Raw genomic sequence first — 144,179 nt, forward strand, 5'->3', positions numbered from 1 at the left:
AAGCCTGGGTCTGGTACACTGGAGCAGAGATATGTACGTGGTCAGCAAGCCTGTGTCTGGTACACTGGAGCAGAGATATAAACGTGGGCAGCAAGTCTGGGTCTGGTACACTGGAAATCACACTGAAATCGCCAAGTCAGGAACAGGAAGAAGTTGCTCTGACGCTGTCTAGGCGTCAGAGCAGGGTTTTCATACTTGCAGTTTTGAATTCCCCGCCCTGTGTAATCATGTGACCAGCGCTGCCGGGACCTGGAAGACAGATGCGATCGCGGCGCAGGAACGGGGACAAGTGAGTTTGTAACAAGCAACCACTGAGAGAAGAATATATCGACCAGACCAGGCCACTCTCTTGTGTACTATTGAATGTAGGATGTCAGAAGACTTAACCCCTATTAGGTAAGTGAATGATTCATGCACAAACAAATGAGTTTAAGCATGTTTGGCTTATGGCCTCTCTTATCGCCCCTGGCCCATCAAGTACTTCCACGTACTTGGAGGTGGGGTGGATAACTTAACAGATAAGATACACCTCTTCTCAAACACAGTGCTAAGGTTGTTCTCTCTTCAATGTTGTATCTCTTGTAAAGGCCTAACATAGGTTGACTCAGGCGGTGGTAGTCAGCATATCGATGCTGACAACCCCGACAAGAATTACCCTGACATGAAGACTCTGAAGGGCTCCTTCCCAACCATCAGCAATGACGACTCCTCTTCAAAGCAACCATGTAGAAGGCTTTGTAAACTACATTGTACATGGGTGCATACTTACATTACCCCTTAACAACAGCGATAATACCGTTGCCATGGTTAATGACGTCATGAAGTGGAGCCGGCTTCTTACTGGATCGTGATTGGGTGAAGTCGCTTTGAAGAGGAGTTGTCATCGCTGATGGTCGGGAAGGAGCAGTTCGGAGTCCTCATGTTGGGGTAAGTCTTGTTTGTGTACTCGGCATCGATATGCCGTACCTCACCCAACTTAGGAAACCCTTGCCTGTCTCAATGTAAATGACAATCAGCTTTCTCTGTTAGACAGACAGCTCTTTCTATTGAGCTCATTGCCTTCATTCTCTCTATAGTGGCATTGCCCTTTATGGCTGAGCCTTTTTCTGCAGTTTCTCCAACCAAAGTACTCACAATTTCAGTTGTTCTTTTGCTCAGTGGCAGGTTTCCAGAACCCAGCTGTCCTTACAATGGTTGCACCTCTAATCCTTGTGCCTCGGTCCTGCGCTTCTCTCACTCTGGCTCCAAACTCCTCATTACTGGTGGGGTGGAAACATCTTTCTTTCTCTCTGCTCTTTGTGCATGCTGGGAGGTGTCATTTCCAGCGCCAGCAGAATTACTGGACTTCTTTGAGCCAGTGGTTTCTCCTGCCCTGCTTCTACACTCAGCCAAGCACCATACCTTCCTGAACAGGTGAGCTCTGGGTCCAGCCATTACAAATAAAAATAAAAAGAGGGATTTGGCTCCAAATGAGACAGCTGGTAGGTATAGTATACAATCTATATTATAAATGTATTTTTTCGCAATAGTACTACAGTTAGTTTAGGCATATATAGAATTTTAATATTAATTTTGATAGTGTCAGATTAATATGAGCTAATTAATCCAGGATTTATTAACATTAAGATTTACTATAAATATTGAAAATTTTGCGACAAAAGAACCTTGCATACATAAAATGAATCAGAGACCTTTTTAGGAAGTGTTTATAATATCTCATTAAAATTAAGGTTTTAATTCTCCATATTGTGTTGTAGACTTTCTATAATTTGTAGCATACTGTACATGCTCACAGCCAAGAAATCCCACTTGTGGGGCTACAAATGATGGTAAGTATGTGATTTTTATCTCTTGAGAATGCAACACACAGCATACCGCTGGCAATACAGTGGTTAATCTTTAAGCTGTGTACTTGTAACTTTTCTGCAGAAATGTAATGGCTTTTTAACATGGAAAAGTGGGTGCATATATTCCTCCTCTGTCAGCACTCAAATATCGGAACATGATGGGGTAGCCAGCAGAGGCAGAAATGTATTTCTACAGGACTTAGTGAGTCGGAAAATCACCTTGAAAATTGTAATATAGCTGCTTGGCTGTACGAGAAATCAAGGTGTGCATACGAGATGGGATTGAAGTAGTTAGTTAAAATACAGTGGATAGTATGTAATAATTATACACCATAATAGCGCATCCTTCAGCACTTTGTTAAGTAGCTTTTTTACTGCTGGACACCTCCTATTTCTTCTTTCCCTTTATCTGGTTTATTGATATATTGATGATACAACATTTTATGTGGTTTTGTTATATTGTTTAGTATCGTTAATCAGGTTCAAATACAGAATTTTGAGATCGGGGTTCCCATGCCATATTTGCCAGAGTACATGTAAGGGGCATGGCTATCATTTGAGACAGTGTTAGGCCGCTCTCCAACTCTTCCAATCACCTTCATATACACAGCAATGGTAGCCAACTGTTGTGATTCTGGTGAGGCCGTCCCAACTTTGTCCAAACTATGCCCTGCTTCACACTATACTGCATATTATTCTGATTATGCTGATTCTTACATCTATCTGTGGTGCATATAGCTTGCCCTTAATGAGATGCACAGTGTGAAATGGGACATCTAATACATCCTAACCAGGGGCGGATTGGCCATGTAACGTACCGGTAAAAATCCCGGGAGGCCGACAGCCTCAGGTGTCCGATTAGTGTCTTTTTAGGGGTTTATTAAAAAAAATTTAAAAAAAAATTATGTGTAGCGCCCCCCCCCCCGAATGGCGGGGGAGGGGGAAAGGCAGTGTGGTACTAGGTAGCTGGCCCCTCTTCTGGGACCAGCCACCTACCTTAATGTGGCCACAGAGAATGGTCTTTCCCCTCTCCCTCCCCTCTGTGGCTGCTGCACTCTCCTACACAGGTCACATGGGACATGTCACATGACAGCTGCCGTCCCATGTGTGCAGTGAGGGGGAGTCTTCAGAAGGAGCCAGGTAAGTGTATGTGTCTGCTAAAGTGTATGTGTGTGTGTGTCTCTCTGCTATAAAGTGTGTGTGTGTGTGTGTGTGTGTGTGTGTGTGTGTGTGTGTGTGTCTCTCTGCTATGAAGTGTGTGTGTGTGTGTGTCTCTCTGCTAAAGTGTATGTGTCTCTCTCTGCTATAAAGTGTGTGTGTCTCTCTCTCTGCTATAAAGTGTATGTGTGTGAGGGGGGCTACTAAAGAGTATGTAGGAGAGGAGAGGGGCTGCTAAAGGGTGTGTAGGATAGGAGTGGGGGCTGCCACAGGGTATGTAGGAGAGGAGGGGGGCTACTAAAGGATATATAGGATAGGAGTGGAGGCTGCTACAGGGTATGTAGGATAGGAGTGGGGCTGCTAAAGGGTGTTTAGGATAGGAGTGGAGGCTGCTACAGGGTATGTAGGAGAGGAGGGGGGCTGCTAAAGGATGTATAGGATAGGAGTGGGGGCTGCTACAGGGTATGTAGGATAGGAGGGGGGCTGCTAAAGGGTGTTTAGGATAGGAGTGGAGGCTGCTACAGGGTATGTAGGAGAGGAGGGGGCTACTAAAGGATATATAGGATAGGAGTGGAGGCTGCTACAGGGTATGTAGGAGAGGAGGGGGGCTACTAAAAGATATATAGAATAGGAGTGGAGGCTGCTACAGGGTATGTAGGAGAGGAGGGGGCTACTAAAGGATGTATAGGATAGGAGTGGAGGCTGCTACAGGGTATGTAGGAGAGGAGGGGGGCTACTAAAAGATATATAGGATAGGAGTGGAGGCTGCTACAGGGTATGTAGGAGAGGAGGGGGCTACTAAAGGATATATAGGATAGGAGTGGAGGCTGCTACAGGGTATGTAGGAGAGGAGGGGGGCTACTAAAAGATATATAGGATAGGAGTGGAGGCTGCTACAGGGTATGTAGGAGAGGAGGGGGGCTACTAAAAGATATATAGGATAGGAGTGGAGGCTGCTACAGGGTATGTAGGAGAGGAGGGGGCTACTAAAGGATGTATAGGATAGGAGTGCAGGCTGCTACAGGGTATGTAGGAGAGGAGGGGGGCTACTAAAGGATGTATAGGATAGGAGTGGGGGCTGCTACAGGGTATGTAGGAGAGGAGGGGGGCTACTAAAGGATGTATAGGAGTGGAGGCTGCTACAGGGTATGTTGGATAGGAGGGGGGCTACTAAAGGATATATAGGATAGGAGTGGAGGCTGCTACAGGGTATGTATGATAGGAGGGGGGCTACTAAAGGGTATGTAGGATAGGAGCGGGGGCTGCTAAAGGTTGGATTGGGAGGGTCTTAATATATTGTGTGATATGAGGGAAGGGAGGGGGCTGCCTTAATAGTTCATGGGTGGGAGATAGGGTATTAATTTAATGGTGGAGTTTATGTTGGGGCTAATTATTTAATGGGTGCTAATATTTGTGGGGTGATGGTGGGGCAATTTAATTTATTGGTGGGATAATTTCATTTAATGCTGGACCTATTAAATTAATATGGAGTGAAGGGACCTTTAATTTAATGCTGGGATGGTTTGGGGCTATTAATTGAATGTGGGGCTGAGTTTGGGAAGGAGAGCCATTTATTATTTAAATGTGAATATTAATTATGTAATGCCGTGATGTTTTTGGAAAATGGTTATATTAAATGTAAATGCTATTAATTTATTGCTGGGGCTGTTTGGAGGGAGGGAAATAGGCCTAATTATTAAATGTGGGTGCTACTGATTAAATGCCAGGGATGGTTAGAGTTTTCTAAATTTCATGTACCCATTTTTTTTTCCCATGTAGAGCCGCCAACATTCCAGGATCCAGACAAGCAGCAACTGATCCAACAGCCACAGGTGGTGACAGTGGCAAGAACAGGTAGGAGAGAGGAGGACAGTCTGCCAACTGTCCTGAATCTGGTGAGACAGTCCAGAATGTCGGTGATCGTCTCGCTTAGGATTTGGTCCTACTGAAACGACAGTTGGGATGTATGCCCCGCTTCACACTGTACTACTTGTGAAGGCAGAGCTGCGTGTACCTAACAGTAGTGCAAACAGTTTTGTCTGTTTATATATGATAACCCCCCTGTCTTAAGTACCCCGGGCCCCCCGGAGCCTTATTCCAGCTCTAGCGATACTTTAGTGGTTCTTGTCTTGATTCCATTGCCTCCTTCTACCTTGCATTGGTCCCATTCTCAGATCACTTTGCTGAACATATGGCCAGCCCCCATTGCACTGACAATATCATTAATCCTGCCTCCTTTAAACTTACTATATCACCAGCAAACCCTTGGAATAGCTCTCCCTTCACTTATGCCATTGTCTGCCAACCCTCCCTGCACTGTTATTAAATTAAACCACCACCAATCACTGAGCACATTTAGGGCTCATACATAATTGTTACCAAAGAAGTGGTTTCTTGCAGATGCTTGAAGTATTTTACTTTTCTGGTGATCGCACTTGATAGCCGTTTATTATAAGGATTATTTTTGATGCATTGTTTAAAACACACAGTGCACATTTTTAAATATTGAAGAGAGATTTGACTGGTAGTTACAGCTCATGATGTCAGGGAAAGATGCAACAGTGCGGTGAGGTGCTCATATGCTGCAGACTGATCATATAGGATTCTGTTTCGTAATAGTTAAACTTATTAAACAAAGTCAGATATGTTTCTATGAAGGGAATTTTGGAAGGATGTGTTAGTAGGCAACTAAAAGAAGTTTGAGCACAGAGGTATAAATCAGTCTCAGATAATGTAAAAGATTTCATGTATTTTTATAGCACAGGACTGGCAGCTTTTTCCCTGCTTTTCTTTAAAAATGACCTACTGTGTCTTAAGTCATCACATTTAGGTTTTCCTAAATGTTACTACAACCGAATTCCAGTAGTTTTAAATCCCGCCTACTTTTGTGTTGGCCCCACCCACAGTTGATTTGGACCCGCCCACATGAGGCCACTTCAAGAATTTTTTCCAGGGCCACTTTAAGTTTCCAATCCGCCCCTGATCCTAACTATAGTTGCAATTAGGACAAAGTCCTCACAGTCACACAAAATTGGGACTGCCCCACCAGAATAAGGACAGTTGGCAGACTGTGATGCTCTCTACTGTTTTTGCAGCTTTCACTACATGTGGCTGCAGGTGTCTTAAGCTCAGTCACTTGGACAAAAGGATAGGTACATCAAATATGAAAAGACTAGCAGTGAGGGCAGGGCCGGATTAAGGGAATGGAGGCCCCTGGGCTAAGGGCGCCTCCATTCCCCCGTGAGGCCCCCAATGTGAGCCACCCGCCGCCCCCCCCCGTACCTCGTGAGGGCCCCCCCCAAGCGCTTACCTGTCACTGTAGTCCTCCGTCCCCGGCGCGCTGTAAGCTCCTTACTGAGGAGATCTCGCGAGAGTTCACTCGCAAAATCTCCTCAGTAAGCAGATTACTCAGCAGCACTGATCGGGCTGGGGGCGCCCCCGCCCCCGTACCGATCAATAATACTGCTTAGGACTTTGAAGGGCCCCCTGGATGCCCGAGGCCCCTGGGCTTTAGCCCAGTAAGACCTCGGGTTAAACCGGCACTGAGTGAGGGAAACACTTCGGTTGACCTCCCCTAACCTGCCCTGACGTTATATCAATAGCACCTACTTTTAATAATTAGGCCTCCCTATCTAAACCATCTCTAAAATTAATTTATTAGTTTTCACATTTAATAAATAGACATATTTCCCCAAATTAGCCCCAACAATTAATTAATAACATTCTTAATTAATATTTCCCTCCCAACATGCCCTGACATTAAATTAATGGTACTCACATTTAAGAAATACACATATTTATTCTCTAAACAGACTTAACATTTATAAATAGTATTCATATTAATAACTAAGCCTATTTCACCCCAAATACCACTAGTATTAGTTAATTGGTGCTCAATTAATAAATAGCTCTCCTTCTCCCTAAATTCAACCCCACATTCTATTAATAAGCCCCAAACCATCTTTGCATTAATTAAAAAATGTCATCACAGCTTAAATTAATATTACCCCACTATTAAATAGTCCCCATCATCAAATAAATTACACCCCAACTAATAAATTAATATTTCCCGTCCAATATTAAATGATTAGCACACACCCTCACCATGAAAGTAATACCTAGCATCCACCTCCATTACTGTAAGAACTAGAGATGCTCACTGACCCCCGTGTTTTGGTTTTGGTTTTGGATCTGGATTAGCTTCGGGTTTTGGTTTTGGTTTTTCCAAAACCGCCCTTGCGTGTTTTGGTTTTGGTATTGTTTAGCTATTTTTTATTCAATTTCATTTTTTGGGGTAAAATCACATAATTTCGTTATTATTTTGTACCTACATTATTATTAACCTCACTAACACTAATTTCCAGTGATTTCCATTCAATTTTAGAAGAGGTAGCATGTACAATTGATCAAGCCAAGCAGTTCATCCACAAGGAGTGCCACTTTTGTGGCTGAAGTGCAAGTCCAAAATGGCCCTCCATAAACAAGTTAACAATGGGCTTGTTAGAATAATGGAAAAAACACACATCAGTGACAGGAATGATTAATGGTGCAAGATGGAATTATCCTTGGGCCCTCCCAACCACCCATATGTTGGATGTTACAAAGGACATGCACACTTTAACAAACCAAGCACTTCAGCGACAAGGGCTGCCACTTTTGTGGCTGAAGTACTTGGTTTTTTTGGGTCCCCACTAAAGCAGCTATCAAAGGCCTAAAGGCATGTAAGACCAACAGTGCTGTGAAGTGAATTCTATACTGTCAAGATGATGTCGTCATCATCTTCAGCATCATCCTCACCCTCATCAGTGTGTACATCATAATCACAGACTATTAATTCATCTCCGCTGGAATCCGCCATTAGAGAAGTGTCAGTACTTGGATGTATTTGCCGGTAAAGGCCTTCCTCAGGAAGATGTAGTTCATTTTGATGAACATCATCTTTTCCACATTTATAGGCAGTAACCTCCTACGTCGATCACTGACACGGTTCCCGGCTGTGCTGAAAACTCTGAGTACACACTGGAGGGTGGGCAGCTTAGGTATTGCAAAGCAAGTTTGTACATGGGTTTCCAAATGGCTTGTTTTTCCTCCCAGTATGGAAAGGTACTGTCTAACATTTCAATATCAATTAACTCTTGAAAATAATCCTCCACCATCCTTTGCATGTTAATAATAGGTTTGGATGGAGTTATGACTGAGATCACACTTTTTTTGGTAAAATCTTCCAAACCAGGCCAGGGGGTAAATGTATTAAGCTAAGAGTTTTCCGGCGGGTTTGAAAAGTGGAGATGTTGCCTATAGCAACCAATCAGAATCTAGCAATCATTTTGTAGAATGTACTAAATAAATGATAGTTAGAATCTGATTGGATTTTCAAACCCGCTGGAAAACTCTCAGCTTGATACATTTACCCCCAGATGTCAAACTGTTGCACAATGGCCAAAACGTAGTGATCTGAGTTCAAGATTTTAATAACTCGAGGATCATTGTGAAGCGAATTAAGTACTTGATCTACAAGGCCAACATACCTTGCGGAATTGCTTGCTTTCATCTCCTCCTTCAGTTTCTCAAGCTGCTTTTCCAAAAGTCGAATTAAGAGAATGACTTGGCTCAAGCTAGCAGAGTCTGAACTCACTTCACATGTCACAACTTCAAATGGTTTAAGCACCTTGCACAGCACAGAAAGGATTCTCCACTGTGCAAGACTGAAATACATCCCCCCTCCTTTCCCAATATCCTGGCTTGTGCAATACACTTGTATAGCTTTGCGCTGTTCGTCCATCCTCTGAAGCATGTACAGGGTGGAATTCCACCTTGTTAACACCTCTTGTTTAAGTTGGTGGCAGGGCAAATTAAATTGTTCTTGAAGCTGCTGCAATCTCCTACATGCTGTGGCAGAATGCCAGAAATGTCCCGAAATTTTACGGGCCACCGAAAGCATCTCCAGCACCTCATAGTTCTTTTTCAAGAAGTTCTGCACCACCAAGTTTATTGTGTGAGCAAAACAGGGAATGTGATGGAATTCACCCAGCTGTAATGCTCGCACAATATTGTTGGCGTTATCAGGAATAGCATATCCTGGGGAGAGTCCAAGTGGTATAAGCCATGTATGGCATCCCTTAGTTTTCGTAAAAAATTATCAGATGTATGCTTGTTAGGGAAGCCGGTGATATAAAGAGTAGCCTACCTGTGAGAAATGTTAGGTAGTGGTGTACATGCTGCTGCTGCTCCTTCTTCTGAAGGCGATTGACCAACCCAGTGAGCTGTCACAGTCATATAATTCTTTGGTTTGGCCACTTCCACCTGTCCACATATCTGTGGTTAATAGTACAGTGGGTAGAATGGCATTTTTGAACCCAATTAGTACATTTTTATGAACATTTTGGAACAGTTGAGGAATAGCTTTTATTGAAAAATGGTGTTGCGATGGAATTTTGTAATGGGGACACAAAACATCAATTAACTGTGAAAAATCAGCTGCGTTTATAGTGAATATTGGATGCAGATCTAACACTAGCATAGTCGCCATGGCGTTTGTGATCCGCTTTGCGACTGGGTGACTGCTGTCATACTTGCTTCCTCTAGCAAAATATTGTTTCATAGTTAATTGTTGTAAAGTACTAGTGCTCTTCTTCTTGGGCTGCTTATGGGAGAAAGATTCACCCGCAGCAGCAGCAGTGGGAGTAGCGCTCAAGAATTCTTCAGAGGAATCAATTATAGTGCAAGAGTCATCGAGCTGTCACGGTTTGGTACACTGGATTGGGCGTGGGTGCCACAAGAAACCTTCGATCCACCCACATACTTCCTGAGCTGCTGGCGGAAGTTCGCAAGGAGGTTGGCGTGGGTCGCATGGCTGGCCCTTTTCCCCCACAACGGATCTAGTTATCTTCCTGTTAGGAGTAGTTTCCAGAAATGTGATGGGTAAATGCCATTTAATCCAGCACTTGTCCTATCTGCCCGGGGTTCGGTAAACAACACCATTGTTTTTGAGACATAGCTCAGTGGTATATCAGTCTTCAAGGACACCTTGGGGTAAATGCATCATTTTTTTTCAGCATTTTAAAATTGCGGTGAATAGCGCAATTTTAGTCCAAAAGTTATCAAATGTATCAAGTCGCGATTTTTACAATGATCTTCAAAATCGCTGGTCATCTCTGGCGATTTGCTGCGATGTCAAACACTCCTGTGTTTAATTAACTCTCCTGTGTTGTCTTTTTCTAGCAGTGTGTTCAGTAAACACATCACTGTTACACTGTCCCTGTCTACAGAGCCAGAGGTCCCTGCAGCTGTCAAAACTGATAATAAAAAAAAAAGCATGGGGTCCCCCCGCTATTCACTATTAATCCTAGTGCTGCCAGCGGACTGCTGGTTACGTTAAAATCCGGGAAAAATTTTGCATGGGGTCCCCACAATTTTCACATAACCAGCACTAGACAAACCAGCCTGGGGTGGGTGACACTAAAGCAGGGGGATACGCGGCAGGGTCCCCCTGCCATAATGACAAACCAGCCCCAGGCTGTTCAGTGCTGGGCTGGATACCCTAGAGAGTGGGGTCCACTGAACAAAATGAGCTACCCCCTCTCTAGGGACACCCAGCTGAGTGCTGAAAGCACTAGGGCTCTTCCTACACCCCTGGGCGTTGGGTGTAGGGTAATAAACAGCGATTATGGTTGAAAAAAATAAACGGACGCCATTTTGTTTTGTGGAACTACAAGTCCCAGCCAGCCAGGGTGCCATTAACAGGGTGGGCATGCTGATACTTGTAGAACTACAAGCACCAGTATACCCATGGCAGCCAGGGCATGTTGGCACTTGGAGAACCACAAGTGCCAACATGTCCTTTCACCCACGGCTGGCTGGGACCTGTAGTTGCACAAAAGAAAATCTTAAATAAACCACCACAACCTCATTAAAACCACATACATTTAATAAAAATAATACAACCCCAATAAAGACACTAAACACCCTCATTGATACCACATATTTTTTAAAAAAATAATAAATCCCCAATATACTCACCACTTATGTTTTCATCTGTTGTCAGCAGTTTTTATTCCTAAAATGTCTGTGAACCAAGTCCCAAATAAATTTGTATCCAATAGTCTGGCTTGACCAAGTCCAAAATAAATTTGTAATTCCCAAAGTACGGCTTGAAATGTCCAAAAATAATTTGTACATCTGTAAGCTCCGGCGGGGAACAGGACAGACGCACACAGAAGAACTTACTTTACAAACGATGGTCACCTCCTGTCCGCTTCCGATGTGTCCCAGCCGCTGTCCGATCCCAGCAGATCAGAAAATGCAACCCTTGTCACCTCCAACCACGTCCCTCTGAGGAAGAGACAGAAATTACGGCCGTGCCTACCAGGAAAGGGCTGTCCGAGATCACGGCAATGAGCGAAGACACTCTTAGTCAAGCTCGCTTGCCGCCACCTAATTTTCCTCTTGCCAAGGCGCAGGGGACTATGAGCACTTGAGGCCAGGAACAGTCCCGCCTCAAGCTCCCCACTCACCTTTCGGTGAGGACCTAACCGAAAGGGGGAATCGAGCGTTATACTCACCGGGACACTCCTGCTTCTGGCCCTGTTCTCCTGCTCCTCCCCGACACCTGCGGATGACAAGCAACACACAGCCTCCCTCTGCGCTATCAGTGAGACTAAGGTGTACACCCACCTAACTAAACTAATTATAACAAGCGACCCGACCCTAACAACTCTCTAATGGCTGGCAACGCAACTAGAATACACAACTATAACACTAACTGGGTGTGGTGTACTAACGGGAACTACTCACTGTACTCTACGGGGAACACCAGCCGGTGTTCATGGACTATTCCGGAGGGCGGTTCCTAACCCCCACACCCAGGTCGTACCAAGAAGACTGTCTTCTTACTATGGGGTCACCCACGGAATCCTAAGGACCACCTGCACAAGGCCCAAAAGAGGCTCACTGGAACAGCACACCAACCTGAGAGTCGACTGCCGCACGGAAGCCGATCGTCACCACGTTGAACCACTCAACCAGCACCACAGGCCACCCCTGGAACTTAATTGAGGTGTGCCGTACTGCCAGTGAGATTCTCAATCACCCCCTCTGGAAACCAGCGTAACCCCAGGGACCTATGGGACGGAAAAACTACGTGTGTTCTTCCCTGGCTTTGTGTACAAGCTGGCAACTACACTTATCCCCACAGTACAGGTTAGCACAGGACAACAATAGGAAACAAGAGCCTACCTTTAATGGGGGCCTGACATCTTGCACCTGGAAAACAAATATGCAGCACACCAAAATACAATATACAAGTAATACTCGCCGCACAGACAGAATAAAACAATATACAGTATATGGCAAGCTAATACACGAGTACACAACTGCTAGCTAACCAGCCGGTTACTACAGCACCACAGGAGCCTTCTGCTCTACTGTTACCTTACTCCACTTAGTGTACTCACCTCACACACAGGACCATGTCTACTCTGCTCAGGGCTCTCTCACACCACTGACTACCACCAGGACCTTATGCCCTACACCATGGGCCTCTCTGCCCAGCTGACTAAAGAGCCTTGTGCTCTGACTATGGGCCTTAGCCCCTCTCTAACTTGGGCCCTGAGCCCACTCACTAGGGCCTTGTGCCCTTCTACTTTGGCCTCTAACTGGGGCCTTGTGCCCTGTCTTCCAGGGGCACTAGCCTCTGCCTAACTAGGCCTGGTGGCCTTCCTCGCTATGGCCTCTAGGCCACTATCTTACTACAAGGGCCTTGTGCCTTTAATACACTATGGGCTATCAGCCCCTTCTCTAACTAGCTAGGTAGCGCCTTGTGCCCTGTTAACCCTTTATGGCCTACTGTCCCACTACCTAATAGGGCCTATTGCCAAGTTTCTTGTGCCCCTAACTTGTGCCACGGGCCTATCGCCCGACCGTAGCCACGGGCCTAGTACCCGACTTAATGCTGAGTATACTTACCTGCTCTGCGCAGGATACTCAACTTGCCCTACAGCCTTCTTCAGCCGGCGGCTCCTCTTCTCTTATTCGGCGCAGCGTCTCCTGCAGTATTCTGGGCGGGGGCGCTCTCAGCCCTTACATGGGCCCCCCGCTGGCATTTCCGGCGTGGCCCTCTGATTTCCTTCTTGGCGGGGATGCTCTTAGCCCTTACAAGGGCTCCCCGCCGACATCTCCGTCGGTGATTAATAGTGGCAGGGTCGCTCCTTGCCCTGACAAGGGCATCCTTCCACTTCCGGTGTCTTTTTGCTTGAAGATGTCTTCTTCCGCCGCTCCGGACGTCCCTAGACGTCCTCTCTCTACTCTGCTGCCGCACTTCTGGCAAGGTGGCGCCGGCCAGTGGTTTATATACTCGCCGGCGCGGCGTCATCACTGGGCACCGCCGCGAGCGCTGATTGGCTCGCCACGGCGCCAATCTTTCAAACGGCTGGAGGTGAGCCATTATTGACTCACCTATCCGGCCACTGATTGGCCAGCGGAGAAAGGCGAGCCATGATTGGATCCCGGGGACACCTCTACACATCCAAAGTCCCTGCTAGAAATGTCTTCTCTTCTTCTGTGCAAAAAAAACCCTACACTGTAGAAGCTGTTTGCGGCGGCTCTCTTCATTTTATTTATTTCTTTTTTTTTTACACAAGCATGTTCCGGAGTGGATATTACAAATCCGGGGCCCTCCTGGCTAAAAATAAGAAGATTTTAAGCAACAAGGGGGTCCTCCTGGCCAAGAAGAACTGAAGACTTCAAGCAACAAGGGGGGCTTTTTGCCCAAGAAGAAGAGAAGAAACTCTCCTGCAAAAAAATCGCTGGATTTGCAAAATTGCACCTTGATACATTTACCTCCTTGTCTCTTAGGGAAGCTAGACATAGAATCCACTTTTCGACTGCTCCCTGTCACCAATATACTTGAACTGAAGTCTACTTGCTGTATTGACGCTGCTAAATAAGGAGGGACGGAGTCTAAACACACCGCAAGGGAGTTTGGAGTTTACATGCTGAAGACTCGTAAGTTGCGGCACTCCTGGTTAGCCACCAGCGAAGTAGAGTGTGAAGAGGCATGCTCGTACCATCAGAAGTCAGGTTGTTAAGACAAACGAGGACCAGAGGATGAGACACAGCGTTGTCAGGGAATCAGAGGTCAAACCAGGAAATCCAATCAGCCTAAAGGAGAATCCAGGTGCAGGGTCAGACGAAGTCGAGTCCGGAGCCAGGAAGTCAGAGAACTGCTAAACAAACTGCTGGAGCATAAGGGGACCTTAATATTCTGGCACCATAATGGTGCCAGAGCCTCACTTAGATAGGATATGAGGATTTGTAATTGGTGGCAGTGGAATCGGCGGTCAGGAAACAGCTGACCGCAGGGGAGAGGTAAAAGAAGCGTCCTGTTGCCTAGCAATAGAGACGTGATGTAACTGCGCATGCGCCCCTCAGGCTAAGAAGGAAGAATTGTCCCATTGCTAGGCAACGAGATGCATCAGAGCACAGCAGAAAGACGACCACCCCGGGCACATAGTGGACGTGCGGGGACGTTGTCTGTCGCTACAATTGCACCCAGACTCCTTTTAGTTTATGGGTTTTTGATTGCAAGACAGGTTCTACATTGATAGGTGCCTCCCCATGGGTGCTCGGTCTTGTGTGCTGGTTCAGTTTCTTTCTGCATTGGTGTGTACAAGCAGGAATGGGACATTCTGGAGTCGCTCACTATCATGATGATTTCTTGTTCATCTTGCTCGGTCTGGCTTCCTCATCGTTTTGCTTGAACACATGCTTTGTTCTCGGTTATGGGCGTTCTCATTGCCCATGATAACACGGAGGGGTCATTGCCATGCTTATCTTTCCTTGGCATTGAAATTGACACCATAGCTGGATGCTGTCAGTTGCCCTGTGATAAAATTAGTAAGGAGGTGTCTATAATTGTATATGTACTGTTCTCACCCACTAGCACCCTTCGTTGGGTCCAGTTGCTTTTGGGGTCCTTTAACTTCACGTGTCAGGTTATGCCTATGTGTAAGATATTTTGTATGAAGCTCCAGTTAGCTTCGGCTGGTCTATGGTGGCCACACGCGTGATTGTGCTTAACCACCGGAATCGAGGGTGACATGCAGATTTGTTTGCAATTCTTGCCTAGCCCTGAAGTATCTAACCTGACCTTAGATTTTCACACCAATGCTTCCAGGGCCAATGGCTTCAGGACCTTCTTCCAAGGGGAATGGTGTGCGGTACCTTGACCAGCCTTGTGACAGCACAACAGCTTAGTACTAAATTTGGTCTTAGAGTTAATCCCCACTATCGTGTCCGTCGAGCTGCGGCCGTAATGCAGGCAATCAACCACCATGGCACTACTTTGCTACCTGCAATGAATCTACTGTGGCGTTTGGTATTACACTGCATGGAACAAGATATAACTTTTCAAACACGACACATTCCCAACACAGATTTTAATTGGCACCACTTTCAGGAACTGGCTCCGTCTGCAAATCATATCAGAATTCCCTGTCCCTGTCCCTCTTATGTTTGACAGATGGTCAAACCAGCATAGTGGGCCTGATGGAGACATCATTGGCTCCATCTACTAGGAGGCCTTATTGGGTGGCCTGGTAGCAATGGGTACTCATCTTGGATTTGCGGGTTCTCAATACATCAGGTTAGATGGATGACTTATTTGATTTTACATGGGATAGATACCGACAAGGGGCGATGAACTCAGGTACGGCTGCTACATTGGTGGGAATTTTCTTTATGTCACGGCTACAGTTGTGGTAGATCCCAACAAAGTGTTTTCTCATATCTAAGGCCCTTACAAGATGAGCAAAGTTGCACCCTAAGAGGAAGAGGATAGACGCAGTTACCCTGACTGGTGGTAATCGGGAAAAATCATGAAAAATACATCAAAAATCTGAAAGCGTAAAAAAAAATTAGCATTTAAGCAGACTTACCTTCAAAACGATTCTCTACATCTCCGATCGCAGCACCACACCCCAGCAACTTAAGTGCTGCTAAAGCGCTCCCTTATATATGTGGGTCTACACCACTGGTCTCTACACAGCACCCATTCCTTTTACATTGGTGCAGCTACCGCCGCAGCTAACAAAGGTGCTTCCATCGCAGCCATTCAATATTTTAGGCAAAGGAAGTCAGAAGATGCTTACAAGAAATACATTAGACCCTAGACTTAATATGGCTTCTTAGGTTTCAGCGGCTCCCTCCTTGATAATCCAGTGCTATGCTGCTTGTCGCTTTTGGCAGGGACATGAAGAGTTTTTTCCTATTTTTTTTTACCTAGCTCAAGACCTGATTATCTATGAGCCTTCGGGGTTTTATGGGTTTTTACCAACCCCTCCTACCCTCGTTGTCCCACTGCTCTGGCATGGGAAATAAACCAGTGTGCGACCCACGGCTTTGGTAGGGGTCTGCTTGTGAAGTGTGCAATCCACTGCTCTATCAGGGGTCTGGCTATTAAGTGCGCTGCTGCTCTGACAGGAGCCTGTTTGTTAAGAGTGCGGCCCACTGCTCTGACTGGGGCGTGTATATCAGTGTGCAGCAAACTGCTATGGCAGGGACCTACTTATTATATGTGCGGCCCACTGCTCTGGCAGGGGCCTGTTTATGGTGTACAGCCCAAGGCTCTGAATAGTGGTCGCTTCTAGTGTACGACTATATATCTGACTGGATGTTATGTGCTTTGTTCTAGGTACTCCCGGAAGAGGATTCAGATTAGGGGTCTTTAGTGATGTCAAATTGTTGCGTGCTGTGAGTCCATTTCAGGATCACAGCTGTTTGCAGGAGAGCATTGCAATCAGTTACTTGTGCATATGGTGCTACAACTGATTGACCACAGGTCACTGCCCCTATCGAAGCAACCTGACTCTTGGTTCTATTGTGTGGAGGACCCTTTGACCTGCTTTGTGTGGGCATGTCCAGAAGGAATGTACTCACTCGGACGCCAGAATTTTGCACTGGCCAATTGTGAAGGATATTATCCTGGGACCAGTGGTGTAATAGTGTAATAGATACTTGATTACTATTACAAATCTTAATTAGCGCTGGCTTACCTGAGGTGCGGAGTCTAACGATCTCCCCAGTGTTCACCGAGAGCCGCCGCAAGGCGGGGTGGGCTTCGCTGCCAGGAGTCGCAGGTTGTGGTTCTCAGGTTCGCCCCAAGATGTAGTGCATCGGAGTGGAGCGGAAGATGCGGAGTCAATCAAGCCGGGTCGGTACACAGGAATGGAGGCAGGCAGAATCAGGAGGCAACTCGGAGTCAATCAATCCGGGGTCGGTACACGGGTCACAAGAGTAGAGGGATAGTCAGCAATCCGGGTCGGTACACAGGGGTTGGAGAGCCAGGATAGTCTAACAAGCAGAGATCAGAACACAGGAAGACACAAGAGACTGGAAGACTCAGCAATCCACGAAGCACAGGAGCCAGGAACAGGTAAGTGGTAACTTTTTGCTCTGACAAGGCTGCAGTGTCCAGGTTAGCTTAATATAGTCTGTGGATAGTAAAAGCCGCCTCCCAGCCACGATCATGCGATCACCCAAACCAGGAAGTGCTGCTGTACACAGAGACAGGAAAATCCGCAGCATGAAAGCAAGTAAGTTTGTGACAAATGGAAATCTGACATTCCACAGTTTGGTTTAGAAAATAGTTTTAACTGGCGGTGCGGGTCTCGCCCCCAACATATGTATGATTTATGTTTAAATTAAACTGTAGTCTTTTGCCAAATTTAAACTTTCATCTGTGTGGCTATTTATGATATAAATACAATTACATATGAACATATTGTAATAAAACCTTATTGGGCATGCCGTCCTCTGGGGTAGACGATTGCACTTTAGCCTGAAAATCATACAAATCCAGTGTTTCAGGTTTAATAGCCTCAGCTAGTTTTATTCACCAACTTGCAAACAGAACAAAAACAAACAAAATCCTAGCCGTCAAGCTACTAGCTAACACAAAAGTATTTCCTCTCTAGAGTGAGGGGCCCAGTGTCCCTCACTTAAACCAAACAAATGGAACTCACAGGACAAAGTTTTCTCTCAGGAGCCATCTGACCACAGACAGTGAGATACTGATTGAGGCAGAGCTGCAAAGTTTTACAGACACTCCTTCGGTGCAGCTTCTAATTAGTCTGCAGACCAGAAGACACAGACTGGGCCTTTTGTATGGAGCCCACCCTACTCTCTCCATACAAAACACCAAGGACCCTTACCAGCCTTTCCTGAACCTGAGAAAGACATCTTGAAAAGCTTTTCCACAGACACAAACAATCTCCCTGATTTTTTAAAATACAAATGACAGGAATCTAGGACCTATGTACCTGCCATTCCCTTCTTTACCAGTGCTTCTGTCACAATATGAAGGAGGTTGGGTGCATGAAAAGTGGGACACTATGCAGTTTAAGTGGCTGTCTCATAAAATAAATATGCTGACAAATAAACATTTATCTCAGAATGTGGATCGTGGTGACCATTAGCATCACAATATTGTGCACAGTCTTTAACGCTTGACTGGTATTATCTGGAGGCTAAATAGTTACATCCACATCGTGAACATTCTGTAACGCCAGCATATACCTGCAACGGCTGTGATTCTTTCCTGACTGTTTTATATAATCACCTATCAAGCTGTGATTTTGTGTCCACTACCTTAGGGCTAAAATTAGCTAGTGGAAGTTACCTTCTGCAATGTGGAACATTTTCCTATTATTGATTGATGGAAGTTTAGTGTGAATTTCATTTTTCAATATCAATTGATCGCCATTCCCATCATTCATCTGGCATTGAATTTCTTTGAATGGCAAACTTCGTTATAACAAGCAGTGGCATTTCTCATTCTCAATGTAGACTAAGAGGTGGACTGCTCATAAACTTTCACTCTTTTAGAGCCACATGCTGGCACTCTGTAAACAATTGTTCTTATCTGTTATGGTGTGGTTATCTGTTGTGTTTATGTAATTTTATTACAAGGTGCAATTGAATTTGGTTATTAAATTCATATGTGGTTAGTATCGTGTCTATGCGGAAATGTTGGTGCCCACTCTCAGCACTGTACTTTTTTCATTGATTTTTGCCGTACTTACCCACCCGAGTGATCTTACTATTTATCAAGCAGTGTAGCAGTAATTTAATTGCTTTGCTGCTTCGATATAGTTGGTGTTGTCATAATATTAACAGTAAAATAAAAATGATCTTCCCTTCAGCGATCCAATCTGATAACAGAAGCTACTGACAAAGCCACGTAACGTGGTGAAACGCATCTGAAACCTACCCACAAGCTAAAAACAATTTGCAGCCTACTTATTAATATACTACTTTTCATATATAAAATTAGTATATTTGTTTTACTATTGTTTCTTATTTAATATATATAGATTGTAAGCTTGCGGGCAGGGCCTTCTTACCTCCTTGTCTGTATTACCCAGTATTGGGTATTTTTGTGTTTATCCCCACTTGTAAAGCACAATGGAATGTGTTGGCACTATATAAATAAATGTTGATGGTGATGACATATATATTTATTATTTTTTTCTTGTTTATTATTTTATACTGTTTACTATTGTTTATGTTTATATCTTTTTTGTTTTACCCATTTTTATTTTATATTATTTTACATTAGACTTTTATTTTATCTCTTATTTTCTGATCTTTTTTATTATTATTAATATTTATTTATAGGGCGCCACAAGGTGTCCATGGCGCCGTACAGGGACAAAAACGAATTACAATACAAGGTGAGACAGCACAGCACAGTACAGTATACATAAAGCACAGTAACTCAGTAAGCTCAATGCACAGCTAATGAGGGCGGGGGGAGTATCCGCAAATGACGGGGCCCAAAAGGAGGGCGCGGAAGACAGGGAGACCCCCAGAGGGGGAGGAGGGCCCTCGAGGAGGAGGGCAAAGTAGCTGGAGAGCAGAGTTAGAAGTGGTGGAAACAGGAGGAGAGATGGCCCTGCTCAGAGGAGCGAACAATCTAAGGGGAGGGGTGGACAGACGGAGAAACGCAGGGGAGAGAGGGAGAGTAGAGGGACGGAGGCAGGGAAGGGGAAAGAAGGGGGAGAGGCAGAGGATAAGGCAGGTAGTTAAGTGGGAGACTGGAAGGCTTTAAGAAAAAGGTGGGTTTTTAAAGCCCGTTTGAAACTGGACAGGTTAGGGGAAGTCCTGATGGAGGGAGGGAGCTTGTTCCAGTGGAGGGGGGCAGCATGGGCAAAGTCTTGGATACGCGCGTGGGAGGAGGTGATGAGGGGGGAAGATAGGCGACGGTCATTGGCAGATCGGAGAGGACGGGATGGAGCGTGAATAGATAGGAGTGTGGAGATGTAGGGTGCAGTGGCGTTGGCGAGGGCCTTGTATATAAGAGTGAGGAGCTTGAACAGAGTTCTGTAGGGGAAGGGGAGCCAGTGGAGGGATTGGTAGAGGGGGAGACAGAAGACGAGCGGCGAGAAAGAAAGATAAGCCTAGCGGCTGCGTTAAGTACAGATCGAAGGGGAGCGAGATGAGAGAGGGGGAGGCCAGTAAGGAGGAGGTTGCAGTAGTCCAAGCGGGAGATGATCAGAGAGTGAATAAGGCATTTGGTGGCATCTTGGGAGAGGAAGGGCCGGATGCGAGCGATGTTACGCAGCTGGAAGTGGCAGGATTTAGCAAGAGAGAGGATATGGGGGCCAAAGGAGAGAGAGGAGTCGAGGGTGACACCAAGGCAGCGAAGTTGGGGGACAGAGGAGATAGAGGAGTTGTCGATAGTGATGGAGACGTCGACAGGGGATGAGGTATGGGGGGGAGGAAAAACTATCAGCTCGGTTTTTACGAGGTTGAGTTTGAGGAATCAGGAGGACATCCAGGAGGAGATGGCAGAGAGGCAGGCTGACACCCTAGAGAAGAGGGAGGGAGAGAGATCAGGAGAGGAGAGGTATAGTTGAGTGTCGTCAGCGTAAAGGTGGTAGTTGAAGCCGAAGGAGCTGATGAGTTCACCCAGGGAGGAGGTGTATAGAGAGAAGAGTAAGGGGCCCAGAACAGAGCTCTGGGGGACCCCGACTGGAAGGGTGGACGGGGGAGAGAGACTCAGTGGTGGTGACAGAGAAGGATCGGTCAGCGAGGTAAGAGGTGAACCAGGACAGGACAGGGCCAGAGAGGCCGAGAGACTAGAGGGTGTGGAGGAGGAGGGGGCGGTCAACGGTGTCAAAGGCTGCAGAGAGGTCAAGGAGGATGAGAAGCGAGAAGTGGCTCCTGGCTTTAGCAGAGAGGAGGTCATTGGTGTCACTCACCGGACTGTTAGTGCCTCTAGGTTGGAACATGGGTCGCTCTCGCTCCTGCCGGCGCCTCTCCTGAGCCAAGTCTGTCCGCCATCTTGACTAAGATTGCGCATGTGCAGAAACCCTGAACTGTTAATACCTCGCCTCTAGTCTCATTGGTTAATTTATCATCTCTCAGTACTACTTAAGGCACCTGTTGCCCTATTACCTTTGCCTGTTCTTGGTTCTCATTCTTTGAGACTCTGAGGTGTTTCCTGTTTCTGCTCGTGTTATCCGTTTGCTCTGGACAAGTCTCCTCTCCACATCGGTAGTAGAACTTACCCGCTGCAGACTACTCTCGCTACCTCCGTTTCTTGCCTTCTTCTGGACAAGTCTCCTCTCCACATCGGTAGTAGAACTTACCCACTGCAGACTACTCTCGCTACCTCCGTTACCTGCCTGCTCCTGGACAAGTCTCCTCTCCACATCGGTAGTAGAACTTACCCACTGCAGACTACTCTCGCTACCTCCGTTACCTGCCTGCTCCTGGACAAGTCTCCTCTCCACATCGGTAGTAGAACTTACCCACTGCAGACTACTCTCGCTACCTCCGTTACCTGCCTGCTCCTGGAGAAGTCTCCTCTCCACATCAGTGGTACAACTTGCCTATTGCAGACCACTCACGTTACTCCGTTCCACGCCTGCACCTGGACAAGTCTTCTCTACACATCAGTGGTAAAACTTGCCTATTGCAGACCACTCACGTTACTCCGTTCCATGCCTGCGCCTGGACAAGTCTTCCCTTCACATCAGTGGTACAACTTGCCTATTGCAGACCACTCACGTTACTCCGTTCCACGCCTGCACCTGGACAAGTCTTCTCTACACATCAGTGGTAAAACTTGCCTATTGCAGACCACTCACGTTATCCTTTCCATGCCTGCGCCTGGACAAGTCTTCCCTTCACATCAGTGGTACAACTTGCCAATTGCAGACCACTAACGCTATTCTGTTATACACCTGCGCTGGACAAGTCTTCTCTACATATCCGTGGTGAAACTTACCAGCTGTAGACCATTCATGTTTCCTTTTGATATAGCTACTACTCTGTATGGTATCTATTAGCTGGACTAAAGTCTACAAGTGCCTCTGTATTGTAGCTGCAAGTCACTGACTCTTCTACTATATAGTTGATTGGGCTTTGCCTAATGTTAATTAGTTATCAAGTACTGGCCTGCTATATGCTACCTGCGTGCTAAGGCACTTGGACTCTTTCCTCATTTTATCCTGTTTACTAAACTGCTGTACCATCACAGTTCCACGGTGCCAAGACTCAGCATTTATACTATTGACATTCCTTTCCTCTATTCTACTGTATGGTTCCACTGATTCACCACACTACCCAGAGGTCCGCACTTCTGGTAAGTGTAGCTACACCTGGTGAATTCTGGGTAAAACTCCTAGTGCCCGTGACAATTGGTGACTTTAGCCAGGGCAGTTTCAGTGGAGTGAAGGGGCGGAAACCAGACTGGAGAGGATCAAGGAGGGAGTGTTCAGAAAGGTAGGAGGTGAGACGGCTGCAGACGAGCCTCTCGAGAATTTTGGAGGCAAAGGGGAGAAGAGATATGGGGCGATAGTTCGAGAGAGAAGTGGGGTCGAGATTATGCTTCTTAAGAATGGGGGATACGAGAGCATGTTTGAAGGAGGAGGGGAAGATGCTGGAGGAGAGGGAGAGATTAAAGAGGTGAGCGAGGTGGGAGCAGGCGGTGGGGGAAAGGGAGCGAAGAAGGTGGGAGGGGATGGGATCCAGGGGAGTAGTAGTAGGGGGGAGGAAGAAATGAGAGAGTGGACTTCCTCGCGAGTGGGAGGGGTAGAAGAGAGAGTGGAGGAGGAGATTTCAAGTCGGATGGCCTCAATTTTAGAGGAGAAAAAGGAGGCGAAGTCGGAGGCAGTCAGGGAGGACAAGGTGGGGGGAGGGGAGGGGGCCAGGAGAGTGCTGAAGGTGGCGAAGAGGCGGCAGGGGTTAGAGGACTGGGAAGAGATGAGCGTTTTAAAGAAAGATTGTTTGGCGAGAGAGAGGGCAGAGCTGTAGGATGAAAGGATGAATTTAAAGTGGAGGAAGTCAGCCAGGGAGCGAGATTTTCTCCAGTGACGTTCGGCGGTACGGGAGCATTTTTGGAGGAAGCGGGTAAATTTGGAGTGCCAGGGTTGGGGTTTGGAGCAGCAGGGGTGGACGGATGGGGTAGAAGAGGCGGATGGAGTGGGCTTCGAAGGAGGAGAAGGAGAGGGAGGGTTCAGGGGGAATGACACGAAAAGTACAGGTGGAGGAAAGGAGGAGGCCCACTCCACCGCCTGGGCGGGCACCAGGCCTGGTGGAGTGGGTGAAGGAGAGGCCACCATAGGAGAGGGCAGCGGGGGAGGCAGTGTCAGAGTCGGAGAGCCAGGTTTCACTAATGGCAAGAAGGTTAAAGGAGCTGGATAGAAGGAGGTCGTGGACATCAGTCGGCTTGTTGCGGACGGATCTGGCATTCTAGAGGGCACAGGAGAAAGGGGGAGAGGAGAGGGGGAGATGGGGATAAGGTTAGCAATATGAGCAGCGCACGGGGGAGGGCGGGGAGGAACGAGAGTGGTGTGGCGGGGGAGAGTATGGATATGGAGTGAGAGCGGGGAGGCATAGTAGGAAGAGAGAGTAACAGAACTGTGAGAAAATGGGGGCAGTGAAAACAGGTAAGAACAATGGCAGGAAGACAATGACAAGGTGGAAGACAATAACGAGATTAGGGCGTGGAAGGCATGGAGCAATAGTGCAATGAGATAATGAGAACAATTAAAACAGGTAATAAAATTAACAGGTAAAAAGTTATTACTGGTAAATATGGAGTCAGGATAACAAAATAATGGCATATAAAATAATAGGATAGTAATAGGTAAAAAGTAGTTACAGGTAAATATAAAACCAGGAAGACAAAATAATAGCAGATAAAATAATAGCAGGTAAAAATAATCACAGATAAGGATAGTTACAGGTAAAATAGATCAGGTACCAGTCGACTCTACGGTGCAGGCAAAGGTGTAGATCCAAGGGGATGAAGAAGGGTCACGGTGAGAAGGACGGTCCAGTGGAGCAAAGTAGTAAGAAGAACCTAGAGTCTCTTGGGAGCAGGATGAGATCCAAGCTGAGGGGGAGAGGCAGAGACACAGTTCCAGGGAGCTGAGGGGGTGAGGCAGAGTCACAGTTCCAGGGGGCTGAGGCAGAGTCCAGGGAGTTTCAGTTCCAGGGAGCTGAGGGGGTGAGGCAGAGTCACAGTTCCAGGGAGCTGAGGGGGTGAGGCAGAGTCACAGTTCCAGGGGGCTGATGCAGAGTCCAGGGTGTATCAGATCCAGGGAGAAGGTTTTGGAGAGTTAGGGGGCTTCAAGTGAGGAGCAGGGCATCAGATTAGATGAGGGGGAGCATGGAGGAGGCATCAGTGGGAGACAAGAGAGGAGCCACGGCAGGAGATTGGTGGACGTCAGCAGAGGAGAGCAGGCAGGATCAACGTAGGTCAACAGCACCGCGGTGACCCGGGCCTGGGCGATGGGATGAACGGCACTCGAGAGCTGGGGTACCGACTGGAAGTAGGCCTCTTGTGTCTTTCTATTGATCCTTCTTTTTTTCTATCATGCAGTCTTATTTTATTACTATTATTATTAATATTATCGTAAAATTGTAAGGTCTCACTGTGCTCTGCAGTGCCATACAGTAAGGAAAACAGGACACACATAAAACAAGGACATGCAAGGCAGACAAAGGAAATGCAGACATAAAAACAAAGGGTATGAAGGACCCTGCTCATTAGATAGCTTACATTCAAAGTGGAAGAGGGCACAGCTAAAACAAGAGGAGAGTGTGTGGCTTAGAGCAGAGATTGATAACACCTTAACCAGCCTGTCCCTCGTTCCTCACCATATGTGGAATATATTGTGTAATTTTTATAGCCCTGTTTTAGTTCCCCAGCTCAGAGTACAACTGCAGTGTCTAATTACATGTGGATTGTAGCCATGCCTATATAAAAGACTTCTTCATTCCATGTTACCCATTGTAAAAATATATATATTTTTTTTTAACTCAGAATTTTATTGCATAATAAAGTATGAATGACATAAACAGAAAACAACAAGCATTTTGGTTGAAATAATCACAAAGCAGATATCCAGTAATGTCACTCACAAAACAGTAAAATGTATTGCGATATAACAAGATAGTAATGGGTAAGGGACGGGAGGGAAAGGTAGTGGACATTGAAGGGGGTGTAGGGTAGGCAAGGGGGGGGAGATGGCCGTCTCATGGGTTATATTAAGAAAAGCATGTTCACCTTCAGAAGGAAGCGCAATCAGGTCTGCATGGGAGTATTTTAAAGTAGTAAGGGGGTCGATGTTATATGGAATTGTGTAGGGGGAGATTATTTGGAGGAAGAAAAAAAAAAAAACTATGGGACCCTAGGCATAAAGCCAGGGGGCCCAAATTTGATGAAATTTGTCATCTTTATCTCCCAGTAGCGACGTGATTTTTTCCATGTTGGCAATGAACCATATATATGATCTAAGAGAAGAGATGCGCCTGTTTCCAAAATTTAGCAATCAGGCATCTAGCGGCTGCCAGGACATGTGAAGCAAGTTTTGCAGAGTGGGTGTCTAGGTCCTGTATAGGATAACAGAGTAGGAAGGACCATGGATTCTTCCTAATAGGTCATTGGAGGAGGGAGGAAATAAGTCTCGAAACCCTGTCCCAGAAGGAGGAAATAACAGGGCATGACCACCAAATATGCACGAAGGTGCCTCGATGACCACAATTTCTCCAGCAATCGGGAGAAGCTGACTGGTACATCTTTGCGAGCCTGTCAGGTGTGAGATACCACCTATAGTTAACTTTGTACGCATTTTCCTTAATTAATGTGGAGATGGAACTAGAGGCCACATTCAGCCTGATGGTCTCCCAGCAGTCCTCCTCTGGGGGAGGGCCCAGATCCCTCTCCCACTCCCTCTCATGTGCGTTCCCGGAAGGCACCAATTTCTCCAGTAGAAGACTATACAAGGACGAGATCATACCCCTTTGCAAAGGGGAAGAAAGGCAGAGAGATTCAAATTGGGAGGGGGAGTGAGGTGAATTGTCCGACAGGAGTGACAGGAGGAAATGCCGAACCTGCAGATATTGGTAGAAAGGCGGGTGAAAGTAAGGGACTCTGGAACAGATGGCAGCATAGGATATAGGCCTTCCTCGCTCAAGAAGGCTTCCCGCAAATCGGAATCCCGCCCTGGTCCATAGCCGAGAGAAAGATCGGGACATTCCCGGAGGGAAGGTGGGGTTATTCCACAGGGGTATAATGTGCAGAGGGTTAGGAAAGATAGAGAGATGGCCCTTGCAGGTCTCCCAGATCCGAGCCGCAAACTCCAGAGTTGGAAAACGTTTGGTTAGGGCCTTCCGAATATCAGAAGGAACTCCCCAAAGGCCAGATAGGCCGGGTATGGAGAGATAGGCAGCCTCTAAGTCTGCCCATGCATGAGATGCCGGAGGAGCAAATGAGGAGACCATTGAGCTAAGCTGGGCCGCCCAGTAGTAGGCCTTGAGGTCGGGAAAGCCCCTGCCTCCGCAGCCCTTAGGTTTTTTGAGTAGTGCCAATCGAAGCCTGGGAGACCTGCCCCGCCACACAAATTTAGAAAGGTGTTGTTGCATAGAGTAAATTTCAGTTAGAGGTATTCTCACAGGCAATGTTTGGAAAAGGTAGAGAAGTTGAGGGAGAATAGTCATTTTTACAGCAATGATCCTGCCCAGCCATGAAATGATTAGGGTTCTCCAGGAGAAGATGTCTGATTTGAGTTTGTGAAAGAGAGCTGGATATAGGGATTCATATGAGGTGGTTATATATACTCCCAGGTATTTAAATTTTTTCTTCTGCCATCTAAAGTGAAAATGGGAGGTGAGATCACAGCAGTCCTGTGGGGGCACATTAAGAAATAGGGCTTTGGATTTTGTTATATTGATTTTATACCCGGAAAGGTCGCCATATCTCGAGAGGAGGCAGAACAGGTTGGGCAAAGATGTTCTTGGCTGCCGGAGCGTGAGGAGTATATCGTCAGCAAACAGTGAAAGCTTACTCTCCAGAGACCCTGTCTCCACTCCTCTGATATCTGGGGAGGCTCGGATAGTGGCTGCCAAAGGCTCAATGACCAAGGCGAAAATTAAAGGGGAGAGTGGGCATCCTTGGCGGGTGCCGTTGCTTATTGAAACGGGATCAGAAGGAGAACCATTAACCATAACCTTAGCAGAGGGATGAGAATACAAGGCCTGGACCCCCGACAAGAAATCCCCAGACAGACCGAAATGCTTGAGGGTATGGGTCATGAACTGCCAGGAGATTCTGTCGAAGGCCTTTTCGGCATCCAAGGATAAAATAATGGAGGGAGTTTTCCTGGTGTTAAGTATGTGAATAAGGTCAATAGTTCTCCTCGTGTTATCCCTGGCCTGCCTTCCGGGGACAAACCCCACCTGATCATAGTGAACTAACCCGGGGAGTACAGTGTTTAAGCGATTCGCCAGGATCTTAGCGTATAGTTTCAAGTCGTTGTTAAGGAGGGATATTGGGCGATAACTAGCACAATTATGGACTTCTTTACCCTCCTTGTGGATCAGGGTTATCCGAGCCTCCAGAGATTCTCTAGGCCAGGGTTTTCCCTTTAGAATAGAGTTAAAAAGAGTGGAGAGTTGAGGGGCCAGAAGAACAGCAAATTTCTTATAGTAGGCTGCTGAAAACCCATCAGGACCAGGTGCCTTTCCTGTTTTCTGAGCCTTAATAACCTGCATTACCTCCTCTAAGGAGATGGGTTCAGTAAGACGATCTGCAGCCTGGGGAGTAAGCTTCGGAAGATGAGCGTCTTCCAGGAACTTATCTATACGCTCTGCCTGTTCCCGGTGGGACGTGGTGTTGGGGGATTGAGGGAGATTATACAGTTTTAGATAATAGTTCTGGAATTCTGAGCGGATTAATTTTGGGTCATAGACCAGAGCTCCAGAGGAATCCCTAACAGCCATAAGATTACGGGCCGAGACTTTGGTTCGCAGCCGATTGGCCAAGAGCTTGTCCGCCTTATCACCCTTTTCGTAAAAGCGTTGGTTCAGCCATTTCAGCTTGTTGGCCACTCGGTGGGAGAGAAGCAGGTTAAGTTCACCCTCACAGAAGCCATCTGTTCAAATAAAGCAGGGTCAGGATTAGATTTATATTGTTCCTCCAGCTGGTGGAGGGCCGTGGAGAGACGCATAGTCTCGGCCACTCTAGCCATTTTGGCGTTTGCTGCCGAAGCCATTAGGTGGCCTCTAATGACTGCCTTATGAGCATTCCAGAGAGTAGAGGGTGAGATATCAGGAGATTCATTTGTTTCGAAGCATTCGGATATTAGGGATTTAATATGAGCTACTGTGTTTTGGTCGTGGAGAAGGGATTCGTTGAGTCTCCAGGAAAAGGTAGAGGAGTGAGAAACTAGGGAGGAGAGGTCCGCCGAAATTGGGGCATGGTCAGACCATGTAAATGAGTGGATAGTAGAGTTAGTGAGTTTAAGGGTCAGGTCGTGGCTGAGCAGGACCATGTCGATTCGGGAATAGGTGTTATGGACTGGGGAATAGAAAGAATAATCTCGGGCCAAGGGGTCAGAGATTCTCCAAGTATCGTATAGATAGTGCAGTTTCATGAAATCTTGCAAAGCCCTGGAGTTCCTCCTGTCCCTCCCATCGGAAAGAGCAGCTGAGGGGGCAGATCTATCCAGATGGGAGGTAAGGACCGCATTAAAGTCTCCGCCTACTATCAATTCTCCCTTACGAACCTGAGAAAGTGTAACTCCCAGGCGTTTAAAGAATTTGTGCTGATCTTGGTGCGGGGCATAGATATTCACTAGCGTGCACAGGAGGTTGTTCAATTTACCTACTAGGATAAGATATCTACCTTCTTTATCTCTGTGTGTGTCTGCGAGATCAAAGACAAGATTACGTGAGAAAAGGATTGCCACCCCGAATCTCTTCTTGGCAGAGTCACAGGCATGATAAGACAGGGGGAATCTTTTGGATTTAAGTTCCGGGTGCAGGTGCTTAATAAAATGGGTCTCCTGTAGGAATACTAGGTCGCCCTTAAGGGCCTGCAAAGAAGCGTAAAGTTTGCCCCTTTTTTGGGGAGAGTTAAGACCTTTAACATTAAAAGATATCAAGCGGAGCGTCATGAGAAAGTCAAAGGGGAGGAGTCAGGAGGAGAAAATATGTATAGCGAGTTGTAGTTTTGATTTGCTGGAGGGGTAGATACCAAAGACGACCATGGTTGGGGAAACATTGTAGGTGTGACGGGAAAGTGGGGGTAGGAGGACGGGTGTGGTGCAGGACGCCCGTCCAGGGTGCTGGTGGGGCAGAAGGAGCGGTACCCTAGGTACCTGGGGACCAGCTGAAAGCAACCAAGCTCTATAGGGGAAGTGGCTAGGACTTACCAATAGGGAGGGCGAAAGGTAAATGGCTGACAGGGGGGGTACCTACTACCCAGTAGGCCCATGTGTGTGGGTGCAGGGAGAGGGGGGTGACGGACTAGGGTATATCAGTAAGATGGGACCACATAATGCAAACATATACGGTAACTATGTAACATTGTCAAACTAGAGGGTACGGTGACAGCAGGTGGATCCTTACAAATGCCAATATGTGTCAATGTAAACGTGTAAAGAAATCCAACAGTTAAACAAAAAACAATTACAGAGCAAGTCCAAATAGACCTTAAAATCAGAGAGACAGGCCTGCCAGTGGTCATAGGAGAGGTACTGCCTTTCCGAGGGAGGTCCATGGCTGCATTACGCTGTGACTCCAAGAAGGCCATGGGTATGGAGATCAACCTGTAAGCGGAGAGAGCAAAAACAAAAAAGGGCAAACAGAAACAGCAGGCCTAGGGCATGTAAACTATACAATGAGAAATTAGGCAACATATGAACATTTCGGAGGGCTCGTCCCCAGGTAGGCATTGTTCCTCAGGTAGCCTCCAGTAGGGGTGGCCATTGAACGATCAGGAACGGCTCTTAATAGCCCTGTTCCAGGTGGACCTTCCTTGGGTGAGGAGATTCTTATCCCTAAAAGACAGTCAGGGAGATAGATTACGAGGTCTTGCGAGGAGTGGAAGATTTCTGTACTGTGGACCATTCGCCTTGCGGAACTCTATGGGGCCGCGGATTTGTATCCTGGTTGCCCGAGGTAGATGATTGAGAGGCGCCCGGGGGGGGCTCGGGAGCAAGGCCTAAGCGTTGTAGAAGAGCCTGAGCCTCCGGGAGTGTGCGGGTGGAAATCTGTCGCTCCTGATGCCAAAGGAAGAGTCGGAAGGGGAAGCCCCACCGATAACGGACATTATGATTTCGTAGAACTTGCGTTACTGGGGCGAACTCCCGACGCCTGGCCAGAGTGGCCGGTGACAAGTCCTGGAAGATCTGTATGTTGTGACCCTCGAATGTTAGGGTATGTAATTTTCTGGCCCCACGCAAGACCATCTCCTTGGTGGTGTAGAAATGAAGTCGCAAAATGACATCTCTAGGCTGGTTCTGGTCGGTCGATCTGGGCTTTAGGGCCCTATGGGCTCTATCTAACAATAAGTGATCCTCCGGTACCTCAGGAGCCAATTGGGAGAAAAGCTTCTTCAAGTATTGGTCCAGGTGAGCAGATTCGACCGTTTCCGGGATGCCCTTCAGATGCAGATTATTCCGCCTTGCCTGATTGTCCATATCCTCTTGATGCTCCTGGACAGATGTCAAGTCACTACGAAGGCGTACAATATCCTCCTCCATGCCTGTCTGAGAGGACACCACCGTCTCCAATCTTTGTTCAACTTGATCAGTACGGACTCCGATTGATGTCATCTCCGCCCGTAGTGAGTGGAGGGCAGTTTGCACTTCTGAGTGAACGGAAGATTTCAGCTCTTTCATTTCTTTGATTAGAGTTAGAAAGTCCCGTCTGGTTATCGGGGATGTGTCATCTTCCTCTGAGTCAGAGTCAGCAGAAGTGTGAGGGGAGTCCGTTCTCGCCCGATGCGGAGTTGAGGTTGATTGCTTCGAGAAATATTGAGGAAGTCCTTTAGGGTGGGATTTCCTACTTTTCTTAGGCATTGTGGAGGAAACTCAAAGGCAGGACTTTTAAGCAGCAGGAGGGGCGGTATGTCCAGGCCGGTCAGTAGAGTAAATTACAATTACAAAGGGCGGGCCCACATAGGGAAGAGGACTCACATGGGTCTGGGTAAGAGCAGTGTAGAAAAGGCTTCCCCCCTGTCAGCATTTAGGGGGTTACAGGGTCATTGAGCACCCCTGAAAGTCTGGGACAGGCTCCAGTAGTATGTAGAATACAAAATGGATGCAAAAAAAAAAAAAGGGGAACGGACTGGGACAGTGTTATTTATATTAACGTGAAGCTTGCATACCTAGGAGTCCAAGAATCTCACAATGCTTGGAGGAAGCAGGTAGGGTGGGCAGGGATAGTGTAGTTGCTGTGTGTGGTAGGCTTCTCACACCAACCTGTCTCCTATGAGCTTGGACACTGGCGATGGCTGGCTTTTCCGGTCCTCTCACACACGCGCGCTCTACTTGCCCTCTGTCCTTAGGGAGCCGAAGTTCGGCCACAAATTTAGCCTGGATCCTCTGGGCTAGCAGATGAGCGCTGCGTCCCTCTCCAGCTGCTGCAGGGGGTCCTCTTTCACCGCTGTTTTTCAGGGAGATGGATTAGGTGCGCCTGTTGACTGGTGACCAGCGGGCCACTGATAGTGGGGGGCTCCGGTTCCTGATCCGGTCACAGGCCCCTGATGAAGGCCCTCTTGTAGTGGCAGCCCCTGCGCAGGGAGTTCCAGTGCGATCCGGCCGGCCGGAAGTTCTGCTTCAAAACCGGAAGTAGCGGGGTCCGTCGGGCAGATCCCAACTCTAGCCCCAGGTCTTCGCCGGAAGTAGGCTTCCGGTCCCTGCTCACCTCCGTCTGCGAGGTAAACTTGCCCTGCGATGCGGTCCAGGTAATGTCTGCAGCTTCAACTTCTGTGGGGCTCGGTGGGTAGCGGGGCTCCGCTTAGAGAAGCCTCAGTGGGTTGAGTGGGGGCTTATGTGGGCAGCCAGGTGCCGGAAAAGGCTTAGCGAGGCGGGGGCCAATTGCGGTGTCACGGATGCGGGAAACGGTTGTACAAGTGCCTCTGGGGTAACCGGGGTGGATTCCTAGGCTACTGGTGCAGGTGAGATGGATTATATCCCAAATTCTTCCCTAAATTCAAGGGCTGGGAGCAGGAGCCGAAGTGACATATGACCATCCGAAATGGCCGCCTAGCCACGCCCCTGGAAAAACGTTTTTGTTGTTAATTCAGTGATGCTGTTATGCATTGCTCTCAAATTAAAGGCAGGTAGGTTATGGGTAAGGATTAGGTGGTGCCTCTTAGAGGTAGCATAGAACAGCTAGGGACCCTGTGACATCACAAAGTAGTGTAAGGTGTTCATTTCAGGAGGAGATGACTGCTATCCTATATTTGGAGGTGGGAGGAGGCCAATTAGCATCCACTGTCCTCCACAGGACTAGTGCAGACATTTGTCTGCAACCCAGCATGGGAGCCCAGGTGGAGCCACAAATCCTCCCCACTCCCCCCTCTAACCCTCAGATCCAGCACCCAACAATGTTTAAGAGTGAGAGAGCAGGGGTTTGCCCAGTGAGGTTAAAATAACATGGAAATTTGACCCTTGACATAAGGAGCCACTTCAGGGGAGGTGGGGTGGTCATTATGAAGATTGATGGCTGGAAGCTGCACGATGGCTGGTTTTGAGTTGCCATTCTCTACCAGTGGACTACATTTGCAGATTCATGGGTCTTCAAGTCAGGATAGCCAGGTTACTGTAACTCTTTAAGCTAGTGGGGTAAGGGACAGATAATGTGGTAAACCTGTCTGGCATTCATTAACTGTTTGTTTATAATATTCTAGTGTTTTTATTACAATAAATGTATTGTTATATTTTCTAACTGCATTTGAGTAACTATAGGAACCTTAAAATGTACTTTGGTAGGCTTTCCTGGTATAGTAAAGCACCCGTGGGTAACCAGCCATTGTGAAGTGGGTAGAAGATTGGGCGTGGAGGGAAATGGGGAATTCCATAAATGAGTAGCAGCATGGATAGGTGATTACCAGAGACAAGACAAGGTGCAGGTCAGAGTTAGATGTAGGAGGGAAGGAGGGAGAGTGTTTTGATACAAGATTTGAGATGTATGAAGGGGTGGTGTTGTTGAGGGCTTTGTAAGTAGAGGTGATTAATTTGAATTGGATTATGGAGAGGAAGATCAGTCTTGCAGCAGCATTTACCATAGACTGAAGTGTGGATCTATGGATGTCGGGAATGCCAGATAGAAGGAGGTTGCAGTAGACCAGCTTTTACTTTATTACAACCTATTCTACGTGTGTATATATATATATATATATATATATATATATATATATATATATATATATATATATATATTATATATTTCTTATTTATTCACCCTGTCCTCTATTAATTACTCTCCTTAAATCCCTTTCTATCCACTACTCACTCTAAAAGACTTTTCCCTCACTCACCACTCATACTACTACTGCTGTATACCACCTGCATGCTACCTACCCCTGCAGCCTATTCAAAGTACCTACCTCAGTTCTCTGAACCCTGATAACAAACTATCTCTAAACTCACAATATCACTCCTCTTACCCAGAGCTCTACAAACAAGGAACAAACAAGATCTATGGGCCATGCTCCTACCACCATACCTTTCTCCTACAAAGCACAACTCAGATACAATACCACGGCAACCCAATACAAGCAGCGATCTATGGCTACAGACAGATAAGTATAACTTTTTTTTACAACTAGTAGGTAGAGAAAACCATATCTGCAGCACACACCTATCACCACCCACACCAGCCAAGTGCAATTGTGCACTCTCATACTAATCTTATCTTGAGTTCTACTTTCAAAAGTAGGCAAGAATGATCTTTTTGTTCCTGTTGCTGCCGATATTTTGTATTGAAAGATTTGCTGTTACTCTGACTGACTATTCACACAGGTGTTTTTTATGCCTGAACGTTGGTCAAAACTAGAGATGGGCGGGCTCGGTTCCGGAAGAAACGAACCCACCCGAACTTTGGGTATCCGAGTACCGAGCTGAGTTGCTCAGTACTCCCCCCCCCGCTCCGAATCTAAATCGAGGCCGAATGTCATTGTGACGTCGTCGGATCTCGGGGCTCGGTTCTCGCGATACTTCAAGATTATAAATACACGCCTCCACAGCAATCCATCGCCATTTGACAGAGGGAGAGAGCAGGGTGTAGTCACAGGCTGATTAGAGCAGGGACAGAGAATCCAATATTTTTATTCCAATTGTTGTAACAAAAATCGGTAGAGAAGAAAGGAGGATAGAGGTTTTTGTTCTTTTCAATATTTGGCACTCCCCAGTGCTTTTGGGGTGTCCCCCCTAATTGTGCATAAATATTTCTGGCTGTCAAAATTACTATCTGTCAGCAGTATCTTACCAAATAATTTTTAGTACTACAAGTCCTTTGGCCTGAGAATGGATTCAAAGCAGTCCACATATGAGCAGAATGAGCAACCAAGTTCTGTCACCAGTCCGGATGTTAGTGTTCCCAGTACGTCATCTGGGCAAGGCGATGTCAAACTACAGAGTGTTTCGAAATCAGTCCAAAAAACGAAATAAATTTTTTTTTTTACTGTCTTGAAGCGAAAAAGAAGTGTTACTGAGCAAAAGTTAAGTGCTGATAAAAAAAAAATTGCCAACATTCCATTCTACACACACAGTGGCAAAGAGAGAATGAGGCCTTCACCTTTGGCTATTAGTGCCAGATCCCAAAAAGTTACCGAGCCTACAATTGGTGCACAACTACTGTTACGCGTCAAAGCTGAGCTGCAAGATAACAGTAAGGCATTAGAGGATAATGTTTGCTCTGATTCAGAAATGACACCAATCCCTGTGGAGAGTCCATCCAACAGTGGGATGTCTAATCGTGAGTATTCTGCTGATGTGTGCCTTAATAGCCTGATACAGAAATTTAGGATGTCACTTTGGAATTAGAAGAGGATGAGGGGGAGATTTGTGTAGGCAACGAGGGCGCTAATGAGGATGTTGATGAAGATGAGGTTGTTTGTGTAAGTCCTGCACCAGTGGCAGCAGTTCTGGCACGTGACAAGAAAAAGGCCATTGTCATGCCTGGGCATAAAACAAAAAAATCCACTTCTTATGTGTGGAATTATTTCTACCCAAATCCAGACAACAATTGTATAGCCATTTGTAGTGTATGTCAAGCCACAGTCAGTCGAGGGAGGGACCTTAACCATCTTGGAACCTCGTCTATGTTACACCATTTAACGAGAGTTCATGGCAAAGTGTTGGGAAAAGCTGAAAGTTCTTCCCAAACAATTACAAGCACTCCATCATCAGCTAAGACCTTCCGCTCACCGACATCCCGACGGCTACAAAATACACCCACCACACCATCCTCATCAATATTCTCAGTAGCGCTCGGAGTTAGCCCGGCATCCCACTTAAGGCTGGATGACTCCTGCACTATTATTGATTCCTCTAAAGAAAGCGTTAGTCCCACTGCTGCTGCTGTTGCTGCTGCTGGGGGTGAATCGTCAGCCCAGAGGCAGGTCAAGAAAATGAGCAGTCCTACATTTCAGCAATTAACTGTGAAACAATCATTTGCAAGGGGAAGCAAATATGACAGCAGTCACCCAGTCGCCAAGCGAATCACAGATGCCATGGCTGCAATGTTAGTGTTAGATCTGCGTCCAATCTCCACAATAAACGCAGCTGGTTTTTCACAGTTAATTGAGGTTTTGTGTCCGCGTTACAGAATTCCATCGCGTCACCATTTCTCCCGTAAAGCAATTCCACAACTATACCAAAAAGTGTGTAAAAATGTGGAGATTGCACTGAAAAATGCCATTCTGGCCACTGTCCACTTAACCACAGATATGTGGACAAGTGGAAGTGGCCAAACCAAAGACTATATGACTGTGACAGCACACTGAGTTGGTCATTCACCTTCACCAGCTAGAACAGCAGCAGCATGTACACCACTACGTAACATTTGTCACAGGCAGGCCACTCTTTGTATCACCGGCTTCACTGACAGGCATACAGCTGACAATTTGTTACGCAAACTGAGAGATGTGATTGATGCATGGCTTATACCACTTGGACTCTCCCCAGGGTATGTCATTTCTGATAACGCCAACAATATAGTGCGAGCATTACAGCTGGGTGATTTCCAACACATTCCCTGTTTTGCTCACACCATCAACTTGGTGGTGCAGAGCTTCCTACGAAATAACCGTGAGGTGCAGGAGATGCTTTTGGTGGCCCGTAAAATTTCAGGCCATTTCTGGCATTCAGCCACAGCATGTAGGAGATTACAGCAGCTCCAAGAGCAGTTTAACGTGCCCTGCCACCAACTTAAGCAAGAGGTGGTAACTAGGTGGAATTCCACCCTGTACATGCTTCAGAGGATGGAGGAACAGCGCAAAGGCATCCAAGCATATTGCACAAGCCATGACATTGGAAAAGGAGGGGGATGTATTTCACTCTTGCACAGTGGGGAATCCTTTCAGTGCCGTGCAAGGTGCTTAAACCATTTGAAGTTGTGACATGTGAGGTGAGTGCAGACTCTGCTAGTTTGAGCCAAGTCATTCCTTTAATTAGACTATTGGAAAAGCAGCTTGAGAAAATGAAGGAGCTGAAAGCAAGCAATTCAGCAAAGTATGTTGGCCTTGTCGATCAAGTACTTAATTTGCTTCACAATGATCCTCGAGTTATTAAGATCTTGAACTCGGATCAGTACATTTTGGCCACTGTGCTTGATCCAAGGTTTAAAACCTACATTGAGTCTTTACTTGTAAATGAGCGGGATGTGAACTTATGCAAGGAGCTATTGCTCAGCAAGTTGGCCGCTGAACTGGGCCTCGGCTTGACGACGTGTCCTCCTTCACTTTCTCAAGCTGCTGCTGCTCGTAAAAACAACAAACTTGCTTTGTCCATTTCAATTAATATTGTACAGTCTATAACAGCTGAATTTTTTTGTATTTTCGACAAGTGGAGGGGGGCCTAGAGAGCCAGAAACCAAACTCGCTTTGTCCATTTCAATTAATATTGTACAGTCTATAACGGCTGAATTTTTGGGTTTTTTAAACAAGTGGAGGGGGGCCTATAGAGACAGAAAGCAAACTGCCTTTTTCCATTTCTTTTCATATTTAACTATAAGTGTAGGGTGTAATATACATCCAAAGACGATGGCTGCATTGCCAATATGCATAGATGGAGAGGAAGACAATCTGTTTTGTGTGTAGAATAAATGAAGGCCTACCTACCAGGAATTAAACTGTTTTTTGGATGATTTATTACCTCTACAATTAGATTACTTATCTATGAAACAGTTGGAGCACTAAATTGGGTTATTTTAGGCCCAAAAACATTGATTTTCCAACAAAATAGCAAAACAAAACCAAACAAAACCAAAACCAAAACACGCATTGGCGGTTTTGCAAAACAAAAACCAAAACACGACGGTAATCCACATCCAAAACCGAATCCAAAACCAAAACACGGGGGTCAGTGACCATCTCTTGTCAAAACAAACTGGCCATCAGAACAACACAACACAAGCCTATTCATATCCAGCCTACAGCAGTTAGCCATGTAAAGTAAATATTAAAAAATATACTTAATCATGCCATCAGTGCTTTACATATGTTTTAAAGATACCATGTGGATGTATTAGATGACAATTTTAAAAAAATACCAATAATATTTTTTTTTAGAATTTAGCCATTAAATGGAATGTAAAAGATATATGGGCACTGTGGAACCCACAATATTGCTTGCCTCTCTCTCCATATCTCCCAAAAGACCCCTCTGAAAGTGAGTATGGTCTACCAGATATTGTAGCTTCACATAAATATGGTTCTGTTTCAAGATAGGCTTTATTTTGGCCCAATTTTGCTTAGGAGATTCTCTAACACAAGTCTAAGATACAAAATTTATATTGACCACTGATGCAACAGCCTCATTTAACTATGAAAACCCCACTAACTTTATTGACACTTGTCATAGATGCAAATCTGCACCAAGCCACAGTAACCATTCTGATATTTGCTTTCAGTGTTGATGTTAGAAATATTAAAGATAATTGTTATTGGTTGTCATGGGTTACTGCGCTTCTAAACCATTGAGCAATGACCGTAAAAATCTTAATGTGCTCTACTGGTAATTGCACAATAACTATTGAAGGCAATAGCTCTCAACAACAGTAGTGCTTATTCCACAAAAAGGTTCACAATAAATGTATATTTGAAACTGTTCAACTTTTTTCATTATAATGTCCATATGCTGTAGGGTTCTATGGCTTTGAAATATCTCAACACCACACAATATTAGCATAAAGGTAATACGTTTTCTTTTATATGCTTCATATCAAATGTATATTTATTCAGTTCTAGTTGAACTTTGCTTGTTCTCGCCTTCTTCTTTCCACCATCAATTTAATTCCAGCTTTTTTTTATTTTTTTGATGGTGAGGAACCAAGCTAAAAAGTCAGCGCCTGTTTGTAACTAGATACAGTGTACAAAAGAACTGTAATAACCCAGTGAATGCCACAATCCTCAATGTTTTATATGTCTGTAATAAACAGAGCTCGCAGCAGACCAGGGCTGCAGTAAATGGTGATGTATATTCCGTGCGCATACGGTATTAAGTATCTAATGAATAAACAACACAAATCTGAGGCTCGGAACATGACGGAGTGACAGTCTGAGAGAAACACTTCATTTTCACTTGGCTAAATACCCCAGCCTGACAGAGAAGGATGGGACATGCTGACAACGAATGAGGGTCCTGTCCGTCTCAAGGCTGATTTACAACCTGCTTACTCAGGTCTTTCTGTTTTGCCAAACGTACATGTGCATAATAGATCAAGTATAGAATGAATATTTTTGATGTTAGGTGAAAGAAGGACCTGAATTGATCTGATTCCAGATAATGTTAACATCGACCCCCTCCCACTTTCATCACACTTTCTGTTCTATTCAGCCTCTCTCCCAATTATTGACACTAACAGCTTTCTGAATTTAAATTGTTAAACTATGAAATCTAAAATAGTAGTCTTGGCTGAAGTTGAAACAAGAGTATATATATATATGAATTTACAGTTAGCCAAATCTGCCGGACAGTCCTATGGCTCCAACCATCACACACTCAAGAAAATGGTCACCTTAAAATCCAACCCAAACTTCCTTTTAGTTCCCAAGTATGAAAAAATAGTCACAGGATCCTTTTATAAGTTATCTGTCAGGCGCCGTCCCGCGATCTCTCCGGGACGGCCACCTGTAATTTCCCCCAGCGCATATGGTTGCCTAGCAACCAGACGCGTCACTTCTGGTCCCGGGGACCCAGGGTTTACTAACGTGTCCCCGTTGCTAGGCAACGGGACACTATGCGCTGATCTGCCTGGCGCTATTATGACAGTGCTGCAGCGCTGTCTCTCATTGGCCCCCTGCACCATTTAAACACTTCCTGGCCCTCCTACCAGTGCCAGAGTATCATGTCTTCCTGCCTCCAGCGTTTTCCAGTGTGCTACCAGTTTCGTGCATTGACCTTCCTTGTTTTGCCTGTGACCTTTCTGACCCGGACCGTTTGACCACTTTTATTTGGATCTCCCCTTGTACTGCACTTCCTGAATGATACCGACCCGGCTTGTCTCACCATCCTTCTGGATATCCTTGTGTACTTCTTTCTACCAGAACGTTACCGACCCGGCCTGTCTGACACCTCTTGTATCTCGCTATTTGACTTGTGGGAGGACCGCGACCTGCGTGTCCCTGCAGCGGAGTCCATACCTCCTTGTGGGGGTCCCTGGTGAATACCAGGGGCATGTTAGACTCTGCACCTTCCTCTGAGTTGCGCCAACAATAGCAGGTACGCAATATAGTTGTGACATTATCCTGTCAATTTAAGTGCATCGGGAATCTGAATGATGGAATGTGCAAGAGTTTTATAAGTTACATAAATTAACCTAGTGCATTGTTATTATCCCAATTTTTGGAACTGCCCCTGGAAAATCAATTGGTTCTCCCTCTGGGTGCTCCGGTTTCCTCCCACACTCCAAAAACATACTGGTAGGTTAAATGACTGCTAACAAATTGACCCTAGTCTGTCTCTGTCTGTCTGTCTGTATATGTTAGGGAATTTATACTGTAAGCCCCAATGGGGCAGGGACTGATGTGAGTGAGTTCTCTGTACAGCGCTGCAAAATTAGTGGCGCTATATAAATAAATGGCGATGATGATGATGATGATGATTTTGCTGTATTATGGAGCTAAGTGGAAATGCGCATAGTGAAAACAGTGCAAATGTCACTTCAAAATCCTTTCTACTAACATGTCAGGACCACCCCCCTTCATTCATTTGATCTTTTCCGCCTTTGATCCAAGGTTGCTGTTCAGTTTAGCCTCAACTATGTCTTAACTTAATCATGAGACCAAAGGGAAATTGGGGCTGTCTGTTTACATGTGGTTATATTCTCCCCGCTCTTCCTATAAGATGATGCAAAATTTTGCAGACCAGCAGAGGCAATAAACTTGTCCTGCAAATCCTGACGCTAGCTCATTAAAATATTTTCATTTGTGTAAATATAAGTGCAAATGACATAAACAGTGTTGGCCTGATTCATTAAGGCACACAAAATGAATGTGATGTGCATTTCTATAAAATACCAGCAGAGCGCACAGAAAAAAAAGTTTCTAATTATTGTCACCTGTTAATAATATAATTGGTAAGAGAAAGACATTGAAAAATCACTATCAATCGGCACTAACACCTGTCTTGTAGCTAGTGCAAATGATACGTCTGAAAAAAACACATTTTAACAACGCGTGTGTTTTGCGTGTGCTCTCCCCTGGCACGCCCCTACTGCACATTGCATATGTAAGTCTTCCTCTTTTCCTTCCCCATTCCATCCTTCAAAAGCAGTCGAAGTGCCATTTACTTGCGAACATGAATTGCGTTCTTTGGCGTAAGTCTAGCGAATATAAGCAAATATGCTATGTCAATGTCACGAGCCGCGGAGGTACTCACAGCCGCCGCGGCTCGCTTCCTGTGCCCTCTGGCGTCCCGGCCGTCACCTTGACGACCGGGACGTCATTTCCAGTTCTTGCCTGGCCGTTGCCAAGGCAACGGTCGGATGCTTCTCATCTGGCGCTGCGTCCCGGCGGTACTAGTAGCCGGGCGCATGAGCGCAAATTAACACAGCCTGTGGGCTGATTAATTTAATTAGTATAGGGGCTGTGTGAGACTCAGAGCTAGGCTCTGATTGGTGGCCTTTGGTATTTAGGGCAGTGAGGTCTGCAGCCTCACTGCCGGTTATAGCGTTCTGTCCTCAGTTCTGCTGCCTGCTTGTTCTCTCTGTTGGTTATTGCTACCTTGGATTGACTACCCGTGTTTTGACCTTTGCTTGTTCCTGGACCTTTGAACCTTCGCTTCTGACCCTGACCTTTTTGGCTGGATTCCGGATTTTGCTTCTTTTGCCTGTGTGTCTGACCCTTCGCTTGTCCCTGGATTTTGTACCTGTGTTAGTGACCTTTGACCTTGGATTCCCTCTTCACTATAGCCCGCCAATCACTCCACTCCTGGGTGCTCCTTTAAGTCAGTATACGTTACTCGACCCTCGGTCGGCCCGCAGCCAAGTCTGTCCCCACCACTAGGGGCTCCAGCGAACACCGGGCCTTCAGAGTAGTCCCCGAGTTTCACTGTACTGGCTTGGGAGTTCCTAACAGTTAATTCCTTAATAAATCAGGCCCTGTATGTCAACTGTCTTTAGTGATTTAAAGATTTTGGGTGACAATAAAATGAGAACAAAATCCAGACACATGAGAACCCTAAGCTAACTTTCACAGTCTGTTTTTACTTGTTCAGTTATAGCTGCTTAGAGAATTTACAAATACAGCACATGGAAAAGCAGTCATAATAAAATGAGCTGTTACTCTATTTGTACTGGTACCTATTCTACCATGGCTGCTACTTCTCTAATCTGTATTTAAATGAAAAAACAGCGCACTGAGTTTATGTGCTTAATCCAACATTTGGGGACCGTTACATGTCCCTTTATCAAAGCAAAGTGTCCTGAAACATCTGACTAAACCCAAAAACTTGCTGAATTTGTAACAGTGTTCATTTAACTACAATGTTGGTTAGTATTTGTGATGATTCCACTACGTTAGTGTAGAAACCCAAAGAAAATTCCTTGGGGTAAATGTATTAACCTCCGATTTATTCAACCTTACGCTATTCGGAAAGCCATTGCCACTTTAAATTTTCACTGCAAACTCAACAAATGGCGGCGAGTTGAAAAAAAATCGGCAGTTAATACATTTACCCTCTGGTATCTATTGGTTCAGGGTCACATAGGCCAAGAGAGAAGATGGATACAATAGTATCTTTATTACAAAAGATGAACATCTAATGCAAACAATAGCCACTAAAGAAATATATACTTTTAAATTATGTGTTTTTATTTAGTTTAAGACAGTACAAAACGAAAAATACATTACAAAACAAAATATACAGACACAAACATCTTATTAGGAAGTTGCGAGGAACTTCCAGCCTATCTATTCTACTATTTCTCTTTCATCCATCTGGGGGACACTGCTAACCATGGGGTAGAGTAGGGTAGGGAGTAGTCTGACACCCAAATAGTTAATCTTTTGCTGCTGACAGGCATATCCCCCCGCCCTTTCCCCACAGAACTCAGTTTGAAGTAGGTGTGCCCTAGGAAGTTTGGAGAGCTGCACAGTGAACTGAGTTCACTGGGTTTAGGCATTTTTTGTTTTTAGCTGTTGACATAGTGCACGAGTGGCTCTGTGAGACAGAGAGCACTCGTGAGCAGATAAGGACTGTACAGCGGGAGAGCCGCGGCACCCGCTGACAGGTTGGAAACAGTGAGACTTCTCACAGTGTGAGATGCGCTCTCACACTGCTAGCAGAGTGAGGCGCTGCCACATGCAGTAAGCGCTGGTGCTCTTGCCGTCCCCAGGGCCATGGAATATACCACGTCCCCTCCTCAAGGAAAGAGGAGGGGTAACTTGAGCTAATGGTCGCGCTATTCAGCGCTTTGCAGAGGGGAAGAGAGGAGTGGATAGCAGCGATTCCACTCACAGGAAGTGTGTGGAAATTGCTGTTAGTCTGGTGAAACAGAGAGAGCCAGGGAGGGGGAAGTTAGAAAACCTCCCCCCTCCCCCGCTGAGTGAGCAGGTAGAAGATTCCTTTTGGCGCCAAATTACAAAGGAAGGAAAGACACAGCAGCCCTTGGAGGAGGCACCGCTGCTGGCAAACATCTCCCTGCTAAGTATCATTTATTTTCTCTATATTGCATGGATAGAGAAGTATTATTGTTATGGGCATATATATTAAGTAGAGCCTGTATAAAACAACAAAATTTGGCTCTCCTGTGTTCATTCAGAGATGCTGTAATGTGTTATAGACATAATTAGTTAGTATTTCTGATAACTATTAAGTGTTGGTGCTTGTCTGGTTGTTTGTGGCTTTGTTTTTTCTCCCAATAATGGCTGATAAAAGTAAAGCAACACGTGCCAAACATATGATCTGTTCAAAGTGTAATGTTAAATTAACCAGTGAACATCTGGATCAGGGGCTTTGTGCTGGTTGTGCTGTGACACCTGTAATATTGCAGTCTAAAGACAGCCCTATTCAGGGGACAGAGCCTCCAGAGTGGATGGCAACCTTTTCACAGGGGGTTAAAACCCTTGTGAACCTGTTATCTAACCCAGCAGAGATCCCAGTGGTGGCTATGAGACTTCCATCTACCTCTGAGATACAACCCCCAGTGAAGTTAGGAGAGGAAATAAGTAGTTAATTACCTCCAGAGGTTGTACAATTTCCTTCCCCGGAACTGCAAGAGTCACCCCACAGTGGGGAGGCGGGATGGTCGGCAGTGGCTAGAGGTCTTGACCGACTTAACCAATTACTGGAAAATCCTAGACATATTCGTAGTTATAAAAGACATAGAATACGCTGTTGTCTCTGTCTGATTCAGAGCGATCCTCGGTGGAGGAAGGTAAATTGTTAGAGGATTCTGATCTTTCATTAATAGAATCAGAAGGAAGCTCCAGGCACCAGGGTATGGACGATCTGGTAAAAGCAGTACGTCAGACCTTAGGGTTTATTGAAATAGAGGAGACGAGGTCCTTGGACAGGTCTCTCTTTAAGAAGGCTTCTAAACAGGTGGTCAGGGGTTCTCCCTCAGCAGAGCTGAGAGAGATTGCAGAGGCCTCTTGGAAGCATCCGGACAAGAGGTTCACTGTGCCTAGAAAATTTGGTTCATTATATCCTTTACAAGATGAGGACATGACCAGATGGGAACAGGTGGCGAGAGTAGATGCGCCTGTGGCGAGACTGGTTCGCCAGACCACGCTACCCGTACCAGGAACGGCAGCCCTACAGGATTCGAACGATCGTAAGTTGGAAACTTTTTTTAAATCGGTCTTTACGACTGCTGGTACAAGCTTCAGACCGGCATTATCTTCGGCCTGGGTAGCAAGGACTATGGAAGCTGGGGCTGGGCAGTTAGAGTCCACATTACAGGATTCGGAACTGCTCCCCCTAGTCATGCACCTTAAGGAGGCGGCAGAATATATATATGAGGCGGCTCAGAATTCAGCCTCCATAGCATCTTATATTTCTGCTACAGCAGTAGCAGCAAGAAGAACATTATGTTTAAGAGCCTGGGATGCGGATTTGGAGTCAAAAAGATCATTAGAATCCATTCCGTATACTAGTGTCCTTGCCTGTGAATGCTCCTAGACCCAGAGTTCCAAGGTTTAGATCTTTTAGACAGCCTTTTTGCAGTGGCGGGTCTGGCAGAGGCCAGACAGTCAGGTCAAGGGCTGCTGGAGGTAGGAGACAGTCGCTTAGAGGAAGGTCATCCTTTTACTCCACGGCAGCAAGGTCCTCTTCCGCCAAGCTGCCGGATAGACCGACAGCATGACTATCACCCTCCTCTGATAATGGAGGGGGGAGTGGGAGGACGGCTGCTGGGGTTTTCCCAGCAGTGGACAGAGTCCTCAGTGGACAGGTAGGTTCAGGGGATCATGAGAAGGGGTTACATGATAGAGTTGGTGGAGCCTGCTCCACACAGGTTTTTTGTAACCAGTTTACCCCGCTGTCCTCAAAAAAGACAGGCAATGCTCTCTTCTGTCGATTTGCTTCTTTTAAAGAAGGTTATTGTACAGGTTCTGGAGTACCAAAGAAGGGAGGGGTTTTACTCAAACCTATTCTTGGTACAGAAACCGGATGGTTCATTCAGACCAGTGCTGAACCTCAAGCAGCTAAATCTGCATCTAAGTAGATTCTTTCAGGATGGAATCCCTAAGATCTGTCATAGATGGCCTGGAGGCAGGCCAGTTCATGGCATCAAAAGACATCAGGGATGACTATCTTCATGTGCCGATCTGGGAGGGGCATCAGCCGCTTCTCAGATTCACAGTAGGCTCAGCTCACTATCAGTTCAGAGCTCTTCCTTTCGGGCTTGCCACAGCCCCAAGAGTGTTCACAAAGATTATGGCGATTATGGCAGCACTCCTTCACTCCAAAGGGGTGAAGATTGTACCATATTTGGACGATCTTCTAATCAAGGTGTCAACGGTTCAGTTGTTGGAACAACATCTTCGCCTTACGGTGAGGGTGCTGGAACGGTTGGCTCCTGAATGTAACAAAGTCACAAATGATCCCTTGTCAGCGAATGACATTTTTGGGACTAATAATGGACACTGCAGACAGCAGAGTTTTTCTTCCAGAGGACAAGATAAGGTCCTTGATGGAGTGGACAGACAGGGTTCTGTCACACAGGAGGCTGTCAGTATTCATGTGTATGAAGCTGCTAGGAAAGATGGTGGCATCTTTCGAGATGCTGCCATACGGAAGGATCCACTCCAGATGTCTTCAATGGGACATTCTGAGGAAGTGGTTGGGGTCCTTCCTCTGTTTGGATCACCAGTGGATGAGGTTATCTCTAGAGACGAGAAAATCCCTCAGATGGGGGTTGTTAAAGGACAACTTAATAAAGGGCAGATCCTTTGCCCCGTGGGCCTGGATCTTAGTATCCACAGATGCCAATCTGAGTGGTTGGGGGGCAGTGGTCCTTCACCTAAGGATGCAGGGTCTGTGGTCAGAGAGACAGTCAGTTCTTCCCATAAATGTGCTGGAACTTATGGCCATCCTGAAAGCACTGCAGAGGGCTAAGGGTGTGTTACAGGGAAGGCTGGTTCGCATCCAGTCTGACAGTGTCATACATAAACAGAAAAGGGGGCACCAGGAGTGCAAGAGCGATGAGGGTCACGTTTCAGATAATTGCCTGGGCAGAAAGAAACGTGCCTGCGCTGTCAGCGGTGTTTATCCCAGGGTAACAGAACGTACAAGCAGACTATCTAAGTCGGCACGAAATTCTCCAGTTGCATCCGGAAGTATTCCAGTTGCTGGTGGAGAAATGGGGACTTCCGGATCGAGACCTGATGGCGTCAAGAGTCAACAGGAAAGTCCCAGAGTTTTGCGCAAGAACAAGGGACCCACTGGCTGTGGCAGTGGACGTCCTAACAATGCCTTGGGACTTCAGGTTAGGATAGCTGTTCCCCCCCCCCATATCAATGATTCCCAGGGTCCTCCGAAGGGTCAGGCAGGGAGAACGACCAGTCATATTGGTAGCTCCAGCCTGGCCACGAACGTTATGGTTCCCAGAGATTCTTATGGTAGCAGTAGGTCAAGGGGTTCAGTTGCCACTTCGAAGAGATTTCGTGACCCAGGGACCGTTCTTACATCAGGGTCTAGACTGGCTGAATTTAATGGCATGGCTTTTGAATTCAATCTGTGGAGAGCCAGAGGGTTCTCTGTGAGTGTAATAGACACTCTCCTAAGAGCCAGGAAGCCAGTTTCGGCTAGAATTTATCACCGCATCTGGCATGTGTATATAACGTGGTGTAAAAAAAAATCTTACAATTCAAAATCCTTTTGTCTGGCTAGATTTCTAGCTTTTTTGCAGGGTGGCTTGGATGCGGGTCTCCGGTTGGGAACCTTAAACGTTCAGGTGTCAGCATTGTCAGTGTATTTTCACAGACGGCTGGCGGAGATTCCGGATTTTAGAACTTTCTTGCAGGGAGTTCTTCACATCCAGCCCCCCTACATGCATCCTATGGATCCTTGGAATCTTAATTTGGTCCTGGACATGTTGCAGGAGCCTCCATTCAAACCACTTCGCCCAGCGGAATTGTGGTTCTTGACTTGGAAGGCAGTTTTCCTTCTTGCTATTGCCTCAGCTAGGAGGGTCTCCGAGCCGGGGGCCTTATCTTATAAAGAACCTTATTTGGTCTTTCATGAGGATAGGGAAGTTTAAGGACTATTCCATCCTTCCTCCCTAAGGTGGTGTCGGTTTTCCATATTAATCAGGAAATAGTAGTTACGGTATTCAGAGAGGATCATCAGGTTACTGGAACAAAAGGAAGTAAATGTTTAGATATCGTTAGGGCGTTGCGGATATATGTTAAAAGAACTGCAAAGATACGTAAGACAGATTCTCTATTTGTGTTATTTGATTTCGCTAGGCGAGGATGGCCTGCGTCTAAGCAATCAATTGCTAGGTGGCTTACCCTAACAAGTAGGGAGGCTTATGTCCGTACTAAGCATCCTGTGCCGAAGCGTATTGTTGCCCATTCTACCCGTTCGGTTGGGGCGTCTTGGGCAGCGCGAAACGGAGCCTCAGCGGACCAGCTATGCTGGTCCTCGGTCCATACTCTCACAAAATTCTACCAATTTAATGTTTTTGCATCTGAGGACGCTTCATTTGGCCGTAGTGCTCTACGTGCGGAGCGATCAGAGCGGTCCCACCCATCAGAGGGACTGCTTTAGTAAGTCTCCATGGTTAGCAGTGTCCCCCAGATGGATGAAAGAGAAAAGAGGATTTATACTTACGATAAATCAGTTTCTCTGATTCCATCTGGGGGACATTGCGTTCCCCCCCTCTTTTCTTTGTTTTGTGTGTGTTTGGTTGATTGGCCTATCTTCCTAGAGCTTTGTTAATCAAACTGAGTTCTGTGGGGAAGGGGCGGGGGGATATGCCTGTCAGCAGCAAAATATTAACTATTTGGGTGCCAGACTCCTCCCTACCCTATTCTACCCCATGGTTAGCAGTGTCCCCCAGATGGAATCAGAGAAACCGATTTATCGTAAGTATAAATCCTCTTTTCTCGCTTTTTGCATACTACAGGTGACCAACTAATCAGGAGAGCATGAGAAGTCGAACAATGAAGGATGTACTTAACTCACCATAATCAATTAGGTGACCATTCTCAGGTTAAGTATTATCATTCTTGTAAGTAGGGTAAAGCTGTAGCTGCGCAGGGCTGTGTCTAATGTCTTTACTGGTGGCTCCCCCTTCACATCAAATCCTATCATCCTGGTGAGGGTAAACAATGAATTGAGACTCATACCAATGGTACCAGACCTAATAGTACTTGTGCATGAACTGCTCATGCATCCACACCTCAGTAACTAAATTAGTCCAATGGACAACACTGGATGCCACCCTCTAGCAAGAACAACCTTAGCCAGGTAGGCCAAAGTAAGTATATGTTTAGAGAATGGCTTATTTAGACTCTCCTGTAATGTGATACCAAAAAACATACCTTGGGACACAAAGGGGGGGGGGGAGGTGAGAGGCAGATGCAATACCATATTTCACTACAAAAGGATTGAACAACTGGGCATGTCTACAACAAGTGCCAGAAAGTGCCTGCGGGGTAACTGCACTTAGGATACCCAGAGGAGGTGGGTCGTCCCATCTTGTGCAGCCCAGAGGGGGTTAAATACACTCTTCACCATATAGAAATGTGCCTGCTCTAACCTAAGACACAAAGTGGCATCTCTTGCACCTCATATCACCAAGCTCCACTCCTCATCTGAGTGGACACCCAGATCAGTCTCTCATCTATTTCTCTGTGGATCCAATCCTTTCGGAGACACCTGAGGCAGCAGTATGGCATACATTACAGATATTGATTTACAGCAACCTAAAGATAGCATCACATTTTTCAAAGGGGAATCTAGAATCTGCTGCTGGTCCCCAGGAAACTGAGCGTTAATGGCATGTCTTAGTTGCAGATATCACAAGAACCGGGAGTTAGGTTACTGGTAGGTGCCCTTCGATTGCTCAAATGATCCTAAGTGACTATCTATATATATTTGTCCAATAGTATGCAATCCCACTCATGTCCACATCACTGTACCCTCTAGCTTCGCCAATTCCCCAAAACCAGGATTATGTCACAGAGGGGTTCCTGGGTCCATCCCTTAACCTCCCAAAAGGGCATGTGCCACTGACCAAATCATTGAAGCCTGCCGTATTATGGGAGCCACCTCACTTGGTTTGTATTGGATCAAAAGAACCAGTAGTGGTCCGAGGGAGGGGTCTGTCTGCTCCCCCAAGAAATGTCTGAGAGCAGTGTCCTGTGAAGCACCCAGCCAATGGACCAGGTGTGTAAGTTGAGAAGTCAGATAATAAAGTCTAATGTTAGGCAGGGCCAGTCCAACTGAGTTTTTTGTTATGGAAAAAATGGTAAAACACACTCCAGCTCTCATCCCACCCCATACCAATGAAATTAGGTATTTGTTAATATTATGGAACACATGAAGCATCAAATACACAGGCTAGTGCTATAGAGTATATAAATTCTTAGGCTGGACCACCATTTTTATAAGATTAATTCCTCCAGTGACTGAGGGGAAGCCTTCACCATGTATGGCACTTATTTTTAAGATATTCAGTTATTGGGTCTATATTGAGTTTGCTATAGTCTGATCCGGGAGCTGTCACACAGATCCCCAAATACCAGAACCTATTGGTCCACTGGAGTGACTGACACATACACAGCAGCAAGCGAAGGCTGCCATCCCAGTGGGAAAATCACTGATTTATTCCAGTTGATCCTGAGACCAGAAAATACCCCAAAGCCCTCAACCAACTTCTGAAGGCTTGTCAGAGAGCTCTCGTGGTCCTCGAGAAAAATCAGTATATCATCCGCGTATAGTGCTATGCTGTCAGAAACTCTTCCCATCTGGATGCCCTTAATGTTTTCATGGAAGCGGATCAAAAAGCCAGTGGCTCTATTGCCAAGGCAAATAAAGCAGGGGACAATGGGCAGCCCTGACGGTTGCCCCAACCCATAACAAATGGGGCTGTCGTAAAGCCATTAACACTTATCCTGGCCGCTGGCACTGAATAAAGCAGCCTAACAAAATTGATAAACCTGGGGTCAATACAGTAACTCTCCAAGACCTACCAGACATATTCCCACTCGACTGAGTGTAAAGTCTTGGCGGCATCCAGGGACATGACCAGTACCCTCTCCCCCGGCGACTGATTCCTCTGGATTTATGTAAATAACTGCCTGACATTAATCAAGGTAGACTTGCCAGGCATAAACCCTGTATGATCCGGATGGGCCACCTCCTGTATGACCCCCATTAAGCCTTATAGATAGGATTTTGGCATGGATCTTGGCATTAGTGGTGATTAAGGAGATAGGGGGTAAAGCATCTTTACCCAGTTTGATTATAAGGATGACTATGGCCTCTAACATAGAGGGGGGCAGTGAACCACACTTCAAGAACTGTAAATAAGTCTCTTAAAGTTTGGGATCAAGAAATTTTCTGTATTGTTTATACACTTCTACTGGAATACTATCAATACCTGAGGCCTTTTGATTTGGAAATGACGAAATCGCTGCTGCAATTTCCTCCTCTGTCATAAGGGAGTCTAAGAGGTCAGCTCACTCTGGTGATAGCCATGGGAGTTTAACTCCTCTAAGATAACAATAAGATTGACAAGCTGAGTGGGTGAATATTGTGCATTTCTTGAATAGAAATTACTGTAGTAGTCAAAGAAAACCTAAGCAATTTTTGCCCCTGTAAACTGCTTAACATTGGATTTGTCTAAGATGGTTGGAATTGTCCTAGTGGACATTTTGTCTCCTGTCAGGCAGCTCCCCCCCATGTCGACTTGGAAATATTGGTTATGTCTGGGGAATAGAAGTCTTTGACTATTCTTGTCATATAGGAAGTTGGACCAGTCAGATTGGGCCTGTAGCCATTTCAGTCTATCACTAACATTTTGTGTACCACCACCCAATCATTTCAGTAACATTTCCCAACCCCCCACCAGGTATACCAATTCTAACTAAGGCATACCTGCAACCTCTCTGTCACAAACACCCATCCTGTCACAGATACAGCAATCTGAACAGCTGGCCGTGACTGGGTGTCACCTTAGTCACTTAGCAATGAATACACCTTTTCTGCCACCACAAAGGATTTATTATGGTGTCCTTACATTCACCAGAACCACTTGTTAATGTTCCACACTTAAATCACATGTAGCATGAGCCTTCCTAAATTCACAAAGAATCATGGAGAAATATGCTAGATTAAATATGTTTAATCTGAAAAAATATTTCCAAGGCTTTTTTGCAAAAAGTTAATAAACAGACATACAATAAATTGCACAAATGAGTTTCAAAAAATAAAATAGGAAATAAAACCAGAGTGCTTACTTACAAGTTCAGGAATTGGCGTGGGAGGAATACACATTGAGAAGAATATCACATTTCAGTCTTGACAGACTCCCTCAAAGAAATGAATAAATTATTGTCTGAGGCCGAAGATTTTAAACCCCTCTTATAAGGCTCTTTACCCCCACCTTAGTATTTTAATTTTTTACATCAGATAGATCAATACCCAAAATGACACAGGGCTTCGAAGTAAATCATGGATGTCCTGAGACCTAGCTTTTTCACAAGACCTTGAATTCTCAACTCTGCTCTTCTGCTTAAGTATAACTTTGGGCTTCAAACTCCTCCAATATCCTATCTCTCCCTGGTCTGGCTATTTTCACAAGACCATTGAAACTTGCCCAGGTCAGACTCAGGTCAGTTAGCAAAATATACTTTGAAAGGTTACATAAAATATTCAGAGTGTTATACATAAATTCAAAAGAAAATAGAATCAGTAATTAGATATACTACATTTCATCGCACCCTCAAAAAACAAAACATCCAAGCAATTCCGATTACCCCCAAAATCCTAGCACCTACTGAGGTGTGGATGCATGAGCAGTTCATGCACAAGTACTATTATCTAAATAACAGACAGAACCTAACTCTGCTAGTATACTTTCTCACGCTTCAGTAGCAAAATATAAAAAATATCCCACATCTGCAGACCCATCACTAGGTACAGTTCAATGATCTCATTTCCATGCAGGTGGACATCTCTCATGCCAGTCTTCCGCTTACTGTGAAGTAGTGAAGAAATGGGACCATTGTGATCCTGAGCCTGGAGGGAAATAGAATAGTGTATGAGAGCTGATTTTCCTACAGCTTCTTCTTAATCAAATTAAAATGTAAGTGAGCCCTTTGGACCTCAGATGCAAAGTCCGGAAACACCATGATCGCTTGGTTTTCCAAACTGTAAGGGGCCCTGCTGTCTGGTCATCTGAAGGATCGCATCCGGCTGTGGAGGCTGAGGCGGCAGTCGATGAGCCATTTCTACTGTGAAGTGTGGGGACAACGCTTCCCTGCAAAATTCTTATATGAGCCATTCTTCAAGGAACAATTCAGGGTTAGTGCCCTCTACTCTCTCTGGTAGCCCAACAAATGGAAGTTTGTTGCTGCGGAGCCTGATTTCAGAAATATATACTTTAAATAAACATCCATGTGGCCATCACACTCCAAACAACACACTTTAAAAACCCCAGTGCTTTAAAGGCACAAAAAACCATACTAATGATGAACAGTCTTTACTTTGCATGAACTCAATGGTATTATGCTGTTCCTGGAACAAGTTGTAGTCCCCTTGGGGTTGCTGAAGATGTTGCTAGAGCAAACAAACCATTTCAGATCGACCATATCATCCAAAAATACAGTCCTGTTCCAGCAGTTACAGCGATCATATTACGATTTGATGGTACCGCTCAGCCAGAAGATCTTTACCGTCTTGGTAGGGATCTGAATCGACTCTCTGCACCAGCAGACTCACCAGGCGACCAGACCCACAAGCATTTTGGATGCAGCAAAGTTTCGTGGCAGTCAGTCAAGTAGACAGGATGTGTAGATCACAGGACTTGGAGCAGGAATCACAGATAGCTGGTGAGAGACAGGACTCTACACCAAGCTAAAGAAATCCTAGAACACCCCCTAGTCCCCCCCTTGCAGGGTCTTATGAAGTGTCCAGTTTTCCATGGTGGATTGTAACCTTGCTGGGATAGTCTTAAACCAGTTTGGTTATGGATTGGCTGGAATGGAAAGGTGGAATGGAAACTCCTCCCCTACATGTTTTGTGTGGAAAGACCTCCTAAGAGAGATGTACCATATTGTCAGGAGGGGAGTATTATATGTATAATTGGCACATGAGTCTTATATAAATTCAAATAATAAATACATATATCAATGTGCTTTATGAGACTTTCGGTTATAAATTTATTTCATTTTGTGGATGATTTTGGGGAAGATATATATTTATTAAAAGTAACTACTATTAATTTAACGTGCATAAAGAGAATTATATGATCCAGTGCTCCAGCAATTATGTATGGCCGGAAACTATTCTGTGTATAAACAATTGTAAATGGTCAGTGTTTGTTGGCTATTTAGGATTTATAATACAGATTGTGGCAAAATGTATCTTATGAAGTACTAACACAAAATTAACAGAAAAGTTCTAACATGTAAATTACAGCATGTATGTAGCACAAAGTTTATATGATATAAACCAAAATTATTCCTAAGACAACACATCAATAAAACCAAAAATTACAAATTAAAAGTGCACATCATTGTGATTAAACCTATGTAATTAAAACCAATTTTAAAAAAGTCTCCGATTCAGGATATCACTGAAATCTGGTAAAACAGATAAAGTTCCAATTAAATAGATAATACTTGCCATTTGATGGTGCACAAAAAGCCCTTTTAGTTACATGCAGTCAGCGCTTTGTAAAAGAGACGAAATGAAGTTGACAGGCGCAAGGTGAGTATTTATGACATCCGAGTATCGCGAGATCTGACGCGAGACTTAGATGTCATAGCCTTGTTTCGGATTCCTTTGGCGGCCGGAAGTACCCGAACTGTGCTCGGATCCCGTCGGATCCGCACTGTTCGGGTGGGCTCGGATTAGCGGAATCCGAGCCCGCTCATCCTTACTGTTTATTATCAAAAGCAACTGTAAAAATGCCATGTACAGCATTATTATTATTGACCTTTATTTATAGGGCACCACATGAGGTCAAGAGCGCAGTACAGAGGGCAAACAACAAGATAGTACTTGGTATAACGGTACAATATAGTAAACAAATAACACTACAACTCTCAACACAGCTACTGGGGTGCAAGGGTGACATTCAGCATAGGCTGAAACCTGCACCCATTGACTTGGGCTCAATTAACAGCTTTAGACCCACAGAAAGAGGTGCAAAGACAATGGAGAAGTGGAGTCAATGAGCAGAGAGCCCAAGGAAGAATTATGCAGTGAGCAAAAGTTATAGGTAATGAGAACAGGAGGAAAGAGGGTCCTGCTCACTATAGCTTACAATCTAAAGGGAAAGCGGCAGACAAATGGTTGACATATAGGGGTGAGCCAATGTAAGGGGATCTGAGGGCAAGAAGCAAGAGTGGGAGAAATAGAGAATGAAAGAGGGTAAGGTATACAACATGGTAAAATGGATAAGTGGAGAACTGGTAGGCAGGTGGGTTTCCAATTACCGTTTGAAGCTATACGGGCTAGAGGATAGTCTGATGGAATGTGGGAGATCATTCCAGTGGTGGGAGCATGGGAAAAGGGAGTGAGATGTGGTCAGCAGACGGGAGGAAAGGCGACGGTCATTGGCCGACCAGAGAGAGTGAGAATGAGTATGTAAGGAGATGAAGTTGGAGATGTAGAGAGCTGAGGAGTTGGAGAGAGCCTTATTCTTGAGGGTGAGGAGTTTGAAGAGGATTCTATAGGGAAATGGGAGCCAGTGTAAGGCTTGTCAGAGAGGGGAGGCAGATGTGGAGCGACGAGAGAGGGAGATAAGTTTAGCTGCAGCACTAAGTTTAGTTTGAAGAGGAACAAGATGGGATCCATGGAGAACAGTAAGGAGGAGGTTGCAGTAGTCAAGCCGAGAAATGATCACTGAATGAATAAGATGAGAAGCATATTAAGCTAGATATCAGGATCAACTGAACAGAATCGGATACAGGATACCAGGATACCAGGATTAGTTTAGAAGCATATGGACAAGACACCAGGATAGCAGAATAACAGGGAGCCAAGTATATCAGCAGCTTAACAGGCTACAAGATCTGAAGAGTCTTGTTCCATCTAATCTGCCCAGGTGCCTTAAATAGTATGGGGAATGAGGGAGAGTGTAATTCAATCAACCAATAACTGAATACAGAAAATGATAAAAAGATGACGGGAGGATCGTGGCACATCAGGGCCTAGAGGAGACCCAGCAGAGAAGATCAGGTAAGAGTGTCAAATTCCAATAAGTAAGCTGGAGTGTCTGGTGCGTGATAGCATCCCCCCCTCTTAAAGGTGGGCACTGAACCCCTACACTGGGTTTGTTTGGAAATTTAATATGAAATTTCTTCAGAGGAGTAGGGGCAGTAATATCAGAGGAATCAAGCCAAGATCATTCTTCAGAGCCAAAACCCTATTCACAAAGTACTACATTCTCCATCGAGAATATCTGGTTGACTTCAAATTCATCTCCCTATTGAGTGCTGATTACAGATGGAGGAGAGGATGAAGAAAAAAAAGGATTGATTGTAAGTGGTTACAAAAAATGGATATGAAAGGTATTAGAGATTTGAAATAAAGGTGATAATTCCAATTTGAATACCACGGGGTTCAATACTTTAAGAATTTTGAAGGGTCCAATGTACTTGGGTGCAAATTTCATACATGGCACATATAGGCAAAAGTTTCTAGTAGAAAGCTAGACTTTGTCTCTTTACTTTAGTGCATACACAGCCCATCGTTTCTTTTCTGCAGAGAATTTGTAGCGCTCATAGGACTTCTTGAGGTTCTTAATAATTTTTGAATAAATCGTGAAAAAATCCTGACATTAAGAGTTCAGTAAGAGGCAGAACAGTAAATTTGGGAATTAAAGTATGAAGTCCATATACAATGTAGAAGGGAGTGGCAGAGGAACATGAGGAAAAAATGTTATGGGGGTCTGTGGCTAAGGTGCCATTATAGGAGGACATGGATTAAGTAAGCTCCTCCAACTTCGATGATATATCGCTGTTCTTTGGGGTCCCTCCTACCTCAAAAGTGCTCTGGGACAGTGGGACATCCACCTACCTCCCTCCCAGTTGCCCCTGTGTGGACTGCGCAGATTCCGACATCTTCAGCGTCGGTATCCTGCAGGTTGAGCTGCATGCGGCTAGATCCAACTTCTGTGGGCTCTGTGGGCTCCACCAGCTGAGTGCAGCGTAATTTGTGGGGCTGAACTGTCGATGTCCATTGGTAGCATTTACTCCTTCTTCTGCCCCAGGACATTGCTGATGCTCTCCAGGTGGACCCCTTTATGTCATGAGAACAGCCATCTTGAGCTAGTCTACCATCGGGCATCCCCAGGACTCATGGTAAACTGTCTGTCTGTCCCCTCTCATGTTTGCTTTGGTAATGGAACCATTAGCCGAAAAAATTAGAACAACTGACTCCATTAAGGGTATTCAGATTGGTAATGTCCACCATAAAATCTTTTTATTTGCAGATGACGTTCTTTTCTATATTTTAAATAATTGTTCATTTTGAAAGGGTCATTCAGTGAAATCTATATTTAAAAAAGGGTGTTTGTTATTTGTTGGCTAATCATGATTGGATGTCTTTTTTCTGCATTCATGTATGTAACATATGTTTGCATAATCCTAATTTGTTACAATGTAATGCATTATCAACCTCAATAAAAATTATTATACATTTTTTTGGGAAAAAAAGGGTGTTTGTGTGTGAGGGTTTTTACTGGACATTTTTGACATTCAGAGACCTCATGTAGAACATTGTAGTGGCTGCACAAAAAATATGTCATCTGCCATGCCACCAACTGAAGCAAGCCTATTAGATAAATTAAACAGCAAAAAAATTTAGTGTAAGGTGCAAGAGATAGAAAATGTTGAAGCACTACACTCACACAAAATTTGGAATACTTGTATAACTACAAGTACCAGCATACCCATGGCAGCCAGGGCATGCTGGCACTTGGAGAACCACAAGTGCCAACATGCCCTCACAACCATGGTTGGCTGAGACCTGTAGTACCGCAAAACAAAATGTTAAAATCCCTTAGACTATAAATAGAGTTTGCGGCTCTGTTATATGTACCAAATTTGGCTCCCTGGAACCTTGCTCCCACCCTACCTTTAAAATATCGAAAACACCCCTGGATGTCTCCCAAACAATAACTCAAAGGGACTAAACACTGTAGAAGCTTAAGGTACCTCACGGATAGGGAATAAGAGTGTCCCAATCTTTTCTCTCTTGAGCCACGGCTTTCCCGAGTATGTGCTTTAATGTGTGGTTAAAGCGTTCCACCAAGCCGTCTGTTTGTGGATGGTACACAGAGGTGTGAAGAGTCGTCACTCCTAGCAACTGGCACATGTCCTTCATCAGTTTGGACATGAACAGGGTATCCTGGTCTGTGAGAATTTCCTTGGGTATATCCAAAAGTGTAAACATCAATACAAGTTCTCTAGCTATGGTGCTGGACTTTATGTTCTGTAGGGGAATTGTCTCTGGATATCTTGTTGCATAGTCAAGCACCATTATTATATATTGGTCAAGTTCTATGGCTATCGGTTCAAAGTGAACTTCCACTATTGGTATTAGCATGATAGAGTTGGGACAGGTTCTCTGACAAAGATGTTTAAGATGTTTGCTACCCGTCAATGTGCAACTTTTTCTTTTAAAGTAGGCCAGAAGGTCTGGTTCTCTACTCGCGACATCAAACTCAGACAACCCTGCAAAAAACTCGGACCCAAGTCTATTGGACCCTTCACTATCATCAAACAAGTGAACCCCGTAGCCTTCAGGTTAAAACTCTCTTGCTCCCTTCTCAAACCGGTGTTCTGCTCAACTCAGTTTCGATGTCTTCAGCCTCCTAGAACTCGGTCACCTAATCTGGATGGATGTCAGGAATTTGTGATTGAAAAAATTCTCGATTCTGAAAAGGTCCAAGGCCAAGTCCATTTTCTAGTTTCTAGGATGTCACTTCCGGTTTTCGCCCCGACTGTTGCTAGGGCAACGGCAGGATACGATCTGTCAGATTATCGCGCCCCGACAATACAGGCCAGCCGGGCCGGTGCGCCAGGACGTCTGTTCAGCCTGCGGGCTAATTAGGAGTAATTACACATATTAGGCCACACTTGAGGGGCTTATTATGTCATGATTTGACAGTCCATGATTGGCTGTCTTAAGTATTTAAGAAAGGGAGGGCTTGGCCTCCCTGCAGGTTATAGCGTGGATACTGACCTGCTCCTGTCCTGTTCCTGTTTGTCCCAATGTTCCTGTGGATACTCTGTCCCTCTGAATTGGACCTCCTGTTGTGACCCTTTGCTCTGTTTCTGGACTATGCTTTTGTGCTGGTGACCCTGACCTTTTGGCGTGTTATTTGACTACCCTGTTTGCTTCGGACCCCTGACCTCAGCTACGTCTGACCATCCGTTACCATCTGTACAGACTCCTCCGGCCCTGCTGCTGCGGTGTTGTTAATAAACTTGCAATACGTCTAGAGTTAAGTCCTGGGGGCATCCGAGTACCTTCGAGCGCATAAAGCTCTACGGGAAAGGCGGCTGCTATAGGCGAAGACCTCTTTCGCAAGTTCTACAAGTTTATTATTAGACTGGCAGCCTAACAGTCACACCATATGTTGCAGGTGTTTCAGCGTGGCTCACAAGTTCCAATGAAGTATCTCACCCTATGTACAGATTTGTATAGAATGCAACATGTTATCTCTGACTAATCACATTTAAGAATTTAAAGTGTTACATTATCTTTATATTAATATCTAGTGGTATGAAAAGATATTGCAACTTTAACTTATGCAAGATAGCAAACAGGGAAGTTTCCAAAGCCTGTAAAGTGGGGGAACACCTTAAACTTCACTTAGTAGACAATTAGGTGCACTTGTGCAACTGCAGAACCAGTGTAGTCTGCATTTCATTAATGGGCCTTAAAAAGGGCAAACGGTACAATCCAGAGGTTTAATACATGGAAAGACAGACAGAAAAGCTGAGAAAAAAAAACTGCATTAATACCCAGACTTCCTAGCTACAGCTTTAGCTGGTTGGGCTGCTGTGCTGGTACAATACTCTGCATCACAAGTGCAGACTAAGCTCCAACCCCTCCAGGTTCTATCTGTCAGACAGCATACTCCTCATGTTTATATGTCAATTTTATAGCTTGATAAGAGGTAAGCGATGTCCAGTGGTGGAACTACTGTGAGTCCAGGGGATGTGTCCGTGATGGGGCCCGGAGGTAAGGGGGCTCAACAATGCTGTGTTCACCCTGCCGAGGTCTTTGCTCCCACTCCAGGCTCCAGCAACATTCCACAATGCCTCCTCTCTGCTCTGAAAAGAGCAGGGCAGAGTGCTCTAACGAGCGGCGCATGCACAGTGGGAGCAGACAAAAGCTGAAAAGAGGCCATGCCCTTACCCAAGGGCACGTTTTCATTCTCATCCATAAATGTGTTTTTTTTTCCTGTATAAAAAGGCACCTCGATAATGCACTTGAAGTTCATTTAAATATCTAATCCAGCTACACAAAATCTCAAATTTATATGGAGATGCAGAACAAGGCATTTGTGTACCAAGCTTTATCTCGGCATGAAATGCCCTGATCTTGTCAGCTCCTCAGAATGAACTACATTTTATGAAATTGCAGTTGTTACCATCCTGGCATTCTAAGCCATCAGACACAAATGTCCAAATATAGGCACATACCATCACAAAACTGCATTTGTACTGCAGGTTCTACAGTTTTGCATCTTTAAAAGTTTTGTCTGGCACTGCGAAAAACGTGTAGCTCCTATTCAAGTTTTCTCCAAGCTTTCCTGATGTATAGTGGAATAGAGAAATAAACCCTTTTTTTACATGTATCTCTTTCTCTCTCAACATGATTCATTAGTTCATTCAGTCTTGTCTCTGCATCAACACATATATTGTTTTTGCAGTGTAAAATTTTTGCACTACATCAGATAACTGGTGCGATTTGTCAGTATATTTAACATCCCACATTAATTCTACAGCGTCTAGTGGATTTTCTTATCATATTCTAGGAATTGTATACTGAAGAACTGTACAATAACCAGGGTATTCCCTTACTAATATTTTATGCAGTTTGCTTACCTCTCCAAAGACTGGTCTATATTGCTACTTATCTGAAGTGACAATGTAGGTGGCAGTGCCTAAACATTTGCCCTTGTGCAGCATACAGCACAAGTAAATAAAATCTGGATAAAGAATGGATATAAAACTCTCAGCCCATAATAATTTTCTCTTATCAGAGACATACTGACCCTTATCTCGTACACTCTATTCAGTCTCTCTTCCTATTTATTAAAGACAATCAGACAGTGGAATAACTGTTTTGTGTTCCAGACTTTTCTTGTTTTGTTTTGATTCCCCAATAAATCATATTGTCAGAGTTTGCAGTATTTTTACATGGTGCTACCATTAAATGAATATTTATTGTGTTCTGTAAAATCAACAATAGAAAGGAAGGATCCTGTATGCCTCTGTGTGGCGACCCTCAAATCTGTAAATCTCCATTGTAATTAGGATTTGTTAACCTATAGAATTTATAAAATATCTCTACCCAAAATTTAAAATGTGGTTTTGGTTGGAGGTCACTATCTTTAGCTAAAATTCAGAATATTACTTACCAGTGGACTGTCCCCCAATTCCTCTAACTACCATTTATATTACCACCATTTACCTGTTTCAGACTAGCGATATTCACTGATCCCCGTGTTTTGGTTTTAGTTTTGGATCTGTATTAAGTTCATGTTTTGGTTTTGGTTTTGATTTTGGATCTGTATTTTTGTTTGCAAAAATTGCTAAAATATGCTAAAATCTCATAATTTTGCTCCTACATTATTATTAACCTCAATAACACTATTTTCCAGTCATTTCCAGTCAATTTTGACAATCTCACAGGTCACAATATTATTTTCAGAAACTTTCAAACAAAGACTGCACCGAGCAACTACACAAACAAACGGCACTTCATAGCACATCTAGGAAACATTGCCACTCAACAGTGGCAGAAAAGAAGAGTGGCGCAAGATGGAAATGTCCTTCGTACCTCCCACCCACCCGTATGTTAAAAAGCTTTAACAAGCTCACACAGAAACAGGAGGGGTAGCAACAGTTTAACAAAGCAAGCACTGCAGCGACAAGGAGTACCACTTTTGTGTCTGAAGTGCTTTGTTTGTTTTGGCCCCCACAAAAAAAACTAACAATGGGCTTAAGGCAACTAAGCTAAGAGTGCTGTCAATGAACTCTACAGTGGTAAGATTTTGTCATCATCTTCAGTCTCTTCCTCACTCTCATCAATGTGTACATCATCCTCACACAATATTAGTTCATCCCCGCTGGAATCCACCAGAAGTCTCTGTAGATAAAATGTCAACATCAAAAATGTAAAAAAAAGCTTTTAGTTTTTTAAAGAAAAAAACACATCTTTAATAAAGTTGAAACTTTACTATAGGAAAACATAAAATTGCTAACATGCCATTATACTCAATGTATTAATAAACATTCCAGCATCAGCTGGCTTTCTTCTCTTTTTCAAACAGGTTGTCAGCAGAATGCCTATTAGTGCAGCTGATACAGAGAGTAGCCTACCTTGTTGGGTACATGCTGCTGCTGTTCCAGCTGCTGAAGGCAATTCACCATCCCAGTGGGCTGACACAGTCATATAATCTTTAGTTTGCCCAGTTCCACTTGTCCACATATCTGCGGTTAAGTGTACAGTGGGTAGAATGGCATTTTGTAGCCTAATAATGGCATTTTATCAAACCTTCTGAGAGATGAGGAATTGCTTTTGTAGTAAAATGGTGTTGTGATGGAATTTGGTAATGGGGACAGAGCACCTCAATTAACTGTCTAAAACCAGCTGCATTAATTGTGGATATTGGACGCAGATCTAATACTAGAATAGTTGCCATGGCGTCTGTGATTCACTTTGCCAATGGGTGACAGCTTTCATACTTGCTTCCTCTTGCAAAGGATTGTTTAACAGCCAATTTTGTAAACTACTAGTAGTCTTCTTCTGGGTCTACTTCTGGGTTGAAGATCCACCACCAGCAGCAGCCCAGCGGGACTAACGCTCAAGACTTTTTCAGAGGAATCCTGGATAGGGGAGAAAACATCTAGCCATAACTTGGATGCAGGAATAACTCCGATCACTAGCGAGGATATTGATGAGGAAGGTGTTGTCAGTGTGGCTTTACATATAGTACAAATGGCTAGAAAATTGTTGTCAGGATTAGGTAAAAATAATTCCACACATTAGAGGTGGATTTGGTCTTATGCTCAGGCATGACAATGGCCTTCTTCTTATCACTGGCAAGAACTGCTTCCACTGGTGCAGGACTTACAGAAACAACATCATCCTCATCAACATTCTCATTAGCACCAAGGTGAGCTACACAAATATCCTCAAGTGGTATCCTCAATTTGTGTATCACCAGCTACACTAAGGGGCATAACTCTGACAACCTGTTTGAAAAACTAAGTAATCTCTTTGCAACATGGCTTATCCTGATTGGTCTCTCTAGAGGATACATCATTTCTGATAACACCACCAATATTGTGAGAGCATTACAGCTGGGTGAATTCTATCACATTCCCTGTTTTGCTCACACAATCAACTTGGTGGAACAGAGCTTTTAAAAAAATGATAGTGACATGCAGGAGATGCTGTCTTTGTCCCAATTATTATTCGGCTAATTTTTGGTATTCTGCAAGAGCATGTAGGAGATTGCAGCTGCTGCAAGAAGAATAGAAATGTACTTTAGTCCAGCGCAGTGAAGAATATTTTACGTGTTGTGCAAGGTGCTGAAACCACTATAAGTAGTCACCTGTGAAGTAAGTTCAGACACTGAGTCAAGTGATACCCCTAATTAGGCTTTTGGAAGAGCAGCTAGAGAAATTGAAGGAGGAGATGAAACAAAACAATTCCGCTAACATGTAGATCAAGTACTCTATTCGCTTTGCCAGGATCCGAGAATTATCAACATCTTGATATCGGATCACAATATTTTGGCAACTGTGCATGATCCAGGTTTATGAGCTATGTTTTCTCTTTCTTTCCAACTGAGCCAGATCTCAAGAGATGCAATGAGCTCCCTGTCAGCAAGCTGACATCTCAAGTCATGCATGACATGACGACGTCTCCTCCCTCAGTTTCTTTGGCAACTGCTGCTAGGAAAAAACTTAGCTTTCCTAAGACACCCAGTGGTGATGCAGATGAGTCTGAACAACATTTTGACATTTGGTCTGGTCTAAAAGAATTGCCCAAAAAATGTGACAGCTCTTCTTAAAATGAACCACATATTCCACAGGGAAGGCCATTACCGGCAATTATATCAAAGTACAGACACTTCTTTAATGGTGGATTCCAGTGGTGATGAATTAGCATTGTGTGAGGATGATGTACACACTGATGAGGGTGAGACTGATGACAGTGTAGATTGCAGGTGCTGGGATCTAGCTGAAAGAAGGGAGCTCGCTGATGCTGGTATGCTTGTTAATATTTTGGGTAGAATGGCATGTTGGCAATTTTATAATTTTCTACAGTAAACTTTCAGCTGTTAGAGGTGTTTTTTTCCTTAAAAAGGTACAAGCTTTTTTATACATTTTTGTTTCCCTGACTTAAAACCACTATGCACTTGAACATAGGCTTTAGCAGATGACATAGAAGTATTAGTATCATCATGAATGGTGCAAGCAGCTGCTTGGTGCTCCTGGTCTTCTGTGGACTGATGTGAATCCATATCGATGGCACAGAGCAATGTGACTGGAGACTGGAGAGTGACAAGAACAATGTGGCTGGAGACAGTAGAGTGACAAGAACACTACCATCCCTCTTGTTTCTGTATGAGCAATGGCACAGAGCAATGGCACTAGAGATTTATAAGAACACTACCACCCCTCCTGTTTCTGTATGAGCAATGGCACAGAGCAATGTGACTGGAGACGTATAAGAACACTACTGCCCCTCCTGTTTCTATATGAGCAATGGCATAGAGCAATGTCACTAGAGACTTATAAGAACACTACCACCCCTCCTGTTTCTGTATGAGCAATGGCATAGAGCAATGTCACTAGAGATTTATAAGAACACTACCACCCCTCCTGTTTCTGTATGAGCAATGGCACAGAGCAATGTGACTGGAGACGTATAAGAACACTACCGCCCCTCCTGTTTCTGTATGAGCAATGGCACAGAGCAATGTCACTGGAGAGAAGATTCATAAGAAGAACATTGCCTTCCCTCCTGTTTCTGTTTTAGCTATGATGAAGGCCAACTACACTGGAGACTGCCATGAACACTGCTACCCTTCTGTGTCTGCGAAAGGGCACCAGATCTCCATGGAGGGTGGTACTGATAGAATCCAAAATTTGCGAGATCCAACGATGCAACAATTTTCAGTTTTCAGTTCAGAGGGTGCGCGAAAGTACTGAGCCGGCTCGACTCGGTACTCGGTTCTGCTATGTTCGGGTGTGCTAAGTTTTTGGAAAACCGAGCCCGAGCATCTCTATTTCAGACAAGTAACTGTGTTGATGATGCCCCTCCCCTGGGACCTTCTCATTCATACATTTTGATATTGTATATCAAAGTGGGTTTTCCTTGTGCAAATTTTGCACCCAGTAGCTGGATTTGCTCCAAACTTTAAATTGGCGCCTAGGTTTTGACAACAAAAAGCAAATATCTTTATGGTGCGAGTATGGTGAAGTTGTTCAAATATTTGGGGGGTTGGCATTTGTTTATGGATCTGGGCAATATTCATATTTTTGTAGGAGTCCATGACTACAGGATGCAACATTGATATGCAGAGTGTGTGACTTATTTTTAAAATGCTGGGGAGTGAGTTGGATGGAGATATGCTTTTAAAAAAATGCTTTATATTTTTTGATAGTTATTTTTAGAGATGAGTTGTTTGGATTATGTGGAATCCGACGAAATCTGACGTTGGGAATCTGAGTGAAATGAAGTCGAGACTCATTATCTCCTGCCAAACTCTTAAAATCTTAAAAGAAGCGAAACATAATTTCTGGGATTTTATTTTGCAAAACTTGCAAGTTTTGGATCACAATCTATTGTATATATTGTCCTCCCTTATTTTCTCGAGTGTCATTTTAGAACAGACAGCGTGTAGGGAGGAGGTTCTTTAGAGAATAGTTAGCTACAATACTTTGCTGATCAATTGTTTTTCATTTCAATCGCAAATAAACTTTACATAGACTAGTGGCTACTAGTTTTTGTTAATGCATTTCAATGCATATATATATATATATATAATAGTATTAGACAGTATGTCATCATCAGCACCATCATCATTTATTTATATATAGCGCCACTGATTCTGCAGCGCTGTACAGAGAACTCATTCAGTCCCTGCCCCATTGGAGCTTACATTCTAAATTCCCTAACATACACACACAGACAGACAGACAGGGAGAGAGAGAGTAGGGTCAATTTTGATAGCAGCCAATTAACCTACTATATAGAGACTGAGTTATATTCTAATCTTTTCTATTTTTCAATTCTTGTCCATTTTGGAAGGGTCATTCGGTGAAATCTATATTTAAAAAGGGGTGTTTGTGTGTGAGGGTCAGCACACAGCTGAACACCCCAAAACCGCTATATTTTATAATATTTTCTATTTTTCTATTTTTCAATACTTGTCTATTTTGGAAGGGTTATTGAGTAAAATTTATATTTAGAAAAGGGAGTTTCAATGTGAGACTCAGCACGCATCTTGACAACCCAAAAAAAAAATGCTATACATTCTAATCTTTTCTATTTTTCAATACTTGTCTAGGGTCATTAAATAAAAAAAGCTATATATTCTAATCTTTTCAATACTTGTCCATTTTGGAAGGGTCATTCAGTGAAATCTATATTTAAAAAAGGGTGTTTGTGTGTGAGAGTCACCATGCATCTGCACACTCCAAAAACATGCTACATATTCTAATCTTTTCTATTTTTAAATACTTGTCTCTTTTGGAAGGATCATTCAGTGAAATCGATATTTAAAAAAGGCTGTTTGTGAGGGTCAGCATGCAACTGCACATCCCCAAAAAACACTTTTGATTAAAAAAAAAAATTATATTTCCATTTTTTAATACTTGTCCATTTTGGATGGGTCTTTCAGTGAAATCTATATTTTAAAAAGGGAGTTTGTGTTTGTGGGTTTTTTTCTGGGCATTTTCGACATTCAGTGGCTGCAAGTGGAACATTGCAGTGGCTGCAAAAAAATGTAATCTGTCATGCCACCAACTGAAGGAAGTCCATTGGATAAATTAAACAACTTTTTTTTTGTGTAAGTTGCAAGAGATAACAATGTTGAAATGCTACGCACACACTAAATTTTAAACTTTTTACCACAGGCAAAATGGACAGTGAAGAGGCAGTAACAATCCAATGTCATTAGATGAACAGAGGCATCAGTAGATATTGAGAAAAGTAGATGCTTAATTGTAAAGAGCTACCTAATTTGCTGTCGCTATATAAATAAATGAGGATGCTGAGAGATGAAGGTAGCCTTCACCCATATTAAAAAAATTCAAAGATTAGGCACAAAATACACTGTTTTCATTGGTTGCCAAGTGCATGGCTTTCATTACCTTGTTTTACTTATATGCTCTGTGCCCTAATGCTGCCATTCTCAATCAAACCAGGAGACTTGTATATATTTATCGGGAGGCAGGGTTGAAAAATCATTCCCTGGTAGAAACTTCATCCAACCCTGTGGTAAAGGGGACTGCCCAAGACTTGCAGCAGAGGTGGTCCCCAAGATCCATGTATTTAAATATGGAATGTATATAAATAATATTTATATGTTCTAATAGTGGCGTGTAAGAAATATGTAAAATAGGCAGTTCAGATAGGCCCATAGCTGCCCTTCTCACACATGTAAGTATGTATAATACTTACCTTGATGCAGATTTGGATGCCCAAAGCATGTCTTGATAATGCAATTTAAAGTACACATTCTGAGCAATTAACAGGACTGGTTTTGGACTTGGCAAAGAATACATGTATAGATGGAGTTATGATGGATAATGATTTATGCTATGTGTTGGAGTTAGAGAACCGTAAAGTATGGTTAATTATTCTTTGAATTGAATCAGAGAAAGCAAATGTTCCAGTGGCAGATTTACAAAATCCTTCATTGAGACAACAGTGGACAACTAGAGACAGCGGCATTAGTAGACATTTAAACGATGATGAGATGGTGGAATTCATTTTGGGATTATCCCTGGAGTGAGGTAGATCTGTGCTTTAATTTCTCCTACCTCCATGCTACAAGTTTCTGCACATAAGCTTTTTCTATGTGGAGTTAAGTCTTGGAGGCATCGGAGTACCTGTGAGTGCGTCCAACTCTACAGGAAAAGCTGCAGCTATAGATGAAGATCCCTCCTACTGGTTATAAAAGCTTTGACAGTTGCTAGTAAGCCGTAACATTGCGAAGGATTATATCCTGGGACCAGTGGTGTAATAGCAATCTGACCTTGCAGTGTTTGGTTTTGCCATGAGTTGTTAGCTGACACACATTGCTCTTTCCGCCACTATTTTGGTTTAAATTAAAACTGTGACCTCTTACAAAATTTACATTAGTGTTCATGTGATTATTTATATATTGAATTATAGTAATAGTAAGTCTGAACATGCAAAGGAGGTTTGGGTGCAATGAAGGAGAAATCAATATTATGCAGTTTAATATTTTTTTAATTGAATCAAAGAAAGCAAACGCAATGATGGCAAAGTTACAAAATCCTTCATTAAGACAGCTTGCTGCAGACAAAACTGGTGAAAATTGGAACTGTGTGAAGGGATCATTAGAAAGCAAACTGGAAATGACTCTAAATGAATGTTAGTGCTATAAATAGTAATATAGGATCAAAAACAGCTCAAAATGACATTATTTTACCTATTTTTCAAAATGTTAATTAAATCCAGAACCAAAACCAAAACCAAAACCAAAAACATTTTGCGTTTGTTCCACAAAACCGATAGCAAAGCTAAAGCACGAAGTCGGTTTAGAACCAAAACCGGTTTCAAAACACAAGGTTCAACTCACACATCTAGTTATTTTTATTATTGAGGTTCATTTATATTAGTGTTCAGGGCTGTTTTATCAGCATTATAGGCCTCCGGGCAAAGTACTGCACTGGGGCCCTAACTACACAACCACTCACAGGAATAAAAATGTAAATGATCAAAAAATTAAGCTTTTATTTATCGGTACTGCCAACAAAATCAGTGTTTAAACAACTCCAGGAATCAAATTCACTCTCCCGATCTCCAGCACAAACTTTAATGTCTCCCGGAATTACATTTTTTACATATTATATTTATACGTGTATGGGCCGTGCAAATCAAAGTTTTTAATGGAAACGAAACAACTAAGAGTCATAGTAATTTCGGAGACTCATGGAAAATGCTTTTAGCATGTGTGTGAGGTGGGGGGAGGTGGAGGATTTCTAAGGAAGGGAGAAACAGCAGATTTAAACACATGTTTGTGTCAAAGGGTGAAAAGAAAACTTTCTCCATTTCCAATCCAATTCATTATTAACTTTTAGTAGGTAGAAGGGGCAGGCAAATAACATGGAATGTTAAAAATATTACTGGAACTTTATTATAGCTTTACGGCTTCAAAAAAATGATGTGTGCTGATTTTGTCTTGCTTATGTACAACTAGTACATGTACGTTGTTTTTGTCAAGGTCAAGATATGTATTCATAACTGCAAGATGGCTTGTCACAGATAACAGCTGATACTAAGGTAATTAGTCCATCTAAACATTTTAATAAAGAGGGTTTTAAGGTTTGGAATAAATCTCCCTGAATAATATACTGAAAAGTTGGCAGGCCTATGGGGCCCCTATGCTCAGTAGGCCCCCGGGCAACTGCCCATCATGCCCATGTGTTAAGACGGCTCTGTTAGTGTTATATTAACTTTTTTTGCAGGGATCCAGAAGGAACTCATTCAAACTGTACCTCATCATTGTAAGATCACTTGAAATATTATTATTATCCTTTATTTATAAAGAGCTGATCTAAATACAAGGTGAAGATCTTGATACAAATAAATAACATATAATGATATGAAACTGAAGGCAAAATGTCCCTTTCCAAATGAGCTTACAAAAGCGGTGGGGGGAACAGTTGATAGTTCAGGTAGCAGAACAGGAAGTATATCTGGAGGTAGGAAAAGTTTGTTTGGCTACTGCAAGGCTGACTGAAGAATTATCAATCATCAATCATAAAGCAGACATTGGTAACAGGAACTTCTGTGAAGCTACTGTGGTGGGGTACAGTTGGAATGAGGAGAGATAGTAGAAGGTGGAGACATGAAAGATGAAAACGAACTAGGTTTTGTAGAAATGTTAAGACTGTCACTTAATGCAAACCATGACTTTACTTCAACATTAATATTAACTGAACCTCCTTCCTGTTATCATTCTGGAGAAGTATTTTGCTTTATGCTGCATAGGCACTCTTGTGATTAGTGTATCTGTGTGCCGAGTATATTTTCTTGGTGTCATGCTTGCTGCTGGACAGAGAGCCAAGATACTTATTGCCCATGTTTTCAGAAACTGTGACGGTACCTACTGCCACCAAGGAGGCTGTGGAGATCATCAAAGGATGAGCAGAGATTACAACAGCATAACTCACATAACTGACAGTTAACTCACAGAGTCCAGCATCTGAACTGAATTGCTATTCTACTGACCTTGCTGTGATGACTCCCCCTAGTATTGCTCTGTAATTGTTTACTGTTTTATATTCGTGAGTTGATACTTTGAGTGAGGTAGAGCACATAAGTGCAGCCATCTCAGCAAGCAATAGATCCCTAGTGCAAGTTATCAATTTATCATATTACCAAACCATGAAGACCAAAGATAACTATAGCCACGAATTACAGCTGCCATTGGAACAATAAAATATAATTAAAAAGGTAAAATTTTACAGCTGCCAGAACCTACCAGTCTAAAAAAATATTACACAGTACATGTTATAACCTATTCAAAATTGTTAAATTAAAGAATAAAGTAAACAGCAGTATTTTAGAAAATACACACTAACATAAAAACCTTTATATCATTTTTAAGTATATAATATTACCTTCTCTTACTTCATATCCATTTGAAATTATTTTATAATAGGTAATATACATTGTGGATTGTGAATATATAGAACAGAGTAAATGGCATAAGGTCACCTACTTCTCTGTCCCTTATTGTATTTCTATAGTGCTAGACTGTGAGTGCTTCTTCCCGTGTATTTAGGAACCGTGGCCGTCCACCATCCTGAGGGTCTGCGCATGTGCAGCCCTTTCAAACCTTCAGATCATGTTCCTTTTAGTTAATTGGCTGATCAGGCAACACTCCCTATATTAAGCACCTGTGGTCAATACCACGTTGCCTGATCTTGGAGTCTCATTCCCATGAGCCTCTGAAGGTGTTCCTGTGTTTCCTCGTGTATTCAGCTCTGCTGATTCCTGTGGTTTCCAGACCACTTCTATTCTCCTGTGTTTCATCGTGACTGTATTAGCTGATTCCTATCCGCTGCCTCCGTGCACTACAGCTATCAGCTCACTTCAACTCTCCTGTGTTTCATCGTGACTGTATTAGCTGATTCCTATCCGCTGCCTCCGTGCACTACAGTTATCAACTCACTTCAACTCTCCTGTGTTTCATCGTGACTGTGTTAGCTGATTCCTATCCGCTGCCTCCGTGCACTACAGTTATCAACTCACTTCAAACTCTCCTGTGTTTCATCGAGACTGCACCAGCTGATTCCTATCCGCTGTCTCCGTGCTCAACAGTTCCAGCTCATCTCAACTCTCCCGTGTTTCATCGAGACTGCACCTGCTGATTCCTATCCGCTGCCTCCGTGTACCTGCAGTGTCCTGCTTGCCGCTACCCTTCAGTTCTATTCGTGTCTGCAGCCAGCTGATCCGCTCTCCGTGCTTCTACAGGGTTCCTGCCTGTGTCAACTCGCCTGTCTGCATCGGATCCACGCCTCGCTGCTTTCAGCTCGTCTAGACCATCTCTACACGTCAGTGTTCTCCAGGTGTCCAGTCCTATATACTACTGCTTCCTGAGTATTTGTTCCCATCTCCGCTGGTCTACCTTCCTGTGCGCTGCACCTACTTGATTACCGCTTCTACCCTCCTGGGACTTCGCATCCTGCCGGCCTCCAGCCGTTCAGGTATCTCTGCACTCCTGTCTGACAGCCTGCTCCTGAACCACGGTATGCATACTTCTCATTGACTGTGCTGGTGTATTGCATATCTTGCTGGACTGAGTTGTTCTCCCTTGGAGTTTACTATCCGCTGAGACTATTGCCATCATTTGACTGTGTTACCTGTTGCCCGGATAGTTCCTGTGACTTTGTATTATTGTGCAGTGCTGTTCAGTCATTACTATATTGTGCATATCATCGTGGGATCAAGTTCAGTGTGCCCGTGTAGACTCTGTATTGCATTTCTCTCCCCGTGCTCCTCCTCACTTATATATTCAGTGGTACAACTTGCTAGAGGCAGACCACTGATCCCTGTTTCCCGAGTCACCTGTTTCTGTATCCTTTCACATAGCAGTGGTACAACTTGCTAACGCAGACCACTGACTTCCCGGATACCTCCACCTGCATTCCATTCCTTCACATAGACAGCGGTACAACTTGCTAAACGCAGACCGCTGACTCTTATCACCTCCTCGTTGCTGCTGGACATTCCTCCTCACTATAGCAGTGGTACAACTTGCTACCGCAGACCACTGACTACCCTCACGTTTCCTTTGTCCATTCAGTTCCTCGTGTACTACTACCTGTATATTACCTGTGCTGCTAGTCATAGACTTTCCTTGAGCATTCTCTACCATCTGCTGTCTCCTGTTCCGTGATCACCCCGCTACCAGAGTACCATATTACCATCTATACTACTCTGGTAAGTCCATCACCTGGTGATCCCTGGGTAAAGACTCCTAGTGCCCGTGACACTGGGATAACTGCACCACTATAAATATTAATTAATTGCTATACAAATGGGGTACAGCACATTGCTTTGTGCACCTTATTAAAGTGTAAGAAAATTGGCTCTTGACATCTATGTAAATATTCAGCTCAGAGATACACAGCTTTGTATAATATACATGAAATAACTGGTATATAACAATACTTGCACCTAGTTCCCAGTTAGGTGAGATGAGTTTCACCAGCATATTTTTCTGTGTAAATAAAAAACTCCGTCACCACCTGCCCGGGGCTCTTGTCTCACTTTCCGGATCTATCATCCACCCCTGTGCATGCGCAGTTGAAGGAGGGGGGGGAGGGGGCAACACTATAATTACCCACCCTTACCACTATGTTCAGCATCAGACAGTGGCTTTTGCAAGACAATTAAGTGGTAGTGGTTGCAACACTGCAGTGTGTGGGCTAAAGTGACATAGTGGCACTGGCATTAGATTGACTCTGATAGAGAAGATCAGCATCACTAGAGTGGCAGCATCAACAGCAATGGCTAAAGTGGACATGTGGCACCAGCAACGTTGGTTGAAGTTGGCTAGTGACAGCAGACTGGCAGAAGTGGGAAACGGGACTGGGGTAGAGATTGTGGAAATGGCTAAGCTGAGCACAACAGGGAAATATGGTTTGCTGGGGACCTGGGATCTGGGACCACAATAAAATTCAATCAGTCACCTCATCTTATATTTCTAATTGTTTATGCTCCCCATCCACAGTGCACAGTGTTAAAAATCCATCTTTACTATACTAAACTCTTTTTATATTTTTTTTCAGACACCTAACTAACATGAAGAACTATATTACTGTTATCAGATATTCTCAAGGATTACATATAACAATAATATGGATCTTTGAGGTAGTTAGGTGCTTTCAAATACAATTATTGTAACAGTTTAGGGCACAATTCATCAAGGTACGCTTACTGAGTGCAATGTGCTTTTGTTTAAAGACGCATGTACATCGGCTATGCGTACTCCCAAATTCAACAAGTAATCTTGACCTGACCTGATGAATACAGGTGTAGGTCTGCTCTGCTCTGCTCTACTATACACTGCAAGATACGTCCAATGCCTATTTGGAATATGCATTTACAGACTACAGGTGAAAGCCTCTTCCCAGCCCCATTCACTCGCACAAATCGTAGACTGTAGTAAGTGTACTTGCGTACATAAATTCAGTGAACAGTGCTGCATTTAGTTGCATATGGCCCTGTTTTGGGCATGTGCAGAGTGACTTTGTGTACGATATGCAAACAATCTACAGATACGTGTCTTAATGAATCGGACCCTTAGTGTTAAAGACATCTAGATAGGTATAGTGACTTTGCTGAATAAAGTCAGAGACACTGATTGAAACAGTCATTGGGCATGACAATCGTTATGTTCATATTGTCGAAACCAATAAATATTGTCCAATGCAATTAATGTGGTTCTTACATACAAAGAAATTTAATAACAAAATATAGCAGAATTACAGCAAACCATAATGAAGTATAAGAAGATATAATAAAATACAAGGAAGTATAACCGCATTACGCATGTGCCTCTGGATCCGGTTACAGCTTCAGTCTTGAAGTCTGTACTCAAATAGATTTAGTACTGAGCCAGGGGCTTGCTTATATACAGTTTGAGTTAACAAAAACAGGGATGGTGTCACAAATATACACAGATAACACTAAGAAAGTTCTTAATTGGTCTAGGGTGTACGATGTTCCAGTAGACTGCTGGTCATAGGTCAGTTCATTTGATCTCTCTCCAAAGGTGGGGGCAACTCACTCCAATTGTTGCATACATGTCTTGCTGCTGAAAAACCTGTTTAAATTGGCCCATAAACAAAGCACTTTTGAGTATCAATTTCATACCATTTATAACTTGCAATCTCTATGTGCGATTGCAACTCTGTTCACACCAGATTTCTGCTGGTAAAATATGGATTAATATGAGACTAAACTCCACACATTTCTGATTACCTGAATCATAATTGCCTTTACTGTAGTATTATCTATGTATAAATAATCTCTAATACATTTACTAATAAATGAATGTGGATTGGAACTTTAATAAATGTGTACTATTTACAAATGTAAGTGTGAATGCAAGTGTGTGTTGCTTACCTGTACGATTGCTTTATTAACTGCAGCGTACTAATCGTAATTGCAATATTAATCAATTTAACCGATTTCTTCCAATTTTTTGACTTTGACGTGCCATCCTTTGATAGTGGACAAAACTATCACCTAAAACTCTCATCCTTTCAAGATTTCAGGATCTCAGTAGTACATTTAATTTTTCAGTGATATTTGTCCCTCACGCTGTCTCTGAGCTCCAAGGTTAGTAGACCTTTTCTTTACCCCCGAATTGAATATTGTAACTGGCTGGACCGATTGTGTTAACAATTTCTCCTCCATCCCCACATTTTCAGTATCACTACCTAAACCAGTCTCCATTACCAGATCCCCATTGCAAAATTAGAATTTCCTGGAAAAAATACGGATGAGAGAAACACTGGAAAAGGAAAAACAGAAAACCCATTGCTCCAGGATGGGATAACAGTCTTTGCAAGGTCCTTGGCTCAGGTGTTATTAACTGTGATCTTGGGTCTCCCGAAACTCTTCTGCAGTGGATGGAATGGAGCCAAGTGTCTCTTCCTGCTACTTTCAGAGATGTGGTGCTGGTTATCACCTCTTGGAACGAGCCTTCTCACCTGTCTGTTAAAAAACTTGAGCATAGGAAATTACAGTACATAACATATTTTCCCAGTCCAACATCATGACAGTTAGTTTAAATCAAATCAGGAGAATGTGTCTTGAACATCCTTTATTGCTGTCTCACTATTTGCTTTTCTTTATAAGATTTTGAACAGTCTCTTCGTCCTTACATTTTAACTCATCTTGGGAATCTACCATCAAGTGAGGTAGCTTGTCAAAAGTATTTTAAAAGGTGACAGGATAAGAGGTGGTTTGTAAGTGGTTCTAATGGTGGGGAGGACTAGTGGCAAAAGCTTCCGGCCACTCCAATCTAGTTTCAACTATCACTCTATGAGTGGGGGGAGGTGGAGGAATTGTAAGGAAGGGAGAAACAGCAGATTTAATCACATTTTTGTGTCAAAGGGTGAAAAAAAACCTGAAACAAAGTCACTGTCATGTCATAGCCTTCAAACTTTATTGCGCTCTTTTCCATTTCTCCATTTTCAGTCCAATTCATTATTTACGTTTAATAGATAGCAGGGGCAGGCAAATAACATGGACTGTTAAAAATATTAGTGGAACTTTATTATAGTTTTACGGCTTCAAAAAATGATGTGTGTTGATTTTGTCTTGCTTATGAACAACTAGTACATGTACGTTGTTTTCGTCAAGGTCAAGATATGTATTCTCAAACAGCATGACCGCATGTCACAGATAACAGCTGATACTGGGGTGATTAGTCCATCTAAACATTTTAATAAAGAAGGTTTGAAGGTTCGAAAAAAATATCTCTGAATAATATACTGAAAAGTTGGCAAGTCTATGGGGTCCCCTATGCTCGTGAGACCCCGGGCAACTGCCCATCGTGCCCATGTGTTAAGACAGCTCTGTTAGTGTTATATTAACTTTTTTTTCATGGATCCAGAAGGAACTCATCCATGTGTAAACCACACCTCAGCATTGTAAGATCACTTGAAATAATATTATTATCCGCGCTGACCTATTACAAGGTGCAGATCTTGATACAAATAAATAACATATAATGATATGAAACTGAAGGTAAAATGTCCCTTTCTAAATGAGTTTACAAAAGCGGTGGGTGGAACAGTTGATAGTTAAGGTAGCAGAATAGGAAGTATATCCGGAGGTAGGAAAAGTGTGTTTGGCTACTGCAAGGCTGACAGAAGAATTACCAATCATTAAACATAAAGCAGACATTGGTGACAGGAATTTCTGTGCAGCTACTGTGGGGGGGTGGGGTACAGTTGGAATGAGGAGAGATAGTAGAAGGTGGAGACATGAAAGATGAAGACGAACTAGGTTTTGTAGAAATGTTAAGACTGTCACTTAATGCAAACCATGACTTTACTTCAACATTAATATTAACTGAACCTCCTTCCTGTTATCATTCTGGAGAAGTATTTTGTTTTGTGCTGCATAGGCACTCTTGTGATTGGTGTATCTGTGTGCCAAGTATATTTGCTTGCTGCTGGACAGAGAGCCAGGATACTTATTGCCCATGTTTTCAGAAACTGTGACAGTAGGTACTGCCACCAAGGAGGCTGTGGAGATCATCAAAGGATGAGCAGAGATTACAACAGCATAACTCACATAACTGACAGTTAACTCACAGAGTCCAGCATCTGAACTCAATTGCTATTTTACTGACCTTGCTGTGATGACTCCCCCTAGTATTGCTCTATAATTTTTTACTGTTTTGTATTCGTGAGTTAATACTTTGAGTGAGGTAGAGCACATAAGTGCAGCAATCTCAGCAAGCAATAGATCCCTAGTGCAAGTTATCAATTTATCATATTACCAAACCATGAAGACCAAAGCTAACTATAGTCACCTATTACATCTGCCGTTGGATCAATAAAATATAATTAAAAAAGTAAAATTTTACAGCTGCCAGAACCTACCAGTCTAAAAAAATATTACACAGTACATTTTATAACCTATTCAAAATTGTTAAATTAAAGAATAATGTAAACACCAGTATTTTAGAAAATACACACCAGCATAAAAACTTTTATATAATTTTTAAGTTTATAATATTACCTTCTCTTACTTCATATCCATTTGAAATTATTTTAAATTAGGTAACGTACATTGTGGATTGTGAATATATAGAACAGAGTAGATGGCATATAGTCCCTACTTCTCTGTCCCTTATTGTATTTCTATAGTATAGAGTAAGAAGTAAAGGAAAACCAAAACTACTTACTGCGCAACCCAATATGTTAGTGTACCTGCATCCCAAATAAATAAATGGGATCCACATTCGCTAGTGTTAAAAAGTATCACAATATAGACTGAAATGCAGCAATTCAAGTAGCTTGAATCTCCACTAATGCTATGAATTTACACATTCTCTATGAGTTCTGCAGCAGAACTGGGATATACTTGGATAAATGCACCATTTTAAATATTAATTGCTATACCAATGGGGTACAGCACATTGCTTTGTGCACCTTATTAAAGTGCAATAAAATCGACTATTGACATCTATGTAAATATTCGGCTCAGAGATACACAGCTTTGTATAATATACATGAAATAACTGGTATATAACAATACTTGCACCTAGTTCCCAGTTAGGTGAGATGAGTTTCACCAGCATATTTTTCTGTGTATATAAAAAACTCCGTCACCACCTGCCCGGGGCTCTTGTCTCACTTTCCGGATCTATCATCCAACCCTGTGCATGCGCAGTTGAAGGAGGGGGGGGAGGGGGCAACACTATAATTACCCACCCTTACCACTATGTTCAGCATCAGACAGTGGCTTTTGCAAGACAATTAAGTGGTAGTGGTTGCAACACTGCAGTGTGTGGGCTAAAGTGACATAGTGGCACTGGCATTAGAGTGACTCTGATAGAGAAGATCAGCATCACTAGAGTGGTAGCATCAGCAGCAGTGGCTAAAGTGGACATGTGGCACCAGCAACGTTGGTTGAAGTTGGCTATTGACAGCAGACTGGCAAATGTGGGCAACAGGACTGGGGTAGAGATTGTGGACATAGCTAAGTTGAGCACACCAGTGACATAGGGTTTGCTGGGGACCTGGGATCTGGGACTACAATAAAATTTAATCAGTCACCTCATCTTACACTTCTAATTGTTTATGTACCCCTGCTCCCCATCCACAGAACAGTGTTAAAAATCCATCTTTACTATACTAGACTCTTTTTATATTTTTTGAGACACCTAACTACCATGAAGAACTATATTACTGTTATCAGATATTCTCAAGGATTACATATAACAATAATATGGATCTTTGAGGTAGTTAGGTGCTTTCAAATACAATTATTGTAACAGTTTAGGGCACAATTCATCAAGGTACGCTTACTGAGTGCAATGTGCTTTTGTTTAAAGACACATGTACATCGGCTATGCGTACTCCCAAATTCAACAAGTAATCTTGACCTGACCTGATGAATACAGGTGTAGGTCTGCTCTGCTCTACTATACACTGCAAGATACGTCCAATGCCTATGTGGAATATGCATTTACAGACTACAGGTGAAAGCCTCTTCCCAGCCCCATTCACTCCCACAATTCGTAGACTGTAGTAAGTGTACTTTGCGTACATAAATGCAGTGAACAGTGCTGCATTTAGTTGCATATGTCCCGGTTTTGGGCATGTGCAGATTGATTTTGTGTACAATATGCACACAATTTACAGATACGTGTCTTAATGAATTGGACCCTTAGTGTTAAAGACATCTAGATAGGTATAATGACTTTGCTGAATAAAGACACTGATTGAAACAGTCGTTGGGCATGACAATTGTTATGTTCATATTGTCATATTGTCGAAACCAATAAATATTGTCCAATGCGATTAATGTGGTTCTTACACACAAAGAAATTTAATATCAAAATATAGCAGAATTACAACAAACCATGATGAAGTATAAGAAGTATAGTAAAATACAAGGAAGTATAACCGCATTACGCATACGCCCCTGGATGCGGTTACAGCTTCAGTCTTGAAGTCTGCACTGAAATAGATTTAATACTGAGCCAGGGGCTTGCTTATATACAGTTTGAGTTAACAAAAACAGGGATGATGTCACAAATATACACAGATAACACTAAGAAACCTCTTCAATGGTCCTGGGTTTACGATGTCCCAGTAGACTGCTGGTCATAGGTCAGCTCATTTGATCTCTCTCCAAAGGTGGTGGCAACTCACTCCAACTGTTGCATTCGTGTCGCCCCGCTGAAAAACCAGCAGGACGACACAATGATGTCTTTCAGTTCATTAGAATTTGCGAGCTGGCTTGGGGGGTTGTTGCATCATCATGATCAGAATCAGACTGATGCGCAAGGTATGTTGCAGGCGGCTGTGATGACAGCTTTTTTTTGGATTGAGTGCAGATAGAGGTCATCTCAGGAAGAGCAGGCTTATTGTTTTTGTGAGACATTGTACTGAAAGTGGTCAGAAGTGAACTAGCAGAAGTGGGCCAATTAATGAGACTGTGAGACAGAAAAACAGGTAAAATCAAGGTAGTCCCAGTTCCAAAGAATGTGTTAAAATGTTAGAAAGCTCAGGGCTCTCCCATGTCCTGGCGGGTTAGTCACCCATTGGGCATTGAGACATCATTGGTTATTTTGGCACTGTTGTGGAGGGCAAAAGTAGAGGCAGACTACAGTAACCAAGGTGAATAAATATGGTATGGCCTCCGGCGGATAAGTGTGACTTCAATTCTCAAGCACTTGAGCCAATACACAAAAACTGTCAATAGGGAGCTCAGGGCCCCACTTAATGAGATGATAGGAGTGGCGCCTTGGTGTGATAAAAGAACTTAGAGTAACTTTCAGGTAAATTTTGAATTTTTTGTGTTTAACAGAGTGTTTTAAGTAAAAGTTTTGACAGGGAAGTTTGAAATTTTGACCAGGAAAAAACACAGGGTCAGAAACAGTGATGTCACTATAGCTTAACTTAGCTTTGTCTCAGCTTTTTAACCTGCATGAGATGACATTAGATCATTGTCCTAAATTTGAGGCTTTAACTGTCTGCAATGACATTGGTCGGTAACTCTCCATTAAAAGTTGAACCGACTGTCAATGTAACACTAAAAAAGGTATTTTGATCCTTTATATATGAAAATGTTATGGTTTAGTACTCCTTTAAAAGCTCTATAACATCTTTAAAGCATCAAATAAGGTTGTGTCCAGTTGACTGTCTTAATAACAGAAAATAAAATTTAAATTTCTCTTTCCAAAGCTGATGTGGCAGGAATCACCTTTCCATTACTGGAATGTTGCCTTGTAATGGGGCTACAAGTAGAAATAGGAGATAAACAAATAGACAACTAAAAAGATAACTTCTAAACCTGTTACTCATGTCATGTATTTGCAGTTTGCATTTTTTTCTATGATCTTTTTCCTGAATATTTATAGAAATATAGAGAAAATGTAAAGTTTACTTACTGTATTAATAGGGACTATTGTGACTCTTTCTAAATGAATACTATACTTTATACTAATCACAGATATAGTAAAATAAGAAGTCAGTACATGCTAGTGCGCTTTACATCTGCTCTGTTGTATAGTTCTCGCCAGCATGGGACGGCTTGTTTAAGTCTGACATTTAAATACATAACTTAGCCGTTCATCCAGAACTCATTTCATAACACTCAGAATCGCTGCCTCTTTTATTATAAGTCAGCCAGAAAGCGGAGCAGTTATTTCAGAGACTGGATTGATTGAGAAATAATAAGGTTACGTGCACTAGCTAAGTGGTTATCTCTCATTTTCTGCTTCACGAACCTCGCAGCTAAAAGAGTTTTAAATGTACCAGCCCTACATGTAGTGTCAAATACATCTGTCTCCAACCTCACCACCGTCCAGATTATGTATCCTTTATTTTTGACCTTTCTCAGAATACTTATAGAAATCTTCTAGGATTCAAGACCTTATATGAATTACTGCTGAAATGGCTCAATATTGTAACTGTAACACTTCCGAACACTGTGTATAAGTCCTCTGACTGTTCTATAAAGCTATTACCTATAAAGTCCTGTTATCGATTCATTTAACCTCCTATTGCCCTGCATCACCCCATTCTGTAAATCTCATAAAACTTTCTTTTCATATACTGTACACTATAAGCATTCACACAAACTTGATTCATGCCTTGTGTGAGTAACATTTTCTCCTGACTTAGTGGAAATATAATTACATTTCAGGATTTCTCCATTTGATACTTTGTTCAAAGACTTCTCACGTGGGTTGCTCTTTTTATGTCAGCAACAAAATGGATTAGTTACGTGGATGCCTAGTCTGATTGAGAAATTATTTTACAGACACTCAGGTATTACTAATATCATGTCTAGTGCGTCTCACACTTGTGGCAGGAGCACCTCGAAGGGGGAGTTTTAAACCACAGGATAGCAATCTGCCATTGTTCAGAAATGAATTGCTGTGTTGAGGAGACTCATTACTTGTAGTGGCTGCTCTGTAATGAGCAGAGAGATTGACAGCAATGCAGCAATTAACTTCTGGTTAAAGCACCGATTTATATTTGAGATGCTGATAGCATGCTAAGCCTTTTGCAGATTATCATGTTCTACCAGATGTGGATATTGGAAATGATAATACTCCAGTATATCAATCTAAAACAAATATGAATGTGTTCAAGATTCCAGAGTCTAGATCAAATACCTGAATTCATTTTAAGGCCACATTTTGAAAAAAGCAAAGGTGAGTGCAAACTGTTCCTAATTTTCAGGCATAAATTTAACTTTTAAATATTTGTTCCTTGGATTGTAATTTTTTTCAATATTGGTCAACTATAATGTACTATTCTAATTGTTTTGTATACTGTATTAAATTTTAATTCTAGATTATTATACTATGGGCCTTATAGGACAATTTTGATTAAATAGGAGCAATTAAAAGCATTACATCCATATTTAGTGCCTCATGTAGAGCCGTACATTGTAGCCAAGGATCCATCTCAGTCTGCTCTAATGGAGCTCTCCCCCTCGCACCTGTCTGCGCTTAGAGAGGCAGAATGGGGGAAGTTGTGTGAGAGCCTAGCAATGTAAGAGTGTGTTCATGCTGTTTACGTGCTATGCTGCATTGGAAGCAGCCACAGATAGTTCTATAGAAAACGTATCTCTTGCGAGTGCTTTCTCCTAGTGCAAAATCAGTGACAATGATGATGACCATCAGCACAGACATTACTGTATTGAAAAAGAAGAAAATAAATAAGAAAAATAAGAAAAAAAAACAATGTGCCCCCCCTCCCTAAAGAGCTTATCCAACTCTAGTGCTGCCAGCCTTGGCTGGAGGCTCTATAGCAGGGAAATCCGCAGTGTGGAGTCCCCCTGCTATAAGGCCAAACCAGCCGCAAGCTGGTCAGCACGGGCTGGAATGTCTAGGAAGATCGGGTGCATGTATGAGGGATTTTTATTTTGCCAAGCCTAGAATCCCTGGATTTATTGCAACTGAAGAGCCTGGACCGAGGTGAGCAATAAAGATGGTGAATGAGAGAAGTGTAGGGGTGTTTTTATTTTAAATACAATTATTTTTACACTTGTGTCTCTGTTATACTTACATTTTTTCCTTAGTGCACTACAGGTCCCAGCAGGACCTGGGTGCTATGGCATGCTTGCAGTTGCGGTTCCCAAGTACCACCATGCCCTGACAGCCATGGGTGTGCTGGTGCTTGTAGTACTACAAGCGCCAGCATGCCCAAACACTTACCTGGGACCTATAGAGCACAAGGGACAACATGGGTTTTAACATTTAATTAATTATTATTACTTCTATTACTTAAACCTAGGGGTGAGAGGGGGGGTGCTTGTCTGCATTTTCTTTTTGCGGACCAGAGCTCCCTAGGCATTCCAGCCCTGTGCTGACCAGCTATTATGTCAGGAGGACTATACATTAAAGTTTTTCTTATGCTCACTAAATGGGAGTTCAATTCCTTGTGATGTGCAATGGTTTTTCCTTGCACCCCGTAGACTTGCACAGGAAAATCAGAGCTATTCGGGTACCATTGTACTCAGAAATGAACCCAGTCAGACATCGCCCTGATGTCTGGTAGCACATCACAGGAGTTGAATTTCCCATTAGTCCGATATACTAAGTGCAACAAATGTGGGCCTTAACTATGTTTTTACTTGCGCAAGTATGCCAATTTACATGCCCATAGGTCAGTCTTTGAAAACAAATCCAGTAAAATGAGGATGTGCCTGCATTTGTCATCAATCTGGAGAAAGAGAACAGTAAAAATATTAATTCAACACGCAAGTAAATATATTAAGTAATATGCACACATAAAAAATTTAAATGTATTTTTGCAAGCATGTGCATGCATATAATGCACAATCCTGCAAAATGTTGCACAAAGTGCCTGCACAGACTAAAATAAAAAAGCAGAATAGGCATACTAATTTGTATGTATATTATGTATACAAATTTTTATTTCCGATGGACAACTAGGCACATTGGCACTGTAATTCTGTATTTTGTTTGTGTTTGTTAATGTATGTGTGGAGATGGTGCCCGAGAAGCGGGCGAAGGTGCCCGCCATCGCTATGCCCCTGGAGGGGCTGAAGATGTGCCTGGTGCCCGGGAGGGGGATGAAGAGTCCCCTGGTAGCGGAGCACTGCAAGTGGGTGAAGAAAGAAGAGGAGAAGAACTTACCCGTCCATCGATCCAGCTGCGGTGAGTATGCCTTTCTTCCTGCAGGTCCCGTGCGTGGGGGAAGGATGAGCCAATCAGGGCTCATCTTTCCCCGCTGGCCAATCAGCGGCCGGATGCGCGAGCCAATCGCGGCTCGCGCCCGGCCATTCAAAAGATTGGCGCCGACGCGAGCCAATCAGCGCTCGCGCCGGCTGATGACGTCACGCCGGCGACTATATAAGTCGCCGGGTGGCGCCATTTTGCCAGAAGTCCGTCGGCGGAGAAGAGGAAGGACGTCTCTTCAAGACGTCCAGCAACAGGACCAGCGGCAGCGGCGGCAGGGGGCCCTTGTAAGGGCCGTGAGCTACCCTGCCGCCCGAAGACTACAAGCAAGTAGTGATTGCCGGCGGGGAGCCCTTGTCAGGGCTGAGAGCGCCCCCGCCCCAGCAGCAACAGGAGATCCAGCGCCGAAGAGGAGAAGAGGCGCCGCCGGCTGGAGGGTCTGGAAGACCCGGAGAAAGAAGCAGAAGACGGCGTGGCAAGTTGAGTATCCTGCGCAGAGCAGGTAAGTATACTCAGCGTTAATTCGGGCACTAGGCCCGTGGGCACAGTCGGGCACAAGGCCCGTTGGCACGGTAAATTAGGGGCACAAGGCCCAGGGACCTGGGCACTAGGCCCCAACGAAGTTAGTGGGCCAGTAGGCCATAGTATTGATATAAAGGGGACAAGCCCCTATTAGTTAGACAGGGGGCGTGAGAGCCCCAGGTGTATAAGGGCACAAGGCCCTTCGGTAGTTAGTGGCCTAGAGGCCATAGGAAGGCCAGAGGGCCTGGTTAGGGGCTAGTAGCCCGTAGGCTATTAAGGGCACAAGGCCCTAGTAGATAGCTAGGGAGGCCACAGGCCTCGGTAGGCAGGGGCTAGGACCCCTAGGTAGTAGGGCACAAGGCCCTAGTTAGTGGGCTCAGAGCCCTGAGTTAGAGAGGGGGCTGAGGCCCATGAAACAGAGCAGAAGGCTCTGTGTGTAGCTGGGCAGAGACCCATGGTGTGTAGGGCATAAGGCCCTGGTGGTGTGTGGTAGAGGCGTGAGAGCCTCGTGAGTGTAGGCGCGGTCCTGTGTGAGGTGAGCACACGTGGTTAGGAGGTACAGTAGAGCGGAGGCTCCTGTGGTGCTGTAGCAACCTGCTGGTTGGCTAACAGCGGTGTGCTCGGGTAAGTAGCGTGCAAAGTACCGTATCTGTATTTATTCTGTCTGTGCGGCGAGTGTAGTTTACATTACGGTATTTTGGGGTGTGCTACATAACTGTGTCCAGGGGCAAGACGTCAGGCCCCCATTAAAGGTAGGCTCTTGTTCCTGTGGTTTTCTGTGCTAACCCGTGTTGTGGGGACAAGTGTAGTTACCAGCATACACATAGTCAGGGGAGAACACACGTAGTTTCCCTGTCCCTTAGGTCCCCGGGGTCACACTGGTACCCAGAGGGGGTGGCTGAGTGAGTCGGTGGCAGTGCAGCACACCTTGAGGCAGTTCCAGGGGCGGCCGTGGTTCTGATCAAGGGTCCTCAAGGCCGGTTCCGTGCAGGTGGACCTGTGGTTCCGGACGTAGGGACACGTGTGAGATACCCGAGTACAGGCAGTCGGGCGGTTCAGTTCGATCGGCTGTTCCGTGCGGCAGTCGGCCCGCGGGTTAGTGTGCTGTTCTACTGAGCCTCAGCCGGGCTTAAAGAACCGGTCCTTAGGGTCCGTGGGTGACCCCATAGCAAGAAGGCAGCTTCTTGGTACGACCTGGGTGAGGGGGATAGGAACCGCCCTCCGGTTTAGGCTGTGAACACCGGCTGGTGTTCCCCGTAGCGTGTAAGTGAGCAGTTCCGTTAGTGCACCACACCTAGTTAGGCATAGTGGTTTGACTAGTTGCGTTGCCGACCATTAGAACGTTGTTAGGGTCGGGTCGCTGTTGTAGTCAGTCCAGTTTGGTGGGTGCCATCTTAGTCTCACGGAGAGCGTAGAGGGAGGCTGTGTGTTCTTGTCATCCGCAGGAGTCGGGAAGGTGCAGGAGAACCGGATCGGAAGTGGGAGTGTCCCGGTGAGTATCACGCTCGATTCCCCCTTTCGGTTAGGCCCTCACCGGCAGGTGTGTGAGGTACTTGAGGCGGGATTAGTCCTCGGACTAGTCTTGGCCTTCAGTGCCTGTAGTCCCCCGCGTCTTGGCAAGAACAAAGTGAGGAGGCGGCAAGGAGCTTGGACTGACTGTGCCCTTGTTCTTTGCCGTAGTCTCGGACAGCCCTTACCTGGTAGGCACGGCCGTAATCTCTGTCTCTATCTTAGAGGGACGTGATTGGAGGTGACTGCGGCTGCGGATCTGCTGGGATTGGATCGCAGCTGGGAAATCGGAAGCGGACTGGAGGTGACCATCGTTTACAAGGTAAGTTCTTTTGTGTTGCGTCTGTCCCTGTCTTTCCCCGCAGGGGGCGTTACATTTTGGCGTAGTCGGCAGGATCAACGATGGCTCATCGGGGGATCATTCCGCTGTACGAGGGATACAGCTGTGTCATCTCTCGTGACGAAAAGGCAGCGTTCACGAAGCAAATCCTGGAACGTTGTGAGACAAGGAAGAAGAAGAACAGAGGTACTAAACGGCAACCGGTGGAAGAAATGCTGTGCTGGAAGTGTGGGTTGCCTGGACACTTCGCATACCACTGCCCAGTTGCCGAGGAGCTCTTTGGTGAATGGGAGGACGAAGAAGTCTCCGATGAATGGGAAGACGTAGAAGTCTTCGAGTGGAAGGACGAGGAAGCCTTCCATCAATGGTCTCAAAAGAAGTCGGAGTCTGGAGGGAAGGATCGGCAGAGCCTGCTGACTGTTGGATCGCAGGAGATCGTCTCGTCCAAGCAAGATTCGCGACAGGAATACCCGCGTCAGCCGGATGCTGGAGCCGGGGTATTGGAGACGTCGGATACGTCAGACGACTTGTCCATGGCTGTGGAAGAGTTGGTCCCTGAGGACGAAGGGAGAACTGAGCAGACCCTCCACGGGGCAACGTTGTGTCCGGAGACATGTGAAGATGTCTGCCCGGTGGTACCTGAGAGGATGGAAGCCATCAGTACCCCGGAAGAGAGAGCTGCTGAAGAAGTACTGCCTGAAGAAGACTGTACTTTAGAGAGCGCAGCTGGAGAGTGGTGGATGTTGTCACCTTCTGAAGAAGCTTCCCGCACAACCGAGGAGGTATCGGACGGATTGGAGGTTCCGGCAGGTGCCGAGGAAGAGACTCCCTGGATACCGACTTCGGGCGAGGAAGTTGCCAGGATGGTGTGGATCCTGCGTGAAAGGGCCTTACCGCGGAGGATCTGGTGGACGCAAGTCAGGGATGCCGGTAAGCGACCCTTGGAGGTGGACGTTGAGGAGAAGACGTCGATTGTGGGGACCACAATGGAAAAAGGCGGCGGAAATGTGGAGATGGTGCCCGAGAAGCGGGCGAAGGTGCCCGCCATCGCTATGCCCCTGGAGGGGCTGAAGATGTGCCTGGTGCCCGGGAGGGGGATGAAGAGTCCCCTGGTAGCGGAGCCCTGCAAGTGGGTGAAGAAAGAAGAGGAGAAGAACTTACCCGTCCATCGATCCAGCGGCGGTGAGTATGCCTTTCTTCCTGCAGGTCCCGTGCACGGGGGAAGGATAAGCCAATCAGGGCTCATCTTTCCCCGCTGGCCAATCAGCGGCCGGATGCACGAGCCAATCGCGGCTCGCGCGATCGGCCATTCAAAAGATTGTCGCCGACGCGAGCCAATCAGCGCTCGCGCCGGCTGATGACGTCACGCCGGCGACTATATAAGTCGCCGGGTGGCGCCATTTTGCCAGAAGTCCGTTGGCGGAAAAGAGGAAGGACGTCTCTTCAAGACGTCCAGCAACAGGACCAGCGGCAGCGGCGGCAGGGGGCCCTTGTAAGGGCCGTGAGCTACCCTGCCGCCCGAAGACTACAAGCAAGTAGTGATTGCCGGCGGGGAGCCCTTGTCAGGGCTGAGAGCGCCCCCGCCCCAGCAGCAACAGGAGATCCAGCGCCGAAGAGGAGAAGAGGCGCCGCCGGCTGGAGGGTCTGGAAGACCCGGAGAAAGAAGCAGAAGACGGCGTGGCAAGTTGAGTATCCTGCGCAGAGCAGGTAAGTATACTCAGCGTTAATTCGGGCACTAGGCCCGTGGGCACAGTCGGGCACAAGGCCCGTGGGCACGGTAAATTAGGGGCACAAGGCCCAGGGACCTGGGCACTAGGCCCCAACGAAGTTAGTGGGCCAGTAGGCCATAGTATTGATATAAAGGGGACAAGCCCCTATTAGTTAGACAGGGGGCGTGAGAGCCCCAGGTGTATAAGGGCACAAGGCCCTTCGGTAGTTAGTGGCCTAGAGGCCATAGGAAGGCCAGAGGGCCTGGTTAGGGGCTAGTAGCCCGTAGGCTATTAAGGGCACAAGGCCCTAGTAGATAGCTAGGGAGGCCACAGGCCTCGGTAGGCAGGGGCTAGGACCCCTAGGTAGTAGGGCACAAGGCCCTAGTTAGTGGGCTCAGAGCCCTGAGTTAGAGAGGGGGCTGAGGCCCATGAAACAGAGCAGAAGGCTCTGTGTGTAGCTGGGCAGAGACCCATGGTGTATAGGGCATAAGGCCCTGGTGGTGTGTGGTAGAGGCGTGAGAGCCTCGTGAGTGTAGGCGCGGTCCTGTGTGAGGTGAGCACACGTGGTTAGGAGGTACAGTAGAGCGGAGGCTCCTGTGGTGCTGTAGCAACCTGCTGGTTGGCTAACAGCGGTGTGCTCGGGTAAGTAGCGTGCAAAGTACCGTATCTGTATTTATTCTGTCTGTGCGGCGAGTGTAGTTTACATTACGGTATTTTGGGGTGTGCTACATAACTGTGTCCAGGGGCAAGACGTCAGGCCCCCATTAAAGGTAGGCTCTTGTTCCTGTGGTTTTCTGTGCTAACCCGTGTTGTGGGGACAAGTGTAGCTACCAGCATACACATAGTCAGGGGAGAACACACGTAGTTTCCCTGTCCCTTAGGTCCCCGGGGTCACACTGGTACCCAGAGGGGGTGGCTGAGTGAGTCGGTGGCAGTGCAGCACACCTTGAGGCAGTTCCAGGGGCGGCCGTGGTTCTGATCAAGGGTCCTCAAGGCCGGTTCCGTGCAGGTGGACCTGTGGTTCCGGACGTAGGGACACGTGTGAGATACCCGAGTACAGGCAGTCGGGCGGTTCAGTTCGATCGGCTGTTCCGTGCGGCAGTCGGCCCGCGGGTTAGTGTGCTGTTCTACTGAGCCTCAGCCGGGCTTAAAAAACCGGTCCTTAGGGTCTGTGGGTGACCCCATAGCAAGAAGGCAGCTTCTTGGTACGACCTGGGTGAGGGGGTTAGGAACCGCCCTCCGGTTTAGGCTGTGAACACCGGCTGGTGTTCCCCGTAGCGTGTAAGTGAGCAGTTCCGTTAGTGCACCACACCTAGTTAGGCATAGTGGTTTGACTAGTTGCGTTGCCGACCATTAGAACGTTGTTAGGGTCGGGTCGCTGTTGTAGTCAGTCCAGTTTGGTGGGTGCCATCTTAGTCTCACGGAGAGCGTAGAGGGAGGCTGTGTGTTCTTGTCATCCGCAGGAGTCGGGAAGGTGCAGGAGAACCGGATCGGAAGTGGGAGTGTCCCGGTGAGTATCACGCTCGATTCCCCCTTTCGGTTAGGCCCTCACCGGCAGGTGTGTGAGGTACTTGAGGCGGGATTAGTCCTCGGACTAGTCTTGGCCTTCAGTGCCTGTAGTCCCCCGCGTCTTGGCAAGAACAAAGTGAGGAGGCGGCAAGGAGCTTGGACTGACTGTGCCCTTGTTCTTTGCCGTAGTCTCGGACAGCCCTTACCTGGTAGGCACGGCAGTAATCTCTGTCTCTATCTTAGAGGGACGTGATTGGAGGTGACTGCGGCTGCGGATCTGCTGGGATTGGATCGCAGCTGGGAAATCGGAAGCGGACTGGAGGTGACCATCGTTTACAAGGTAAGTTCTTTTGTGTTGCGTCTGTCCCTGTCTTTCCCCGCAGGGGGCGTTACATATGTACATTATTCTGCTGAAAAAATAAGAAAACTCTGAAATAAATGTATGCAAATATTAAAACTTATATTTTGAGGATAGACATTCATTTAATCACAGCATATACCTAAAAGGCCAGTGAAGATAAGAGCATGTTGAGAGTTGTCATTCAACAAGTACTGTGTTCTGTAGAAGTCTTTATTACAACATTCAAGAAATATTAATAATGTCCTCATGCTCATGATAAATATTTTAATATGTCTTTTTCACAGTTTTTATTCTGTTAGCCATTAATCAAATTTATTATTCAACGTCTCCATTGAGATAAATCATTTAAAATGAGATCAGGCTTGCAGTACAAAGCATATGAAACTCACGGAAACATTAAAATTTAAGTTTTGTTCTTGAGCTAGACCTCAAGGTCATGGACCTCTCAGTGGTCAATGCTAGGTCATATCTGATGTGCTACTACTACAGATGGAAAGAAAGGGGCACAACCAATTGCTGATTGTGCTACAGTAACTAACGTCGTGTTGCTTTCACCTGTATTCAACCAATGTAAAATTAGATGCTATGCCTAATGCCTAGGGTTGAACTGGTCCGCCGGGGACCCGGTGTATCCCCCAGTAGGCCCGGAACCTGATGGCTCCCCTCTTCGTTTGTTGGGGGAGCTGGTACCTTGAAAAAAAATATATATATAAAAAAATACTCACGTGATCGCGGCACCGGCGCCCCTCCTCCTTCCTCTCTGCTCCATTCGCTCTGGATGTTGAGCGTGACTTCATCACGCCCGACGTTCAGTGAGGATCGGCGCAAAGAGGAGTCGGTGAGAAGATAGAAGACAGGAAGAGAAGAAAAGAGAAGAAAGAAGCTGATAGAAAAGGTAAGTGAAGGAACGGAAGCAAGGGGGAGCAAAGGCAGCATGGCAGACTGTGAAGGGGGAGCAAAGGCAGTATGGCAGATTGTGAAAGGGGCAAAGGCAGCATGGCAGAGTGTGAAGGGGGGCAAAATTAGCATGGCAGAGTATGAAGGGGCAAAGGCAGCATGGCAGAGTGTGAACAGGGGCAAAAGCAGCATGGCCCAGTGTGATAAAGAGGGCCAAAAGCAGCATAGGAGAGTGTGAAGGGGGAAAAAGGGGGGCAAAAGCAGCATGGCAGAGTGTGAAGGGGGGCAAAAGCAGCATGGTAGTGTGTGAAGGAGGGCAAAAGCAGAATGGCACAGTGAGATAAAGAGTGCCAAACGCAGCATGGCAGAGTGTGAAGGGGGGCAAAGGCAGCATGGCAGAGAGTGAAGGGAAGCAAAAGCAGCATGGCACAGTGTGATAAAGGGGGGCCAGGAGAAGGGGAGCGTAAAAGCAGCAGTGTGATGAAGGGGCACAGTAACGTGTGTGTGATGGCACCGCAGGCTTGTGGCAATGTAATGTGTGTGTGTGGTAGGTGGTGGCTCACTAATGGGTGCTATTTTGTTTGTGGAGTGATGGTGGGGCAATTTAATTTTATAGTGGGGACTATTAATTTAAGATGGGGGGATTTGGGGGCTATTAATTGAATGTTGGGCTGAGTTTGAGGAGCATGAGGTCTATTTATTAAATGTGAGTATAAATTATTTAATAGCAGTGACGGTTGCGTGAAATAGGATTATTTATTATACGTAAATGGTATTAACGTCCACGTCTCGCGTCGGATCTCGCGAGACTCGGATGTCATAAATTCCCCGCTTGCGGCCGCCATCTTCATTTGGGCTGAGATCAGGGAAGAGGGTGGTTGGGTTTAACAACATTAAATTGAAAAGGGATGGAGAGAAATTGGAGTGTACGTGGGACAAGCATCTTGCTCAGAGGTGTTAGACAAAGATGTCTAGGCAGCAGCCTAAACATTGGGACATAAGTTAAGCATATTTTTATATTTCCACAGCTATTATGAGCAATAATATATATTTCTGCAGATTGAATGTAATGATTACTAATTATTACTATGCCATTTCACAGGAAGAGAAATCATTATTTAGGTATATTGTCAACAACTGTATACTGTATTCCATAACATATTTATCAAGCACTACTATAAGTGACATATGGAAGGAAAACCATTGTGGCATTAGGACAAATAAAGATCATCAGTGATATATTCATATCAAGAGCTCTCACACATGTAGCTTGTGTGTTCATTAACCAAATACTGAACATAGTTACATCTTTTTATTTAAATCGATTTTTATTTGAATTTCACAGATTTATCAAGGTATGAGGGTACAGAAAAAGAATTTGGCAGTGGAATGGTGTGGTATACTTAACATAAAACGGATTCTTAGATAAACAATTAAAACAGTGTTATATATGAAGTAAGACACAAATTTAGAAAGAGATAAAATGTATTAGAACCATTCTAGAAACTTGGTTGAGAGGGGTTGGAGAAAGCAAAAGAAGGAAAAACAAAGGGATGTCATTATAGGGAGAGGGGAGGAAAGAAGAGAGGGAAACTGGGCTCTCTGTCGGCTTTAGAACCAAATAGTTGTAGGTGGAAAGTCTTTTATGTGTGTGAGGTTGAGCTAGGTTCATAATATTGTGAGGTGTTCAGAATAGACTGGAAATTAATGGAAATGAATGTTATTGAGGTTAATAATTGTGTAGGAGTGAAAAAAAAAATATATATATGGATTTTAGCACTTTTTATGCTTTTTTTTAAAAAAAAAAAATCAGAACCCAAAATTCAAAATCAGAACCAAAACCTTTCGTGAGGTGTTTTGGCAAAACAAATCAGAACCTAAAACCTCAAGCTAATCAGAACCCAAAACCCAAAACACCAAAAGTGGCCGGTGCACACCCTTGCTATTGATTAATAGCCTGGTTGGAGTTTTCTAAATGTACCCATTTTTTTTCCAAACAGGACCCTCAAAATTCCAGGATCCAGACAAGCCGCAACTAAAGAAACCAGCAGTCACAGATGGTGAAAGTGACAAGAACAGGTAGGAGAGAGCAGGACAGTCTGTCAAATTTTCTGATTCTAGTGGGGTAATCCAGATTTTTGGTGACTGTTCTGCCCATCCTAATGGGCATGTCAAGACTGTTTTTATCTTTATATACACACTGTATTCTTTATATACTACACTATGGTGCTAGCTTTCCTTTGCGTGTTGACCACTCCCCATCTAGTGTCTGGTATCGCCTCAATGATGGCTGGCCACACACCCTCTGGTGGGTCCCTAGCATTGCAGTCCTCTGCTGAGCTCTTCATGCCCCAGTCCGACACTGCTAATGCCATTGTATAGTACTTTGGGATTTCATACACTAAATGGGGTGGGGTTGCACTAGTTCTAGGTAGTTCTAGTTGCAATACACCACCAAGTACAGCACTTTTTGATATGTGCTTGGATAATTGCCCTGAGCACTTGCATATGTGCTTAAAAAGTTATATAACTTTTAAAAAGTGTGTTAATTGCTCAACAGACTTTCTTGCTGAGTACAGTTGTTTGTGAGTTACTTTCTCACTAAACCGGTCTTCACCTCTGTATCCTGTGGCACTCCATACTTCAGAGCTGCCTTTGTTCTGCTCTTGGCACAATTCCCAGACAAACATTTTGGTAGGGTCAAGATTAAAGCTTTAGGTTCTGTTTGGAGGAAGTTGAATGTTAGGGTTAGGCTGTGTGGTAGGGCGATTAGGTTAGGCTGTTAGATGAGGGTTGGCATTAGGCTGTATGAGTTGAGAAAATAAGGAGTGAGTGGAGTGACAGATCTTGCCTCCCTTTTAGAGACATATTGTGGGAAAGCTGGACATGGATGTCACCTTTATATACTGTACTGTACTTGAACATTCATATACTAACCCATCCTCTTTACATCAATATACACTCTGCATCCTGTACCTCAGGTGTAGCTGCATCCACTGAAGCAAACCTGTCACTAGAGATATCATTACTTTCAACCTCTGTACTTCATACACTCACTTCTAGACACTCCATACACTGTCCATGTCAAACTCAGCACTGTCCTCCTCACCTTGAGACATACTCTATGCTGCTCTCCAATTATCATGTTGTTCTCTCCCTGTTCCACTTTTAAATTATGGACATCAGATGAGGATTGAATTCAAAAAGATGCTCACCCTCTAGTGAAGTGCACCTTGAAAAATGACTATTGACTGACACATATCCACAAAATCTGGAGCACTCCAAAAATGATCAAAGACTAACACAATATTTGAACATTTTAAAATAACAGCTTAACAGGGCAAAAGACATTTTGTGAACCAGATACCAAATACTTATTGGCAGAAAGCTATTATCAGGGCACTTGTGGCGCTATATGTAGTAAGTATCAGCGACGTTAGTGGTAGATAAACCACAAGAAGCTTTTAGACTTAACCAATTTGTTGGTTTTATTTCAGAACTTATTGTAACATTTGATATATACATATATACAGCTCACAGTTGATACTGACTACAATAGACTGGCAGTATGATAAGCTTATGCAGTTAATGTTCTTAAAACTATTATAGTACATTCATATATGCAAACAGTAGTAAGCTTATATTGTGGGCAATATCAAAGAACAGGTTGCTCATATATATTTTTGTGCCTCCGGTCACTTTACATATATATAAGTATGTTTTACACAAAAGGGATGCAGTTCCAGTTATATACGTCTTTACCGTTCAACTGCAACTTTAAGAACCTGCTGAGAGCCTGACTAACTGTCTGTGCATGCTCAATAGAGTTATATGGATGGCTGAGGCTGGCCCATTTCCTGTCTTAACTAGATCACAGGGGACACCACAATCAAGATAGGAGACAAAGCGTAGTGCTCCATATTGTTCTTTATTTTATTTTTAAACGTGGTTTTATTAATGGACATAATACAAAAATCAGATATGCAAGACGGATACACTCTTTATACTTGCAATTTACCGCTGCCATATGAATGCGATATAACCAACATTAAAGAGGTGCATAATTAATCACCCCCATCGCTTTATTCAGTATGTGGCAAGTTGTCATCTGAAGCTATGTTGTTATTTGACACTACGGAGCCTTTGTATACATCTTTTGTCCAACATTTTTTATCTAATTGTTCTAGGACATTTCTTGGAAACATTGGAAGTTCTGTGGAATATAAAACACATTTTGTGGGTTTTTTTCTAAAGGGTCATTGAGCCTGTGCACTGGATCATGTGTTATATTGGTACATGTATTAAATTGTTTTAACTCTCTGTATACTTAGTAAATATTAGTTTATATCCATTATTGTTTTGGTCTTATTATCATACTGTATTTCTCTATATTAAGGACATCTTATGCGCAATCTGTTTATCTGTTTTTATATTTATTTAGAGGATTTGCACTTCCTCTGTTTGATTTGCTGCACTTGATGTCCTATCTATATTCATTTGTTTGTTTATTGCCTATTAGCGCCGGAGACCCTTTAGTATTTTATAATACAAAAATCTGACAATTTTAAAGAATGATGTTACAATGAAAAACATCACAAACATGTACAATTACTATGGTCTTAAAAACTGCAAGTGGGATAGTCAGTGGAATCAAAGCCACAAAACATCAAAGACCAGGAAGTTTAATTTTATGAAAGAGAATTTGAAAGAGAAAGAATAGAAAAGAAGTAGAAGAAAAGTGCATTCACGAAGCAGCAACGGAAGTATAAAGCAAAATGTCCTTATTCAGGCAAATATATAAACAAGGATAACTCAAATCCACAGAAAAGAACAGGTTCCAAATATGACTGTACAGTTAAATGGCAGGAACAGATAATATAAGTTACCCCAGTCCAGGAGGCACAAGGCTGTCCAGGAAGCAGACAGAGTCCAGGGATCAAGCAGAGATCAGGTTAACAGAATTCAAATAGCCAGGCAGAGATCAGTGTCACAAGCGAATAAGCAAAGTCCAAAAGTCAAGCCAAAGGTCAGGGCAACAGGCAAACGAGCAGGGTCTATGAATCAAGCCAAGGGTCGCAACAGAAGATCAAGCAGCAATGAAGCAAACACAGCAACAGGGGGAAATCAGCAGCAGCCAGGAATAAACGGATGAACTGCACAGAGCACAGCTTGAGGCAGGTATTTGAAGCAGTGCGACACTTGCAGTTCTAATTAGGCATTAGGCAAGGATATTAACTCCTTCAAGCATGTTGAAGAGTTCAGGAACAGAACAGCAGCACCACTGGTGGTATGAGGTACTGCTGCTAAATACAAAGAATAGGCAGAGTCATAACATTGCCCCCCCCCCCTTTAAGGAGCGGATTCCAGATGCTCCATACAAGCTCCCTTCAGGTTTTCCTCCTCTTCTTTTTCTTTTTATTGCAGGGTGGTGATATACCCAAAAAGCCAGCTATCAAGCTTGAGGTTTGTTGTGACTGAGGTGGCACAGATCAGGTGACTTGACTGTAGATGGAAGATATTTCTGGCAGACTGTATTAACAAAGTCCATGGTGTTGTGGTTAATGGGACCATCAGAATTAAGAAGTGAAAAAGCCCAAGTCTGCGGCTCCCCTCTGAAATTCATGATAATAGTACCAACTTGGTTAAATTGGTCAGAGAAATATCCTGGAAATTCTTCAAATTGTTTCATACAGAGTTAAAGGACTAAACAAAATTGTTTCAGGTCTCCGTCAAAGTAGGCTGGAGGAGGGTCTGAAGATTTGGAAGAGGCTTTTGGGCGTTCAGGCTCAATAGCAGACTCTGGGCGCTCTGGCTCAATAGCAGACTCTGAAGAGTTCCCAGTTTGTGCAGCAGTCTCTGGAGAGTCCCTGGCTGGGACGGCAGAGCAGGAGTCCCCGGCTGGGACAGCAGAGTAGGAGTCCCCGGCTGGGACGGCAAGTTGGACACACTTGACGGGAAGCACAAACTGGGTACAGCACTCTGACTGAATAGCACTGTGAGATGCCTCAGAGCAGACAATACTTTTGCGGATTTCAGTTCAGTCTTCGTCGTTGAGAGGTTCACCCAGACTACTTCAAGGGTAGTGTGGCGGGGGGTGGGTTCGGTTGGCGTTAGGGGAGGTCACTTCAGTGCTCCATATTAACAATAATGCCCGCTCAGTCACAAGACTGAGCGGACATTATTGTAAGATAGGTGGCCCACCACTTTTCAGATTTACACTGGGAATATATTTTTTTTAATCTATCTAAGCATTTGAATTGTTTTTTTTTTGTGAAAAACAGGGCTTTTGTTTTGGAATTATACTTGAGAAATTATATTTTTAATTTATTTAATTGTGGGGGAGAAGCAGGCAATATTTTTTCTAAAAAAAATTAATATCTTTCTACATTAACAAAATGAATGCAACCCAAGAAGTATATATCAAATTTTATCATGAAGCTTCTAACGTTGTTGGGGATACCAAGGATGTGTATTTTATTGAATGTTTGGTCTACTCAAAGTGTGTGTGGTTTATTTTATTTTATTTTTTCTCTACCTTTTTGCATTTAATTTAAAATTGTATATCTTTTTATTACCTTTCTTTATTATACCACTCGTTAATATGCAATAGCAGGCTCAGAGCATATTAGTACATACTATAAAATTATGGGCACAGAAGGGGAAGTGTTCTGGGTCAGAGAGTTAATCATCAGGCTATCCTCATAATCCCAGAGGCATATTGTGACTGGCGCATAGATCTCTTTGCTCAGCTTTTAGCAAAACAATTGTGTGACAGAAGGACACCAAATCACCTCCTAAATATCAGTTGCGATCCTATCAGTTCAGTGACAAACTTAGTTAAGAAAACAATACTTGTGGGTGCTTGTCGCAATTTGGACTGCAGTGGCATTCTTAAATCCCATTTATTTTGTTGTGGTAAGGGGAACTTTACCTGCACACAAAAATAGAATCCTTTTTCACACATAAGTTTTATGGTACCTGAAGTGTCAACCAATGTAATAAAATTGCATGCTCACCAGACTCCAAAGTTTCATGTGGAGTGCTGATTTCCCAGCTCAAAGATAGAGGAACTGCTGTCAGCTATTGTGGAACTACATGTTCCAGCATGCCCTTACAGTAATTGGCTGCCAGACTATGCTGGGCTGTGTAGTTTCTCAATAGCAAAATTAACAAAAATAAACCCAGAAACCCCTGTTCACCACTTTAATATGACATTAATATAATATAATGGAAAACCTTTAGATACCATTATACTGGAACCACTGGGGCGGTAAAATTACCAGGAGTCCCAATATTTTTTATTGCACTGGTCCCCACAGTCCAGGGAGGGCCAGGGTATCATTACAGTTTCCACCTCAAGTTGCAAAATGGGTAGCCACATCCCTGTATACAATAGACCAGGGCTTGGCAACCTTTTTCTGTCAGTGTGTCAGAAAAAATATTTTCAAGCCCAGGAGTGCCAGTTGTATAAGTGTGTGTATGTGTATATATACATGTATATATACATGTATATATATATGTGTGTATATATATTTCTTATTTTATCATGCTGTTATCATGGTAATGCTAATAGTAAAGAGATCAACTAATAAACATTCATGTTATGCAGCATAGATGTGCCCCCAGTTTATATTGTGCCACAAAGTTGTGCCTCAAGTTTATATTATGCCTCATACTTTCTCTCTGGAGACTCAGCACAAACATCCACATATCATTCGTTCCACAAGGGAACCATGGAACTGCTTCATTAAAAACAGCCGAAGATTATCAAAATGGAACTGTTGCATTTCGGCTCCGGAGTGCCAGAAAGAAGTGGTCCAAGTGCCACATCTGGAATGCGTGCCAGGGGCTGCCTACCCCTGCAATAGACCATGCTGGAAGAATGTTTAAAGAGGACAGGACAGTGACAGTGACAACTGATTGGACATATTCCACAAGCTTTCAGTCAGCTCTTCCTACTCGTCTTTCATACATGTGCCTGACATTATGCCCAAATGAGCTTATACTCTCATACGCGTCATCTAAATAAAACATTCAGTATATTTGTATTCAAATGTCATCTGATACTGTTATTAGGGGATCTTATCCCCAGCACATAACAAATCACAACAGACTGGCTCTGAAAGAGCAGATAAATTTGTTAGATTGGAGCAGGCTTCTGCAGCTCAGGCTGAATTAACATTTTAGCAGATCGGTCTCTTGCATTTCTGGGTGACTGGCTGGAGCAATGGGAAAAGCTACTCAAAGTAATTTGGCTTTCTGTGCAATAAACGGAGCCTGCAGAGGAAGATAGGCTGCAATAAGGATGTGATTGATTACTGTACTCAGCTGCTTGTCTGAACAAGTTACTGCTTCTCAAAAGCTTCAGTGCTTCACTATGATCCCAGAGACAGCCAGGGCCGGTGCTAGGGTCCACGGCGCTCTAGGCATTTTTAAAAAATCACCGCCCACCCCCCCACCCCACAAAAGTCGCCGCCCTCCTCCCTCCTCCCTCCTCTCCTTACCTTGTCTCACCACCGCCGCCTCTCTGCTCCGTCTCCTCCCCTCCACTAACTGACACTAGTAAGTGGAGGGGAGGAGACGGAGCAGAGAGGCGGCGGTGGTGACAAAATAGCCTCTTCCCCCCTCCCCGTGCATCTGAATGTTGTGCGGCGGCCGTGACAGGTATGGTCAGCGGTCGCCGCACAGTTTTAAAGTCTTTTAGTATTCTGTGGCGCCCTCCAGGTGCCCTCCAGAGCCCGGAGCCCTAGGCAAGTGCCTAACCTTGCCTAATGGGAGCGCCGGGCCTGGAGACAGCAAATGTAGGTGGGTCGTGATGGAGGGGGCTGATAACACGGGCCAATCATAGACAAAATGAACTTGTAACAATGTATATTTAGGCCTACAGTGTCTGTGCACCACTGAATAACACTGTTTTATGTGTACCTACAATATACAATATATACATGTTTATAGTTCACTGTAAAGATAGAGTAAATCTTACTGCAGGTTTTGTGGTGCATCTTGGTACAGATATCACAGCTAATCCACATTCAATTCAAAGTAATTTGTATAATATAAGTCTATTTAGTTGCTTTTAAGTGACTTCAATGTTGCAACAAAGACTGTTTAATCTGTATAAAGCTGACCTTCACATAAGACTCTGGAACTTTTATGGCCAACCAGCAAAGCTAAAATGTTGGAGATACACATAGTAAGACTCCATTAAAGTCCTCAGGGACACCAGCAATGGGCACTAAAAGCCAAGCTGATACATTGTAACATCTTGCTGAAAATCCTACATGATTCAATTACTCCTGTCCTGTGTCATTTAACAGTACTTAAACCCACCACAATAAGAACTGCTCTCTAAAAGAGAGTTGCCAACTAGCTGCACATCCTGATTCTCACATCACTTTACATTCTCAGAATTCCCAAGACGCTCTTCAGGATTCTGGTTTCTTGTAGCATAGATGTGTTACAGCTAGTCTGTCTTTTTTAATTAACAAATGGATGTGTATCTTCAATTCAAAGGTATACGTTTGTTTATAGTGTAGAGTAGACTCATCCGAGGAATAAGAGAATGATGCAGAGAGCCACCATACCATTAAAGGGGCATAGCCTCCTGACCTTTGTACCAATTTTTCATTCATAAATGTTGGTAGGTATGAGACACGACACACAAATATGTATACACAAAGCTTAATCATGGTAGATGCAACACTACTTGGATCCTTTTTTGAATACTAGTGCCCTACTTCACATCTTTCTACCAAACTAAATATGTTTCTCTGGGTGTGCCAGACAGTGTGCTTCATTGTCCACAGCTGTGCACATAAGGCACCTCCTTTTTAAGTCCAATTTCTTAAGCCTCAACACCCCATCACTCACAGGCAGAGGAAGGGGATAAAAGAAATTTTCACTGCAGCCTGTGATTCTTATGAGGTTAAGATAAATGGTTACACAATATATAAATTATTCCTTTATTCTCTATATTCTGGGTAGTGATCTAGTATAGTTACACAGCATACTTTCTAACATACAATTTTCAAGACACTGGAAATGTGTGTCATATATGCCTAGCTGCCTAGTCAGATTTTTATGTACCGTAATTCCCCTTTAAGTCATGCACAGTAAACATTATTGGAGTGTTTTTTGTTAATATTCTTTACAAATGAAGGTTACAGTCTCAAAATAAAAACAAGTATACAATCAGAAATAGATATGAGTCTGTTAATAAAATTGCAAAAAAACAGAGGACAAGTGGAGAGGGAGAGGATATAGGACTCACAGAAGAGGTGTCTAGGGCGAGGACATTAGTTTAGAGAAGAGACAGAGATCAAACTTGAATTTAGAGATTAAGAAAAGGTTAGTTGTGATTGGAAGCCCGTGGAGCCCATGCTTTGTGAAATGATACAGAGGCATTTCTCAGGATGCTTGTTATATGTTTGGTTTGATATATGTGAATCACACAGCTGCAGACAGAGATGATGGCAGGAGGGAGAGGATTTTTTCACAAAGCTCCTATTTGGTATTTCGCTGCACTCATGATGATGATGCATGAACAACTGATAGGAATATTTAAGAAAATCTGTGATAGGCAAGGGACGCATGATATGCTTAGGATCGAATGGGATCTCCAAGCTTATAATAGTGGAGTCTAGGGAGATGACTTCCTTTCAGAATGGTTAATGTGCAAGGCAGCTCCATCAGACATGCAAGAAAGATCCAGACTGACCGCAATTCCTTCAGCGGGCCTCAAAGACACTCGAGAAAATTCCATGAAGCCTTGCTGGAACATAATACCACCTATACAGCAATGTATAGGCACTAAAATCAGCTTCCCACCTCAATTAGCATAGTAAGGAGAAGTGCATTATATAGCATGGGAATTATGCCTTTAGAGGAGTGGCCGGAGAGACAAAGGTTTTCAACTGCGGAAGCTAGTCTGCTCATTTACAGGGGAGAAGAACTGCCATTTTGAGAAGCTGAGTAAATCACTTAGGTCAGAGAATTGGGGAAATATGCCTGTCCTAGAAAGGTTGTTTAGAAGTAGCACTCCTGCCCCAGCCCACACTGAGGATATGAGCCATGAAAGGCCTGGGGGGAGGCTGGGTAGCCCCAGAGGGGAATAACAGCCAGCGGAGGGAAATGGAGACAAGTTGGCCATTCTGTTACAGCAGGACCAAACAGCCAGGGAGAGGTGGACCACATGACACGCACATGCAGCACAGTAGGAAGAGGTAAATGTATTTAAGTTTATATGCCCGTGTGTATGAGAGAGAATGTGTGTTAGTATACATGAGAAATATGTCAGTGTGTATGAGAAATGTATTAGTGTGTGTCCCTTTGTATGAGAAATATATTAGTGTGTGTCCCTGTGTATGAGAAATGTATTAGTGTGTGTCCATGTGTATGAGAAATGTATTTGATTGAATCAGTGTGTATTAGAGAGTGAGTGTGTGTCAGAGTCAAGCTTTGCATATTAAGCGCAACAGAGGTGAAAATTTGGTCATCTCTACTCGTAAGTTCACTTTTGGGGAATACACAGTCCACCAGCTCCCCTTACATCTATATGTTCTTCCACCCAGGTGGCTGTATATTGTGGTGTGTTCCCCCTCATATTTATATGTTATCCTCTTTCCAACTGACAAACACCTCATCTGTCACACCCCCTTCCTTGCTGCTAGTCTCCCCATCTGCTATGACTCCTTCCTCCCTCCCTGCTACCTGTCCTTCCAGGCTGCCATTGGCCCCACCAACAAATTGCTCCTCCTTTCTGCCATCTATCCCTGTCACCATTTTCCAATTCCAGACACTACGCTGGTCCCCCTGTACCACTGTTATAGTTGCACTGGAGACATCAGCAGAGAGGAAACAGAAGAGAGAGAGAAAAAAAGAAAGGAAGAAGAGAATGCATTAAATTTGATATAGGTAAGTGCATGACTATCATTTTAATATATTGCTATTATTATAAATATAAATAGATAGATAGATAGTTTTAGATAATATATGAAGTATCATATACAAAGTTGCTCTTTAAGCTTTTTTTATTGGTACTAGTTAATTATATGGACGCCACTGTAGCTTGCTGGTGCTGTGCCACTTCTTCTAATTGAGACACTGTTTTCAAATCTTCTGCTGCCTGGTTGATGACTTAGGGCCTGATTCATTAAGGATCTTAAATGAAGAGGTTTCTTATTTCAGTCTCCCGGACAAAACCATGTTACAATGCAAGAGGTGCAAACTAGTTTTCTGTTTTGGACATAAGTTAAATAGTGACTGTTTTTTCGTGTAGCACACAAATATCAACTTTAATTTTCAGTGTACATATAAGCTATCAAGTATTTGTGTGCTACATGAAAAAACAGTCAATATTTAACTTATGTGCAAAACAGAAAACTAGTTTGCACCCCTTGCAATGAAACATGGTTTTGTCCAGGAGGCTGAAATTAGATACCTCTTCATTTAAGATACTTAATGAATCAGGCCCTTCATTACTGACCAAATGCTGGCTGCAGGGGATTTGAAAAAAGCAGTTGAAGTGGATGAAGGGGCACAACACTGAGGAGCTACAATGGCGTCCATATAATTAAATAGTACCATACCACTCTGGCTGGCCACACCCATCCTGCACAAACAATATTTTATGTGCCCCTACAATTGCATTTCCCTGATGGGCCCTTCATGCCCCAGTCTGACACCGCACCTAAGTTGTATAAATTAGAGTAGAAAGTTTGAAATTATTTTACAATTAAATCCTTGTGATAAAGGGCCTAACCACACAGACGAGAGCTCTTTAAGTTGGATGGGGCTGAGGGATCCCTGATGCTGACTGAGTAGAGAAAGGATTTGTGATTTCTAATTTCTTTATTATCTCCTTCCCTTCTTTGTTCCTAGCTTCAACTATACTAAACAGTTTACCCCCTATTGTGGCCTTGTAAGCTACCCAAACCACCGAGGGAGTCAGATCATTGAATGCAAAGCATACTGTGAGAGTATATGTCAGCTCCCAAAAGTTGGTAGTACTAAGCAGTAGCGTAGCTTCTAGTCTCCAGGAGGGCAGTCTCCTAGGTAGATCCGCAATGCCTAGTTTAATGGATACACCACAGTGGTCAGCCCAAGTGAATAAGTGGACATCAGAAACAGTAATGTTGGTGGCAAGGTGGGACTCAACAGAAATAAAATCAATATGGGTGTAAACTCTGTGTGAGTTAGAATAGAAAGTATAATTTCTGTAAGAGCCATTTACTATCTGCCAAGAATCCAAGAGAAAATACTACTTAAGAAATGCAGCAAACATCAGTGCTAATTTTTTTTTTAATTCCCATCATTACCAATTATTAAAAAAAGAAATAAAATGAGACTGGATAGAAGTGTAGTTTATATACAACATACAAGAAATAAAACAAAAAGTTTATACCATTGGACAAAAACATAAGATAAGGACAACGCTTTAAAACATAGGGCTGTGCCTGGAATTATGGACAGTTTGTAGCTATGAACCACTATACACAGATTCCGCTGTAGCTGGGTATTCATGGCAATGAAATTCTGATTTAATAACAGAGTATTCGTAAAAGCAGGGTGTCAAGAAAAGGAATTGTTGAGAGGAAAAAAAGAGGAAAAAAATAAAAAGATGTTACACAGATCACTCCTACACAGATTTGATTGCAGATCTCTTTTTATGAAGACAAATTTGTGGGCTGCAATGGGAATACTGCACTATCATTACAATGTTGCCACCTACTATATTTGACACTTTTAAAAAGACTTTGAAATCTCCAGTAAGTACAGAGAAAGGATTGGTTGAGTGCTTCATATTATTCTGCCTTTGATCTCTGCCAGGCTGTGATCACAGCTCCTACGTCCCCAAAACTTTACCAGCCTAACCTCTTTGTGATCAGCCTCAGAGATACAGTAAAATGTAAGCTGTTCTCACTATGACACATGCCAAGGTGCTGCTCACTGCTGTGAAATTTCTCAAAGCTTCCCTACTAAAAAGCGATGGGGTTTCACAAAACTCCTGAGGCTTGATAAGGCATATTTTAAGGTAGAAATAACTGATTGTCCAGATCAAAAATAAGGAGAAGTAATGACGGTATACTTCAAACAAAATTTCATAAAAAGATTTAACACAGCAGCAATCTAAGAGAATGAATACATCTCAGGAAGCTTCAGTCCACAAGCATACATGTTGTTACAATAATCTGTTTTTCTATACATTTTTAGTAAAAACACTTTATCCATAATCCAGTAATATTCATTTAAGCTCATGCCCTTTCAGAGAACCTCTAAGGACATGGTGACTTAAAGAAAAAGTTCTTTATTTTCATTTGTTTACTTGATTGAAGAGAATCTTACAGTCTTATCTTATTTGACCAGGGCATCCTTAATGAGTGTACCACAAATAGTTGGTACACTCATTATCATAAGTAAAAAGATCATTGTTTGCCAAAGGCTAACTTTTATTGTGCAAACCAGCATTCTGCTAGAGACAGGATACGATTCACCCAAAAGATACTAGAATGAAACACCTGTATTTTATTTATAAAATGCATTGTTCCATAAAGCAGATATTTTTAAGAAAACACATACATTCTTAATCAAAGAAATGATTGACTAGACACAAATAACAAATAAAAGAAAGAGAATAATACGTTTTCTTTAACAGGCTTCAATCCCAAGTTGTTATGTTGGCTAGAGAATGAAATACCAGGAAATGTTGTGCTTGCAATATTTCATCTTGAACAAACCTTTTCCCATGATTAGAAGACTCACTTCCTATTGAGTAGGGCCAATACGGGCTTAATGCTGAGTGCACAATTTCTCCGCCATGGCTTGTTAACCTCACTGCTCTGTGTTTATATTGCTTTACAAAGACTGAATAATGGGAGACCAGCTTGGCAGCATGGAATAAGAGCAGTGTGTGACTTTGGATGACGGGAGACACATGGGGAGGTTAAAGAGACCTTTCTTGGAAAATCAGCAGTCTAATTCAGTTTATTTAGAAACTTTACAGTTTTACCATAAGGAGCTATTAACAAAAAAATCCCGCCATGTAATGTCTAGGCAAAATTTCACTACATCTGCATATGTTGTTTGTTCACTGCAAAAAACAAAGGTCCTTGTTTAAAGTTAAATGTACATCAATTTTTGTGGCTTATATATACACATTTCCTTACTGCGCATGCATCAGGAGCATTATCTTGCCGTTTTGTATTGGCCGTTTACATATTCAGTTCTCCAGCTGGTAGTACTTAATTAGCATCACAGATATAATATCATAAGTCACTGCCATCTATTTGGTTTATCTCTTTGTCATTTCCATTTCCATCCTAGTGAAAAAAAATAAATTACAATATAATTTTTAAAGTGGTAAATGGCGAATGTGGAGGAATTTCTATTTAATTACATTGTATATGGAAAATGCGACTTTTGCATTTATTAATAACACTGTTGAGACAAAATTCTCTCTTGTGAATATGACACTTCGTTACAATATATTGTGTGCAAACAGGGTAATGCAACTCTCACTTATACAGTGATAATAGAAGTATCAAGGTCTTAGCTGTATGGTGAGCATAATTATATGCATTTATTTAGCTGTTGCAGAAATACCACTGTTTTTTAAGTGGATGTATCATATACATTTAAGTATGCTTTTTTTGTGACATAATTTTTACAAGTACGTGTGGAGCACAAAATGCTTCGATCCTGAGATACAAATATTACCTTTATTTTGCACCTTCCAAAACTTCCTGTTTGAGAAAGCTGACTTTGACCACACAACCAATGGCATTTGAATTATGTAAAACCGTATCTAAAGGAATCTGTCACTGAATATCGACGTCAGTAACAAGCTGCGGGAAAGAGGAGGCTGCTGGGTCCCGGCACCCTGTTTTCTTTCTTTTTTCTATGGCTGGCGCCTGGCGTGGGGCAAAGTGAGAGGGATCATAGCAGAGGAGGGGGACAGAGAGCAGAGGATGGGGATAGAGAGCAGAAGAGGAGGACAGATGGCAGAGGAGGGGGGCAGAGATCAGTGGATGGAAACAGAGAGCAGAAAAGGAGGACAGATGGCAGAGGAGGGAGACAGAGAGCAGAGGAGGGGGGACAGAGAGCAGAGGAAGGGGACAGAGAGCAGAAGAAGAGGACAGATGGCATAGGAGGGGGACAGATGGCAGAGGATGGGGACAGAGAGCAGAGGAGGGGGACAGAGGGCAGATGAGGGGGACAAAGGGCAGAGGAGGGGGGTCAGAGGGCAGAGGAGGGGGACAGAGAGCAGAGGAGGGGGACAGAGGGCAGAGGAGGGGGACAGAGGACAGAGGAGGGGGACAGCGTGACAGAGAGCAGAGGAGGGGGACAGAGAGCAGAGGAGTGGGACAGCGTGACAGAGGGCAGAGGAGGGGGACAGCGCGACAGAGGGCAGAGGAGGGGGACAGCGTGAGAGAGGGAAGAGGAAGGGGACAGATGGCAGAGGAGGGGGACAGAGAGCAGAGGAGGGGGACAGAGAGCAGAGGAGGGGGACAGAGGGCAGAGGAGTGGGACAGAGGGCAGAGGAGGGGGCAGAGAGCAGAGGAGGGGGACAGAGAGCAGAGGATGGGGACAGAGAGCAGAAGAGGAGGACAGATGGCAGAGGAGGGGAACAGAGAGCAGAGGAGGAGGACAGCATAACAGAGGGCAGAGAAGGGTGACAGAGGGCAGAGGAGGGGGACAGAGAGCAGAGGAGGGGGACAGAGGTCAGAGGAGGGGGGCAGAAAGCAGAGGAGGGGGACAGCGTAACAGAGGGCAGAGGAGGGGGACAGAGAGCAGAGGAGGGGGACAGCGTGACAGAGGGCAGAGGAGGGGGACAGCGTGACAGAGGGCAGAAGAGGGGGACAGTGCGACAGAGGGCAGAGGAGGGGGACAGCGTGAGAGAGGGAAGAGGAGGGGGACAGAGAGCAATGGAGGGGGACTGAGGGCAGAGGAGGGGGGCAGAGAGCAGAGGGGGGGACAGAGAGCAGAGGATGGGGACAGAGAGCAGATGAGGGGGACAGAGGGCAGAGGAGGGGGACAGAGGGCAGAGGAGGGGGACAGAGGGCAGAGATGGGGAGCAGAGAGCAGAGGAGGGGGACAGAGGGCAGAAATGGGGAGCAGAGAGCAGAGGAAGGGGACAGAGAGCAGAGGAGGGGGGCAGAGGGCAGAGATGGGGAGCAGAGAGCAGAGGAGGGGTACAGAGGGCAGAGGAAGGGGACAGAGGGCAGAGATGGGGAGCAGAGAGCAGAGGAGGGGGACAGAGAGCAGAGGAGGGGGACAGAGGGCAGAGGAGGGGGGCAGAGGGCAGAGGAGGGGGACAGCGTAACAGAGGGCAGAGGAGGGTGACAGAGGGCAGAGATGGTGAGCAGAGAGCAGAGGAGGGGGACAGAGGGCAGAGGAGGGGGGCAGAGGACAGAGGAGGGGGACAGCGTAACAGAGGGCAGAGGAGGGTGACAGAGGGCAGAGGAGGGGGACAGAGAGCAGAGGAGGGGGACAGAGGGCAGAGGAGGGGGGCAGAGAGCAGGGGAGGGGGACAGCGTAACAGATGGCAGGGGAGGGTGACAGAGGGCAGAGGAGGGGGACAGTGTGGCAGAGGGCAGAGGAGGGGGACAGCATGACAGAGGGCAGAGGAGGGTGACAGAGGGCAGAGGAGGGGGACAGAGTGACAGAGGGCAGAGGAGGGGGACAGCGTGACAGAGGGCAGAGGAGGGGGACAGCGTGACAGAGGGCAGAGGAGGGGGACAGATGGCAGAGAAGGTGGACAGAGAGCAGAGGAGGGGGACAGAGGGCAGAGGAGGGGGACAGAGGGCAAAGGAGGGGACAGAGAGCAGAGGAGGGTGACAGAGGGCAGAGGAGGGGGACAGAGGGCAGAGGAGGGGGACAGCATGACAGATGGCAGAGTAGGGTGACAGAGGGCAGAGGAGGGTGACAGCGTGACAGAGAGCAGAGGAGGGGGACAGAGAGCAGAGTAGGGGGACAGAGGGCAGAGGAGGGGGGCAGAGAGCAGAGGAGGGGGCAGAGGGCAGAGGAGGGGGGCAGAGAGCAGAGGAGGGGGACAGAGAGCAGAGGAGGGGGACAGAGAGCAGAAGAGGAGGACAGAGAGCAGTAGAGGAGGACAGATGGCAGAGGAGGGGGACAGAGAGCAGAGGAGGGGGACAGATTGCAGAGGACGGGGACAGAGAGCAGAAGAGGAGGACAGATGGCAGAGGAGGGGAACAGAGGGCAGAGGAGGGGGACAGAGAGTAGATGAGGGGGCAGAGGGCAGAGGAGGGGGACAGAGAGCAGAGGAGGGGACAGCGTAACAGAGGGCAGAGGAGGGTGACAGAGGGCAGAGATGGGGAGCAGAGAGCAGAGGAGGGGGACAGAGAGCAGAGGAGGGGGACAGAGAGCAGAAGAGGAGGACAGATGGCAAAGGAGGGGGGCAGAGGAGGAGGACAGATGGCAGAGGAGGGGGACAGAGGGCAGAGGAGGGGGACAGAGATGGGATGAGGGGGACAGAGGGCAAAGGAGGGGGACAGCGTAACAGAGGGCAGAGGAGGGTGACGGAGGGCAGAGGAGTTCGACAGAGAGCAGAAGAGGGGGACAGAGGGCAGAGGAGGGGGGCAGAGGGCAGAGGAGGGGGGCAGAGAGCAGAGGAGGGGGACAGAGAGCAGAGGAGGGGGACAGAGAGCAGAGCAGGGGGACAGAGAGCAGTAGAGGAGGACAGATGGCAGAGGAGGGGGACAGAGAGCAGAGGAGGGGGACAGATTGCAGAGGACGGGGACAGAGAGCAGAAGAGGAGGACAGATGGCAGAGGAGGGGGACAGAGAGCAGAGGAGGGGGACAGAGAGCAGAGCAGGGGGACAGAGAGCAGTAGAGGAGGACAGATGGCAGAGGAGGGGGACAGAGAGCAGAGGAGGGGGACAGATTGCAGAGGACGGGGACAGAGAGCAGAAGAGGAGGACAGATGGCAGAGGAGGGGAACAGAGGGCAGAGGAGGGGGACAGAGAGTAGATGAGGGGGCAGAGGGCAGAGGAGGGGGACAGAGAGCAGAGGAGGGGACAGTGTAACAGAGGGCAGAGGAGGGTGACAGAAGGCAGAGATGGGGAGCAGAGAGCAGAGGAGGGGGACAGAGAGCAGAGGAGGGGGACAGAGAGCAGAAGAGGAGGACAGATGGCAAAGGAGGGGGGCAGAGGAGGAGGACAGAGAGCAGAGGAGGGGGGCAGAGGGCAGAGGAGGGGGACAGCGTAACAGAGGGCAGAGGAGGGGGACAGAGAGCAGAGGAGAGGGACAGAAAGCAGAGGAGGGGGACAGAGGGCAGAGGAGGGGGACAGAGGGCAGAGGAGGGGGACGGCGTAACAGAGGGCAGAGGAGGGTGACAGAGGGCAAAGATGGGGGGGCAGAGAGCAGAGGAGGGGGACAGAGGGCAGAGGAGGGGGGCAGAGGACAGAGGAGGGGGACAGCGTAACAGAGGGCAGAGGAGGGTGACAGAGGGCAGAGGAGGGGGACAGAGAGCAGGGGAGGGGGACAGCGTAACAGATGGCAGAGGAGGGGGACAGCGTGACAGAGGGCAGAGGAGGGGGACAGCATGACAAAGGGCAGAGGAGGGTGACAGAGGGCAGGGGAGGGGGACAGAGTGACAGAGGACAGAGGAGGGGGACAGCGTGACAGAGGGCAGAGGAGGAGGACAGCATGACAGAGGGCAGAGGAGGGGGACAGCATGACAGATGGCAGAGTGGGGGACAGCGTAACAGAGGGCAGAGGAGGGTGACAGAGGGCAGAGATGGGGAGCAGAGAGCAGAGGAGGGGGACAGAGAGCAGAGGAGGGGGACAGAGAGCAGAAGAGGGTGACAGATGGCAAAGGAGGGGGGCAGAGGGCAGAGGAGGAGGACAGAGAGCAGAGGAGGGGGGCAGAGGGCAGAGGAGGGGGACAGCGTAACAGAGGGCAGAGGAGGGGGACAGAGGGCAGAGGAGGTGGACAGAGAGCAGAGGAGGGGGACAGAGGGCAGAGGAGGGGGTAGAGAGCAGGGGAGGGGGACAGCGTAACAGATGGCAGAGGTGGGTGACAGAGGGCAGAGGAGGGGTACAGCGTGACAGAGGGCAGAGGAGGGGGACAGCCTGACAGAGGGCAGAGGAGGGTGACAGAGGGCAGGGGAGGGGGACAGAGTGACAGAGGGCAAAGGAGGGGGACAGCGTGACAGAGGGCAGAGGAGGGGGACAGCGTGAGAGAGGGCAGAGGAGGGGGACAGATGGCAGAGGAGGTGGACAGAGAGCAGAGGAGGGGGACAGAGGGCAGAGGAGGGGGACAGAGGACAAAGGAGGAGACAGAGTGCAGAGAAGGGGGACAGAGGGCAGAGGAGGGGGACAGAGGGCAGAGGAGGGGGACAACGTGACAGATGGCAGAGGAGGGTGACAGAGGGCAGAGGAGGGTGACAGCGTGACAGAGGGCAGAGAAGGGGGACAGCGTTAGAGAGGGCAGAGGAGGGGGACAGCGTGACAGAGGGCAGAGGAGGGGACAGCATGACAGAGGGCAGAGAAGGGGGCCAGCGTGACAGAGGGCAGAGGAGGGGACAGCGTGACAGAGGGCAGAGGGGGCAACGTGAGAGAGGGCAGTGTGCCTGTATGCAGAGGGGGCAGTGTTCCTGGATGCAGAGGGGGCAGTGTGCCTGGATGCAGAGGGGGCAGAGTGTCTGGATGCAGAGGGTCATTTTTGCATACAACTAAATAAGTATTTCTGTCTTGACCTAAATACATGTTACAATTTTTTGACCCAACTACTTCTAAAACAGGACTGCTCAGTAATTATTTTGCAGGGGTGCCTTGAAAAAATTTGGAGACTCTAAGTGTGCCGCGAACTGAAAAAGTTTGGGAACCACTGGTCTATACTCATGTTTATATAATCAGTGTTAAAATAACAAGATACATTTCAAAGCTTTCCACTTTCATAGTTAATAATAAAGAAATATAAAGATAAATGAAAATGGAATGAGGGGAGAAGGGAAGGGGGGGAGGGAGGAGGTCTATTCAATATTAAAAGAGATATAGTGATCTTTTGTGTTTGTAGGTTATTACAAAAGATGTTAAGTAGCAAGATAAGGTAAGGTAAGGTATATTCTGTGTATTTGACAAATATATATTCAATCATCTCTATTTGCCACAAACATGTAATCTTTATAACAGTCTGTAGTCTTGATTTCTAATAAGGAGAACCAGGTTGTAGTAAACTATGATGCTTTCTCATTTGTAGAGTCAATTATATCATCCATTAACACATAGGGCTAGATTTACTAAGCTGCGGGTTTGAAAAAGTGGGGATGTTGCCTATAGCAACCGATCAGATTCTAGCTGTCATTTTGTAGAAGGTACTAAATAAATGAAAGCTAGAATCTGATTGGTTGCTATAGGCAACATCCCCACTTTTTCAAACCTGCAGCTTAGTAAATCTAGCCCACAGTCTATTCGGGAATACCAGTCTTTAAGTGTTGGAGGGTTGGAACATTTCTGTTAGGTAGGGATTACAGCCTTGACTACATTGCTTAGATGGCATAGCAGTGATTGCTTAAAACTGTTTATTGAAATTGTAAACAAGTTAATGAGCCAAAAGGCAGGATCTAAGGTGACTTCATAATTTAAAATCTTAGTGATATATACAACATCTATCTAAAATTTTTGAATAATGGGACAATACCACCATATGTGTAAATAACTTCCTACAGCATTAGAGCATCACCACAATACTTCTGAATATTTGGGTATATCTTTTGAAGTAACCTCGAATGTCTGTACCAACAATTTATTATTTTGTATTGTGTCTCTATTACAGAGGGGCTAATGGAGCATATATAGAGTGATTTAGAAAACTTTCTGCTATTCTTCCGGAGAAACGTTTCTATTCAAGTCTTGTTACCAACATTTAGTGAAATGAGGAAGTGATTGAAATAAATTTTCAATAATAAGTCTATATATAACTGAAATTGTATGGGATGGTTTAGAAACAAATGTATATAGGGTTTCAAAATCAGTGAGTTCTCTATATACTAGATGGGTTCATTTAGCTAATTGTAAAAAATGGTGAATTTGTAGAAATTTCCGAAATCAATTTTGGGTATTTCCCCTTTATATTGGATATCAATAAATGGATGGATGCCTTTCGTATCCATCAGCTGGTCCAACCTGAAAACTCCAGCTTAATACTAATTTTTGAAAGAAGGAAGGTGAGTAATCGGATGGAAATCCTGATTTGCTAGGAAAGAGGTGAGTGGTGAAATTTTAGAAGAGATATATGGTAAAGTTCATAATCAATATATAAAAATCTCCGGCGCTAATAGGTAGCACAATAGATATAAAAACACAAATTCAAAATGAACATCAATTGCAGCAAATCAATAGAGGGGGTGCAATCCTCTAATAAACAAACACATCAACCAAAAAGCAGATTGCGCATAAGATGTTCCGTTGAAAATACTTATATATATATAAGTATTTTCAACGGAACATCTTATGCGCAATCTGCTTTTTGGTTGAAAAGTTCATAATCAATCCAACAATTCACTGTAGGTGAAATCATTGGGTGAGCTCAGCAACCAAGGCACAATCTCAATCGGGAGGTGTAGGAATTCTTCCTCAATAGAGACCCATTGTTTGATATATTTATTCATTTATTTACATTATAAATAACTGTTCCTTGTATTACTATTTAACTAAAGGTGGAATCCTTGCTGTTTTTACTTTTATTCTACTGAGACATTTCTGCTACAAATATCCAGCTAAATCACACAAAATATGTGCATCTAGCCTATTAATCAACTAATGTGGAGAGAATATCCTTTCTTCTGAACCATTTGCAGGACTTTAAAAAACTTATTCCGCTAATATTGGGGATTTGCCCCATGTCATAGCTTGATGGTACTTCATTGCACTACACGGGAGCCGTTGTTAAGATGTGAATTTCATCTACTCGGCGTGAGTAGTGGTGAACTGTGAGTTACATTTGCATGTGTTATAAATTGAAGGACAAGGAAGGAGGTAAGAATACAAAGATTCTCATTTAAAAACCTGATGTGCGAGCTTGCTTAGCTAGATTGGGGTATTATATCATGTGTTTTGAATTCGTGCAATATAGTTTTGGAAGTAATATAATTTTGACAAACAATCGGCTCAATTCCTTTGTAGCACCCTCTGACACTCTCTCTTCATTTGATCCCATGAATGAAGAGGAAGTTTCTACTCTCTTCTCATCTTCCTACTCTACCTCCTGTCCTCTTGATCCCATTCCCTCACAAATTGGTATGTCCCTGTCTCCTGTGCTCATTCCCCCTCTAACTAAAATCTGTAATCTATCTCTTTCTACTGGTATTTTTCCATCACTATTGAAGCATGCAGGGATTACTCCCATTTTAAAAAAACAGAATTCTGACCCTAACTCTCTCGTAAATTACCGCCCCATCTCTCAGCTCCCATGCCCCTCCAAGCTTCTCGAGAGAATTGCCTACACTCGCCTCACACACTTTCTTACAGCAAACAACCTGTTGGATCCTCTTCAGTCAGGCTTTCGCTCTCAACACTCCACAGAGACTGCACTGACCAAGGTTGTCAATGATTTGATCACAGCAAAAAATAATAGCCATTACTCTCTTCTAATTCTCCTGGATCTCTCTGCTGCATTTGACACTGTTGACCACTCTCTCCTCATACAAACGCTACAATGGTTCTCATCCTACCTATCTTATCGCTCTTTCAGTGTTAATTTCTCTAGGGCCACCTCTGCTCCGCTTCCTTTATCAGTTGGAGTACAACAAGGCTCAGTTCTAGGTCCTCTGCTATTCTCTATCTATACCACTTCTCTTGGAAAATTAATAAGCTCCTTTGGATTTCAGTATCATCTCTATGCGGATGATACACAAATTTATCTATACTCTCCTGATCTTTCACCATCTGTGTTGTCTCGCGTTACTGACTGTCTTTCTGCCATTTCATCTTGGATGTCTTCTCGCCAACTCAAACTCAATCTTTCAAAAACTGAATTAATAATATTCCCACCCAAAAACTGAAGCTTCCTGCCTGACATTTCTATTTCTGTTGATAACATGACCATAAATCCCACCCCGCAAGCTCGTTGCCTAGGTGTAATCCTTGATTCACAACTGTCGTTTATTCCCCACATCAACTCTATATCTAAATCATGTTACATACCCCTAAAGAACATTTCCAGAATACGCACATATCTGACACAAGACACCGCAAAAACATTAATTCATGCACTCATCATCTTCCGCATCGACTATTGCAATTCCCTCCTTACTGGTCTTCCCAAGTCGGACTTGAACCCCTACAATCTATTTTGCACGCAGTGGCTAGATTGATTTTCCTCTGCTGAGCCACTCTGTCAGTCTCTACATTGGCTGCCTGTATTTCAACGAATCCAATATAAAATTCTTCTACTAACATACAAGGCCATCAACAAAATTGCACCGACATACATCTCCTCACTGGTCTCGAAATACCTCCCTACTCGACACCTCCGTTCTGCACAAGATCTATGTCTCTCTTCCACTCTCATCACATCCTCCCATTCTCGGTTACAGGATTTTTTCCGGGCTGCACACACTTTGTCAAATTCCCTCCCACGCACAATAGGACTTTCCTCTAGTCTTCAAACACTGTCCCCTAAGAAGTGTACCAAGAATCGAGTATGAAGGTGAACTGGGATGGAGGCAGAGGGGAAAAAGCCTTGCCCCAGAACAGCCGAAATCCTGTACCAGGCAAACTTGTAGTTCCTTAATATCCTCATGGACAACAATTGAACACGATAATATTAACTCCATGATGAGTATAGTGAACAGCGAGGAATTACAGTTATAAGGATTAGCCAATAACATAATTGGGGGGGAAAAGGCCTATAACTGCAGTGTAAATATGTTATATCAAATGAATCCATTGATTAATTGATCTACTAAGGTGTAAAATGTGAAGTCAGAGGGTCTGGTGTGTGCTTACCTGAGACTTCAGCCCACCTCTATGTTAAAAAGATAACAGCAACATTTTCAGAGAAAGCTGAGCAGCTTCAAAGACCTCTGTGGTAACCTGCTTCCTGATATAGGAGAGTTTGACACCTAACAAGACTGTGGACAGCCGGGAGGGAGGCGTTCACATCTTGACGCCTTACACAAGGATGATGGCTTACTGAATCTTATATAAACAAATATAATTCAGTTTCCAAAATGCAACTTAAAATCAATAACAGTAGTGATCTGCCATGCATTCCTCAATAGCATGATGAAGGACAGCCCATATGTTAAATAAAGTAGTCTGTCACACAGAGTAGTTGAGTAAATGAGTATAAGCTCAAAGAATACGCTGGACATAGGCCTGTTTGGTAATAATAAGTTGGCAAATTCACATTGGATCTTTTGATAATAACATTAGGTCTGTGTGACACTCCCAAGGGAAGTTGCGTCACATATTAGAATTGGGTAGCAAATCAGGGAACATGCAAATGGTAATTGTAAACAGTGTCACAGACCACAAACCCTGGAAGTGGGGTAAGGTGTAAAGGTGTCTTTAAAAAGCTAAAATAGTTACAAGAATTTGTCAGTCTTTTGGGAAATCAATCATCATTGATAAGCTGTCCATCTCAAGCCAATTTTCCCTTGTCTCAGAATTTATCTGTAAGTCATACTGTTTTTCAACTTTTTATTTGTATGACAATTGTTTATTATTATTTTTTTCTTGATATAACCTGTAAGAATTTTAATTTTTGTATATTAAATCAAATCCTTAATAAGGGATGTCCTTATTGCACTAAACAAATTCACTGCCAGTCTTAGAGAGATAGATGGCTCGACCATGCTAAACCTGAGGTGTGAATTGTGAATACATTTGTATACCAAGCAGAGTGTTTGCCTGCATATATATTTGTGTCATAGAGCCTTGAGGGTTTAAGTGTTAACCCTTTGATTGCTGTTGTGTGGCCTTGCTAACTGTGTACATGAAGGAGTGCTCATTGTGTGCCAGTGTGTAACAGTATTAGGGTCCTATTTCCCTTATTCAATAGGTGGTGGCAAACCGAAGTGGGTGTGGTTTTGTAAGCACTGCTTGGGGGTTTATTCAGCTAAATCTGTAACCTGTGTGTCACGGGCACTAGGAGTCTTTACCCAGTATCACCCGCTGATGGTCTTATCAGAGCAGTAGAGTTGGTATATGATACTCTGATGGCAGGGTGATAATGGAACTGGAAACAGCAGATGGTTAGAGAATGCTCAGAAAGTCTATGACTAGCAGCCCTGGTAAACAATAGGTAACTGAACACGAAGATCTGGATGGACAAGGACACGTGAGGGTAGTCAGTGGTCTGCGCACGGCAAGTTGTACCACTGCTATATGTAAGAAGAATGTCCAGGAGTAATAAGGAGGTGGAAGTCAGCGGTCTGCGTATAGCAAGTTGTACCGCTGTCTGTAGTGAAGGAATGGAATCCGGGTGAAGGTCACGGGGAAGTCAGTGGTCTGCGAGTAGCAAGTTGTACCACTGCTTATGTGAGAGGATATATGCAACTGGTGACACAGGGAAACAGGAATCAGTGGTCTGCCTCTAGCAAGTTGTACCACTGAATATATATGTGAGGAAGGACACGAGGAGATAAATGCTATGCAGAGTCTACACGGGTACACTGAACTTGATCCCACGTTGAACTGCACACAATGATAATAAAGAATGAACAGCACTGCACAGATAAACAAAGTCACTCAAAATAGTCCAGCAAAAGGAAACAGTCATTAATAGCAATAGTCTCAGAGGATGGAAACTCCGGAGGAGAACAACTCAGTCCAGATGGATATGCAATACACCAGCACAGTCAATGAGAAGTATGCATACCATGGTTCAGATGAGCAGGCTGTTAGGGATAGCTGCAGGGATACCTGAGCGGCCGGGAACAGACGAGATGCGAAGTCCTTGCAAGATGGAAGCGGCAGGTAGGTGCAGCGCACTGTAGGTAGGACAGCAAAGATGACAAATACTCAGGAAGCAGTAGTATATTGAATAGAATAGCAGGAGACCACGGGAGAGTTGAAGCGATGTAGCAAAGCTGGAAGCCGAGGGGCGTAGACTCGAAGCAACAGGCGAGTTGACACAAATGGACACACTGTAGAAGCAGTAGGCAGCGGGTCAGCTGACGGCAGGTAGAATGCAGACTGGAGCGCTGAGACGAGCAGACTCTGTAGACACGCTGAAGTAGCGAACAGGAATCAGCGGGAACAGTAGCGATGTAACTCAGGAGAGTTTGCAGTAGTCTGTAGCTGTAGATACACGGAGGCAGCGGATAGAAATCAGTTGCTGGAGTCACAATGAAACACAGGAGAGTTTGCAGTAATCTGTAGCTGTAGATACACGGAGGCAGCGGATAGGAATCAGCTGCTGGAGTCACGAAGAAACACAGGAGAGTTTGCAGTAATCTGTAGCTGTAGATACACGGAGGCAGCGGATAGGAATCAGCTGCTGGAGTCACGAAGAAACACAGGAGAGTTTGCAGTAATCTGTAGCTGTAGATACACGGAGGCAGCGGATAGGAATCAGCTGCTGGAGTCACGAAGAAACACAGGAGAGTTTGCAGTAATCTGTAGCTGTAGATACACGGAGGCAGCGGATAGGAATCAGCTGCTGGAGTCACGAAGAAACACAGGAGAGTTTGCAGTAATCTGTAGCTGTAGATACACGGAGGCAGCGGATAGGAATCAGCTGCTGGAGTCACGAAGAAACACAGGAGAGTTTGCAGTAATCTGTAGCTGTAGATACACGGAGGCAGCGGATAGGAATCAGCTGCTAAAGTCACTAGGAACACGAGGAATAGAAGTGGTCTGGAAACCACAAACGGCAAACAGGAATCAGCATTAGCTGAACACACGAGGAGGCACTGGAACACCTTCAGAGACTCATGAGGAATGAGACTCCAAGATCAGGCAACGTGGTATTGACCACAGGTGCTTATTATAGGGAGTGTTGCCTGATCAGCCAATTAAGTTAAAGGAACAGAACTGAAGGTTAAAAGGGACTGCACATGTGCAGTACCTCATAATAATGGACGGACACGGTTCCTAGCTACTTTAGAAGTAGCACTCACAGTCCGGTGAGTGACACTGTGCGATAGGTGAGAGGAAGATTGAGTGCTGGAATCCTGTGTAATCCCATACAGTAAACGCTTCAAAGTCACAAGTGTGTAAAGTGCGGGTTGTGATATATTGTTTGACAGTGTGAAAATATGATAAGATATTAAATCAAGGAGTAACTAGAGGGACCTATTCGTAAAAATGAGGATGACAAAATAATTCAAGAAATTTAACCTACCTACCAGCACTGGGGCTGGCTGAATATTTAAGAAAGAGGCAAAATGCTTTTTTTTTTTATTATGTATTCATTTTAATTTTAGACAATGCATCGTACATTAAGTTTTAAGTGGTGAATGCACCTACGTACTCTTTCCGCAGAACTGGTCCCATTAAAATGTATAGGTCTTGGCCGGATAAGTATGTTTCTAGGAACACTCTAAGAAACGTGAGAAAAAGCTTCACTCACACACAAACGTGACACATAATAAACACAGACTCAGTGTCCCCTCAATCTCATGAAAAATGTAAGTTATCAATAAGGGTAAACTGAGCAGTATTTTAGAAAAAAAAAATGGACTTAACTTGTATACTTTTCCATAGTGCATCTCCTAAGGAATTTTTTTTTTTTTTAAATTTTAGGTCATGGTTTATTGATTGGCATAAATTATGGTGGCGGCGGAAGCTTTTGCAGGTCACCTATCAACTAATACCCTAACTAAAACAGTGTATGGCCATCCAGCACTAACCACTGGTCCTATGATACACTCCCTTATGATTTTGGTGCTAAACCTGGCGTCACAATGACTACTCCTCTTCTGGTCTCACAATGATGTGATCAAACAAAGCAGGTCAAGGGATCACCCCACACAAAGGGATCAAGAGCCATGTTACTTCGAAAGGGGCAGTGACCTGCGGCCAATAAACATTAGCACCTTATGTATTAGTCGTTGACTGAAAGAGCTTTCCAACCTACTGTGCCTCATCGATAAGGGTGAAAAAGAAAGGGTTAGTAACTGCACCATGGATCCGCACCTTAACAAGGAAGAAAATTGCAATAGCACAATTTGAAAAGACCAAGAAAGCACTGTGGAAGCATAGGGATGAGTGGGAGGGTATTTGTGCAGGAAAAGAGGCCCAACATCCACTGGGGGAAGACTATATTGGTCAGTCACAGGCACTAACTCTTGGATACTATTGGCTGGCGCATGCTTTGAAACTTAACCCCTAATAGGTAAGTGGATGACTTGACACAAACAAATGTGTTTAAGTGCATTTGGCTTATGGCCTCACTTGACACAGTATCTTAGATTACTGCAGGCTCAGCTTTTCGACCTGTTTCACTTTTCATTAGGACACTGCTCTGAGGAAATAGGAGGGGCTTCAACTGTCTAAAATGCCATTGGGAGGTAAATCTTTACATTTTACCAAGCTGAGGTAAAAGTATGGTTAGGAGTGAGCAATGCATTTTAGGTTAAACAGGAACACAGGAAAGAATTACAAAAAAGGCAGTGGAGTTCTGTAGCACCCACGCTGCATTCTTGGGGGATATCAGAAAAGGATGTCTAATGAATGTTCATGTTACAAATGCACCGATTATTAACTAGAATTGAGTCATGACCTTTTTAATTAACAAGAAAGAATATATAAAGATATATTCCTCGTGACATACCGTAGGTGTCTTTATTCCTGTCATTTCTGATTACTGATTATAGCATCCCTGGATTGTGTTAAAAAAGGTTAATTAGCTGCTCCGACCTGGGGAGTCTCACAGAAGATACCTTGCGACTTGATAATTGCAGTTTAATAAATAATCTTGCTGGAGGTACATTCTGTTCTCCTGTAGCACAAATGCTACTTCTGTTCTTTAACTCCTAGAACAGCTTTTTAACTCATTGGCTGAGCAGCAAGATCTGTATAATGCCAAGATGACTATAAGTTCTATTAGTTTTTCATATAAGTTATGTGGATCTTATTTGAATACAGTTCAGATACTGGTGGGTTATTACATCAACATATCAGATATTGCTATTTATATCCTACCAGAAAAGCTTTGCATTTTACTAGTTAATCAGTTCTTGGAAACAATGTTACACCTGTTTATACTTTAATAAAAGGCCACCAGAAGCTCCTGTTTATATATGGATGCAAGATAAGGTGAACGCTGATCACTCCAGCATCTCATGAAGATCTCAGAAAAGTATTAGGCAGAGCGAGTGGGAGGGTGCCTGCTACAGGCTGGGATATATCTTTTTATGCTTAAATAAATATTAAATGTGCCAAGTCTAGGCAGCAAATGGGGGAGTTGGGTGCCTTAGGCTGCACCTGGGCCTAGAACTGCCCTAAGTGTAGGAGTCGCTTTTCCTGCTCCAGTGATTGGTTTATTCTAAACTGCAGACATCAGTGGTTGCAGGCGATGAACACAGCTCAAACAGAATGCACTACAACCACAAGAAAAGCACCTGTCTATGTGAGTTTTAAAAATAGTCACATCTAAGCAGTTTCTACTTAAATAATTTACATCTATATTTAGTGCTGTATTAAAAAAATAAATTGTAATAATCTTACATTTGTAGTGTCATAGGATTTGCCACGTAGAATACAAATAGGAACAGATGAATATTTCACTGCTCATGAAAGACATATATCATACAGATATGAAAGCTATCTACCAAGCAACAATGCAGCAATTTAAAGTCCACCTGTCACTTGCACATAGAGGAGAAAACCATTTTTTAGGTTAAACAGCTATTCAGCAGAATACAGCAACCTCTCAGTTTATTAGAAATTAGTGACAGCACCCTACTGTATTCTCATGAATAGAGATGAGCGAAACTGCAGTGACAGTTTGCGAGAATCAAATTTTGTAGTGAACAAGCAATTTCACAAAAGTGTGTAATCTATTGATACAATCTTTATGTTTTACTTTGCTCACAATTCCACCATATTGTAGAATGCCATTCTGTACTGTATTTGTAAATGAGCATTTCTTGGAAGTTAAGGTAGATTGCTGGAATCCAACATGACCAGTTCATTCTCATTGGTAGTTTGAGTGTTGTAGGTCTCACTTACGGTCAAATTCCTACTGCAAAATGTACAAATGCGCTGTCAATTGTGGAATAAGGGGAATTGTGAAAATGTTGCCCATTCATGCTTGTGAATAATTTTTTCTAGAGATGTTTACTGACCCCTGAGTTTTGGTTTTGGCTTTGGTTTTGGATATGGATTAACGTGTTTTGGTTTTGGCAAAACCGCCCTCGCGTGTTTTGGTTTTGGATCTGTATTTTTAAGAAAAATAGCTAAAATATGCTAAAATCACATAATTTTGCTCCTACATTAGTATTAACCTCAATAACACTAACTTCCAGTCAATTTTGACCACCTCACAGGTCACAATATAATTTTCATACACTTTTGAATAAAGACTGCAGCGACCTGGCTGGATGCTAAGCAACAGAGCAACGACACAAACATACCGCAGTTCATAGCACATCTAGGAAACAGTGCCACGGAGCAGAGGCAGAAAAGTGGTGCAAGATGGAATTGTCCTTGGGCCCTCCCACCCACCTTTATGTAAGATATTGAAAAGGACATGTACAGTTTAACAAAGCAAGCACTCCAGCGACAAGCACTTTAGCCACTTTTGCGGCAAAAGTGCTTGGTTTATTTGGGCCACCACAAAACAATCTACCAATAGCTTAGCTGCCTTAAGCCTAACAATGCTATCAATGAACTCTACATTATTAAACTATGCCTGCTCGTGCTGCATCTTTAATCTCCTTCTTCTCTGTGGATACCTCCCTCTCATCCCTGAAGAACTGCCAGACTTATGTAGACACAGGAATGGATAATACAACTGGAGTGGCATTAGATCTGCTTCAGAAAGACTGTGACACGGAACATGTTGGCAGCATGGATTCTGTCATATTGGAATACACTGCATTGAACAGAGATTTAAACCAATATATAGATGCAGTTGATGAGACCATACTTAAGTTAAAATGTGACCCACCGTATGAGATCACAGCTTTAAGAGCACTTGTACGCAAGAGATACACTGCGCTTCAAAAGAACAATACAGAAAAGACCATGAGGCAGGACGATAAATATGTCCAGTTTAAAGAACAGCTAAGAGACCTGAAAAAACAAATGGGTGTGTCACCGGCCCCTGCAGACTAAGCTTTGGAAGATGAAGACAAGGAGATTGCCGTCACCAAGAGCACTCCTATAACACAGTTGGAGATGGTGAACCCAATGAAAAACAAAGTATGAGAGAGAAGCAATTGAAAGGCTTATAAAAACAAACTTCAGAAGGGTATATCCGCCACGTGTCCAAAAATTGGCTGTGATCACTCTGACATGAGTATATCAGATCTTGTTCCAGACAATGCATTAAAAAGAGCAATGAAATTCACAACAAAAGGCAAGGTCATCACTGAGCCTCGAATCAGCCCCAATTCCCCAAAAATTACAATATAGCTAGGTACCTTTGACGTAAAGTGCAGATTACAAACACTTTGTGCAATACTGATGAAAAAGCAGCAAAGTGGAAGGTTTGAGTATTACATATACCCGCCTATTTAGACATCCATGCTTAAATTGCTTCTACAAGCAACGTTTTTCTTTGTTAATAAAACTGTTGTCTTTATACTGTTAAAAAAAATTAATAATAATTCTCCACCATTCTTTGGATGTTGATAGTTTATAGTAGGATCAGGTGGAGTTACAGCAGAGGTGTCATGTCAATTATTTTACAGTAGACCAGACCAGATGCCAAAATATTGTGCTGAGTCATCTGCATCATCAATAAGTGTCTTTGAGTTTTGCAAAGCACATAACAGTATATAGCACATATAGGTAACATTGGCACACAGTGGTAGCTGAAAGGAAAAGTGGTGCAAGATGGAATTGTCCTTGAGTCCTCCAACCCACCCTTTTGTTGGATCTTAAAAAGGACATGCACACTTTAATAAACAAAGCACTTCAGCGACAAGGAGTTCCACTTTTGTGGCTGATGTGCTTGGTTTGTTTGGGCCCCCACAAAACAAGGTAACAATGGGCTTAAGGCACCTAAGGCACCTAAGGTAACAGTGCTGTTAATGAACTCTACTGTGGCAAGATGTTGTTGTCATCATCCTTAGCCTCATCCTCACCATCATCAGTGTGTACATCATCTTCACACATTATTAATTCATCCCCGCTGGAATCCACCATTACAGAAGTCTATGTATTTTGATGTAATTAGCAGGAAAGGCCTTCCTCGTGGAAATTGTAGTTCATCTTTTTCTACACCGATAGCTGACAAAGTTCCCGGCTGTGCTGAAAACTCTTTCCGAGCACACACTGGAGGGTGGGCAGCTTAGGCAATGCAAAGTGAGTTGGAACATGGGTCTCCAAATTCCCTTTTTTTCCTCCCAGTATGTAAATGGACAGTCTGATGTGTCTATTTCTATGCTGTCATTAAAATAATCCTCCACCATCATTTGGATGTTGATAGTAGGATCTGGTGAAGTCACGGCAGAGGTGTCACGTTTTTTGGTTAATTCTTTTAGACCAGACCAGATGTCAAAATGTTGTGCTGAGTCATCTGCATCATCCTTGGGTCTCTTAGGAAAGCTAAATTTTTATCCTAGCAACAGTTGACTGAGAAACTGAAGGAAGAGACGCAGTCCTCTCACGTAACACTTCAGCTGTCATCTTGTTCACCAGGAGCTCCTTGCATCTCTTCAGATCTGGGTCAGTTGGAAACAAACCTAGGATCAAGCACAGTCACCAAAATGTAGTGATCCGATTTCAAGACTTTGATAACTCTTGGATGCTGTTCAGGGCCGGATTTACTGCTAGGCAACCTAGGCAACTGCCCAGGGCCTAGCGGTACCCAAAGGGCCCAGTCAGGACTGGCGGTGAGCGGGGTAGGCAAGGCAGAGGGGCACTCTGCTCCGCCTGCCATCCCTCTCTGTCCACCGACATACTAAACTGCGGCCGGAAACAGACTAAAAGACAAAACAGTCACGTGATCACATGCGCGGCTCTCGGCAGTCTCTATTCCTGTCTGCTCCCACTGAATGAGGAGGAGTGACTGCCGGGACCTGTCGCGCGATCACGTGACTATTTTTTTTTTTAAGTCTGTTTCCGGCCACTGCGACTAACCGAGAAGGTGCGCGCTGGAGAAGAAAGAAGACCAGAAGACCAGAAAAGAGGAATACAAAAGAGAAAAAGAAAGGTAAGTAAAATGGAGGCACATAGGGTGAGGTGATAATGAAGGGGCACAGAGGTGACATAATGAAGGGGCACAGGGGTAATACAATGAAGGGGCACAGAGGTGATACAGTGAAGGAGCACAGAGGTGACATAATGAAGGGGCACAGAGGTGACACAATGAAGGGGCACAGAGGTGATACAATGAAGAGGCACAGATGTGATATAATGAAGGGGCACAGGGGTAGTATAATGAAGGGGCACAGGGGTAATATAATGAAGGGGCACAGAGGTGATACAGTGAAGGGACACAGAGGTGATACAGTGGATGGGCACAATTTTTATATAGTGAGAGGGCACAGAGGTGATATTGTGAAGGGACAAAAGTGGCAATAAATGGGCATAGTGTGATGATTGAGGGACAAAAGTGACAAGAGCACATCCTTGGATTTATGTGTATTATTTTTGCAAACAACTTTTATAATTATTTCAGTCCTGACTTAAATACTTATTAGGTTGTTTTGACCCAACTTAAAAAAACGGGACTGCTCAGTAATTATTTAGGGGTGCCTTTTTCTGTAGCAGGGTGGCCTTCCTCTTTTCACATGTTAGGTACGCCGCCAAAGATGCAAGCCACGCCCTCACCTCCTTTGGTGGCGTGCCGCCGTGCACATGCTTTCACTTCTACTTAACTATAGGGGTATATGGTAGGCTACAAAAACATAGTGTTATGAATTGTTTCAGGGAGGGGGCCCAAAACCAGTATCCTGCCTAGGGCCCCATGAGGTCTAAATCCGGCTCTGATGCTGTTGAAGCAAATAAAGTACTTGATTACAAGTCCAACATACTTATCGTAATTGCTTTGTTTAATCTCCTCCTTCAGTTTCCTGCTTTTCCAAAAATCTAATGGAATCACTTGGCTCAAGCTAACCGTGTCTGAACTCACTTCACAGGTGACTACTTCGAATGGTTTCAGCACCTTGCACAATACAGAAAGTTTTCTCCACTGAACTTGAGTAAAATACATTCCCTCTCTTTTCCCAATGTCATGGCTTGTAGAGTAATCGTGGATGGCTTTTCACTGTTCCTCCATCCTCAGAAGCATATACAGGGTGGAATTCCACCTTGTTACCACCTCTTGCTTCAGTTGGTTGCAGGGCAAATTAAATTGTTCTTGTAGCTGCTGCAATCTCCTACATGCTGTTGCCGAATGCCGGATATGACCCGGATTAATTCGGGCCACAAACAGCATCTCCTGCATGTCCTTGTCATTTTTCAAAAAGTTCTGCACCACCAGATGGTTAAAGTTAATACCTCTACTGAATGTGGCTTTACAAACGCTACAAAATGGCTAGACAACTGTTTTTCGGATTTGGGTAAAAATAATTAGACACATAAGAGGTGGATTTTTTGGTCTTATAACCAGACAATGGCCTTCTTCTTATCACTGGCAAGAACTGCTTCTACTGGTGTAGGACTTACACAAACAACATCATCCTCATTAATATCCTCATTAGCGCCCTCTTCAGCTACACAAATCTCCCCCTTATCCTGTTGCAATTCCAAAGTGGAATCCTCAATTTGTGTATCACTGGCTACACTTGGGATGCTCATCCACACATCTGCAGAAATGCTGAAAGGAGGCTTCTTTATGAGTATAGTATCAGAAAGGTCAAGCTTACACCTAGCACTCGTGGATAGACTCTCCTCAGGGATTTGTGTCATTTCTGAATCTGAACATATTGTATCTTCTAAACCCTTTCTGTTTTCTTCCAGCTGGGCTTTTACACGTAAAAGTATTTAAGCACCACTTTTGGAGTCAGAATGGCAAGTCTTGTATCGTCATAACTGACCTTACAAGAAGATGGCTCACTGTCAGTTGCAGAACTAGCACTCATAGAGAAAGGCAAAGGCCTGTTTCTTTCCTTGCTACTGCGTGTGTAGAATGGCATTTTGGCAATTTTATTTTTTTCAGCACTTATCTTTGCCTGGATTACAGGTGTATTTTTCTTTACCAAGGTAAAGTGTTTTATATTTTTGTTTTCCTGAGTTAAAAACACTATGCACTTTAACATAGACTTAGCGGATGACGTAGAGGGATTACTATCAGCATGACTGGTGCCAGCAGCATATTGGTGCTCCTGGTCTGCTGTGGACTGATGTGAATCCATTTTAATGACACAGTACAAATGTGACTGTAAAATTTTAATACCATTTTAATAACACAGCCAGCTCTATTATTATAATTTCGGCTTCAGCACTGAAAGTTGCCACCTCTCCTGTTTGTGGGTGAGCTATGGCACAGTACAATGTCAATAGGGCCTTTTAAGAACACTGCCAGCCCTATAATTTTTCTTTCAGCACCAAAAACTGCCCCTCTTCTGTTTCTGTGTGAGCTATGTCACAGTACAATGTCACTGGAGACTGCCAAGAGCACTGCCACCACTCTGCTTTCTCTTTCATTAATGACACTGCCCAACTGCACTTGAGACTGTCAACAACCCTGCTACCCCTTCTGTGTCTGTCTGTGAAATGGCGCTGGATCTCCGTGGAGGGCGGTACTTATAGAATCCACAACTCGCGAGATCCGACAATGCATAAATGATGTTTTCCCTCGAAAGATCCACGAATTTCCGGTGGGCTCGATTCTCATCCCTAGTTTTTTAATAGTTGAATTATAGGTAACAGGTACACATGCATAGCATTTGTGATGCATGGTTCCTTCCACTAAAATAACACTAAGTACAAATGGCAGCACTACAAACTTTTTTCATCATCAGGGGAGATTGTGGGGGGGTTCTTTAAATCTTTTCTCTTTCAGGGGAGGCAAGTATGCAGTACTCTTATGTCCTTATCTTCTAATCTCCTGGTCCTTTATCTGAATGGTTTCTCATCATTCAAGTTGATATAATGTTCCAATCCGCAGGCTAGTTCTCGATCCCAATCCCCTAGGGAGAAAACTGGGTCTCTTTTCATCATCTCTCTGGTTGCTTTTTCTTTGTCTGTCAAGGATGCATAACTTCCCTCAAAACAGAACTCCAAACTCTTGGGCCTCAGTCCTTCTCTTACCTTTAATGCCTCCTTCTCCACTTTCTGATATGCAGCCATACTTATAATGATTGGCACACTCTGGCATCTCATTCAACTTGAGGGCACACCAAAGCTGCACAACTACTGAGGAAACTTCAAAGTCACAGTGGTGTACCCTAGGTAAGGGTAATTCTGCTTGCACAGACCCCAGATAGTCAATCCATTGAAGGGCTTCAATGGCACTTTTGATAGGCATCGCCTATACCACCCCTCAAAAATGATGCACACCTTAGACCAACTATCTAGCAAAGTTAAGCATTGATAGGAATTTATAAACACTGGTACGTTTGAAACAGGCCCCATCAGTCCTTCTGCAACAGTCTTCTTACTCCTGCTTGAGTGCCTCTACCTTCTTAGCTTGGATCTTATTTATAGAGGACCAGCAGGTAGATTTACTGGTTTCCCCTCCCATTTCCTGATGGTTTGTGGCCTCGGTTTGGCAGAGTAGGGGATCTTCTTCAATTCCTCCAATTTATACACAATCAGGCAATGTGGCTCACTTCTCCACAAACCTAACAGCCTTTCTGAGGGCTAACTTCTTGACTTGTCCTATTCTCCTGCCATCTTGTAGGACTCCTTCTGCTGTTAGACTCTTGAGAACCAGTAGGGGTAGTTTGAGCTTGTGTGGCCATAAGTTGTGTATATTTTTTTCCCCCTGTAGTTTGAGCATCTGTAGTAGCTCAAGATTGCTGCATTCTGATTCAGGTTGTGTGGCAACAGTCACCACCCTATTTACATACTGCTCACTAGAGGTCACTATAATGGGCTGGGTACTAAATTACGGCTTTGTAAAATCCGACACTACATACCACGACTGCAGGATCCGGAACCACGGATGGCTGACATGCTGACAGCATCTGTGTATCTATACTTCTGCACCATGGGGTCATGGGTAGCTTCCTCTCAAAGCATTTGCTACAGTCTGCCCAGATTCACATCCTTTCTAGCCATTCTATTAGTCTGTGGACCAACTTATCTAAGCAAAATATATACATAGCCAGTTTCTCCCCCGGCTTCTGGTTGGTGTGCTTCAACTGATGATTCAACTCATCAGCATCCTCAGGTGTTCCATATACATCATTGAGTGTATCTATATAATCCCAGGCAGCAATTTGCAAAGCTTTAAAAATACTAATCATCAGAATGAATAACATTTGCAAAAGTTTACATCTTCTGATGGAGGAGATGAATGAAATGGATTTAGGCATCCCTAGCATGCTCCTCATAGTGTACCCACAGACAAAAACTAAAGCTTGTAAAAATGAAAAGTCGAGGTGTTGCCCATAGTAAAAAATCATAATCTACTTTCATTTTTTAAAATGTACTAGATAAACCATAGCATATGATCACATAGGGCCAGATTTACCACTAGGAATCCCTGGCAACTGCCTAGGGTCCAACAGTCCCCAGGGGGCCCCCACATGGCCAACGGTGAGCGGGGAAGGCAGGACGGAGGGCGCTCCCATCTGCTTGCAATCCCCCGCTGCCACTTGTCCACCGGCATAGGAAAAAAATTGCGGACAAAATAATACAAAAAACTCACCTGACTGTGGAAGCTCCCGGCAGCATCCTCAACTGGTCTCTGCTCTGTTACACTGATTGTTGGGCGTCATATCATTATGCCTGACAACATATTCAGTGAGGACTCACTGAGGAGAAGAGAGAAGACAGAACAGAAGAAATCGGAAGATAACAGAAAAGAAGAAGCCAATTGAAAGGTTAGTAAACTAACGGAGACGGAGGCACAATGGCACATACTCTGAGGGAAAATAAAGAAGAGAGAGGAGCATAATTGGGCAATATGTGAGGGAAAGAAAAGAAGAGAGGAGAGCAAAAGGGGTCAAAGTGTGTGTGAGGGAAAGAAGAGAAGGGCAACAAAATTGGGCACAGTGTGTGTGAGGGAAACAAGAGAAATAGAGCAAAATGATTGCTTCACAATGTAATGACAAGGGAGAGTTCAGTGTGATATGAAGGGGCATAATCAGTGGTCGAAGTGAAAATGTAGTGCTGGTATTAAACTTTGAAAGAATGCCCAGGGACCTGGTGGCCGCCTAGGCCCACCCAAAGTTTTAGGAATTTTGATAGAGTAAAATTAATTTTAGATGCATTTTAACACTATATAGTATAATATAAAACATAATGGGCCTGAGTCATTAAGGCAAAAAATGGGTAAATGTTCTCTGGGACAAACCACGTTACAATGCAAGGGGTGCAAAGTAGTTTTTTATTTTGCGCATAAGTTAAATACTGGCTGTTTTTTCATCTAGCACACAAATAGTTAATAGCTTTATTACTACACTGAAATTTAAAGTTGATCTAGGACATGCCCTACCCCAAATATAAATCTGTCCCCACATTTTAAATTTACCTCCCCCTCCAATGCAACATGGTTTTGCCCAGGTGCAAATGTTACTCCTTTTTTATGCTTTGCTCTCCTTAATGACTCAGGCCCAATAAATGTAAGGCTATCCATCCTCCTCTCTTGTGTCCCATTATGTGTCACAAATGCCAGATAATGGGAATAGTCTTGACCTCTGCTCGAGTGACAGCTTACCCCCAGAGAGGTGCGGAGCCTAACAGAGGAGAGGTATTCACCAGGAATTCCCACAAGGGAATATGGTCTTAGCTGCTCTCAATCGCAGGTTGCAGTTCTCTAGGGGGCGCAGAGCAGATAATGTTCGGAACCACCAAGCAACTGTAAGGCAGAAGGGAAGTAGTATTGAAGCGATGAACTGCAAAATGCTGTACCACTGTGATCCACACTGGTGTTATAACTCTGGAACAGGACCGATGATTAGCGATGCTCTGCAGTGAAACCACAGGTCTTGACTTATGAGATAAGCTGAACCAACAACCAGATGTAGCGATGAGCTGCAGAGAGCAATAGCACTGAGATCCATGCAGGTGTTATAACTCTGGAACAGGACCGATGATGAGAGATGCTCTGCAGTGGTAATGTTGGGAAGCGATGAGCTGCACAGGTAATTCTGAGAAGCGATAAGTTGCACAGGTAATGCTGAGAAGCAATGAGCTGCACAGGTAATGCTGCGAAGCAATGAGCTACACAGGTAATGCTGCGAAGTAATGAGCTGCACAGGTAATGCTGAGAAGTGATGAGTTGCACAGGTAATAATGCTGAGAAGCGATGAGAGGAGGGCCCTTATAAAGATAACTGGCTGCACCGCTGTACAGAAGGTTGCCGGGGTAGCGCATGCGCAGACCACTAGGCAATATGGCGTCCGATGAGAGAGGAACACTAGGCGGAACAGCAGATAGGGGTAACCAAGGGAAACCAATGAACACAATGAACCACATGGAACTAAACTGGTGCGATGCGTGATAGTATCCCCCTTTTAAAAAGGTGGGCACTGAACACCTAAGGTTTTGGTTTCCTGGGATTTTTCTTATGAAACCTTTTTATCAGAGCTGGAGCATGAACATCGGAAGCGTCAATCCAAGAACGCTCCTCGGGACCGTATCCCTTCCAGTCTATTAGATATTTTATTTTGCCTTGCGAGATATTAGAAACCAATATCTGGGAAATCTCGAATTCATCTGAATGCTGTACAACCGGAAGAGCCGAAGTTGCCGGAATAGAGGAAAACCTTTTAATAATAAGAGGTTTAATGAGAGAAACATGGAACGTATTAGCAATCCAAAGTGAATCTGGTAATTTCAATTTGACCGACACAGGATTAATCATCGGAAGATTTTATATGGAGCGGTATAACAGGGTGTAAATTTCATGGATGGAACTCAAAGACAGATGTTTTTGACTGATAGCCTAACTTTGTCTCCCACCTTTAGTGGAGGTACCGTTCGACGTCTTCTATCTACAAACCGTTTCGTTTGTATTGATGAGATGCCTTCCTAAGACATTTAAGAGTCCGATCCCATATGGACAAAAAATCTCAGTGGAGTTTGTTGGCAGCCAGAACTTGAGTTGGAGAAATGGTCTTGAAGCTGGGTAGATTAGGATGTAACCCATACACAATATAAAATGGGGTAGATAATGGAGATTCATGATAAAGATTGTTATGGACAAACTCTGCCCATGATAGAAGATCCACCCAGTTGTCTTGAGACACAGATGAGTATAACCAAATAAAAGTCTCTAGATCCTGTTTTACCTTCTCGGTTTGACCATTGGACTGAGGATGATAGAATGAGGATAAGTTTAACTAAATATCCAGCAGTTTGCACAATGATCTCCAGAATTTCGCAGTGAATTGAACTCCTCGATTGGAGACAATTTTGAGAGGGCATCCATGCAGGCAGAATATCTCTTTGATAAATAATTGAGCAAGCAGTGGAGCTGAAGGCAGGCCAATCAGAGGAATAAAATGTGCGTTTTTTGAAAAGCGGTCAATGACCACCCATACAGTACTAAATTTCTTGCATGGCGGAAAGTGTGTCACAAAATCCATGGAGATGTGTTTCCAAAGTTTGGAATCAATTGGAAGTGGCACGAAAGGACCAGCTGGAGACTGACGAGAAGTTTTATGCTGCGCACAGATTTGACAGGCTACCAGGAATAGTTTAACATCTGCCCTAAGAGTAGACCACCAATAGTTTCGGGAAGTTTTTTGCGCTGGTTAAGAGGTGCAAAGCATTTCCCCGGAGGAGAGGTTAGGGGAGGAGACACCGATGTGACTTGCAAAAATTTTGGTTCCAGGTTGGGACGGTTAATAATATCGGGCAGTCTTGGTTCACATGAAAAAGCTCTGGGCAACGCATCTGCCTTCTTATTTTTTGATCCTGGCCGAATGTAACATGCAGGTTAAAACGTGAAAAGAAGAAGGAGCATCTGGGATTGATGCATTGAGCTGTCTGTAGAAAACTTCTGAGGAAGAAGCTCAAATTGGATTGAGCATTGATTCAAGAATCCTAGACAATCACTGGGCTCACGATCAAATTTTTGAGGAGTTGGCACCTGCAGGGAGGAGGAAAAACTAGCAGGAACCATGGACTTGGCCTCGGCTGAAGTAACGACAGGATGAGCGGGTATGATGCCTGTAGTGAGTCCAGACGTAATGCTAAAGCTTGAAGGCATTGGAGAGTCTTTATTTGAGTGGCATCCTGGCATTCCAAAGGACCACCAAATGTTGCAACAAGTCTTTGGCCGATAGTTCTCGATCAGGATCCATTTCCTAAGCGTCAGATCATACTATCATGAAAGCCAGATAATGGGAATGGTCTTGACCTCTGTTTGAGTGACAGCTTACCCTCAGCGAGGTGCGGAGTCTAAGGGAGGAGAGGTATTCACCAGGGATTCCTGCAAGGTACTATGGTCTTAGCTGCTCTCAACCACAGGTTGCAGTTGTCACACTTTTACACAAAGAGCGCGGAGACGGCACCTGACAGCAGTCCTCTAAGGGGCGCAGAGCAGATAACGTGCGGAACCACCAAACAACTGTTAGGCAGAAGGGAAGTAGAAGTGAAGAAATGAACTGCAGAGAGCTGTACCACTGAGATGTACACAGGTGTTATAACTCTGGAACAGGACCAACGATGAGCGATGCTCTGCAGTGAAGCCACAGGTCTTGACTTGTGAGATAAGCTGAACCAATAAGGCGGTGAAGCGATGAGCTGCAGAGAGCAATAGCACTGAGATCCACACAGGTGTTATAACTCTGAAACAGGACCGATGATGAACGAGGCTCTGCAGTGGTAATGCTGGAAAGCGATGAGCTGCACAGGGAATGCTGAGAAGCGATGAGCTGCACAGGTAATGCTGAGAAGTGATGAGCTGCATAGGTAATGCTGAGAAGTGATGAGCTGCACAGGTAATGCTGAGAAGCGATGAGCTGCACAGGTAATGCTGAGAAGTGATAAGCTGCACAGGTATTGCTGAGAAGCGATGAGCTGCACAGGTGTTTGCTGAGAAGCGGTGACCTGTACAGGTAAATGCTGAGAAGCGATGAACTGCACTGGTGTTTGCTGAGAAGTAGTGAGCTGCATCATCCACAATGTCAGGAACCACAGGAGTAGCTGAACAGAAGTCAGAAGAGATGCTTCCTATCAGGTAGAGAGACCTGATGATCTGACACTCATTAAACGGAAGAGGGCCCTTATAAAGGGAACTGGCTGCAGCTAATCCAATCACCGCTGAACAGAGGTTTGAAGATTCCTGGGATAACACATGTGCAGACCACTAGGCAAGATGGCATCCGCTGAGAGAAGAACGCCAGGCTGAACAGCAGATAGCGGTAACCAAGAGAAACAAATGAACACAATGAACCACACGGAACTAAACTGCTGCGATGAGTGATATTATCTTTCCTCGGTGTCCCTCCACCTATCCCTCCTGTCTCCTTTATGTGCTTACATTTTCCCTCATATCTCCATAATATTATAAAAAATTCTTTCATGTTTTCCTTTATATTTCCCTTATCTGCTTCTTTTCTCTGTTCCTGTGTGCCTATATCTTCAATGCAGGTATCTCCCTCTCGCTCCCTACCGGCTCTCCCCCGTGCCTCACATCCTGCTTGTCTTGCTCCTCCATTACTACTTCATCCTATCTATCCCTGCTCCTATTATTCCCTTTTACTAGTTAATTCACACTGTTGCCCCTCCAAAATCACATTGTGCCCTCATTTGTCACACAGTGCCCCCACCATATCTCTCTCTCTCTGTGCCCCCCTCCATATCTCTCTTTCTCTCTCTCTCTCTCTGCCCCCCCCTCTATTTCTCCCCCACTCTCTGTGCCCCCACCTCCATATCTCTCTGTGCCCCTGTTCATCTCTCTCTCTCTCTGTGCCCCCCCTCAATATCTATCACTCTCTCTGTGCACGCCTCCAATCCTCATCCATAGGAATCAGGATATGCAGTGTCGGGCCCACAGAAATCCACTATTGACACCCCAGGAGTCACAGAAAAAATTCAGCTAGAATTACCTCAGGGGGAAATTATTGATTGCATAGTTGACACTGGAACAAGCCACACTGTATTAAGGGCCTCAGAGATACCAATAAAATATATGAGTAAAGTGAAAAAAATACAGTTACAGATCCGTCAGGAAATGGGGTCCAGCTTAAACAGAGTGAACCTGTATTCATTAAACTACAGGATAAAGCTTTAACAGTACCTGAACAATTCTAGACCTCAATCACCTGTCCAGTAAACTTATTGGGAGAAGATATATTATCAGCAATACAAACTAAAATAGTATACAATAAGGGAGGAGTTCAAGTTACCTCCCTTATGGAGGACCAAGGTTACCAGCTACAAGCTGCCATATATTTGATTCAGAATATCCAGCCAGAAAAAGCAGACCCCCTACCTCTCTGGCTAAGTAAAAGAGTGTCACCAGAGGTATGGTCAGAAGGGAAAATGGATGCGGGACTATTAGCAGGACAGCCAGTACACTTAAAGTTGAAACCAAACACAGTGTCTGTTAAAATTTAACAGTATCCCCTATCCCAACAGCAAGAAGCAGCTTACTCAGGAAATGTAGGTCGCCATGGAACACTCCCCTATAGTGAAAAAGAAGGCAGAACCTGGAAAGCCACAGGAATACAGAATGGTTCATGACCTTAAAGAAAATAATAAAAGGTTGGTTGTTGACGAACACCTATCGTGCCTAACCCCCATACCCTTCTTAATCAGATCCCTGCAGAAGCACAATATTTCTTAGTCATAGATTTGGCAAATGCATTCTTTTCTGTCCTCCTTACAGAGGACAGTCAGTTATGCCCGGCATTTACACACAAGGGGAAGCAGTACTGCTTGACTAGGGTTCCACAGGGGGGAGCCACCTCACCCTCTGCATTTTCAGAAGCAATGCGCCTCATGCTACAAGGGTGGAGACCAAAATACCCAGCTACACAGTTACTTCAGTATGTAGATGATCTACTATTGTGTTATTGTGTTGTAATATTGAGAAAATCAGGAAGAAAAAATATCCCTGATTAATTTTCTAGGACAACAACACTGTAAAGTTTCTCTCACAAAAATACAGGCAGCTCAGAGTAAGGTGATATTTTTGGGGCACTGCATTTCACAGGGAACCAGACATCTTGCACAAGACAGGGTACAAGCAATTTGACAGGTAAAACCACCACAGAATACCAAAGAATTGAGAGCAATTATAGGTTTGGTTGGCTATTGTAGAGTATGGATTGTCAGGGCAGCTCTGCCAATGCAGCCCCTCTATGATGCCCTAAGCAACGCATAGGGATCCAAGATATGTCTAACTGAATCACAATTGATGGTGCTTATCACATTAAAATAAACCATTACACAGGCTCCAGCGCTAGGACAATCACAATATGATAAACCTTTTACACTGTTTTGTAATGAGTCTAAAGGCTATGCCCAATGGGTCCTCTTACAGGAATATGCACATAAACAAAGACCACTAGCTTACTATTCATTACAGCTAGTTAGCATTATCAGAGGGGCCCCGTCTTGTACCAGAGCAATGGCAGTGGCAGCATTACTAAAAGACAAAGTAGCAGATCTGGTATTAGATCACCCGTTGACAATACAAGTTCCACATGCAGTTACAGAGATATTAAATCAAGCAAGAACAAAGCTCTTGTCCACAGCGAGACTCACTAAATATGAAGTAGCATTATTAAGTTCTGCACATATAACAATCAACAGGTGCACAGTTTTGAATCCTTTTACACTGTTTCCAGTAGAAGCAGATTCAACAGAGGGGAGAGAGGAGGAAGGTGGGGATCCACCTCCTCTTGATGAATCAGGAGAAGAGGAACACGCCAGTACCAGACAAAATACACACAACAATTTTCATTTTTCTGACTCACATGATTGCGTTGAATTAGTGAAATTAGAAATGAAAGAATTAGAGAATGTAGCTGACGTTCCTATAACAGATAAAGACTAAAATTTGTTTGTTGATGGTTCCAGATATTATCATGCACAGGATATGCTGTGACCACTCTGGAGAAAGTATTAGTACAACAACCACTCTCACCCTCCTGTTCAGCACAGGAGGCAGAGTTGCAGGCGCTCACTGAGGCCTGTATAATGGCAGAAAATCAGACGGCTAATATATATACAGGCTTCAGGTACGCAAATGGAGTGGCCCATGACTATGGACCTATATGTAAGAGTAGGGATTTCATAGGATCAGCAGGAAAGCCCATAAGGCACGCTGAAAGAATAAGGGCATTGTTCAGAGTTTTACAGCCGCCAAGAAAGGTAGCTATATTTAAGGTCCAGGCCCATACTAGAAAAAAGACAATGGAGGCCAGAGAAAATGTGAGGGCAGATGGAGTGGCAAAAGCAGCAGCTCTCTGCCCCCAAGTTCAGTTCTGTCATTTGACTCAAGCCGATGGCCCTGCACAGCCTTTGACTTTAAAAATATTGAGCAAATTCCAGGCACAGAAATCCACAGGAACAAAAAACGCCTGGGAAAAGGAAGATGCTACCTGTCAGTATGGCATCTGGAAAGCAAGTGACAGATACTGTCTACCCAGAAGCCTATACCCCATGATGACGCAATTGGCACATGGATAGGTGCACAACTCTGGGTGGCTCCAGGGTTTAATTCAGCAGCCACAGCCTATTCAGCTGCATGTCATCTATGTGGGATATATCATCCAGGACACAGGACATACAGTTAAGACTCAAATGCATACACCAGAGCCATTATACCCATTTCAGAGACTGCAAAATGCCTACATACAGTTACTCAGAGTTGGCATTTCTGAATATGTCCTTGTGTGCACTGACCTCTTCTCAAACTGGGCTGAGACGGGGTCAGTATCAAAAGTCACAGCTAAAAATTCAGCTAAGAAAATAATAAGTTAAGTTGATTGCAGATACGGGGTACCTGAAGAAATAGAATCAGACAGAGGTCCACAGTTCACATGATAAATAATGCAAAACATAATGAAGGATATAGGGATACAAAAAGCATTTCATACACCCTACAAGCCACAAGCAAGTGGTAAAGTAGAGAGACTGAGTGGGACATGGACAGGAAAATCTTGGGTAGATTGTTTACCGTTAGCACTGTATTTGGTTAGGACTACACCAGGAAAAAAACACAAATTGTCTCCCTATGAGATATTGTTTGGCAGTCCACCCAGGATAGGATGTTATTTTCCACAGTAGTTACAACATAACCATGCTGACCTAACTGATTATATGATACAACTCTCCAGGGTTTTAACTAATGTGCACTCTCAAGTTTTGTCCTCGATTCCAGACCCAGATAATATCTCTGCAGCACACTCTCTACAACCAGGTGATTGAGTATTTCTGAAACGGATTGTGAGAAAGACGTCAGAATCCAGATTCGATGGTCCTTATCAAGTCCTATTAACAATGCCTACATCAGTCAAACTGGGAGGCAGGAATAACTGGGTTCACGCTTCAAAATGAAAGAAATTGACTGTCAAGATTGATCTACCATCACCATGAATCCTTTTTCAGTGATCACAGGCATAGTATTGTAAGAAATTAATACCTAACACGGACATGTATATGAATAGAAGAAAAAGATAGAAGAATTGCATTTGGAGCACCCAGGTTCTGTACTAATCATTGGATATGTAGGACTTAAAACATAACCTTTATTAATAATCTAAAATGCACTAGTATGTAATTAAGGTAGGTGACTATTATATAAAAACAGAAATGTGAAAAGTAGGAAAATAATGATATAAAAATTACCCGGGGGAGGGGTGAAGCACGTTACTCCATATATAATGCTCATAACATATGGTAGTGATTAGTAATTGGTATCACAGTCCCAAATGGCCCACGTTTATGACAACCATGTGTCCAGGTATAATAATTAATAATTATCAATCACTAATTATTATTTATTTTAAGTAATTATCCTTATATCTTAATAATTATTTGCTGGGCATCATTCATTCTTTAATGTATTACTGGACAACTAGTAGATAATATCGTGTCCAGAATCATAGGAGAGATAGAGTGGAGAGCCTCCTGTATAAACCACTCTGGAACTATATGTCAGAAGGTTATTATCTGACTGGAAATATATATATATCGAATGGTCATTTGCTATTAGATATTTAGCATGGTGATGCAAGTCCAAAGGTTGTCTCTATGAGGATGGCTAAGATCAAATTATATTCTACCTATTAGCTAAGTTCCTGATGTTGGACAAGAAGGCCTGGCTCGCAATCTCTGTTCCAGTTTTTCCATAAAGGTGTTCAATGGGGTTGAGGTCAGGGCTCTGTGTTGGCCAGTCAAGTTCTTCCACACTGAACTCATCAAACCATGTCTTTGTAGTCTTTGCTTTGTGCACTGGGGCACAGTCATGTTAGACTAGAAAAGATCATTCCCCAAACATTTGCCACAAAGTTGGAAGAATAGCATTGTCCAAAATGACTTGGTATGCTGAAGATTTAAAATTGCCCTTCACTGGAGATAAAGGAGCCTAGCCCAAACCATAAAAAACAGCCCAATACTATTATCCCTCCTCCATCAAACTTCACAGTTGGCATAATGCAGTCAGGTAGGTAATGTTCTCCTGACATCAGCCAAACCCAGACTTGCCAATCTGACTGCCAAACAGAGGAGCATAATTTGTCACTCCAAAGAATACGTATTCATTGCTCTACAGTCCAGTGTCGGTGTGCTTTACCCCACTCAATCTGACGCATTGGTCTTGGTGATGTGAGGCTTGCATACAGTTTCTCTGCCATGGAAACCCATTACATTATGCTCCCGCTGCACAGATTTTGAGCCTACATTAATGCCAGTGGAAGTTTGGAACTCTGTAGCTATGGAATCAGCAGAGCGTTGGCGAATTTTATGCACCATGCACCTTAGCTTTCATTGACCCTGCTCTGTGATTTTAATTGGTCTTCCGCTTTGTGGCTTAGTTGCTATTGTTCCTAAATGTCTCCACTTACAGTTGACCGTGGAATATCTAGCAGGGATAAAATTTCACGAACCATGTTATTACAAAGGTGGCATCCTATCACAATTCCTTGCTTGAAGTCACTGAGCTCTTCAGAACGACCCATTTTGTATGACAAATGTTTGCAAATGGAGACTGCATGGTTAGGTGCTTGATTTTAGACACATCTGGAAACGGGTCTGATTGTAACACCACAATTCAATAATTAACAGGTGTGGCAAAATATTTTTGTCCATATAGTGTCATGCTCCGGCGAGCGGGTACTGCACATTTCTGCCAATGGTGCACGCAACAATGCAGGGCTTTTTAGGAGGGTGGCCTAGCTCTTTTCACCTGCTAGGTGCACCCCTAACGGTGCAAGCCATGCCCCTCTTTGATGGCACAGCGGCGGCACATAGTTTAACCTATTACTCAACTATAGGGGTGTATGCTATGTTTAAAAAATATAATGCTATTTATTGTTTCAGGGAGGGGGGTCCCCAATGCAGTATCTAGCCTTGGGCCCCATGATGTCTAAATCCGGCTCTGATGGTGACACATGCATAGTTGCCAACATTGCTGGCTGAGCCAATGCACCTAAGAGCATAATCTGTAATATTGTCTCTGTACATTTTGCAGCACTACATATAATGATAAGTTTTCAATATATTATTACCCCATGTTTTTTGCATTTAAAATATTCCTCCTCAATATATATTATTTAAAAAAAGGACAGGAAATAAGAATGATGGTAAGAATTATACTTAACATGTAGGTAGATTTTTATTGTGCAGGTGGTCAATATTGGAAACTAAGGAGCTTTCCAAACATTCTACAAAAAGGATCAATGGGAGGAAGTCTTGGCATACCAGCATTGTAACTTGCCCACTGTGTCCAATGGCAGTTCTCTCCAGATTCTTTGGTTTGGCTATCAACAGAAGTGGAATACATGGACCAACATACTTTATTATTGCTACTCTGGCTTCCCAAACGTCAGCTCAATTAAAAATCATTCAATCTTGTCATTCTCCATAACTATATGGAAATAGGCTAACAAAATGTACTAGTGTAGAGAGAAGTTTTGAGAGCAGTGCTGATCAGTGCCCTCTTTAGGTAAATGCTATGCTGCCAAGTGTGGGGAGTAAATTTACCAAACTAGAACATGTAACACAATTGGGTCTCCTAAGGCGCAATTTGGTAGATGCTAATTGCAATATGTGAAGTAAGACAGACTGTCTGTGTAGAATATCTCAGGTTGGCGTTACCTTTGCAGAATCCGTTACTGTGTGCATGAGTAAATTACCCTATTATTATTTGCTAGTATATATCCAGATATTTCACCACTATTACGGTATGGAGTTACCTTATAATCTATAGTGTTGTGGTAAACACAGATATTGTGTATTTATTATCATACTGCTTATTTTGTTTCCATTGGTGTCATAGCTGTTTCAAAGAAGGAGTCTGAAAACATGATGGACCTGATTCATTAAGGAAATAAGGCAAAAAAAGAGTAAGTTTTCTCCTGGACAAAACCATGTTACAATGCAAAGTTTATTATTTTGCACATAAGTAAAGTACTGGCTGTTTTTCCATGTAACACACAAATACTTGGTAGCTTTATTTTAACACTGAAATTTAAATTTGATCTAGGACAGTGTTGGCTAACCTGTGACACTCCAGGTGTTGTGAAACTACAAGTCCCAGCATGCTTTGCCAATATATAGCAGCTTATTGCTGGAAGGATATGCTGGGACTTGTAGTTTCACAACACCTGGAGTGTCACAGGTTAGCCAACACTGATCTAGGAGGTGCCCTACCCAAACTATAAATCTGTCTCCACATTTTAAATGTAGTTCCCCCTCCAATGCAACATGGTTTTACCAAGGTGCAAATATACCATTATTTTTGCTTTACTTTCCTTAATGAATCAGGCCCGATATTTTTAAATAGAGTCAAATTTATTAACTCTCGTGTACACGGACCATGTGACTAAGCAGATCAAAATGGTAACAATAATGTATTTGTCCACATGTTTTAAGCAAAAATCTTGGCACACTTACGCAGAGGAGCGTTTAGCTCGGCATTTACACTGATTGGGTAAGTATTAATTACATGCACCTCTACACAAAGAATGTGCCTCCTTAACCACAATGTGTTAAAATATGAGGCTTGTCTGTGGTTTGGAGACAATAATTCCCTTATCAATGTTTTAAATAAGCACTAGTGTGAGAGTACAGCCTTGGAGAAAGGGTACATTCCATGTAGTATAAAAGGTATAAACATTTTCATTTCTTGCACATCTTAATTTCATTAAGCTATAGCAGATAGTTACAATAATGGCTGCTAGACTCCATTTTGCAATCCAGACTGAATATTCATACAATTCTATATCATTCTATAGCATTTTTGATGTGACTTAAATACCACTCAGTTATAAACTTTTTTTTTTACTATTATGCAGACTTAGTGAGTCTATACTTTACATATTTGAAATTATATCTACCTAACAAACTTTACTCTCTAGCTCCATCCACAACTTCTCCCCTGGTAAACATCTGCCTTCCTTTGCTCCCTGGTTAACTGGTAGAATTCAGTTTTAAAATTATGTAGATCCCCGTAACATCTAACCTTCTCAGATAGGCAGAAATAAAAATTCCCATTCCTGCCAAAAGGTTTTAAATGTCCACTGCCAAAAGGTTTTAGCAATATTTACATAGGCGCTTCTATCAATCAGTTTTCCTGCTCATAACAAGCAAGGTCTAGTTTTCAACATTTATGACAACTTTGTTATTACAAATGTTCATATTAAATGGGAGTCTAACTATGCTGAATAATTAGATAGACTGCGCTTTATTACATATTATACATTAAAAAGTAATACTTACTTTTGCTCACACATCTATGGGGTCCAAGCAAAAGTGAGAACTACTTTCACTAAAAAAAAACGCTGCGTAGTGTCTTGTGGCTGTTTCGGGACCCTATGCAGCAAGTTTTTTAGAATTGAATCTGCCCCATAGAATGTTTCCCTCTTCTTCTGACAGATGATAGATAATCTTCTCGCTGAGGGGTTTCTTTCTAAATATTTGGTGGGATTCTGGAATACAATAAAAATTCTCATTCAGTCAATTAGCCATGTTGATCAATCACTTTAACCCGCAATTACTTCTTCCTTACCCTTCAGACCCCAGGGCCACCCCCCCCCCCCCCAAAAATAAACTCATATTTTATATTATATCCACAGCCACTTGTCAGATATCTATTAACTGGAAATCGACCTCACCCCCTCAGATCAAGCAAAATATGCTATGTATACATAACCTGCTTTGTTAAGAACTGTTTGACCTCATTTTGTAAGACTTGGAATCTCTGGATTCTATATTAGAATGCAAGACTATACTTCATATAGGTGTATGTTTATAAACCCTTGTGTTTTACTAGATCCATTTATCCTCGCTGGGCTGAGCTTAATCCCTTTCTATCGAATTTCATCTGTCAAAGGACAAGTAATACTCTTCCCGCTTGTCCCTCTTCTCCCCCCATTCCTAATCCCCCTTCTTTAAACTGTCTTACCTTTAGGTATACCCCTTTGTTTCTAGTCACAAATAAAAAAATGAATCTTAATGTATTGTTCATAATTACACAGTGACTTGCTTGTTTCCCATTTGCAACTTCAGTTTGTTGTATTTTACATGTTTGTCTACTTGTCTTTGTAACTTTCTCTTTGTTTATTTACCTGCGAATACAAGTACTTAAAAAAAAGAGAAATCAGGAGTTTCCATAGATTTCTATTGTCTTTGAAATTAGGTACCATTAGCAATTATGCAAAAATAACACAGTCCTGATGACCGATCTTGTAACTTAGGGGTATATTTACTAAACTGCGGGTTTGAAAAAGTGGAGATGTTGCCTATAGCAACGAATCAGATTTTAGCTATCATTTATTTAGTTCATTATAAAAAAGACAGCTACAATCTGATTGGTTGCTATAGGCAACATATCCACTTTTTCAAACCCACAGTTTAGTAAATATACC

This window comes from Mixophyes fleayi, chromosome 6 (assembly GCF_038048845.1).
Source record: "Mixophyes fleayi isolate aMixFle1 chromosome 6, aMixFle1.hap1, whole genome shotgun sequence".
NCBI lineage: Eukaryota > Metazoa > Chordata > Amphibia > Anura > Limnodynastidae > Mixophyes > Mixophyes fleayi.